Source organism: Sphaeramia orbicularis, chromosome 13, assembly GCF_902148855.1.
Source record: "Sphaeramia orbicularis chromosome 13, fSphaOr1.1, whole genome shotgun sequence".
In the NCBI taxonomy this organism is placed as follows: Eukaryota; Metazoa; Chordata; class Actinopteri; order Kurtiformes; family Apogonidae; genus Sphaeramia; species Sphaeramia orbicularis.
Genome location: NC_043969.1, coordinates 1,884,519 through 2,028,697, shown reverse-complemented (window position 1 = coordinate 2,028,697; position 144,179 = coordinate 1,884,519). Strand labels below are relative to the sequence as shown.

General features: G+C 37.1%; 2 protein-coding genes across 4 annotated transcripts in view; both read right to left on the bottom strand.

Annotated features, from left to right (window-relative positions):
* Positions 1-30,114: 30,114 nt before the first annotated feature.
* Positions 30,115-100,997, bottom strand: tbx4 (T-box transcription factor 4). 2 transcript variants are annotated; one of them, XM_030152842.1, is made up of 9 exons: positions 100,913-100,997; positions 87,856-88,001; positions 86,897-86,991; positions 54,683-54,802; positions 49,472-49,619; positions 35,537-35,689; positions 34,399-34,487; positions 32,172-32,407; positions 30,115-30,915 (listed from the first exon to the last, which is right to left on the bottom strand). In XM_030152842.1, exons 2-9 carry the CDS (start codon positions 87,997-87,999, stop codon positions 30,266-30,268), a joined length of 1,635 nt encoding a protein of 544 aa, XP_030008702.1. In that variant the 5' UTR covers positions 88,000-88,001; positions 100,913-100,997; the 3' UTR covers positions 30,115-30,265. The 2 variants fall into 2 exon arrangements, with proteins under 2 accessions (XP_030008702.1, XP_030008701.1); XM_030152841.1 differs by lacking the exon at positions 100,913-100,997 and adding an exon at positions 97,823-98,005.
* A 38,202-nt stretch (positions 100,998-139,199) lies between these two features.
* tbx2b (T-box transcription factor 2b) overlaps positions 139,200-144,179 on the bottom strand; it is a 7,806-nt gene continuing 2,826 nt past the window's right edge. The window contains exons 3-7 of one of the 2 annotated variants that reach the window (XM_030151646.1): positions 143,734-143,883; positions 142,431-142,507; positions 142,128-142,297; positions 140,581-141,164; positions 139,200-139,991 (exon numbers count right to left, since the gene is read on the bottom strand). In XM_030151646.1, coding sequence (XP_030007506.1) covers positions 139,527-139,991; positions 140,581-141,164; positions 142,128-142,297; positions 142,431-142,507; positions 143,734-143,883 — 1,446 coding nt within the window. In that variant the 3' untranslated portion in view covers positions 139,200-139,526. The remainder of the gene's footprint in view (positions 139,992-140,580; positions 141,165-142,127; positions 142,298-142,430; positions 142,508-143,733; positions 143,884-144,179) is intronic. The other variant, XM_030151648.1, reaches the window with a different exon arrangement.

Here is a 144,179-nt window from a genome sequence, read left to right as displayed (position 1 = left end):
TGCTTAGGCCTCTTAACGTATGCACACTTCATGGAACTCGGGGTTGTGTCCTGGGAAGTCCGATCTGGTAATCCAACACCCGGTGTAAGGACACCTGGCATCCAAACTGACAGAGATTGCATGCAAGGACGAGACCTGTGTTTTTACACCTCACTTGTTTGGGATGAGTTGAGTCTTCACTTTATTCATTAGGAGGTATATGCAATTACATTCACATATGTGGCTCACCTCTCATCTTTGAGATTCTCTGATGAAATCACTGGTGTCAGTGTATCTGTATCTTTACACCACCTGTAGATGGTGTTTTTACTTGGACTGAACAGCATTGTTCCTTAAATTTAGCCCAAAAGCAACTGTTTTTTCTTTGTTGATGAGTTCCTTTAGTTCGTGGCTGTCAAACTCATTTTCTTTCAGGGGCCACATACAGCCCAATGTGAACTCAAATGGTCCGGACCAGTAAAACACTATCATAATAAGCTAAAAATATTGACAACTCCAAATTTTTCTCTTTGTTTTAGTGCAAAAAAAAGAAAATTTCATTGTGAAAATGAAAATGTTTACATTTACAAACTATCATTTCATACAAAATATGAATAACCTGAAAACCTGTGAACAACCTGAAATTTCCATAGAAAAATAAGTGATTTTTAACAGCAGTATGCCACATTTAAACATTATTTATTCATATGCATTACAACTTACAGATCACAGTGGATCTAAAAAGGCACAAAACATTTGGTAACAGGCATCAGGAACTGAAAAATATATTATTTAACTTTAAGATCAAAACATCTTATCAAGACTCAGTGACCCCCTTCACTGTCAATTTTTTGTGCCTCAAAAATTCTTTCTTTGGGCCAGATCGGACCCTTTGGTGGGCTGCTTTTGGCCTGCGGGCTGTATGTTTGACACCCCTGCTTTAGTCGGACTACAAAGGAAACCTCCAGGATTATAGGACCTGGAAGGGCCAAATATGTGCAATGGAAAAGTAAAAATGATGTGTTGATGATGCTTTTATGTTGTTTACCTTAACAACATGGTAGGAGACAAAGTTGTGCCCAGTCAGGAGAGACGATAGGTGTGTTTCCTTAAACATATTTAGTGAAATTCTGGAAAATGTCTTAGGAGATGACCAATTTTGGAAATAGAGGAAATAGAAGCATTCATTTAAAAAAAAAAAAATTGATTAAGATAAGCAGGTAGTGTGAACTGGAGACTCGTTTTCTCTTTAATTATTCTTCTATTTTTATTAAAAATAAGACATCACAGCTATTTAGATGGAAATCAACAAGTGTGATCCTCTTCTTCTATTCTGTTTATTTGAGTCATGTGTAATGTTGCCTTCAATGCTACCCACTGGATACACAATGCAGCCTAGATTAGTTGTTTCGAAAATGCACATTAAGGTTTTGTGACTTTTCAAATGTTAGTCTTAAATTTGTTTCACATTTGATGGAAAGATTCTGTGAAGAATGGGTGGATTTCCAGAGGCTCAGTTTTATTAAAGTTTCTTTTAAGAGAATGAAAAAATCTCCAAAGCAAATTACGGGTCATATTGAACATAATTAAGACAAGAAATAAAACTTTCGTCTGTATACAAAAAAATAGTATCTTTGTTAACCGGGGAACATCTCAGGACATCCTTTGGCATAAATCTTTTAATACCAGCTTTTGCCTTTCTTGTATCAGAAGTCAGAATGTCCATGTCACTGTATGGATGAAATGAAATATGAGTGGTGAGCATGACATCATCTTAAATTGGACTTACTTCTCTGGAGCCATTGATCATTCATGTCATCTGAATGTGTCCTGGCCTGCTCAGAGACTTCCTGCCTGCTTTATTTTTTCCTCCCTTCCTTCCGTCTGTTGAAGTCTGCAGGTGACTAATGGAATCAGAAGAAAATTAAAGAGAAACAGAACACTTAAAATCAGACTCGGGGAATGTATTTAGGCTTTATTGGATTATAATCATTACATTGTTATGCATGCGTGCTTTTGAGAATCAGGGAAGTCGGTCAGACCTTTGGTAGTCTTGTTTTGTTTGATCCAATCAGAAGCTCAATCAAGGAGTGTGCAAAATGACGAACTTACTCGTCTTATGTCTCTCCACCAGCCTTTCTTTAGGTACTTAATCACCTTCAGGAGGATTGATCCTCTTTTGGCTAACCTGTCCGTCAGCAGCGGGTGATCCCAGTTAAACCATACTTATCAAACTAAAGACCTTATTCGGACCAGGCCAGCAGCTAAAGATGAAGCTCTAAGGAGCCAGCTCAGAGGATTGTGATTACAGACTACATAGAGGACAAACATCTTAGTGGGTGACTGCTTGAATTCCACCTTTGACCTTGCTGAAACCGTGTCAAACAGGTTCTCTGAAAGTGTTCTATCAGGTCATGGCACCGACAGCATGGACTTGGACGTAAAATGTTCAAAAAGGCGATTATTTGCAACTAAATGTTAAAGAGCATGAGCATCAAGGTTATTATAGTTAATGAAGACTAACGATATGACGAAAACTAGAACTGAAAAAACCTTTTCATTAACTGAAATAAATAAAAACTATAATTAAAAGAAAAAATGATAACTAACTGAAACTGTATTGTGTGTTTACAAAACTAACTAAAACGGATAAAAACTATGGATAAAATTCCCTTCGTTTTCGTCTTTGTCAATGTCAGATTGATACGAAATTGATTTATTAGCCATTAGCCATATTAGCCATTTATGAGCCATTTTAGCTAGCGGCACCATACGACACTTGACGGTCCGTCACTTGTGGTTTCCAGTCGTCTTCTGGTCCCCACTCTACCTGGAAACATGGAGACTAAAGTTGGGAGAAAGCAACAGAGTCCTGTCTGGGATTTATATGAATATAATGGTGAAGAAAAGATGTGAACTAAAACTAAGCATTTAGAAGAAAATGAAAACTAATAAAAACTAACAAACCTGCTCTAAAAACAAATCAAAACTAACTGAATTACAGAAAAAAAGTCATAACTAAATAAAACTAAAGTATAATGAAAAATCCAAAACTATTAGAACCTTGCTGAGCATTAACATGTGTTTCATGGAGCAGAAGATATGATGACTAGTTGAATGTAAGTATTGGAATGGTGCAAAAAGTCTTACAAACCAATGGGGTGTCAGAATTGTACATGTTTATACTTCTCATCCAACCACAGTCAAATTCACTCTACCTGAATGGTGCGATTTATCTGAATAGTTTTTTTTTGAACGATGTCAAGCTGGAATGAAAATAAGCCGAAATGAAATAGTAGTAACGAGGTTATTTTTGAAATGTAAGGAGTAGAAAATACAGATAATTGTGTGAAAATTGTAAAGAGTAGAAGTAAAAAGACGACTGAAAAATAATTACTCCAGTAAAGTATAGATAACCAAGTATGCTAACGAAGTATTTGTACTTTGTAACTTGACACCTCTGAAAAAGCTTCCTAGTTTGTATAGTTTGCGGTTCATGTTGTCATTTGCAGAATCTGAAATCAGGGGGTATTTGGAAATACACACAAATAAATAAATGTACCTGATGTGAGGCCGTTTCATGTTTCCAGGGTAGACTGAAGCCACCATTCCAAGCTTCTGCGTCAAACCACAGATTAGAGCAGAAACACTGAGTCTGACAGAATGTGAACAGCCATCTTTAATTACAGCTGTCAGTCATGTTTTTAATTCCCTTACCTGTCTGAAAGCACCGATGAGCAGCCAAAATGTCCCATCAAGGGGGAGATATTGAAGAGCCTGAAAACACAGGCCAGGGGAGGCGTAGAAAGTTTGTTTCCCCTCAGACTACTTGAATTACAAGTACAGTATAGTAAAACCTAATTATGCAAATTTTACCCAGGGAGAAAAACTACCACACACTGAACCTTTAGACACCATCATCAATCATCCACTGGCCTGACCTCAACAGAAAAACGAAATTTGATTTGACTGATCATCAAAGTGGTGTAAAACGACTGGTGTTTACATTCTTTTTGTATACTTCAATGCTCTCCGTGGTTTCCAAATTTTGTACGTGTATGTTGTTGTGGAAATGTTTGGTGCTGGACCGGTTCTGTTATTTAGATGTGAGGGCATGTTTTTTATCAACAGTACAATTGAAAGTAAAGCAATTAAAACTCAAAATCTGCGTAGAATATCAAGGGATATGTCATCAGTGTGCTATAGATGCAAAAAGAGGGAAGGGACATTCATGCACATGTTCTGGGACTGCGACCTTTTCAAAAGTTATTGGAGCTCAATTTACTCTTTCACTCAATCAGGCTTGGACTTAGAATTTGATTTAAGCAGCAGTTTATATTTACTAAATGACACATAATTTACAGTTAGATCATAAAAAATGCAGGATACTAATTTTAATCACTTACTTCACAAAGAAATGCGTACTTTTATGTTGGAAGAATGACTCCCCCTCCATCTTTTAAGATTTTCAGTGATCAGTTGTCTTCTTTTTTACCTTTAGAAAAACTGACTTTGGATAAATATAATCGTGGCCATCTCTTTAATGAATTTGGTTGCTTTTAGAAAGTGAATGAATGCTGCCCTAGTGCTGCTATTTATGTTACAGCATGCATCACTATGCTCATGCTCATGCTGTTATCCTTATTACTGTTATTATTGTGATGATGATGATGATGATTTTATTTATTTATTTATTTATTTTAATTTTACATGTATATATTCAGACTTTTATGTTTTTGGCCTGTTACTTTTGAGTGTGTTTAGTTGGTTTATTCCTTTAGGGGTGGGAGGTGGGAAGAGTGCACAAAGGAGAAATGCAAAAAGTAAGACCCAGTATCACCATGTTTGTACTGTATCTGGATGATTGACCTCAAAATCTAAAAACCTGCATGTTTCCTGTTTTGTTAAAATTTCTTAAGATTTAGAATAGAGCAGATGTGGAGAAAGTACCACAACATGTCGTTTTTGGCTCCCCAAATGTTGTCCCAAGTTATCTGATCAGCTGCTGGGTATTAAGAGTCTGCATGATGGAATTAAGGTTGGGAGACTCATTGTTTTCTTGATGATCACTTTTGCATAAGTTATGAGTCCTGCAATTATTGAATTACGATTTATTTTGTGTATTCTATTTATTTAACTTTATTTAACCAGGTCAGTTAGTTTAGAACTAATTCTCATTTATAATAACGACCTGGCAAAGAGGCACCATATAAACAGAACGATTTTTTTTTTTTTTTTTTTACAATATTTACAACATGCAAATAATATTAACATTATATTTAAATGTATTTTACATAGATATATGCATTCATTAGTTTTAAACGCTGTGTTTAGAATCTGACATCAATAATATAATAGTCAAATATTAGTGTATTTGAAATAAATTTAGTTTATTTATGAAAGTTTATAAAATGAACCCAGAATGAAGGCAGAAAAATTTGTCACTTTCCAAACATTCACACTCATAAAACTCGTCAATTTTTTTTTCACTAATTTTTTCTCATTTCAAAATATATTTTCCTGAAAATATAAGTAATTACCTACCTAAAAATATAAGTTTGATGTAGATTATTGTAATTAAATTTTTTTGACCAGATGACTTCATCCATATAGTAAATAAAAAGCTAAAAACAGGTGCAGCGGTCCAGAAGTGTATCTGTCACTGACCTTTTAAACAACATGAGCGGTATGAATGAGGTGAGTTTTAAGGATCATTGCAAAGAATTCCAGTCATAAGCGGCAGAAAACTGCTATTTTTACTGCATTTATTAGCCATGAATCAAATGAACAATAAATGGTTAGTGCGAATGTAAAGAAAATGTTTTTAATGGGGTGATTTTCTGAATACTGTGCTACCCTTCCAAAAAGATAAGTGATTTAAAAGCACATTAAAGGAGTCTTGTTCACGATTAATTAAGTAATTGTTAAGTTGTGGTAGAATAGAGAAACAGAAACGAAACCTGGCAACTCAAGTAGTTTTAATAAACAATTGACAAATAATTAGCAAATAAAAAAATAACCAAAGCCAAATAAGAAAATCTGTGTGATTTGGTGAATTGGATCTTTTACAGTCATTCCAACATGGGCTGAAGGCAGAGCATTTTCCACATGATTTTATAAAAAGATGTGAAGGATATTGTGTTTTGACCACATCGTGCAGACCTCCCCCTTTCCTTGAAGGATTCAAATCCAACCCTGTTTGACGTAACACATTTTAACCAGTAGAGGGTATACGTACTCCAAGAGATGGTTCTCTTACTCCTAAGCATCATGGGCTCATTGTGTTCCTTGCTCCTGCAATTCGACATTTCACCTCGTGGGCATGAATGTGCACGAATATCAGACCCCTCTTTGTAGCCACTGTTCATCAGCCAGTGGTAGTTCATATGTTACTAGAATTAATCAAGTTCCACTTATTCAGGGATGTAGGAACTCTTTTATTAACCTTCAGGTAGCCATACAACAATGTTATTATACTCAGGTGAAAATCTGCACTTAAAAACTTATTTAAGTAAAAATACAAAAGGATAAGCATCAAAATATACTTTAAAAAGTGTAGAGTGTCACTGGATTATAAGCATTAATGTGTTAATGTGTTCTTTAATTGAACCCTTTGATGCATGAATTATGAGAATGTTAGTCAAGATTTTTTTTCCCTGTGTTTTTAGTGAAAAAAATAATGTGATTGATTTTTTTTAATGAACTTTTTTTTTTATGGAGTTACAAAAATCTCCACTCATCAGGAAATGCAATATCAGAAAGTGATATACTGTGTGAAAACTATGAAATAAAAACATTTATAATGTAACTAATCTGATGTTTTCTCACATTTTAACATATTCTAATACTAGTTATTACTCACTTCATGGAGATAATATACAAAAAAAAAAAAACTTTTTGTTTAACAAAACTGTTAATTAGTCTAATAACAACTAGCAATTGATTTTCACTCAAACATGTTAGTGCAGATCAGGTTTATCTAGAACAGCAAAGTTACAGTAATGGCGTGAATGTCAGTGTATGGGATGATGCATGAGCGTCCACTGTGTGGAACTAAAATAACTAAATCCATGAATATACGTAAAAGAGAACAGCTGGAGAAGAACTGTCCACTGGATTGACCAGTACGCATGAAAGGGTTAAATACTATCGTTGGTATCTTAATCGATAATAGTACATCACAATCTAGTTGATGTAAAACGTGGGTCATTTGCTTCCAAAATACAGTGGAGTAGAAGGATAAAGTAGCAATGCATGAAAATACACAGCTGAAGTACAAGGAATTTACTTATGAGTAAATGTTCTTAGTTATATCCCACCACTGTGTTTGTTACTGAATAAACATCAACACCAGATTGTGTCCAGGTAATTTCAGAGCGAGTCACAGGTTTAGTCAGAGGACATTTCTTTGACCTTGTAGAGCAGGGGTCTCAAACATGCAGCCCGGGGGCCAAATACGGTCCGCCAAAGGTTCCAGTCCGGCCCTGGGATGTTTCTGCAAAGTCAAAAATTCCACAGTCTTGAATTGAATTAAGGAAAAAAATCTTGAATTAACAACTTCAAATTTTTGGCTTTATTTTAGTGCAAAAAATAACATTAAATTCTGAAAATATTTACATTTACAAACATATCCTGTAACAATAAAATGTGAATAACCTGAACAAATATGAACAACCTGAAATGTCTAAAGAAAATTCAGTCCAATTTGAGCTCTTTTCTGCCTGTTCCTCAGTGTTCAGTGTCTTTGTAGATCTGATCTATAATGCACATGGACAAATGAGAAGCTGAGGCAGAATATTGTTAAATTTGCACTTATTTTTCTTAAGAAATTTCAGTTTTTTCAGATCATTCGCATAGTTTGTAAAAGTAAGTATTTTCATAATTTAATATTTTATTTTCTTTACACTAAAACAAAGACAAAAATTTGGAGTTGTCATTATTTATATGTTATTATTTGATTGGTCCGGCCCACTTCAGATCAAATCGGGCTGACTGTGGCCCCTGAAGGAAAATGAGTTTGAGAGCCCTGTTGTAGAGTTTCTCAAATTGCAGCAGGTTCGTTGAACGGATTCACAAATCCACAGCGAAGTGGGTGAAGGGGTGTAGGAGTTAGGTCTTTATATCATGGAGCTTTTTTTAGAAAGGCAAACATCAAATAGGCTCCAGCAAGAGGTGAAAGGGGGTTGAGGGGGTTAAAGGAAATAATTAGGGAAACACAGGGTGCGACTCTGAGCTCGATTAGCGGACGGAGGGGTGGGAGCCTTATCGAGAAACATCCTACACATGACTAATTATCTTCCTGACTCACAAGAATGGAAGTGCATCGTTAGCATGAAGCGTGTTGGCTCCAGTCTGCTCAGTCCACAGACGAGACCAGGAAGAAGCTCTGTACTGGTCAGAGGTGGAACCAGTATGTACATCTGTTATTCCAGTAAAAGTACTGAGAGCAACAAGTCAGCCAGTAAATTTGAAGTAGTATGGGGCTCCATGGTTAAATACTTAAAAAAACTTAAGACACTCTAAACTACAAAAATGCATTCAGTGCAGTTTTCCCCTACACACATTTGTTTTTTCCTCTTTTTCCTGTTTGGCATGCTATCTATACTTGTGTAGTCTCTAATAATATTAATAACACTACATGTCCATATCTTGTGTGTAGGACAGGGGTCTCAAACTCGTTTTCCACATTCAGCCTGATTTGATCTGCAGTGGGCCGGACCAGTAAAATAATAACAGAAGAACCTATAAATAATGACAACTGCAAATGTTTGTCTTTGTTTTAGTGCAAAAAACCCCCCACGAAATTATGAAAATATTTACTTTTATAAACTATCCAAACAATAAAGATGTGAATAATCTGAAAAAAATGAAATTTCTTCAGAAAAATCAGTGCAATTTTAACAATATTCTGCCTCAACTTCTCATTAGTCCATGTGCATTCTGGATCAGATCTACAAAGACACTGAGGAACAGGAAGAAAACTGTTCAAACTGGGCTGAATTTTCTTTAGACATTCCAGGTTGTTCATATTTGTTCAGGTTGTTCACATTTTATTGTTACAGGATAGTTTGTAAATGTGAATATTTTCATAATTTAATGTTATTTTTTGCACGAAAACAAAGGCAAATATTTGAAGTTGTCATTATTTATAGACATAATGTAGTTTGGTTTTTTTTTCACTGTTTTTCACTGTTTGTCTGCTGTTATTATTTGACTGTAGATCATATTGGTCTGTATGTGGAACCGCAACTAAAATGAGTTCCACTGCCTGGACGGTGGAATTATAGCACTTTGTAAATTCATCCCAGGGGCTGGACTGGAACCTTTGGCGGGACGCATTTGGCCCCCGGGCTGCATGTTTGACACCCCTGGTGTAGGATGTAATTATGAATAAGCAGATTTGTCTGTTATTAGGCATTTTTTTTTATCTATCTTTTATCATTTTATTTTATTTTATTCTTTTTTTTTAATTTTACCTTTTTTGTTCCATGAGTACTTTGCCATGTTTTATTACTATCAAGTATGTCATGTAGGACCAGGGGTGGGAGGGCGAGGGGGTGGGACATGCTTAATGCATCTGAAATTGAATATTCAAATGTTCAATGTAACCTAAATCTGCACCAAAAAATGATAAATAAATATGTTAAAAAAAAAAAAAAAAGTACTAATAGCAGACTACAAAAATTCTCCACCACAAACACAAGTTCTACATTCAAATGTCTTTGAATAGAAGTCAAAGTGTGAACTGTGTGCTAAAATGGTCCCTGTCAAGCTGTAGATGAAATGTTTTTGTTTCAACCGATCAGTCAAATTTAATTTATATAACGTCACTTCACTACAAAATCTCATGACACTTTATATTTGGAGATGGTCTAAACCAGACTCTTAAGCCAATTTACACAAACCCAACAGAATTCTCTAGGAGCAAACACTTTTTGACAGTGGAGGAAGAACTTCCTTTGAACAGGCAGAAACTTGGAGCAGACTCCGGCTCCTGGACGATGGTCATCTGCCGTGACCAGTTGGGGTTTAATTCATTTTTTTGCTGCATTAGTCTGTATGTTGCATTTCACTGATTAACACTTTATGTGTATGTTTGTACATTTGATCTACCTTATATACCATTGGTTGTTTAATCTACAGCAACGCATCATATTCTTTAAAGCAGTGTTTGTCAACCTTGGGGTCGGGACCCCACGTGGGGTCGCCTGGAATTCAAATGGGGTCGCCTGAAATTTCTAGTAATTGATAAAAAAAAATAAAAAAACTTACTAATGAAAAAATATTTTTTAATGATTCAACATATTTTTCATTATAATTAAAACACCACACATTTTTCCTACTTAAAATGAAGTTCAAATAAAATGCAGGATAAAATATCTGAGGGCATATCTTGATTGACCTGATCATGTGACTGCATGTGTTACTACGCTTCAACCTGCCCGGACAAAGTCGCAGTCTAAAAAAAACGGGCCAAACAGAGAATGGAAAGACTTCTTCACCTGCCTGGCCCCACTAAGACATCTCAAAGAGGAAAATGTCTCTGTTTTGAATGTCTGCGGCCACTAGAAATTTGTGATGTTAAAATGGGGTCACGAGCCAGAAAAGGTTGGAAACCACTGCTTTAAAGTCATCAGAAAGCACTGCTGTCCTGTTACCGCCACATATTTTCTAAAATGTCAACTTTTTATGAGCTCAGAAAAACACCTGTTTTCAGCAATTTGACAATGCATTTTTTATCTAATAAAAAGGGGCAATAAAGAGTTTATTTCACTCAAGAATGACACATTTTTTCATCCCATAGTGCAGTGGTTCCCAACCTTTTTTGGCTCGTGACCCCACATATTCAAAACAGACTTTTTTTGCTAAAATCATTTTGTTTTTGATCATGTAATAGTTTGCTATACTATGTTGCAAATTAACATTAATTTTAGACATTTAGCCTGTATAATGTATATTATTATGGACAGAGGCAGTAAATCCAGGTGTAGATTACTGCACAAAGGGAGAATTGGATTTTCCTTGGTCAGGATCTGTCCAGTCAGTCCAGCTGTGATTTACAAGGAGGACAATTAATACTGAACAAACAAGAACTGAAACTATGAATTATGAAAGAGCTGCAGCATCTGAAACTGACCACAATGAACATTTGACAGATAAACAGAACCACAGTGCTGCAGTTTCAGCTTTTGTCAGTTTGTCAGGTCTTTCATGGATTGGGATTGTCTCTGTCAACTCATCATATGTTTTTTTTTTAGTAAGTGTTTTTTTAATTAATTACTAGGAATTTCAGGTGACCCCATTTGAATTCCAGGGGACCTCACATGGGGTCTGAACCCCAAGGTTGAAAAACACTGCCCTAGTGAAAGCTTCAGTGTATCAGTTTATTGGTAGCACCGGGCAAAACTTTTAGAATTAGCTTTTAGCACTTTGGAATTTAAAGGGTCTGAGAGAAAATGACACATCTGCACCTTTTCTTGACTAAGTTTACAAATTGTCCAGCATCAACCCCATAATGCAAGACTTTTGGAATAATGTTTGTCTGTTTTAATTTTTAAAGTCTTTTAATTTGGACAGAGAGGAGAGAGCTGCAGGGACAGTTGTGCATATTCTCTTTCTGTCTCATGCATCTTTAATCCTTGAATTTATTCCAGTATTCACTAGCAGCGCATTTGGAGATACTTGGTTTTTTTTTTTTCTTTTTTTTTTACTAAACAAATAGAATAAAAACCTGTAACCTTAAAAAAAAATACGTAAAAAATACAATCATTGCATCTGTGATGGGATATGAAGTATAAAGTTGCATAAAATAGGAATACTCTTTAAACTATGAGTGTTGTTTTTGATTTAAAAGGACAAAAACATGTAGAGTGGAAGACATAAAGGAGCAGGATGTAGTTCCTCTGACTCCAGTATATTTAACGAACAAACACGGTTACTAAAAACACTGTGGAGCCAAGTTTACCTCTGCTTGTGTACACAAAACCAATAGCTGTTAAAGTTTTATGGGGGAACAAAATGCTCTTTTTATATCCAGTTGCAGGTTGGACATTTAAGTGGTTGTTTTAAACTTCACATGGACTGGTCTGTTATTCGTTTATAGGAGGGTTTAACTTTGCAAGCCGCAAGATGCTGATGACAGTATGTGCAAGTTCGTGGCCAAAAATAAGAGCGTACCGTTACCATCTGAACCGTAATGCAAATAAAAGCACGCGATGTTAGAGTCCAGTATTTGTAGAATTAAGTCAGCGAGACAGATTATTTCCTCAATGTTACTTGTGGTTTAGCTCTTCATTACACTGCACGTTGAAAATGTTACTACCTCTGCTATATTGCACCACCTTCAGGAGTTACACTGATTGCAGTGTAAAGGAAACAGACTGTAACAATATCAACAAGATCCATTACTAGTGTTTCCCCAAGTGGATAAAATCAGCCAATCAAAGCGTAGTCAGATGAAAACGTTAAAAAGCTCTTGTACCTAATTGACCGTACTTTAATAGTGCTGAACATTGGGAATTTGGATAAGTGAGAACAAAATGTACAGGCTGAATGACTGATATTAACCCACCCAGAGGTCCTTCCTAATCACCAAAATGTGGAATCTGTGCAGCGCTGTAGTAATGTCAAAATATTTTTCATACAATTTGTTAACTTTTTTAACATTTTTCTCATATTTCATTAACTTGAGCCACAAACAAAAACACCAAATACTCAATAACTGTCATATTTTTAACCCTTTTAATGTCATATTTATAATATAAACAAACCAGTTTTTAAATTCACAATACACTTTTTTTTTAAATATACAACATGAAAATTGGATTCGTTATTTTATTTATTTTTTACAGCCTGGCATATGTCAATGATTAACAGCATCATCAGTTAATATGCATTATTACCTCTGCCAGGAGGTGTTAGGATCACTTTGCTTTGTGTGTTTGTTTGTTTGCATGATTGTTTGTTTGTTTTTAGCAACTTTACGGGAAAACTGTTCCAACCATCTTTACCAAATCTTCCCCACAGATAGGCCTAGGCCCTGGGATGAACCCATTAAATTTTGGGCCAAGTAGGCCAGAGTTCAAGGTCACAGTAAGGTCACAAAACCTGCAATTTTCCTATCTGTCATCATTGAGCAATTTTCCAAAATTCATAAAAAATTCAAAACGACTCCAATTAGCCTCCAATTGGATCCACCCGTAGCTTAGAACAATATCTTGTATCTGGCTCAAAATTGTCCACATCCACTGTGGAATGTGGACTCTGTGGACATTTACACTGAACATTGAAAATCCCATTTACCACACATTTAAAATTAGAACTCAACAAATATTGATGTGAATTGAATCTAACTGGACAGACACATGACTGGTACCAAGCTTCAACTGTTTCTGCTGTATGGAACAACCTGGAAACTTTTGAATTTAAACAGAAACAGTCGATCCACACATGCACACCGTTCGGGGTGCTTGGCGGAGGTTTGCGTTCTCTGAACACTTGTTTTTTGTTACTGATCAAATGTTAAAATCCTAAAATGTGTCAATACTCATTTTACTCACTTCAGAGAAGGGTGCTATTGTGTAATTTTCCATTGTTTACTATGTGCTGATTTTAGTGGATGGGTCAGAATTTTAAAACGTCATGCAAAAATTAACAACTTTTGGATTTTAACTAGTGCCATCAAAATGAATGCATTAACTCAGATTAATCCATCTTCGTGATTAATCTGATAAAAAATTTTAATGCAGTTAACCCATCTGCAGCGCAGAATGACTCTGAACGTCTCTGGCAACACATTTAGGTCAGTTTGTCCAAGTAGAGTTAGCGTCACACATAAACAAATGGGCAGTTGATCCAGTAGTGACAGGCAACAGAACCAAACTACAAAGATGGAAGACACTAAACAGCACGTTCGCCCTCTGGATGGAAATTTGGAGACTGATCTTATGAAATCGCGTCGTATGTCACGTCAGTTCTTATTTTGCATTATTCAACTCCATTTGGTCATGTGTCAATTGACTCCAAGATTTCCAGTTCACATCACCCTAACCCAGTGGCGGCTGCTCGTCTTTCAGACAGGGGAAGCTCATTGTCGGCTTACATCAAAACAAAACAAAAAAAAAAAGTCAAGTTATTTAAACATACATTCGGCCCTCCGTTCCTTTTTAAGAAAATGGTCGGTAACCTTATCGTACCAAGTAGGCCTCTTTTCCAGGGACTGGACCAGTGTCCTCTCTGCTTAGACGGCCTTGGCCCAGTGTGTTGTGGGTGTCAGACTTCAGCCTTTTTAAACTACAGATGCTCCTTTCACTCCGACCTAGCCGACAGTTTGATTGATTTAACTATCTACAAAACGATATTAAACTCGAACAAGAAATGATTAAACTAGAAGCACTCGGAGAGCGCAGACCTCCGCCAAGGCTGATCAGTGCCCCCCCCCCCCCCCCCCCCCCCCCCCCCCCCCGTGGGCCCCCCCACCCCCGATCACCACCAAAATTTAATCATTTCTTCCTTAGCCCATTTCCAACAAACCCTGAAAATTTCATCCAAATCTGTCCATAACTTTTTGAGTTATGTTGCACACTAACGGACAGACAAACAAACAAACAAACAGACAAACAAACAAACCCTGGCAAAAACATAACCTCCTTGGCGGAGGTAATTATGGAACTGAAACAAGAAAACAGTGAAATTATGTTAAATTGAAACAAGGAAGTACAATGAGTGTGTTTTATTTACAGTGCAAGAAATGAACGAGTAATTTCATAGTGGTTTCTCTTGATTTCGCAGCAGAATGTGCGACGGTATTAAACTGAACTGTCAGTGAAGGAGCAGATCTGAAAACAGCTGTCAATCAAATGGGATTCAGCCTTTCGACTGATCCTCCAATCAGCATGTGGGATTCTGGCGTCCGGCCCGGCCGAGCTCCGCCCACAGCTCCATTCACCCCCGGAGACGCCCCGCGTCCGGGGGCGGGACAACATCGTGGCATTTATCCAATTACCGTCCAGTTTAGAGGCAATGAAAAAAACTGTTCCACTCAGTCCCATTGAAGCCCAGAGACGGACACAGTCTGCAGACACATGCACTGAGCAGAGATGGAGGAGAAAACACAGACACGGGAATGGAGGAGAAGTGAACAACATCGCGTTTGTTGATTTGTGATAAAGCTGATTCTGAACAAACTCGTCTTTGTTCTAACACATTTGTAGTCAATGAAATGTCAACACAACCGAACATATTTAACCATTTAATTTTCGTAATTTCAGGGGAAGCCGGGCCTCCCTTGCAGCCTATGAGAAATCGCCACTGCCCTAACCCAAGCCTTAGTGCGTGGTATTTGACACGGCGTGAACATACACATGGAAAGCTCATAATGCGTACAGATAACATGCCAATTACAAGTGGCGTGTATATTTACGCGAGTCATGATATCACGTTGGAAATTTGACTACGAAAAAACCAAGATGAAACAGTTGTTTCACGTTGTTTTGTTGAAACTGTTGAAGGTGTTTAATAAACACGTTAAATGCATATATATTCCCTTCTTTCTTGAGTCTCTTTGTTCATGCAAAATGAAACAATTCATATAGATTAAAAGTGAATGATATTTAATCGTGATTAATCGAAATTAATCCACAGCAACCTTGTGATTAATGTGGTTAAAAATGTTAATGTTTTGACAGCACTAAATGTAACCTAATACAAATACTGAGTTCTCTCCGGGTACCTCAGGTTCCTCCCACCATCCAAACACATGCACTGATAGGTTAATTGGTGAATCTAAAAGTTGCCCATAGGTGTGAATGTGAGAGTGATTGGTTGTTCGTGTTTATGTCAACCCTGTGATGAACTGGTGACTCGTCCAGGGTGAACCCCGCCTTGGCCCATAGGTAGCTGGGATAGGCTCCAGCAACCTCCACAAACCTAGTGAGGATAAAGAGGGTTCAGAAGATGAATGAATGAATGAATGAATGAATAAATGAGTATGACCTTTTATAACATGAAATGCAAAGTGTGCATAATAGGCTCACCCGGATACCGGAAGGATAATCCGTTCATTCCATTCACCTGTTAATGAGTCAGTACAAACTCATGCTGCCATGTTAACTACACTGACAGTGACTCATGATTTATCAGAGGCTGTGGTGTGAAACCTGGAAGAACAGTGGATTCTCCCCTCACCCCTCCCTACAGTGGTTGTACAGCATGTGGAAAGTCCTTTATTACAGCTGGTGTTTGTTTTGGCCAGTTTGCAGTTTTTTATTACAGGAATAATAGCTCTCTTCCACACTCAAACGTATCAGACGATAGTACATTAACACTGGATGTCACAAGAAGAAGAGGAAGTCGACGGCTTTCTGACATTTCAGTGCACAGAAGTCCTTCATTTCTTTTCAAGGTTTTTATTCTGAAACATGCCACTGGAACAAGGTTGTAGAAAATGTTAAAACTTCTTGGTTGAGTAGCTAAAATGAACACAGATTTTAATGTATTTCAGGTCTTTTTTACCTGCTAGAGCTACGGTTTAGCATTTATTCTAAACTTTATGATCCTGAGGTTTCAGGTTATCATACTGGACTCACTTCACCATGTACTGTGTAGATTATTATATTATATTATATTATATTATATTATATTATATTATATTATATTATATTATTTTATTTTATTTTATTTTATTTTGTATTATATCAGATTATATTAGATTACATCATATTATATTATATTATTCATTCATTTTGTGAACCCACTTTATCCTCACTAGGGGGTCGCTGGAGCCTATCCCAGCTACTTATGGGTGGAGGCGGGGTACACCCTGGACATGTTGCCAGTTTATCGCAGGGCTATATTATATTATATTACATTAGATCTGATTAGATTAGATTAGATTAGATTAGATTAAATCAATTAGATTAGATTAGATTAGATTAGATTAGATTGATCAGATCGGATTAAATCGATTAGATTACATTAGATCAGATTTTATTGATCTCACAATAGGAAAATTCACAGGTCAAAGCAGAAACAGATTCAAGTGCAAAAATGAAAAAAAACCCAATATAAAATAATAATAGTAATGGTAGTAAGTAATAAACTTAATTAACAAAAGTTAATGTAATTCGATTTACATAAGAAACATTTTACTTTTGTTAGTGTGTAGAAACACCTGGAAATGTAAAGAGTTTGTGTTGAAGTTACACTGATTCCACTTGGGCCTTTCCATGTATAAGGTTTGCGGTCCCTCCTGGTGTTTGGATGATTGTGTTGTACCAACACAGGGACTACCACACCTCCAGTAGGTGTTCAAATGGACTGAGATCCAGTGATGGTGAAGGAGTCACATCATTTTCATATTCATCTAACCATTCAGTGAGCCCTTATGCCTTTTCAGAGCTAATGCAACAATTTACATAGATTATATAACACTGCATGTCAGAATTATGAAGTTGAATAAAAAAACAATGCTGCATTATGTCTGTAACTAAATCTAACTGTAATTCATCATTACTCTTTAGTTCAAAGTGTCTTTTCTTCTCTCTTTAAGGCTTTTATTTGATTGGTTGTAAATGTTTATTATTTTAACCTTTACAGTCATTCAAAATGTGTTAGCCACTTTTTATAGACGTCATTAAGGAAACAAACGGGCCTTGTACACCACATCACAGATCTTGTTTTTTCTGTTGAATTCACTCCAGACACAGAAGGTTGTTTGTCATATTCCCTCCTTGTCAACAGCCCTGGTCTATGTCAACTCATTCTGTGTTGACTGACGTGGGCTGCATCATACATTAATCAACAGTCAAAGTCAAGCTTGAATAATTAGAAAAACACTGAGGTGAAATGGGCAGCAACTGTACATTTCTGCACTGTAAAAAAAATCCTGTTGTTTTTATGGAAAAAAACTAGCAGCTGTGGTTTCCAGAACAATACTGTAAAAAACACATCCAACTGTAAACATATTTACGGAGTAACAGGTAGATTCAACATTTTAAACATGTAGATTTAACACTGGATTTAACTGGTAAATGGACTGCACTTCTTCAGTGCATTTTCTCCACCTTCATGGTGTCCAAAGCTCTTTCCAAAGCCACCAGGTCAATTTAGGGTTCAGTGTCTTCCATGGACACTTGGACATATGGACAGTCGGAGCCAGGATTCGAACCACCAACCCTTTGGTTACTGGACGAGCTGCTCTACCAACTCTACCAACCCATTCATTTACCAAGTTAAATGTTTACCTTTTTATAACTTTTTTATTTAAAAAAAAAAAAAAAAAGCAAATACACCGTTATTTCAACATTATGGTCTTTGCAGTTTAAACGGCACCACATTGTTTTTCAGTTTACAGTTTTATTTTCTAAAAACAATAGAAATCCATCATTTCTACATACAAATCTGGTTTTGTTCACATACTCTTCCTGTAAAAACTACAGCTATATTTGATTTAATCGTTAACACATAAATATTTTCAAATAAACATCTTTGCATTGTATTGTCACTTACAGTTTTTTATGTTGCAATTTTACAACTTTTTGGTGTTAATTCTACAGTCATTTTTTACAGTGTGTTCACTTCTAATTGTACAAGTGTTTTGTGAACATTCATGAGCATGTTTGCTCCTGAGCTCCTTATAGTTTATGAGCCTGCTCAGGAGATGCAGAGCCATGGTTTTCGGTTTGCACATGACACTGTTTCACTGTACTTCTTTATATACATTTCTGTTGGGCTATATGCATGTTGTTCAGATACTGATACTAGTTTTTGTTTCATGTCAATGTTGCTTCAAAGCCACAAACTGTGTATGTTTTTCTGCCTCTGCTCTGCTAGCTTCCACGTCAGTTCTAAAGAATTTGAGTTGGTCCAGTGTAGAAAATAAATAATCTATGCTTTCTCCCCCCTTTCTAAAGGTCTAATCCAGGAACTTACTGTAATGATTATTCGTTTTTACAGATGCTTTTATCCAAAGCCACTTTGAAATGCAGGAATCCTGTTTTATGCAGCAGATTAAGCTTTGGTTTATACTGCTGCCAACCAGCTGCATGTTTGATCAAGGGACACAAACAGAATTTAATGTCCCTCTCCCAGAGCTTTGAACACAGTGTGCCCTTTTGGCCCAGACCTTGAGCCTCCCACACTGCTGAGCACTGTCCATTGTTGCTAACTCAGTTGTGAGTGTTGTTTCAGGAGTTGTAGGAGTTAAAGTTGCACTTGTATGCTCAGTATTCTTTACCTAATACACAATATCACTGTGTACTTGTTGCACATGGATGGTAATCTGAGAGAACTAGATGAGAAAACCCCCTGACTCTCCTCATCCTTGCCATGGCAGATCTCTCTGCATGTGGATCAAATCAGAATTATCCACTAATTGACTATTTACTAGGCTCGAGAAAAGCCCTAATGGACTTGATATTAAATCCCCCCTAGATATTTAAAGTGTCTTTTTGGAGTGGCTTGCCGAAAAAGTGGGCCTTTTTCTTTTTTACAAGACGTCCAAGTAAAGCCCGTCAGTGTGTCTGAATGGGCCGGCCAAGACCAGGCGGCTGTTAGATGGGATTATGGGACGACAGTGGGAAGGGCAGTGCGACACAGGGGAGAGGGGAATGGCCAGATCTCCATTCAATGACTTCCAGATGGAGTCAATACCCAGGTTCTCCTTCTGTATTAACTCACTTTTGTTAACTTGTGCTCCACATGGGGTTTAAACTTCTTTGTAATGAGACTGACTGCAATTTTGTGTGGAAAGTTAGATAACATAAATTTCAAAATGCTTTACTTGCCCTTTAATGCACTCCTCAAGCAAGCTCTATGAGGAAAAAACACTTTATTCACCTGAAGTTGTTAGATATTTGTTATCACAAATACATTTGCATTTTGATGTTATTTATTTTACTAACTATTAGTTAGTAACTATTACTAACTATGCACCAAAGTTATGGAATACAATTCCAAAAGACATTAGAGAAGCCAGTTCACTGAATATATTTAAAACCAAATTAAAAACATTTTTATTCTCATTAGCCTTTGAAAGGAGATAAAAATGGGGTCACAATTCAGGAACCAGGAATGTGCGTTTTTTTTTAATTTTTATTGTATTTTATTGTATTTATGTTTTTATTTTTTATTTTATTGTATTTCAAATTTCATCTTATTTCTTGCACTTCAAAAATTCTGTGTATAATCAAATATTTTAATGTGCGCTACTTTTATTTTAATTTTATTGTATTTCTCTCACATTTCATCTTATTTCTTGCACTTCAAAAATTCTATGCATAATCAAATATTTTAATGTGCGCTGTTTTTATATTTATTTTAATTTTATTGTATTTCTAATCAAATCTAAATGTATTTTAATATTGTATTTTTTTCAATCAATGTGAAGCACTTTGGGCTACAATTTCTGTATGAAAGGTGCTATACAAATAAAGTTTATTATTATTATTATTATTATCATAATTATTATTATTATTATTTCAAACCATACAAAGGTACTAAGGTATTCTTAATGTCTTTTCTTTAATTTTTGAAAAAATTGGAAATAATTTTGTGTTTTTTACAGATATGGTTGGCCCCAGATGCAGTCCAGTGCTGCTCTCAAATCCATATTATTAGTTGAACCTCAACAAGACCAAAGAAGGTAAAGGAGCCTTTTATCTCTATAAAATCCACAGCCCTCGAAGGCCACAGGTGTAACATACTGTATATATACAACTGTGTATCCTCTGTCATTTGTTGTCCCCTAACTTGCTAGCGTTGTAATAAATACCTGTTAGGTATATTTTGTGAGCCTTAATGTTTAACATTTGTGCAAAATTAATACATTTTAATTGCAAACATTTTACACTGAAATGGACTCAGTGCTTTATCTAACTTTAACTTAACTCTTAGAAGAGTTCTGTGTTCAAACCAGTTCAATTTCCAGCTTTGTTTTTTTTACCTCCGCCAAGGAGGTTATGTTTTTGTCGGCATTGGTTTGTCTGTTTGTCTGTCTGTGTGCAAGATAACTCAAAAAGTTATGGACAGATTTGGATGAGAATTTCAGGGAATGTTGATACTGGCACAAGGAACAAATGATTCAATTTTGGTGGTGATCGGGGATGTGGGGGTGTGGGGGGCACTGATCTGCCTTGCGCTCCCCGAGTGCTTCTAGTTTATTTTTTCACTCTTAAGAACATCTCTTTGTGCAGTATAATTGTATGATCCATTAAAGTAGAATAGTAAAAGTCTGTATTAAACCCCTGAAACATGGAGTGCCCAGTTGCTATCCTCGGAAATTGTGTGAGACCAGGGTTCGATTCCCAGCCTTGTTCCTTACCATATGTCACTAGATGTAGAAAACAAAATGTGTCTGTAAGATTAAAACATTTGACCAAATATGCAACCATAAAGTGGTTAAAAACAGTCTGTTATTGTTGGGTGTATTGTTAGTAATAAATAAGAGTAGTAAATGGAGCTGATCTGTGTAATTGGGATTGAGTAAGTTTTTAATAACAGAGACCTGGCAACACAAACAAACAAACCCCTAAAACAGAGCCAAACTGAAACCTGAACTACTGTATTAGAAAATGGCTCTGTTCCACAATTACAAAAAAAAAAAAAAAAAAATCCTGCTTTTGGGAAAGCAAAATATTAAAATCTCCGCCTCAGAACATTACCTTTCACCAAAATACACTGGGAGGTTCATCACATTCATCATTATTATCATAAAACAATCCTATTTTTAGAAAAAGAAAAAAGTGTTTTTGTTTGCATTGCATCATACACCATTTTCCAAACAGCTCAAACTCATGACATTAACTGTCACCAGTTGAACAGACTGAAATGGATATTGTAGCAGGAGAAAGTTTTTGTCGACTCTTTCCTGATCTAAATATTTATGTAGCTGTGATATTCATCTGTCAGCAAATAAAAAGGACCAAATATGAACTTATGAAGGTAAACATTGGTTGTAAATGATCACAGAAGATACCATTTTTGCTTCTCAATGCTAAAGAATAATTCTGCTAATTAATTTTTTTATAGGACATTGTTGGGTGTCTAGAATAGTAGTGAGTGGTGCATTATTTAAAATTCTGCAAAAAAACAGAGTACGCATGATTTGTGGTTACAGAGATAAACCTTACAGAATCACTGGCACGTTCCCTTAAGAAAGTTAAGAAAACCACTGTTGACCGAAACTGTACTTTGACAGCCAAAATAAATGCCTGAACACTATTATCAGGCACGTTATAGCTCAGCATTTCAAGATAACTGGCTGATGATTTGTTGATTTGAGTGGTAGCTCTCTGTGAAGAGACTCCCTTCATGTGAAACGCATCAACAGCTGAGAGCGAGAGATAGAGGAAGAGGTGCTGACACGAACCAGGACCTAGCCATCAGCATAACTCATGATCTAATGAGAGCTCTGTGTGAGAGAAAGCAGTGCCCTGTATGCTGATGGATTATCCTGCTGCCTCTACATTCCATTCAACAACTTTGCTGTACCTTCACTTTTGATTGTGGAGCCGTTTCAGCATTTACTGATAGTTACTAAAGTGCGTACTCTATTGGAAGACACTCTTTGTGATCCTAATGGAGTGGCAGAGAAGTGGCCTTGAAAATGTTAAAATGATATGTTTTTTTTTTTAAGTGCACAGTACACATTTACACATTTATTGGGTGAAACATCTTCACTACTTTTCAAAGTAATGAACATATTGAATCTTTGCATATAAGTGAAAAAGCATTTTGGATTTGTATGTAGGTTTTTGATTTAAATGCACAGTATGTAAGTTCTGCTGTCAGGCGTCTCAGTGAAAAGAGTCTCAGGCGGGCCGGAGCTTTTTTGTGTCCTTCCTGTCTCTGCACCACTTTCTCAGTTTCTCCTGCTATTAGAAACAGGTACACATAGGTTCATTCTTCTGTCGGTGCCTCTGACCACAGTGCTGATGAAGATCTGAAGTTTGTCCCCAAGAATCTTCAGTGGCAGCTCACTGCTGCTAATGTGTGCTAATGCTAAGTCGTGTGTGTGTGTGTGTGTGTGTGTGTGTGTGTGTGTGTGTGTGTTAGGATGGGTTAAATGTAGAGACAGAGTTTTTCTACAGGGATAATGACGTGAATTAACCATAAGTTATGCAGTGAAGTACAGTACCTTAGAGTCATGGTTGTTGGTTTCACCATCTTTACACATGAAAAACTGTCTGATTTGTGATGAGGTAATGTGTCCTGAAGAAGTTTTATTGCAGTGCTATATATTACCTGAGGTTCAAAGAAAATGAACCACAGTAATAGTGTCCAGTGGTTCTGGTCAACTTCAACATTTAAATGCAAAGTAACTAAAGTTTCCTTAACCCCCCCCCCCCCCCCCCCCCCCAATTGTAGATGTACAATGAAAGGAGTTATATGACCCTTTTTATATTCCTTATGTAAAGTTTCTGGATGAAATTCCATCTGTAATTGTATGTTTTTTGCATTGTATATGTCGTGTATTTGAATTTTAGTCTTTTCATTCTGGACCCCAGGAAGACCAGCAACCAATGGGGACCTATTGGACCTATATGGACCTAATGGGGATCCTATTAAACAAACAAACACAAACATATATTTATTTATTTATTTATTTATTTATTTATATATATATATATAAATCCCTCTAAATCATCATTTCTGGTATGTGTATTTACTTGCAGAGACCCTGCCCTCTGCCTGTATTTTCTATTTTCCTCCATTTTTTCCTGCACTTAGGATGTTTCTCTAAGCTTGGGCCTTTGGCAGTCAGTTTGCACATTATCCAATAATAACGTTTTGCAGTGTATGCAGGAGTGACAATTACTTTCTCACTTCACAACTCTTTGAGGGACTGTAGGAAAGAGGAGGAGAAACGAGCAAATATGGGCAAGTTTGTAGGTGTAACACGTTACATACAATTCATTTATCATTTATTTCATATAATTTATTATTGTTATTATTATTTTATTATATTTAAATTAAAGTTAAAAGTGAGAATTTCAGTAAGAGGCTAAAGGTTACGGCATGTTGTCCTTCATCTACTGCACCCCTTAAACTGTGAAAGGTGAACAATGTGAAATCCCAATTGGCAGATTGATGAAGTATGAATGTAATTTGTCCACAGTGCATTGTAAAAAAAACTCCATAATGTAGGTTACATCTTGTCCCTAACATACTAGACATACTGAATTTGATCAATATAACTGCGTAAGTGTAAAAGAGTTTAATTTTTTTTAAATTAGGATGAAGACCAAACACCCAAAGAAGCAGAAAGATTCAAACAAACTGAGTATCAGTAAATGTGGTGTTTTATGGACAGCAACGCCACTTCTGTATTCAATGTAGAAAAAGATTGGAGGCATTAAAATGTTTATTTATCAGGTGTGCAAAAATGTCAGTATATTCAAAAATGTTATTATGACTTTAATAAGATGAAACAAAAGGACAATGAACAAATGCAACAGGGATCATCATTACATCCACAATGTTCAGTCTTCACTCCATCAGTGCTACTCACAGCCTTTCCTTTCAGCTTCGTTGGCCGCTCAGGCTGTTTTGTATTTGCAGCCCTGCAGAGATTTTTTCCAAGTAAGTCATTTGGGAGAGGGATTTGTGTGCAGCTCTCTTTTCCGGTACTCACCAAGGTTTAACAGCAGTTCTTTAAGCTCCCATCTGGTTTTGCCTGAGAGTACTTTGCTGTCCTGTTTCACAAGAAAATTGTTTGGAGTTGTGCATTTGGAGCCAAACTTTGACAACCAACCAGCGTACGACGGCTCAGTCTGACACTGACATCATGATGGGTTTTTTCGGATGCCTGTTAAGTCCATGCAACTGGATGACAAAGACCCGATCCAAGTGTCAGGATGAGACTTACACACTAATACTCACAAGGGACAGTTCACTTTTATCTGAATTTTCTTTTCACACCAAGGCTTTCAGTGTAGTTACAAAAGGCATTCACTTTTCTACACCATATTTTGATCCGACAAATTTCTGTGCTATTAACCTGTTCATCAGATGTAAGAAATCTCATTTTGGCACATAATCAAGATTTAAAAGACCCTGGCTGGGATAACTTCTCTAAATCTGGGGTTTTCTGAGCAGCAACTAAAATCTCTCCTGGCTAAAATTGCTTAAAGGATTGGGTTAGAAATTTCAATGCATTAATTTTTCCTGTTTGAGCAACAAATGGATGTCAGGATGAGAGACACAGAGAGGGTAGGAAAGGCAGAAAGTGTTGTGTAATACGTTGACACATTTTTGGTATCTTTTTTTTATGAGAATTTTTTTTCTTTCCAGCATGAAGGAAAAAGCTTCAGGGCTTTATAGGAGATAAGAATTCAAAATATGTTTTTACACAAGTGAGTTGGGTTCTCATATTTTACAACAGCATTATCATCAGATAAAGCAGTTGATATCGGATAGTTCTGAAAAATCACAGGTTATGTTCATTACTTCCACCAGGAGGTATTGTGATCACTTTGTTTTGTGTGTTTGTTTGTTTGTTTGTTTTTAGCAACTTTACGGGAAAACTATTCCAACCATCTTTCCCAAATCTTCCCCACAGATAGGCCTAGGCCCTGGGACCAACCCATTAAATTTTGGGCCAAGTAGGCCAAAGTTCAAGGTCACAGCAAGGTCACAACATCTACAATTTTCCTATCTGTCATCACTGAGCAATTTTCCAAAATACATAAAAAATTCAAAATGACTCCGATTAGCCTCCAATTTGATCCACCCGTAACTTAGAACAATATCTTGTATCTGGAACTAAATTGTCCACATCCACTGTGGAATGTGGACTCTGTGGACATTTACATTTAACACTGAAAATCCCATTTACCACACATTTAAAATTAGAACTCAACAAATATTGATTGGAATTGAATATAATTGGACAGACACATGACTGGTACCAAGCTTCAGCTTTTTCTGCTGTATGGAACAACCTGGAAACTGTTGAATTTAAAAACAAATAGTCAATCCACACATGCACACCGTTCAGGGTGCTTGGCGGAGGTTTGCGTTCTCTGAACACTTGTTAACTGTGTTTTTTGGAAACGTTTACACAGCTTTATAACAGAGCATGTGTGTCACCATCTGTCAGTTCTAATTATGTTCAAAATGAATTTTCTGATCACTGAAATTCTGTTCTCATTTTTCTTCCATGCAATGCCAAATTCAGAATTCTTTTGCATATGTTCTGATGCATATATTATTCAAGGTAAAAAAAAAACAAAAAAGAACAGACATTTTATTCATGTTGACATAGTCACTTACAGTTGGCATTGGATATAAATCACAAAGTGCAGAAATACTGAATTGGGATGAGGCAAATGCACAGTGGGCTGCTTTTAATGGAGCAAATGCTAGTTTTCCCTTTTTTGGGGGAAGTTGATCTCGATTAATCAGTTAGCACTGCTTGAATAGCTGATGTCATTTGATAATTTAATACATTTATCGTATTAACACTCGCCGTGTTGATGAACTCACTATTTTTACACGTAAGGCTGGGAGGTTTGTAGAGGCACTCCACTGCCAGTTGAGTAATTTAGTGTTAATTAGATTGGTGCCAAATATCCTGGTTTGTTTTTCACTATAGACTGGATATAATTTGTTGAAAGAGGAATCGATGTTGTTTATTAGTTACTTAACTGCCATTTTAAAGCCAGTAGTTTGTAATCCTAAAAGTTGTTCCATGCGTTTGCAGTGGAAAAAATGCAGTGGGGAAAAACTAAAAATGAACTGGAACTTCTCAACATGATAACTATGCACACCAGGTCTGATGGGGATTATTCACTTTGTATGTTTGCTATGTTCAGTTTTTTAACTTAAAACAAGAAAAAACTTAATTGACAGGACAACAGGAAGTCAAACAGTAGCAGTAGTGGGTCAACTGGAACATGTCAGCTTCCAGCTGATCCAGAAGCTCTGCCTGTTTCCCTGTCACTTCAGATGATACTTCCATATCACATGGAACATTTTAAGATTTATTCCAACTGGCTTTTCTTAATCATAAGGATTGCTGTCTTTGTTGTGCTTACGTAACAGATGCTCACGAACATGTTTTACGTGAAAATTCATTCTTGAGGAGAATCGGCTTTAACCCATAAGGACCCAGTGTGACATTTGTGTCAGTTCCCATATTATTTTTCTCTATGTTTAACCTGTCTTAAGTGATTTATCACCATTTATTGTAATATTATCCTCTTTAGTCTGTTTTTTTCTGTGTAAATCATCCATTTTCTTATATTTAATTAACTGTTTAGATCAGTGGTTCTCAACCTTTTTTGGCTCGTGACCCAATTTTAACATCACAAATTTCTGGTGACCCCAGACATTCAAAATGGAGACTTTTTTTTTTTTTTTTGCTAAAATTAATTTGTTTTTGATCATGTAATTTCATTTCATTTATTTTGTTCATGGTTGTGCATTTCATCAGCAGACATTCAATAATCATCAGGTGAACAAACATATTCACACCCATGCTCGAAAAGGAGCAGGATGAAGAAAATGTTATATTTCCTGCCCCCCTTCAAAGTAATAATAGCCTTAATGGTTATTGATACACAACAAATAATTCAAACATTAATAGTTTGCTGTACTATGTTGAAAATAAACATTCATTTTAGACAACATTTAGTCTATATAATGTCTATTATTGTGGACAGAGGCAGTAAATCCAGGTGTAGATTACTGCACAAAGGGAGAATGTGATTTTCCTTGGTCAGGATCTGTCCAGTCAGTCCAGCTGTGATTTACAAGGAGGACAATTAATACTGAACAAACAAGAACTGAAACTATGAATTATGAAAGAGCTGCAGCATCTGAAACTGACCACAATGAACATTTGGCAGATAAACAGAACCACAGTGCTGCAGTTTCACACTCACAGTTTGTCTTTTATGGATTGGGATTGTTTCTCTCAACTCACTATATATTTTTTATCAGTAAGGTTTTTTGCTTTTTTGTTTTTTTTACTAGAAATTTCAGGCGACCCCATTTGAATTCCAAGCGACCCCACGTGGGGTCCCGACCCCAAGGTTGAAAAACACTGGTATAAGATGTTCATAAAAACTCAGAGTAAAGATGAGGATTATTATATCAAAAAACAGAGAAAACTCAAGGAAAAAGTGACTTTTTCAGCAAAATCTCTCATGAACTGAACATAAAGGGAGTGTCTCCAGCCACTGTCACTGATCCAACTCCATGGGTTTTACTACTGAATCAGTGTTGTAGAAGATGACGGTGTTTCCATGGTAACTACGGCGCCTCTGAACATCCAAATGGGTCATATTTGATGACCATGAAAAGATGACAAACCGCATTTAACACCAATTATTTACATGGATTAGTGGATCAACAGGGATTAAAGAGTTTATGTAGATGATAGTTTATATAGATGATCTTGGTCAGTGGTGGATGTTTGGGTCTTTATGGGTTAAAATATGGACACAGACCTGTTGTGAAAACAGACCAGGAAACTTGTCCATGCTGAGTACTACCTCTCTCACTTTTTCCTGACATATTTAAGTGCTCTCCAAATATAAACCTTATATCTGAGCCTGAGAAATCCACCCTCATATATACAGTATGCTACACATCTGCATAAGTAAAAAGGAGGTCAGCTAGCACTCACCCTATACAGCAGGGCTCTCAAACTCATTTTCTTTCAGGGGCCACAGTTGGCCCAGTTTGATCTCAAGTGGGTCGGACCAGTAAAATAATAGCATAAAAACAACCTATAAATAATGACAGGTCTAAATTTTTGTCTTTGTTTTAGTGCAAAAAAACCCCATTAAATTATGAAAATACTTTTATAAACTATAACCTGAAAAAAACTGAAATTTCTTAAGAAAAATAAGTGCAATTTTAACGATATTATGCCTCAACTTATCATTTCTACATGTGCATTATGGATCAGATCTACAAAGACACTAAACACTGAGGAACAGGCAGAAAAGAGTTCAAATTGTGCTTAATTTTCTTTAGACATTTCAGGTTGTTCATATTTGTTCAGGTTATTCACATTTTATTGTTACAGGATAGTTTGTAAATGTCATATTTCCTTAATTTAATGTTATTTTTTTGCACTAAATCAAAGACAAACATTTGAAGTTGTCATTATTTACAGACATAATTTAACCCTCTGGTATCCAGGTGCACCTTTTAGGCACACTTTGCACTTCGTTTTAAAAAACTTCATATTATTTTTCACAATTTAAATAAGGTTAGAATTCAAAACTTGTTCATTTTTGCATGATCTTTAAAATTCTGGCCACCAGCTAAAATTTGCACATTGTAAACAAAAGAAACTTACAAGACTAGCATCTGTCTGCCTAGTGTGCCTAAAATGCACTATTTCTTCCATTTGATCTGTATGATTAGGGCTGAGCTTGATCTACAAAAATAAAATCAAATTAGAGCAGAAAAATAAATCAATATATAATATTTAATAGTTTGATTTTTAGGTGTGCATTTTACACACACTTGGTGACAGATGCTAGTATTTTTGAACATTTGACCTAGCACCAAAAATAATAATGTAAATTAACCAATGTTGCTGTTAATCAGTGACATATGCCAGGATGAGAAACTCAAATAATATGTGATCCACTTTTTATGTAGTATATTGAAAAAATTTTTTTTTTTTTTTTAGTTTTTTGCATCCAAAAAAATGGTTTGTTTACATTACAAACATGGCATTTAAAGGGTTAAAAAATGTGACAGTAATTGAGTATTTGGTATTTTTATTTACGGCTCAAGTTGACGAAATACAAATAAGTGTAAAAGAATTAAAAACAAACTGTATGAAATTTTTTTTTTATATTATTTCACAAGTGTGTGAAAAAAGCACACTTGGTGCTTAGTAAGGGCCTTGCTGGACGGGATACCGGAGAGTTAATATTATTTTTTTCACATCAAACCGAGAAGAAAATATGGAGTCATTATTTTTCGTCGGTTATTATGTTTTTATTTGACTGTAGATCATATTGGTCTGTATGTGGAACCTGAACTAAAATGAGTTCCAAAGCCTTGACTGTGGAATTTTAGCACTTTGCAAATTCATCCCACTGGCCGGATTGGAACCTTTGGTGGGCCGCATTTGGCCCCCGGGACGCATGTTTGAGACCCCTGCCATACAGGGTTGTATGTGCTCTCGCTTACAGGAACAGTCCTAAAATGGCTTTGGAGTGAAAGCTGGTAATGACCATGAGTGTTTGTCATGACTGTAGCCCACAGTGGGGGTTTTGGAAGCTTTGGTGAACTTCAGACTTGGGCCAAATGGTCCATATTAGCTGTCAGTCCAGTGAGTCCCTGCACTGCTCAGTCCCACTTGGTACTGATAGGATGGATCCCGGATTGATAATGTGGATTGCGAAGGGTAGCCTGAGAAATCTCTGTGAGGCCGAAGGGGTGACGCTGACTTCTTGTGGTACAGAGTCGGATGAGCTGACCTGTCCCTAGATCCAGCTGGAGAGCAGGATGTAGGGGTGGGCGATGGGGGTATGACGGGTAGGCCTCGCTGGACCGTAGCTGAATTGTAGACCCCCAAGTCAGCCTGTGACCGTGATGCAATGGAGGACGTCGGGTGCGGTACAACGGGGGTGACGGGCGGCGCATTAGTGAAGTGAGCAGTGAAGGGCTGGTAGGGGAGGCCGTCCATGCTGTAACGGGGGTACGGCTGCATCGTGGCCCACATGTTGCAATTTATTGAAGGGGAGTTGTTCAGGTCATCTGTGTCCGCTGCCCCAGATCCTGACTCTGTTTCCATGCCTCCGTACATACACGCTTCTCTGGAGGAGATGGCCTCGGTGCAGTATGGGTGGGACAACAGGGGGGACTCGTAAGTGGGAGGTGAACGGAAGTAATGCTCCTCTGACACTGCAGATGATGTCTCCAAATATGGACGCTTGCACCCTAGCTCCAGGTGACGGGCGTTATCTGCGAAGTGATAGAGTTATCTGCATGTTTTTAATCTTTTTAAACCAAAGAGGACATAACAGCAGAACAGCCTAACGCAGTGGTTCCCAGCCTTTTTTGTCTCGTGACCCCATTTTAACATCACAAATTTCTGGCGACCCCAGACGTTTTTTTGCTAAAATTAACCCTTTCATGCACAGTGGTCACTCCAGTGGACATCTATTCTCCAGCTGTTCTCTTGTATATTCATGGGTTTTGTTGTTTTACTTCCATATCAGCCGACACAGTGAACACTTATGCACCATCCCATAATACACTGACATTCAGACCATTACTGTAACTTCACGTTCTTGATAAACCTGATCTGCAGTAACCTGATTGAGTGTAAAGCAATTGCTAATTGTTATTAGACTGTAATTAACAGTTTTCATAAACAAATAGTTTTTTTAAAATATTATCTCCATGAAGTGAGTAAGAACTAGAATTAGAGTACGATAAAAGGTGAGAAAACATCAGATTAGCTGCACCAAAAATGCTTTCGTTTCATAGTTTTCACACAGTTTATCATTTTCTGATATTGTGTTTTAAATACATGTTTCTTTGCTTCAAAAATGAAACACATGGTACACAAATGAGTGGACATTTTTGTAACTCCATGAAAAATGGGTTAATTCATTAAAAAAAAAAAAAAAATTCAATCTCATTGTTTTTTTCATGCCTAAAGAGAAATAAAAACACCCAGGAAAAAAATATTTACCAAGGTTCTCATAATTCATGCATCAAAGGGTTAATTTGTTTTTGATCATGTAATAGTTTTCTATACTATGTTGCAAATAAACATTAATTTTAGACAACATTTAGTCTATATAATGTCTATTATTGTGGACAGAGGCAGTAAATCCAGGTGTAGATTACTGCACAAAGGGAGAATGTGATTTTCCTTGGTCAGGATCTGTCCAGTCAGTCCAGCTGTGATTTACAAGGAGGACAATTAATACTGAACAAACAAGAACTGAAACTATGAATTATGAAAGAGCTGCAGCATCTGAAACTGACCACAATGAACATTTGACAGATAAACAGAACCACAGTGCTGCAGTTTCACACTCACAGTTTGTCTTTTATGGCTTATGATTGTCTCTGTCAACTCACCATATATTTTTTATTAATAAGGGGTTTTTTGTAATTTTTTATCAATTACTAGAAATTTAAGGTGACCCCACGTTAGGTCCCGACCCCAAGGTTGGAAAACACTGGTCTAATGGCTGAATACACACCTCTGTGTTTGAAGCAGTGGTAGAGAAGACTAGGATCTCTGCCCTGAGGGAAGTGGTTTGAGATCGGATCTTGTGGGTCTGAATTGGACAAAGAGACCCCAGTCTCGTACTGATAGGAGGACAGGACCTGTGGATGCCCACTCAGAACTCCTGCTCCTAGCTTCCCTGCTAGGTGGTTGTGTGAGGAGATGAGCCTTTGGCGAACCATGTTCTTTGAGATCACGGGATATTCTTTCCTATGCAACAGAAGCAAAGCAGGGTTAGGTCTATAAACATTCATATATTTTTATAGATATTTTCTTCTGTATTTTGAGTTGCGATCACTCAAACAAATGTGCTGTGTTTGTAGATAGTGTTGAATTCTGCCTGTCTGTGTTATTTATCTCACAGAAGGTACTCTGTTAAACAGCTAATTTATTACATTTCTATTTTTATGCATCTCAAATTCTTTTGGTAGTCAATGTGGACGGCAAAGGGAAACAGCAACAGGAAAGGGAAATTTGTTTCTTCACTTTACACATGACAATAAAACACTTTGAATCTATCTCTTTGAATCTTATTGATACATCAAATATTGATTGTGTGTAATTGTAATTATGTGACACCTGTTTCTTCATCTTTATTTATGTACCATGAAATGGATCATCAATGACAACTTGTGAACTTGTAATTGGGTGCTTCTATGAAACTGGGTTCATTTTGGTACCTGGCATGTTTCCATCTTTTTAGACCAAATAATAAAGGAGAAATTTAGACATATTTCTGCCCAGGATGTACCTAATGAGGACCTCAGATAAATGCACAAAAATTATACTCTTACTCTGAGCCATCCCATAATTAAGGAATTTTTTATAAAATATTGGGGCCAAAAGTAGGAGCAAAATTGGGACATGAAAAACTACCTAGGTGTCCGTGCATTTAATCTTGAAAACATGGCTGTAAATGGTCTTCTATACCACTATAAATAAAGACATTGTGTTAAATTTGATGGTCCTAGTGGTTTTTCTAATTCACCAGACGTTCAGGTTTTTCATGAACTGGCAGTCTCATTCCAGGTTTTGTATGTAACCCATCACGTCCACTCGTGTTACATGCAGAATCTTGTATAAAATAATATGAAAATAATATAAAAATGTGTTTTATCAAAAAATTGTTTCTCTTTTATCTCAGTAATTATTTATTTTTAAAATAGACCCAAAGAGCTTTAAAACTTGCTTCATAACATTAGTCTACATCTGGTTTGAATTTTTAGCTCCTCTGTCCTGTTTTTAGGACCATTTTCATAGAAGCACCCAATTACTAGCCGTAAACATGGATGTGCTAAGAGAACTAGCCACTCTGCTTTGCTGCTGGGTACACTAGTGGACACTTGCAGTACTGCAGCTAAAAAAAATAACCACTGCAAAAAAAGTAAGACATAAGTTGGTTTGCCAACACTTTTTACACATAACATTCACAAATGTGTTTAAGCTTCTGAACACAAAGAAAAAGGAGTTTAAAATCCCAATGTGTACCATAACATAATGCCACTGTGTTGTGATGTAAACTGGATAGTAAAGCCGGTGCTTTGTTAACGCTGTCCCAGTGCTCCAGATGGATCTGGTATCTTCTGCTATTGTTCTGAAATGAGGATAAAAGTTAAGTGGGTTTTCTGGTTAGACGTAAGAACCATGCCTTAATAACGCAGCGCAGTGACAGAAGCTGTTTTAGTGGAATATGTATGCATGAAGAAACGCATCGTGGTATTAAAATCACCCCTACAAAAAAATCTACTACATAAAAAAGACACATCTTTGTCAAACCGTCAGTGTAGCTGCAGCTCAGAGGTCGTTGTTCTTTAAAATGGTCACACACAAATAGCTGATGGAAGGAGTAAGCCAAACTTGCCACTGCACAACTGAGAGTACCTTCTGTGAGATAATAATGCAGAAGCATGAAAACTTTTGGCTGGAAAACACCTGCCATCTTAAAGCTTACTGATACATAAAAAGCATGTGTATAACAATCTGCACTTTAGAAAGTGTTTTTTTAAAAAAAATCCCAGTTGAAGTGAAGCTGTTTGGATGTGAATGAGTGGCTAAAACCTGCAGGACAACAACTATTGTACAAAATGTCCACATGTTTGTGGAATGTGCATGCAGTGGTTTTACACATCAGGTACACATGATTAATTTAACCAAAAAATGTTCAATAGTACATAACAAAAAGGATTTTCTTTAAAAAATACCCCTGTAGTCTTGAAACACGCAGATCTCCTTCTTCACTCCCTCGGAATCCTTTGGCAAATGGATTGTTTTCTATCTTCAACTGAGTGATCTAGGAAAATGTCAAAAGAACAAACCATCAAATATTTTCCTCTAAACAGTCACATGGTCAGTCTTTGGACTACCATTTAAATCTTTTATTTAATATTCACACAACAGTCACTGTGTTTGTTATAAAATATGAAAAGCTTTATATACTGATTACAGCCACACTTGTGTATGAATATCACCGTTGTTCCTGCATCATGGATGTTGTCGTTATTTTCACAAATGGAGGGTGAACATACATCAGTGACGTGCGGTGAGACATTGACTCTGAGGCACTGAGTCAGATCTACAAACATATGAAGAGTATCTGACCGGCAACAGTTAACAGGTTGTGTTTCATATCTCATATCAGCATTCTGTACACATACGCATATTTCATTTAAGGTCAAAATTTCATTTTCAACCAAATTATGTTGGATATGTAATCTTCCTTTTTGAGATTAAGGCGGGGCAAAAAGGAAAAATAAACGAACGGCTGCGCTTGACTTATATTTTGTGCAGTAGCAGTGGAACCTGTGGGTTCAGGAGCACCCTCTGCCTCACCGTGGGCCTTTTTTATGCGGTTTTGTGATCGATCTACTAGACTGAACAAGTTACACACACACATACATTTTATACATTATCCAGACTTTGGAAAGTCAGGGCATATAATCACAGTGTTTGAAACCATTTTATAGGTGATATACAGAGACACACACTCTAGTTTCATGGGATGAAGCACAGTTTGTTTTGGATTAACCAATCCAAGGTGAGCCTCAGCTCACAGATACCGCACCGCAACTCTCTTCCCTGTATTTGAACAGGAAATGCAGAAATTCTGCAATTTTGACATGAAAATTAATCACATTTATTGGAATCACACAGAAAATGAGTTTATAGAATATTTATTTTATCGTTATTTGTATTTTTTTTTCTTTTCATGATGACAGGTGAGAGTCTGCCTGCCCTGACCACACGTCACTGACATACATGTGTATGAAACATCAGACATGATGTAAACAAGCCCTGTTTTTCATGTCACCCAATAGGCCTATATATATTTTGTTACTGTACCTTGTGATTTTGATAAGATGTGACAGAGATGAAAGCTGTCTCATGAAAGACATGTGTGCAGTAGGCAGTGTTCTTGGATCCAAAGGCGTTGTTTTCATCTGCTTTGACTATGTGTAGTCTGGGCTGGTACTTATGCATGGAGTTCAGGATTATCTAAAAAGAATGAAAAAAACAGCACATTTCATTTAAGGCATGTCACTATGAACAGTCTATAAACAAGTACTCTGGACCATATCCCAGTACAGACTGGTCACAATATTAGCTCCTGTTCTGCTTCAAGGAATCCTCATCTTCATTCCTCCAATCAGTGTTGTTTCTACACAGCAGCACAAGGAGACTGTGCTTATCTGTCAGCTCTTCCAGAAAGTAACTGACTGCTATAATGAAAATTCTGATATGAATTATCAGCTAAGGTCCTTTTTTTGATAATAGATTGTTAAAACATCTGTTAAGAGTCAAGTTGTCCCTTATTGTGACTAGAATCAAATTGTTTTCCATAAGTTGATGTCAAGTTGGACAGTTTAGATCCACATTATAGGTGCTTTAAGCCTTTAAGGAAAAATGTAACATGTCTCAATAAGTTGTGTTTGCACCAATAAGTGTTCAATTGGGTTGAGATCAGGTGACAGTCAAAGCAGAGCTATGAGTTTACCATACCATCCCAACTTTATTTATAATGCACTTTAAGAACTTTACAGCTGGCCAAAGTGCCGTACACCAAACATAAAACAAGGGATTAAATAAGTAAAACTAGTGATACACAGGGTGTAAAGCAGGCTAAGAACAACAAAATACAACCATCATAAAAACAAAGGCAAATTCAAATCTGATAAAAACAGCATAAAAAAACAGACATGTCACTCACTGATTAAAAGCCAAAGAGAAAAAGTGCGTTTTTAGACGTGATTTAAAGACAGGCACAGACTGAGCCTGTCCAACAACTAAGGGCAACTGGTTCCACAACTTTTGGGGCGACAACAGAAAAGGCACGATCCCCATGAAGCTTCTTTTTAGTTTTTGGAACCACAAGCTGCAGCTGATCTGACCTGAGAGCACGAGGGGGGGTGTAGGGGTGGATCAGGTCAGACAGGTAGGAGGGGGCAAGGCCATTCAAACATTTAAAAGCAAACAGAAGAATTTTAAAATCAGCTCTAAAACACACTGGCAACTAATGGAGTGAAACTAAAACTGGTGAAATACGTTCATGTTTCTGTGTTCCTGCAGCATTTAGAACCAGCTGCAGTTGAGAAAGTGCATTTTCACTCAACCTGCATAAAGTTCATTACAATAGTCAAGTCTAGTAGTCACAAAAGCATGGATCACAGTTTCAGACAGATCCCTGGGCAGAACTGATTTTACTTTTGCAAGCTGTCTTAAGTGAAAGAAACTAGACTGGACCACACCACTAATTTGTCAGTAGAGTTTAAGATCAGGGTCCATTTTAACCAAATTTAACATGACCGGTTTAACCAAATGTGATAAGGAACCCAGGTCAACAAGAGCTGTGTGACTAGAAACACTGGGACCAAAAACCATAACTTCTGATTTTAGCTTCATCTGACCGTTCAGTGAATCCAGAAGGACCCCACCCCCAGCTTTTCTTTAATTTGTCATGAATTTGTAATTCATCTTCTTCAAGTATGTTTCATTTCTGAACAGTTCTTTTGCTTATGACTGAACTGTGGACTTTACATTTGTCCAGATTTTGCATTAAAGAATTACATACACTTTATAGTGTTGTTGATTAATGTTTACTGCACATCATATCAGATGGAAGGTAGTGATGAATAATATACACAACATAACATACATTAAAAAAAAAAAAAAACATACTGAAATCTGGCAAACATATATTGCAGTTAAACATATTACAGTTAAATAATTGCAGTGTTAATGAAGTTTTAGGGCTGGATGTTCAACTTAGTTTCTCCTTGCAACATTACCCCACTAAACAAGCCTGATGGAAAAATGCATTATGAATCGTGCTGTGTATGTGCCACATGTTTATAATGACTCTTCGTTGTTGATCTGTCCCCAGAAGCGCCTGAGCCCAGAGCAGGAATTATTTCTGTAAGACGAAGTCACAACATTCACGCTACACACACATGCAAATATTGTTCTGATTACTGTTGGCTGTGACAGTTTTTTACTCTGTATAAGAAACGGACAGTCCTTTGAGCCAGTCAGTCAGCTGCTGTATGCACTGGACTCCTGGCTTTCTGATATGAGAATCCAGAGATTCTGTCTTCGAGAATTTTTCTATCATAGCATTAAAGCTACAGTAGTTTTTTTGTTTTTTGTTTTTTGTTTTTTTTAACATCACAGAGCAAAAAATTCTATAATTCCCTTAACATATTATACACAGCCTGTCAAAATAGTCCATGTCTGGATTTACCCAAACAAATAGGTAGCAGCCTCCCACTGGGTAATTACTACAGTGATTCATATGTTTTCGCTGCAACAAGTTCTTTAAGTGATGCAATGAATAGATTAAATTTTGCAAGGGAGCAAAAAGACTGGGCAATGCCAGGACTGATCAAACTCAGATTGTGAAAGATTGGTTTTGGGAGCATGAGACATCATTTTCACACACTGGCCAACCAGTCCAGACCTGAACCACATTAAGAATTATTGGGATGAGTTGGAGAAGACCTTCTATTATCAAAAAAATATCTTGGCAAAAAAAAAAAAAAAAAAGAAGAAAATAACACAAGTATGAATGGAAATAAATGTTGTGAAATATATTGTGCAATTGCAAAAGCATTGCATAATAAATAGCATAAACAGTGCCACAGTGGGTGTGTCCTGCAACCAAAGCCAAAGGCGGTTCAGTGAAATATTTATCAGGTTGTTAAATTCAAGTGGTCTGAGGGGACATGAGACTTCTGCATCTACTCCTTTCCTGCATTTTTGGACTGTAGAATATTTAATCCATATTTTGTCTCATCACAGGTATTTCGAGGGGGTTAAAAACATGATTGACAGCTGTAAGTATCAATCACTAATTGAATTCTGTCCGCTGCATCCTAGATGTGATTCTACCGCTCTACTACAGGTCTCACCATTGAAGCTTAGAAAAATGCTTTTCCACTTTTCCATAGCAGCACAAAACAATATCAGGTTCATCTATATCAGTGGTTTCCAACCTTTTTTGGCTCCTGACCCCATTTTAACATCACAAATTTCTGGTGACCCCAGACATTCAAAATGGAGACTTTTTTTTTTTGGCTAAAAAATTAATTTGTTTTTGATCATATAATAGTTTGCTATACTATGTTGCAAATAAATGTTAATTTTAGACGACATTTATTCTATATAATGTATATTATTATGGACAGAGGCAGTAAATCCAGGTGTAGATTACTGCACAAAGGGAGAATTGGATTTTCCTTGGTCAGGATATGTATAGTCAGTCCAGCTGGGATTTACAAGGCTGACAATTAATACTGAACAAACAAGAACTCAAACTATGAATCATGAAAGAGCTGCAGCATCTGAAACTGACCACAATGAACATTTGACACAGAAACAGAACCACAGTGCTTCAGTTTCAGCTTCACAGTTTGTCATGTCTTTTATGGATTGGGATTGTCTCTCTCAACTCACCATATATTTTTTATTAGTAAGTTTTGATTTTTATCAATTACTAGAAATTCCAGGCGACCCCACATGGGGTCCTGACCCCAAGGTTGAAAAACACTGATCTATATTTAGTCTGTTGATTTGGACTGAGAGGAGGCAGCTGCAGAAGGAAAGTGTGTATTTTCAAATGTTTGCATTTTTCCCCCTGGCAGCCTTCACACCCTCACAGAAATAAAAACTGTAGCAAATAAAAAGGCGTCGACTGACCACTGCTTACAGAACTTTATTTTCATTCAGAATGAGTTAAATTGATGGACATTAGTAAGTTACAACAACAGTTTCCCCTAGGATTAATAAAGTGTTGTTATTCTGATTCTGATCCACCTTACTAAGACACTTTTTCAGATTTCTTTTAATTGCCTGTTTGTATCACCTGCCCTTCACTGTACCACCCACCCCGGCCATTTTTCACAAAACTGAACCTTATCAATTCAGTGGAGTGTTTTTATCAACCGGTCTTCTCCATCACACTCGATATGAGGCTGAGTATCAGTACAGCAGGTAGCATGTGTTGAGCATGCTCAGTGTTCTGGTTGTTTGGGTGGCTGCAGGTCGGCTCACTAGCATCAGTCTGCTTACCACAGCCTAGTGCTGTGCCCAGTGAAGCAGAAGCAACAGTGGGGCAGGGTCATCACTAGTCCAGCTCTGTCAGGGCCGATGAGCATCAAGCTTTTCACCTCGGCTCCCCTCCTCCTTCAACAGACACTCTCCTGAGGAGCCTTCTCCTCCAGGGGGCTCCCAAAGAGAGGCAAAGGTTGAGCGGGGCACCAGGAGCCGGGCTGGGGTCAAACAGCAAACGGCCCTACGCTCACATGCCTCTGTTGCTGAGGCAGGTTGGAGACAGAGATTAGCTATTGGCTGGTTCACCAGAGGCTCTGTGTTGACCTTTGTCTGCTTGGCTGTCTGGCTGCTGTCTGAGGGTGATACTGTCGACTCCTGGGTGACACTCTGAACGCAGCGATCACAGAAACCTGCCTCAGATCAGAACCAGCTCAAGAAGAAAGCATTTGCTTTCATCTCAACAAAAAACATTCAGACGTGATTACCTGCTTCAACTGATACGTGCTTGGAAAGGACTTTTCCTCAGACACGAATTATTCTTCAGACATCATTTACTACATGTACTTCAACCCACTGACCAGAATCAAGTGTTGCAACTGCTACATTTCTGTAAACCCTGCATATCTGTAGTCTTACAACAAAAATATACTCATACTCAGCTGCTGAACTATGGAACCATCTGCCTCTCCATATCAGACAGGCCTCCTCTGTCTGTTTTTAAATCCCGTCTTAAAACCCATTTTTTCTCCTTGGCTTTTTGGAACCATGTGAGATGTTTGAAGTTACTATCTTTATTCTGTTGTTCTTATTTATCTATTTTATTTATTTATTTATTTATTTAGTTTTTTTTAATTGTATGGCTTTTTAATCTATTCTTGTATTTTATTCTTTTTATTTGGGTTTTATTTATTCTTCTGTATAGCACTTTTTTCTTTTTTGTATAGTTTCTGTGTCTTTGAATCTATTCTGTATTTTATTCTTCTATTTTGGTTTTAATTATTCTTCTGTACAGCACTTTGGTCCACTGCGGTTGTTTTAAAGTGCTTTACAAATAAAGGTGGCTTGGATTGGACATACCACCATTTTAGATGAAGGGCATAATGTTATAAAGCTTTACCTGCTAATACCACTTTTTAACCATATGTCTAAAAATGGCATTCATTTATAACAAATGATATGATTTTTGTGGTTAGGTTTGGGCACTGGTAGCATTCCTTTAGGATTAGAAAATTATCAGCACTTTGTTTTATAGAAAAATTCAGGGATGACATTACATTTTCTGACAATAAAAAAAGGCTCCTGTTCATGAAACACCAACACCAGCACCCACTCATTTACAGCCTATAGGGGAAATGTTGGTACAAATATGCAATAGCAACAATTTTCTCTGGTAACTGAGTTGGCTGTTTATGTCTAGTGCTAACATAATAAAAACATTAGAAAACTCCGTCTTCTATAACAGACTATTGCACCCTTCCATCACACAGCCTATGGGAATTCAGCTGTCTGTGGGAAAGCCAAACAATGAAGAAATGACATAAAGAGCTCTGGTGCTATCAGTAGCTTTTAAGTCCAATTAAAAAATCTACTAAAATCTATTTAACTCTGTATTATGACTTCTGACTCTAGACTGCTCCACATAAATAAGTATTTAGTTTGTTAAACATGGTGCTGACATGTTGTGTGTTCTATCTCTGTGTGGAAGTGTTAACAACGATGGGACAGCAGATTAAAATGAACCGAACCTCGAACACTGGTTTAAGTCTAACTGTGTTACAAGGTATCATAGCTCATCATTCATATTTAATATAATTCATGGTCCCTTATAAATTATATGACTAGAGCTTTGGTTGTGGTTTAACTCACGCTTTGAGAATATTCAACCTTAGTTTTAAGGATTCTGTTTGGACAGAAACTTTGGCCTCCCTCATGAAAGTCAATCTTGTGACACACTCTTCCTTTCCCCTTGTTACACATACTAGCAGCATTGTACCCGTGGTGCCATTGTACGATAGCATGATAAGTAGAACCTGTCTGCCACCACTATCCATTTGTAAACTACCATTTAATCATGCATTGTGCAGGTAATAATCTGAGCCGACATGTGAGGCATGAAGGGAAGATGTTTGTCCTGTCAAGCATGATTACATTCGTCCAGCGGTAGTGAACTGCAGCCTTCACATTGGAGCACCGTCTGCTAGCAGGAGAAATTTCATGAATGGCAGCAGAACCACTTCCGAAAATGGAGTATGCCAGCAGGGATGAAGAATTCAAAGTAGAGACAGGCTAAAATCTCCCAGCATACCTCACAACATTTGAATACGGACATAAAATTGTGCCTAGTAGATAGTCAGGTAATGTTTGTATTCATTTGGTGAGTTTGGTGGCGATCAGGTCTGTGAAGGCTGAGGAAAACCTGTACAAACGCCCTCCTGTGCTGCAACATCGATGGGACACAGAATGTGTGTTATATAGTAGGATATGACACTAATGAAGTGTTTGAAGGAAATTACCATAAGATTACAATGGAATTGAAAGTGTTTAAGACTAGAATGAGCTTGTAATCTACCACAGGGATGCTGATTCAAAATAGACCCATTAGTACTCAGACCTGATAAATGAAAGACTGTCATATAAGATATTCCCACGGGAAAATGGAGTCCTCAACTGCCTTCCCGTTCCTGATCAGGTATTCTAAAATGCACGATTAGAAATATACTGACAGTCAGTAGAAACTTTGAGGTAGAAATGTCTGCATATTTCTACTTGTAGGGGGGTTGTAATTCTTCATAGTGGATTTCTTGATGCCTTAGTGCTGGGGTAGTTCAGATAATGATGAGTTGTCATGTTGTTGCGGTTCATTGCACCTGGGTTAGCCTCTTTGCAAAAGTGGACCAAATACACACTGAGCAGATACTCAGTGGGTCTGTGCACAATCTGAGGATTGGTTTGGAAGGCCTATATAAAGGCCCAAAAAAGGCCTCCAGTGTTAGTCCAGTGAACGGCATCATGCCGCGTCTATCACGTGAACATACCACTGGGTATGGTGGAGGCCGCTTTGAGCTCCAGTCATATAGCCAGGCCTATGGATGGGCTGTTCCCAACCCACAATCACAAACCTGGCTGAACGCCACAACACCACACCTAGTCCGAAGCACGCGCCAACGGACCGCCGCCTGCATCGAAGCTAACGGAGGCCATACCCGTACTGACTGTTGTGACTCTGTGTTTGGCAGGTGCCATTTTCTTTTGTTCAGTTTTTTGTTTTGAAATTATTCTTGAAACTTTAGATTTGTGTTTCTGTATGCCAATATCCTAAACAAATGATTCATATAAAAAAAATTCCAGTTTAGGGTTTCAAAATAAAAATTATGTCGAAAAATACGGTCTCAAAGTTTTCATTAACTGTGAGTGTACATTTATTTCTTCATTTTCTGCACATGTGAATGGTAGGTCTTGGACTTGGCGCTGTCCACACCTCCTGGTCTGGTCTGGTCTGGTCTGGTCTGGGCGTCATCTGGGCTTCGCCTGGCCTCTAACTCGCTCTGTCCTCATTACTCGCCCTTATCACTGGCCAGGCACTCAACGTAATCTGACAGCAGGCCCCGCCACTGATCTGAGAGGTTATGAACCTAATGAGCCCGCCCATTGATGGGATGGCTTCAGACAAGCTATCCCAGAGTCCCCCTGGGGAGGGCTGCCACAGTCACACTCTTCACCTCCCTCTGCTGCTCTCCTTCCCTCTATTCCCTCTCTTTGCTGTCTTTCATTCTTCTTTCAGAGATCAGTCTGTGAAACCACATTTGTAGATGCACTGTTTGCTACCAAAGTTATTATCGTTAACGAAAACTAACGAAATGATGAAAACTAGAATTGGAAAAACATTTTCGTTAACTGAAATAAATAAAAACTGTTATTAAAAGAAAAAAAACGATAACTAACTGAAACTGTATTGTGTGTTTACAAAACTAACAGAAACGGATAAAAATGATGGATAAAATTCCCTTCATTTTCGTCTTTGTCAGTGTCAGATTGATACAAAATCAATTTATTTTGCTTTAGCAATTTCAGCTAGCGGCACCATATGATACTTGTGGTTTCCAGTCGTCTTCTGGTCCCCACTCTACCTGGAAACATGGAGACTAAAGTTGAGAGAAAGCAGCAGAGTCCTGTGTGGGATTTATTTGAATACAACGACAGAGAAGAAGAGAAAAGATATTACAAAAACTAAAACTAAGCATTTAGAAGAAAATGAAAACTAATAAAAACTAGCAAACCTGCTTTAAAACGAATTAAAACGAACTGAATTAGAGAAAAAAAGTCCAAACTAAATAAAACTAAACTAGAATGAAAAATCCAAACCTATTAGAACCTTGTTTGCTACACTGTTCTGTTTGTGGGAGAAGAAACATCATTCTTTCTGTAAATTATCAAATGTATAAATAAATAACTGCTTTACATCCTTCATCTTAAACTCATTTCTTCAGTTTGTTTAAATAACTGTTTTATCTTGATCAGTTTCTTCCTCTATTGAAATTTTTTCAGCTGTACTGGATGAGTTGGATTGACTCAGGTCTGTTGTATAATTCAGTCATATTGTAGAATATTTTTGAAATACATTGATTCTGTCTGATTATTTGAAAATGAATTTTTTTTCCACAAATTGTTTCCTTATTGTCAGTTTAACACTTTTTAATGAGACTATAACATCACTTGCTATGTTTACATAAATGCTCTGTTTATGCCTTTACTCACACGAAATCAATTGATGTTGTAATCAAAATGATTATTCCATCAATATTACCATTTCCATAAAAGTGTGGATGTTCAGTTGTTTTTTTTTTGTGGGTGGTGACTTGTTGGACTGTGTCGACACGACCTTCATCTTTCATTTCTTCACCCATTTTCTTGAAAAGGTTAATATTGTGTTATTTTTCTCGTTTCTAAAATCTTGTTCATATCCAAGTGTTTGATAATGTTAAAATGGTTTTTCGGGGATGCATCTCTAGCTCAGGCTTGCAAAGTATAAGCCAGTGGTTTCCAACCTTTTTTGGCTCATGACCCCATTTTAACATCACAAATTTCTGGCGACCCCAGACATTCAAAATGGAGACTTTTTTTTTTTGCTAAAATTAATTTGTTTTTGATCATGTAATAGTTTCCTATACGATGTTCCAAATAAACATTAATTTTAGAGGACATTTAGTCTATATAATGTATATTATTATGGACGAAGGCAGTAAATCCAGGTGTAGATTACTGCACAAAGGGAGAATTCTCTTTTCCTTGGTCAGGATCTGTCCAGTCAGTCCAGCTGTGATTTACAAGGAGGACAATTAATACTGAACAAACAAGAACTGAAACTATGAATTATGAAAGAGCTGCAGCATCTGAAACTGACCACAGTGAACATTTGACACACAAACAGAACCACAGTGCTGCAGTTTCACAACCACAGTTTGTCATGTCTGTTATGGATTGGGATTGTCTCTATAAATTCACCATATATTTTTATTAGTAAGTTGTTGTTTTTTTTTATTATTTACTAGGAAATTTCAGGCGACCCCATTTGAATTCCAGGTGACCCCACATGGGGTCCCGACCCCAAGGTTGAAAAACACTGGAATAAGCTGTTTGAGTTGTGTCCAATGCACAGAGTTGAATGTAAATAGGCAAAAGTTCATGCGCTGCAGACATTTCCAAAGAATGCTCCTGAAAAACCTGAATAAGGTCAGCATGTCCCACATCATCAGTATTTTCACATCATTCTGTACAGTGAAAAGTCCAAGACCGCAGTGAAGGAAAGGTGAAAGTCATTGGTTTTCAGTGCAGAAGGAAGTGATACTCCACTGAAGGGAGAACGAAGAAGAATACAAGTCACTGACACAGCGTCACTGTCACATACTGTCTGCGTTTTCCTGACACCATTACTGCAGTAGTTTTGGTGATTCTGGTTCTTGGTGATTGTCAGCATATGTAGTGGAGATGTGGACATTCAGTCATTCCAATTAGAGTATTTTTACCCAGCAACCGAAACAGAGTAACTGCATGAGTCAGACACATTAAATCCACATTTGAAGCATACACATATATTATGTCACTGACACCAGAGCTGTAAAGAGCATCTGCAGTATTTTACAAGTTTACCAGTTACAGTTATTTCAAGACAGTTTAAAGCTGCGTATGACGTTCATCACCAATTTTTCATCAAATCTGTAAAACCTGAGTTATAGCCAAAGCATCATGAATCCATTAGTCTTTCTGTGATTACTCACCTGAATTACAGTGAACTACTTCACAGCATACATCACAAACACTCCATTTGTTTACAAACCAAGCCAAAACCCAAACAGAACCGTCACTTGGGCTTTTTCAGGATTCCACGCATCCACAGTACTAATGCTGCGTTCCACTCAGTTTTTGAGCCCATAAGTCACAACTTCAAAACACGACTCACGACTTTGTAACGTTCCAGGCAAGTCAGGCCAAACTGCCGGAGCGCAAGGAATAGTGGTAGTTCCATGTAAACAAACCAACATGGTGGAGCGTACGTCATGTTCATTACCTCCGCCAAGGAGGTTATGTTTTTGCCAGGGTTTGTTTGTTTGTTTGTTTGTTTGTTTGTTTGTCTGTCTGTCTGTCCGTTAGTGTGCAACATAACTCAAAAAGTTATGGACAGATTTTGATGAAATTTTCAGGGTTTGTTGGAAATGGGATAAGGAAGAAATGATTAAATTTTGGTGGTGACTGGGGGTGGGGGGGCCCACAGGGGGGCCCATTTCCAACAGACCCTGAAAATTTCATCAAAATCTGTCCATAACTTTTTGAGTTATGTTGCACACTTACAGACAGACAAACAGACAGACAGACAAACCCTGGCAAAAACATAACCTCCTTGGCGTGGGGGGGGCCCACAGGGGGGGCCACTGATCAGCCTTGGCGGAGGTCTGCGCTCTCCGAGTGCTTCTAGTTTACAATCATTTCTATCAACAAAGGTGTTTGCTCTTTGCTTATTTGAGGGAAACAGAGGAGGAAAAACGGCGTTAGGCATTCATTTATTCTGGCTCTCATTGGACTGAAAACTAACGCTAGAGCAGCTGCTGATTATGCAGAACATTTGCAGATAAATAACGTTAGAGCAATACCTTGTTTTAATAAACAATCTGCATGAACCCCACATCCATGGGGGGGCGCCATTGCTATGTGATGTCAAACTCGGAACTGGGAGAACATGGATCTAGTACGAGTTCACGGGTGGAAGTCACAGGTTTGACTGACATTCCAGTGCATCTTCACTGGTAGAAGGATGGAAAAACACCGGTTACGGGTGGACTGGAACGCAGATTAAGAAACAATGAAGCTGTTTCCTTGTTTGTTGCCACTACTGCGTGGAATCCCGAAAAAAACCCAAGTGACGGTTTCATGTAGGTTTGGGTTTGGTTTGTAAACAAGAGTTTGTGATGGAATGCAGGTTGAAGTTGTTCACCGTGAGGGAAGTGATTCAGGTGTGTAATCAAGAAAGACTAACGGATTCTTAATGCTTAGGCTATCACTCGGGTTTTACAGATTTGATGAAAAATTGGCGATGAACGTCATATGCAGCTTTAATAGTGATGTTTTATCCCACTTGGAACTTCATCTGCTTTGACTATTTGAAACATTCCAAACGCACACAGTAAAAGATTCTGTTGGGATTCTGTACATTCGCTTAGAGTCTGGTTTTGACCAACTCTATATATAAAATGTCATGAGATAGCTTTTTTGTTGTGATCTGGCGCTATATAAATAAAATTTGATTGATTGAGTGATTTAATTGTTTTTCCCCTGTAAGTCACTTTGGAAAACATAAACATAAACAAAAGGCAAAATGTAACACTTTCCACTAAACAGGGTCATTCAATTAAAATATCTTTGAATCCGGACTTGTGACCCTCTGTTAGACCCCATCCTCTGTCTGTGTTTTCTATTTCCTCTTCTACATCAAGTCAGTCAATAACAGCATTGCACGGTGTAAAAACAAAATAAAAACAAAACTATGGCTCATTCTGTTCTTCTAGTGCGTGCAGTTCTGTCTGAGACAAAACTCTGGGCAAAGCACACACACACACACACACACACACACACAGAAACACACAGACCTGTCAATCAGACACTGAAGAGAGGAGGAAGAGACAGGATGAAGGTGTGTCGACTGTGTTCCCTCTCATTCCCACTGGGTTTAGTGAAGGTATAGGTATGGTTATGTGTGTTTCACTGATTCAGAAAAATGTTATTAAAAAAAATTTCTATTCTCTATTTCACAGCTTTTTTCCTTCCTAAAAGTGTTTGTTCTTCTCATTTATTATATTGCTTAGTTGAACACCAGTCTCTCTCGTTTGCTGAGCAGAGACCAGGGGTGAAGCTGAACCTGTCCAGTGTTACACTGTTCACCTTGTGGTTAACCGTCCAACCCCCCCAGGATGATCAAACCAAAGGAATTAACATTCATTATAGTATACAGACGAAATTAGGCAATAAAAGCCAAAACATGAAAGCCGTACTTCAATGTCCCAAACATTCAGAACATCTTACACTGCAAAAAAAAAGTGAAAAAATGGTAACATTCCAGCAGGTAGGGTGCCAAAAAAAATACGGTAATTTTCCATAATTAAAATACCATTTTTTGCCCTAAATTTACATGAGATTTTGCATTTTTTTTTCACTTTTTAATGTTTAATAAAGAATATTTTCATGTATTAAAACAATCAAATTACCTATAAATATTCATTCATTCATTATCTGAACCCGCTTTATCCTCACTAGGGTCACGGGGGTCGCTTGGAGCCTATCCCAGCTACATAGGGGCGAAGGCGGGGTACCTATGTAGCTACCTATAAATATATATATAAATAATTTTCAGTGAGACTCAGTTGTCCAATCCACTGATAAAAACTGTATTTGGACAGTTTATCAGTGCTTATACATGTTATACATTCACAAAAATACATTTATTCAACATTTTTGTTGTGAAACCTCCTGTAATTACACAAGATATTCGTCAATTAACAAACAAGTCTTGTTCAACTTATAGAACAAATACTTCTTTTACGGTTAATTGTCAGTAATTTTATCTTGTTTTATTTTATTTTATTTTTTTACAGTATTAAACTTTAAATGAACAGTTTAATTTCATAAATAGAAAATAAATATTTGTGAAATTATGATACATTTACAAATGTATTTTAACTGTATTTTTCTGTGAAAAAAAGAAAAAAAATCTTTTAAAAAAAATGTAAATTTTATGGTGATTCACAGTTACAGTTTTTTTTATGTTATTTTACATTTGACACATAAAATCACAATCTATTTTTGGAATTTCATTGATATTTTCCTGTATCTTAAAAATACAGGAAAAATCTGTAAAATAAACAGTGAAAATTCTGTTAAATTACAGATTTTTTTTTTACAGTGTATAGTTTATAAACCTTATATGAGAGTCATCATCCCACATGTGAGATTCTACATTAACTTTATTCCAAAACACTGAAACAGCACTGAAAATACTGAATACTTTTTCACTTGTCTATAAAACATTAATGATAATGAACGTAATGAAATTTAATTCAGTTATGCTATTTCCTTCTTTCTTCTTTTGCCACACCTTTTGGGGTTACCATATTTGATCTTACATCAACAGGAAGTGTGTGTGTAATTCTTCAACTTGGCAAAGAAGAGGTGAACGTCAGTACTCACATGTCCAAAAGGGTCCAGGTGGTTGTTGGTGAGCTTCAGCTTCTGAAATGAGACCAGCTGCCTCATCCAGTGCGCTCCTGTAGCGGGTGAGTCTGGGTGAACGTAGAGTCTGCCTGGCATGGCCGGCTCAGCCTTACCAGCCACCATCCTAAAAACACACAGAAGCCTGGGTCACCTCTGTGTTGTCTGTGGAACCACACTTGGGTTCCTCTGAATCTAATGTAGCCCAGTAAAAGTGTCCATTCATGAGCTCCCTAAACCTGCCGCTGTGCTTCTATAGGGTCTCTCAGTCCCCGTGGCATTAAATCCCTCGGACTGAAAGGCAGTGGCCTCTACTAAAACATCATTACTAATTATGCCTCTCCGAGGTGTCGCTGATGAACACCAGAGCTCACAAAATCCAGGCAGTGCCATGTGATCAGAAACAAATGGTTGTAAAAGTTTGCCTTCATTGCAGTTTTTACCTCCACCAAGGAGGTCTGTCTGTCTGTCTGTCTGTCTGTCCGTCTGTCTGTCTGTCTGTCTGTCCGTCCGTCTGTCTGTCTGTCTGTCTGTCCGTCTGTCTGTCCGTCTGTCTGTCTGTCTGTCTGTCCGTCCGTCCGTCTGTCTGTCCGTCTGTCTGTCTGTCTGTCCGTCCGTCCGTCCGTCTGTCTGTCCGTCTGTCTGTCTGTCTGTCCGTCTGTCTGTCCGTCTGTCTGTCCGTCTGTCTGTCTGTCTGTCCGTCCGTCCGTCCGTCTGTCTGTCCGTCCGTCTGTCTGTCTGTCCGTCTGTCTGTCTGTCCGTCCGTCTGTCTGTCTGTCCGTCTGTCTGTCCGTCCGTCTGTCTGTCCGTCTGTCTGTCCATCTGTCTGTCTGTCCGTCTGTCTGTCCGTCTGTCTGTCTGTCTGTCTGTCCGTCTGTCTGTCTGTCCGTCTGTCTGTCCGTCTGTCTGTCCGTCCGTCCGTCCGTCTGTCTGTCTGTCTGTCTGTCCGTCTGTCTGTCTGTCCGTCTGTCTGTCCATCTGTCTGTCTGTCTGTCTGTCCGTCTGTCTGTCCGTCTGTCTGTCTGTCTGTCCGTCTGTCTGTCTGTCCATCTGTCTGTCTGTCTGTCTGTCTGTCTGTCTGTCCGTCTGTCTGTCTGTCTGTCTGTCTGTCTGTCCATCTGTCTGTCTGTCTGTCTGTCCGTCTGTCTGTCTGTCCGTCTGTCTGTCCGTCTGTCTGTCCGTCTGTCTGTCTGTCTGTCTGTCCGTCCGTCCGTCCGTCTGTCTGTCTGTCTGTCTGTCCATCTGTCTGTCCATCTGTCTGTCTGTCTGTCTGTCTGTCCATCTGTCTGTCTGTCTGTCCGTCTGTCTGTCTGTCTGTCTGTCCATCTGTCTGTCTGTCCGTCTGTCTGTCCGTCTGTCTGTCTGTCTGTCTGTCCATCTGTCTGTCTGTCCGTCTGTCTGTCCGTCTGTCTGTCTGTCCGTCTGTCTGTCTGTCTGTCCGTCTGTCTGTCTGTCTGTCCGTCCGTCCGTCTGTCTGTCCATCTGTCTGTCCATCTGTCTGTCTGTCTGTCTGTCTGTCTGTCCATCTGTCTGTCTGTCTGTCTGTCTGTCTGTCTGTCTGTCCATCTGTCTGTCCATCTGTCTGTCTGTCTGTCTGTCTGTCCATCTGTCTGTCTGTCTGTCCGTCTGTCTGTCTGTCTGTCTGTCCATCTGTCTGTCCATCTGTCTGTCTGTCTGTCCGTCTGTCTGTCTGTCCATCTGTCTGTCTGTCTGTCTGTCTGTCTGTCCATCTGTCTGTCCATCTGTCTGTTTGTCTGTCTGTCTGTGTGCAGGATAACTCAAAAAGTTATGGACGGATTTGGATGAAAATTTCAGGAAATGCTGATACTGGTACAAGGAACAAATGACACTGGGTTACAAAAAAATGTTTTTTGCAAGTTGTCTAGGTTTTTTCAGCTGAATTCGGACCATTTTGCACCGCTAAATCCAAAAATGACATCTGTTTTCTCCATCAGGTCAGGTTTTTTTTGCTAATTTGATTTTGAAAAATTTGATCTTCTCACAAAATTGATTACATTTTTGTGACTTTATCAGTTGATTTTTTATATAGTTCTCACCCAAAATAGGTTTTAAGAGAAAAAAAATCATTTTCTAACAGGATTCCTGTTAGGTACGATGGTGTATTCAGCGCAGATGTAGCAGAATACGTCAGGCTTATTTTTGCAAGATCTTCTAGTCGAAGCCATTTCATTCACCTGTAATATTAAAAAAAAACATTAATCATAAATTGGCAAAAGTAAAATCTTCAGAACTCGTTTATTGCAAGAAATATGAAAGAATTTTGTATCATATGATGTGAAAATGCCCATAAATGTAAGCAAAAATGTTCAAAAGCCAATATGTAGCATAGTTCAGAAAGTTGACCTGATTGAGCAAAATTCATGTGATTTTTGGATTCAGCACCAAAATTATCCTAAATCAGCTCAAAAAACTTAAACAATAAATTTGTTGTTGACCAGTGTGATTAAATTTTGGTGGTGATCGGGGGTTGGGGGGTGGGGCCCACTGATCTGCCTTGGCGGAGGTCTGTGCTGTCTTTTCTAGAAAAGCACTCGGAGAGCACAGACCTCCGCCAAGGCAGATCAGTGGGCCCCACCCCCCAACCCCTGATCACCACCAAAACTGAATCATTTGTTCCTTGTGCCAGTATCAACATTTCCTGAAATTTTCATCCAACCAAATCCGTCCATAACTTTTTCAGTTATCTTCCACACAGACAGACAGACAGACAAACATGGGGGGGGGCTGATCTGCCTTGGTGGAGGTCTGCGTCTGCGAGTGCTTCTAGTTTTAAATGTCCACCCGTGGATGCGGTGCCAGTTCTAATGCTGAGCTGAAGAACAGAGCAGTGCAGTGTCACTGCGTCCACATCCAGGGTCAGCTAGTCAAACACAGTACGTTCCACAAGTACTGTTTTTTTTTCTTATTTTTCATCCTCATTCTGCCCATTACTCTGCAGTACAGAGCTGTGCAGTAACAGTAACCGGTCACAGAGTCCAGGCACTTTACATCATTTTGTGAAAAATGGAGGATTTTCTTGGATTTTTTGGATGCTCTACATTTTTCCTTTATTACAGTTATTTGTGGAGCTGTGCACAGTTATGGGCTTTTTCATCCCTTTCCTGTTTAGTGAAAACCACAATATGTGTTGATTTTTAATATTTGCGATAAATTGAAGGAATGAAATATTTCCTTTGTATGTTGAGTTTCAAATTTTTCTCCTTAAAGTAAAGAAACCCTTTGAAACCCTCTTGGATTCAGTTGAAAATACATTATGACAAAGCTGAAAACAGACCTGTTTTTCTGACCTCATGAGAAGTTGACTTTTTAGAGATCCTTGGTTCACACAGGACAGCGACAACAAACATATGATGATATAAAATATGATGCACTGTTGTAGATTAACCCTTTGATGCATGATTTATGTGAGCCTTAGTCAAGATTTTTTTTTTTCCTGAGTGTTTTTAATTCCTCTTTAGGTGTGAAAAAACCAGTGTGACTGAAATTTTTTTTAATGAACCTATTTTTTATGGAGTTACAAAAATATCCACTCGGCTGGGTACCATACGTTTAATTTCTGAAGCAAACAAACATGTATTTAACCCTTTCATGCATGAATTATGAGACCCTTAATCAAGATTTTTTTTTCCTGAGTGTTTTTATTCCTCTTTAGGCATGAAAAAAAACATGCCTAAAGAAAATTTTCTTCTGAACCTATTTTTCATGGAGCCACAAAGTTGTCCACTCAGCTGGACACCATGTGTTTAATTTTTGAAGCAAATAAAAAAAAGTATTTACTGACATATTGTGTGAAAACTATGAAATAAAAACATTTTTAATGCTTATTTTAGGTAGTTCATTTATCAGACAGGGGTAGTTGTTTGTTTACTGTCTTTACTAGTTTGTCTGATAAATGAATTACCTACAATAATTATATGTGGAAGACAGTATGAACCTTTAGCAGACATTTTTAATGCTGCTAATCTAATGTTTTCTCACATTTGAACACTCTAATACCAGTCATTACTCACTTCATGGAGATATAATGCAAAAAAGAACCAACAACTTCTGTTTAAAAAACTGTTAATTACAGACTAATTACAATAAAAGCAACTGATTTACACTCAAACATGTTACCCTAGATCAGGTTTATCAAGAACAGCAAAGTTACAGTAATGGTCTGAATGTCAGTGCATTATGGGATGGTGCATAAGCGTCCACTGTGTTGGCTGATATGGAACTAAAACAACAAAACCCATGAATATACAAGAGAACAGCTGGAGAAAGCTGTCCACTGGAGTGACCACTATGCATGAAAGGGTTAAAATGCAATAACTGTGTGAAAACTATGAAATTTTAAAAAATTAATGCCGCTAATCTGATGTTTTCTCATATTTGAACATACTCTAATACTGGTCGTTACTCATTTCAGGGAGATAAATGAAAAAAAAAAAACTTTAAGAAAACTGTTAATTACAGCAAGCTAGCAATTGATTTACACTCAAACATGTTAGTGCAGATCAGGTTTATCAAGAACAGCAAAGTTACAGTAATGGTATGAACTGCAGTGTATGACACGGTGCATTTAAGCATTCACTGTGTCAGCTGATATACAAATAAAACAACAAAACTCATAAATATATAAGAGAACAGCTGCAGAATAGCTGTCCACTGTAAGGACAACTATGCATGAAAGGGTTAAACACCAACAATATATGAAGTAGTTAAAATAAGCTCAACCTTAAAATGCACTGCAGTAACAGCGGTAAAATGCGTCCTATGAACGCAGCAGTACAACATCCTAAAGCCTTCACCCAAACACTGACTGGAACCATTTCACTGCACACTAAAAGAACATGGGTTACAACATTTTGCTCTCAGTACTTTGATACTTTTACTATAGGAGTATTTTCATAGTGTGGTATAAGTGTTTTTACATAAATCAAGGATTTGAATATGTCGTCCACTGGGTAACAGCGGTCACATTAGGATTATCCATCTCTGTAAATGATGGATGACCTTCAGGCATGTAATGACATCCTGGTCCACAAACTGACTCCCTTTTCAGAGGGAGTTGAGCTCTTCCCTTTGACAGCAGAGACTGAGAAACATTCCTTCTTCAGTTGGTGAATTTAACACATTAAATGCTCATATTTAAAATGGTCTGAAGCACTGGTTTGTAAAACTTACCATTTATTATCACAGAACTTGTAGCGGTGGTCATCAGCTGGGACGATGTCAACAAGTAGGATGTACTTGGTTTTGGGGTTCATTCCAGATACTTTGATCTTGTAGCTTGGAAACATTCTCCTGGTAAAACAAAAACAGAATCAGTCATTCGTATATCTGGTCTCAAACTTCAAGGTTCCTTTATTTGTAGCCATGGGTAGATTTGTTTTGCAGTCGAGGTTTTGCTTTGGCATTACAGCAAGACATAAAAGACATACACTGAACATGTTGGGCAAAAAGTGCTCAGTGTTCCACCATTCATCAGTGTAGCAACATGGAGAAGTAAAAGAAGACAATAAATAAATAAAATTAAATAAATACAAGCAAGATGCAATAAAACACAATAAAAACCCAGAGAAGATAAAAACAGTCTGGAATAAAAACCAGGATAAGAACATAAAATTTAACCCTTTCATGCACAGTGGTCACTCCAGTGGTCACTCCAGTGGTCAGTTCTTCTCCAGCTGTTCTCTTGTATATTCATGGATTTTATTGTTTTAGTTCCATATCAGCCAACACAGTGGACGTCTATGCACCATCCCATAATCCACTGACATTCAGACCATTCCTGTAACTTTGCTGTTCTTGATAAACCTGATCTGCACTAACGTGTGAGTGTAAATCAGCTGCTTGTTGTTGTTAATAGACTGAAATTAACCATTTTTCTTAATCAAAAAGTTTTCTTTTTTTGCATATTATCTCCATGAAGTGAATAACTAATATTAGAGTATGTTCAAATGTGACAAAACACCAGATTAGCAGCGTTAAAAAAATTTATTTCATACTTTTCACACAGTGTATCAGTTAATCTATGTTTCTTTGCTTCAAAAATTAAATGCATGATGTCCAGCTGAGTGGATATTTTTGCCACTCCATGAAAAATAGGTTCATGAAACAAATTTTCAGTCGCATTGTTTTTTTCCTGCCTAAAGAGGAATAAAAACACTCAGGAAAAATATCTTGATTAGGGTCAAAAAACAGTATTTAAAATCTCTCTGATGGGACATTTTAGAGACAGTTTGACCCACATTTTTACTTTTAAATTCATTTTTGCTTTACTTGGACCATAAGGGATTATCCTAAACAAGAAGCTACTTTATATTGAAATAAATGTTGGAATGGGAATCAATAAAAGTTTGCTCTCTGATGGGACAGTACTGTGTTTTGACCCATTAAGGTTCTAATAATTCATGCATGAAAGGGTTAAAAATGTAAAAAATTTGGAGTCACAATCGTAAAAATAAATAGAGCAAAGAAATAGAATAAATAAGTAAAATAAGTTCATAAAGTGCAGTGTCACTATTTCTTATTGAGCTCAGTGACAGCGACAGGAACAAAGCTGTTTTTATAACACTGTCCTGCAAATTTGTACTTTTCTTTTGGCGTCACTTGGCATAAATTCCTCTTAACCTTTCATCTTATTGTAATTCCAACAGCCTGACAGGAAACACAAACTCAACATCTTTTTCAGATCTCTGTTTTGAATCCTACTCAGTTTCTGCAGTTAATAAACAGAAAATGTATCTACAACTGTTTTAGTCATCAGTTCAGTCATTTTTCATGTAAAAACATTTAAAGACTGCAGCCTCGCAAATATGAATATTAGCTGTTTTTATTATATGAAAGATTTTTTTTTTTAATACTTTAACACTAGATTTAGACAAAACAAACACTGTAAAAAACATCCTGTTGTTTTTACAGAAAAAAAACTGGCAGCTGTGGTTTCCAGAACAACACTGTAAAAAACACATCCAACTGTAAACACATTTACATATTCTGTATTTTCTGTATTTAAAAGAATGCAGTCCACAGCTGTGCCTGTGGACATCCACCACCGACCAAAACATCTGCTGATCTAAACTGTTTTATACCTGTTGATCCACTAATTCTATCAGTACAGGCAAATAAATAGTGTAAAATACAGTTCTTCATCTTTTCATGGTCATCAGATATGACCCATTTGGACGTTCAGAGGCTCCGTACTTACCATGGAAACAGCGTCATCTTCTACAACATTGATTCACCAGTAAAACCCATGGAGTTGGATCAATGACAGTGGATGGACACACTGGGTTTATGTTCAGTTAATGACAGATTTAACTGAAAAACTCACTTTTTCTTTAGTTTTCTCTGTTTCTGATGTAAAAACCCTCAACTTTAATCTGAGTTTTTATGAACATCTACATTCAGTAAATTGAGTACAGAAAAATACATGATTTTCACTGGAAAAATCCTAAATACAGAGGATAATATTAGAATAAATGGTGATACATCACTTAAGAAAGGTGAACCCATAAAGACCCAAACGTCCACCATCTATCAGAATCCTCTACTGATATAAACTGTTTAAAACCTGTTGATCCACTAATCCTATCAATACATGTAAAGAACTGGTGTAAAATGCAGTTTGTTATCGCATTTGGACGTTCAGAGGCTTTGTAGTTACCGTGGAAACACCATCATCTTCTACAGCATTGATTCGCCAGTCAAACCCGTGGAGTTGGATCAGTGACAGTGGATGGACACACTGGGTTTATGTTCAGTTCATGAGAGATTTTGCTGAAAAAGTCACTTTTTCTATAGTTTTCTTTGTTTTGATATAATGAACCTCAACTTTACTCTAAGCTTTTGTGAACATCTACACCAGGACTTTCAAACTCCTGTTCTTTCAGGTTCCACATTCAGCCCGATTTGATCTGCAGTGGGCCGGACCAGTCAAATAAGAACAGAATAACCTAGAAATAATGACAACTCCAAATTTTTGTCTTTGTTTTAGTGCAAAAAAACACACCATTAAATTATGAAAATACTTACTTTTATAAACTATGTGAATAACCTGAAAAACTGATATTTCTTAAGAAAAATCAGTGCAATTTTAACCGTATCCTGCCTCCACTTCTCATTAGTCCATGTGCATTCTGGATCAGATCTACAAAGACACTAAACACTGAGGAACAGGCAGAAAACTGTTCAAATTGTGCTGAATTTTCTTTAGACATTTCAGGTTGTTCATATTTGTTCAGGTTATTCACATTTTATTGTTACAGGATAGTTTGTAAATGTCAATATTTTCATAATTTAATGTTATTTTTTGCACTAAAACAAAGAAAAAATTCGATGTTGTTAATTCAAGATTTTTTCCTTAATTCAAGATTTTCTGCTAAATCTGAGATGGTTTTTTTGGCTTAATTCAAGATTTTTTTTACTTAATTGAAGTTGTTTTTTTTTTTTTTGCTTAATTCAAGATTTTTTTCCTTAATTCAAGCTATTTTTTTTTCACTTAATTCAATTCAAGACTGTGGAATTTTTGCACTTGTCAAAAACATCCCAGGGGCCGGATTGGAACCTTTGGCGGGCCACATTTGGCCCCCGGGCCGCATGTTTGAGACCCCTGATCTACATGGTCAGTGAATTAGATGTTGGAAAATACCTGATTTTCATTGAAAAAAACACAAAATACAGAAGATAATATTACAGTAAATGGTGATGAATCACTTAAGGATGGTTAAATATAAAGGAAAAATTCATTTGGGACCCGGGCCCTTAAGGGTTAGATTTGGGAAGTGCCACAGAAGTAGTACTGGGTCCTTATGGGTTCAGATCCGATTAGCTCACTGACTGCTGTTCAGTGATATTCTTAAAGCATTAGGATGAGCGCCATCCCGTCAGGATCATGGGACTGAGGCGCGCAGGGTGAGAAGATGCCTCCTCTGAAACCTGGAATAAACCGTAGCTGACCTGTGGATAAAGTGGATGAAACCTTCTTGTGGACGGCTAAACCCACTAAGCACATTACACACATGCACCCACTTGCCAAACATTCCACAGTCTTTTTCTTGATGTCGTGCTTGATTTCAAAATCGTACTTTTTCTTGGCCTGGAAATCGTGTTTCTCCCTCCAGGCATTTATTTGGGAAAGAACTGGAATCCTTTCATACTTGTGATACAGAGACACCATAAAAAGTCTGAGAACACGCCGTCTGTTAAACGCCCAAAAGACAATATGCTAATGTATCACTCAAACCCATAAAACATGGACACACAGCTACCTTTTCTGACCTCCTGTGGGAAACCAAAAACTTTTCCATCCCGTCTGCACCAAAAGAAATTTCACAAAAAGGCCCCCCCCCCCCCCCCAAAGCCCTAAGTGGTTTTTAATGGCACCCCGGATCGGGCAACAGTTTAGACAGATGATTTGTCATCACTCAGAGTCAAAAAGCAGTTTAACTGAGAGCGCTGCCCTTGCACTGTAAAAAAAATATGTAATTTAACAGAATTGTCACTGTTTATTTTACACATTTTTTCTGTATTTTTAAGATAAAGGAAAATATCAATGAAATGACAAAAATAGACTGTGATTTTACATGTCAAATGTAAAATAACACGAAAAAACGGTAACTGAATAAGCAAAATAAATTCAAAATTTTTTTTAAAGACATTTTTACTTTTTTCACAGAAAAATACAGTTAAAATACATTTACAAATGTATTGTAATTTCACAAATATTTCTTTTCTATTTATGAGATTGAACTGTTAATTTAAAGTTTACTACTGTAAAAAAAATGATAAAGCGCAATAAAATTACTGACAATTAACCGTAAAAGAAGTATTAGTTCTGTCAGTTGAACCAGACTTGTTTGTTAATTGACAAATATCTTGTGTAATTACAGGAGGTTTCACAACAAAAATGTTGAATAAATGTATTTTTGTGAATGTATAACATGTATAAGCACTGATAAACTGTCCAAATACAGTTTTTATCAGTGGATTGGACAACTGAGTCTCACTGAAAATTACATATATACATATATATATATATATATATGTAAGGGTAGAGACTGTGATCTGGTAGGATCTGCGATTCTACCAGTAGAAACTCCGATCAGTGTCTCTACTGGTAGAAACTCCGATCCTGCCAGTAGAAGGGTTAGGGTTAGGGTTCGGATCGGAGTTTCTACCAGTAGAGACTACCATTGGAGTCTCTACTGGTAGAATCGCCAATCCTACCAGATCGCAGTCTCTACCCTGACATATATATATGTAATTTGATTGTTTTAATACATGTAAATATTCTTTATTTAACATTAAAAAATAAAAATAAAAAAGCTAAATCTCATGTAAAGTTAGGGCAAAAAACTGTATTTTAATAATGGAAAATTACCATATTTTTATGAGATGGTTATTTTCCATTATTTTATAATATTTTTTATTGCACCCCTGCTGTCAGAATATTACTGGGGTTTTTTTTACGTTTTTTTTTTTTTTTTTTTTACAGTGTGGTAACGCATTCAAATAGTGGAGGACACCCTCCTGAAATCCATGCGTGCTTTCTGGGAAGATGGTGTAACGCTGAAACCCTGGTCTTCATCCTAGCCGTTCTGATTGGCGCAGATGCTCTTCTTCAAAGGCTTGTAGTGGCTGACACCATCTGATCATGTTACTGTAAATACTCTGTCATGTAAGAGAGGGACAGAAGAGGGGGATTGAGGGCAGGTAATTTAAATCTCTATCCCAGGCTTCAAATCCAATCAGTGGGAGAGATCAGTCCCGGTATCATCCTCACTGAAAGACGGGTTAATCTTGGAGGAACATTCAAAACAGACCTCTGCTCATCTGTGGCTCCACTCACACCGTACAGACGGACCAGATGGAGGTCTGTGTCAACACACGCAGCCGCGGATTTGTGGAATATGGACGGAACTATCCAGAGCGACCGGTCACTCATCAGTTTAACAGTGAACAGCAGTGATTCCAACCAGAAATGAGCAAAAATATGGAATGAAAATGTGTCCTGGTTCTGTAACCTACTCAGACTGGTGCCACGATCACACTGTTTTGGATCTGGTCACAAATATTAAGACAGTGGTTCCAACCTTTTTGTCTTATGACCCCATTTTGACATCACAGACCCAGACATTCAAAACGGAGACATTTTTTTTGCTAAAATTAATTTGTTTTTGATCATGTACTATGTTGCAAATGAATGTTAATTTTAGACACATTTAGTCTGTATAATGTCTGTTATTGTGGACAGAGGCAGTAAATCCAGGTGTAGATTACTGCACAAAGGCTCAGGATCTGTCCAGTCAGTCCAGCTGGGATTTACAAGGAGGACAATTAATACTGAACAAACAAGAACTGAAACTATGAATTATGAAAGAGCTGCAGCATCTGAAACTGACCACAGTGAATATCTGACACACAAACAGAACCACAGTGCTGCAGTTTCACACTCAGTTTGTCATGTCTGTTATGGATTGGCATTGTCTCTGTCAACTCACCATATATATATATATTTTTATATAAGTAAGCTGTTTTTTTTTTATTTTTATCAATTGCTAGAAATTTCAGGCGACCCCAAGGTTGGAAAACACTGTATTAAGGCATTCTGAATTATAAATGGTGCTTTTTGTGTTGTTTGCACAACAAAAAAAAAGATGATACAATGTGATACAACAGAAATCTTTTAAATCACATCTTAAAACACATTTTTATAGACTTGCCTTTATGTGATGTTGTCTCTTTTGAAAGTTTGAATATTTAATTTCACTGTTTCGGTTATTCATTTATATTGACATACATGATGTTGTTTCATTCCATTCCTTCATTTTTACAGCATCATGTTTTGTAATCTCTGCCTTCTCTACTACGATACATTCAAAATTATTCGGAGTGTCATGTTTTTGAGTTTGCTGTACACATCTCTTTTATTGTGTTGTGCTGTTTTCTATGTTTTAGTGTCTTTGCTTGCGTCTTGTTTTTTTTTTTTGTTTTATTTTGTTTTTTTTCAATCATATCCTGCTGTTGTGCCCTTCTGCTTTGTCTGTTAAAGCACTTTGTAAACTCAGTTATGTTATAAATAAAAGTTATTATTATCATTACTATTATTATAGAAATATTACAAAGAAAATGGGGGACGAAGCCTTTACTAACTATGCACCAAAGTTATGGAATACAATTCCAAAAGACATTAGAGAAGCCAGTTCACTGAATATATTTAAAACCAAATTAAAAACATTTTTATTCTCATTAGCCTTTGAAAGGAGATAAAAATGGGGTCACAATTCAGGAACCAGGAATGTGCGCTGTTTTTATTTTTATTTTATTTTATTGTAGTTCTGTTTTTATTTTTTTTTGTTTTGGATTTCAAATTTCATCTTATTTCTTGCACTTCAAAAATTCTATGCATAATCAAATATATTAATGTGCACTGTTTTTATTTTTATTTTTATTTTATTGTATTTCTCTCAAATTTCATTTTATTTCTTGATGTATAATCAAATCTTAATGTATTTTAATATTGCATTCTTTCAATCAATGTGAAGCACTTTGGGCTACAATTTCTGTATGAAAGGTGCTATACAAATAAAGTTTATTATTATTATTATTATTATTATTATTAACCCCCTCCTACCCAGCTATGGGTTTTCTGTCCACATTTGTGGACAAGAGTTTCACAACTTTATACAAAAAAAAACAGAAAAGAAAACTGTCCACCACAAAGGACATTCCATAAAAATGTTAAAAACTGCATCTGAAAAAACTGTTGCATCATGATGTTTCCAATATAGGCACTGATTTAATAAAAAACAAAAAAAGCTGGTACTTTGCTGACATTTCCTGGGTCTGAGGAGGTTACTACTATTTTTTTTCTTGTTATTATTATTATTATTATTATTATTATTATTATTATTATTATTATTATTATTATTGTTGTTGTTATTATAAATGCATCAACTCTCAGACATGTTGCTATAGTGACAGAGACCAGGCGGTTATCCTTTTGATTAGGAATGTGAATCAAGATGCAGTTCAAGCTGAGAACTAGTAGCACCACATTAACTGAGCCATTGGAATCATATGCCTGTGAGCTTATCAGGTGCTTTTACTGAAGCTGGTAGGGTTTTATGACGGTTGTGTGTTTCCAAATAATAATATAAAACACATGCACCTGGAAACTTGCACCAGGAGGAATCGTCATGGAGAGGAAGAAACAGACCAAAACTTGACTTCAGTTCACAAACAGAGGTGACAGCACTCGTAGCCGAGGTGTCTGAAATATAATCATTTCAAGTAAGATTTGTTTTCTTTTTTCAGAATGTCATCCTGGTGAATAAAACAATAAATATGTTGTTGTTGTTTGGTTTTTTTTTAGTTAATGTAATTACAGAAATTGGTGAAAGCTAAAAATCTCTGCTTTTATTTTGGTCAAGAAATCACACACAAATTCTAAAACCAATAGTTCATTCAACATCACACTACTGCAAAAGAATCATGTATTATATCATCATTATATCATCATTATATCATGGTTATTGTGACCAAAATTATCACTGTTATTACTATCGCAGTATTGTTGAAATTGTGCTCAAAGTGTTCAAAAAGTACTAATACACACACTGAAATAATTTAACCACATTGTATTTAAAAATAATAATAAAATAAAATAAAATATTTGGCACAGTGTACCTTCTGTTGCAGAAACATTCAAATATTAACCCTTAGTGGTCTGAGTCTATTTTGTCTACTTTTCAGTCCTTTTGATTTTGCCTTTATATACTATATAAACAAATGTTTACTATACCCATGTTTGGGATCTGTTTTTTCAGCACAACTTCATCTATATCAGGGGGGTCAAACATGCGGCCCGGGGGCCAGATGCGGCCCGCCAAAGGTTCCAATCCAGCTCCTAGGATGAATTTACAAAGTGCAAAAATTCCACACTTTTGAACTGAATTAAGCAAAAATAAATAAATAAATAGCTTGAGTTAAGGAAAAATCTTGAATTAAGCCAAAAAAAAATAACAACTCCAATTAAGTAAAAAAAAAATCTTCAGTGAAGCCAAAAAAAAAAAAAATCAATTAAGTTAAAAAAATCTTCAATTAAACCCAAAAAAAATCTCAAATTTAGCAAAAAATCTTGAATTAAGCCCAAAAAAATCTTCAGTTAAGTAAAAAAAAAATCTTGAATTAAGCAAAAAAAAATCTTCAATTACGTAAAAAAAAAATCTTGAATTAAGCCCAAAAAAACCCATCTTCAATTAAGTTAAAAAACATCTTGAATTAAGTAAAAAAAAAAAAAAAAACTTCAGTTAAGTAAAAAAAATCTTGAATTAAGCCCAAAAAAATCTAGAATTAACAACTTAATTTTTTTTATGTTTTAGTGCACAAAATAACATTAAATTATGAAAATATTTACATTTACAAACTATCCTGTAACAATAAAATGTGAATAACCTGAACAAATATGAACAACCTGAAATGTCTAAAGAAAATTCAGCCCAATTTGAACAGTTTTCTGCCTGTTCCTCAGTGTCTTTGTAGATCTGATCCAGAATGCACATGGACTAATGAGAAGTGGAGGCAGAAGATTGTTAAAATTGCACTGATTTTTCTGAAGAAATTTCAGTTTTTTTTTAGGTTATTCACATCTTTATTGTTTGGATAGTTTATAAAAGTAAGTATTTTCATAATTTAATGGGGTTTTTTTGCACTAAAACAGAGACAAAAATTTGGAGTTGTCATTATTTCTAGGTTATTCTATTATTATTTTACTGGTTCGGCCCACTGCAGATCAAATTTAGCTGAATATGGCCCCTGAACTAAAATGAGTTTGACACCCCTGATCTATATCATCTGCCTATTATTTTTTCACTTTAACCTACTCTATCAACATAAAAGGCCAGAAAACACAAAAAAATATAAAATCCGATTTGAAAAATGTATATAATTTATTGCATAAATAACACACAGATGCTTAACGAACCTTTTCAAAGACTTTAAAAGTGAATATTGGTTCCAAATATTAGGTATATACAATTAGAACTGTAATAAATTAAAACTATACTCAAATATTTGACATAAAAGTGAATGAAATGGCTTCGACTAGAAGATCTTGCAAAAATAAGCCTGACGTATTCTGCTCCATCTGCGCTGAATACACCATTGTACCTAACAGGAATCAAGTCACAAGTTTCATAAAGTGTGCTTACCAATCTTATTTTGGTATTAATTATTATATTTTGTGAGAAGATCAAATTTTTCAAAATCAAATTAGCAAAAAAACCTGACCTGATTGAGAAAAACAGATGTCATTTTTGGATTTAGCGGTGCAAAATGGTCCGAATTCAGTTGAAAAAACCGAGACAACTTGCAAAAAACATTTTTTTGTAACCCAGTGTTATTAGCATTTCTGTCAATTCATTTAGCAGTCCACTAATAAATTCAACAGTTATTCATTGCAGCTCCACAGGAAACTAGAGTTCTATAGTCCTGTACAAGATAAAAGGAACCTCATTATTGATCAAGAATTTACTGATTTACTTGGATTCAACATTTTAAATGAATCTGTTTGACCTGCGAGACACGACTGAAAGCTTCTTGAAACAAAAGTCATCCTGCGCTCCACCTCAGACATGACTCTAATTTAATCGACTCAGTTAACTGACTCAGACCTGGTGACCGTAAAGGCCTATTACATCCTACTGTATAACACACGTTCTGTGTGCCATCGCTGTTCCATCACAGGAGGGCGTTAGTACAGGTTTTCCTCAGCCTTCACAGGCCCGATCACCGCCAAACTCACCACATGAACACAAACATTCCCTGACTATCTACTGGGCACAGTTTTATGTCTGTATTCAAATGTTGTGAGGTATGCTGGGTCATTTTAGCCTCTCTCTACTCTGAATTCTTCATTCCTGCCGCCATACTCCATTGTCGGACGTGGTTCTGCTGCCGTTCATGACACTTCTCCTGCTAGCAGACGATGCTACAGTGTGAAGGCTGCAGTTCACTACCACTGGATGAAACTAATACATGCTTTTCCCTTCATGCCTCACATGTTGGCTCCAATTATCACCTGCACAATGCAGGATTAAATGGTAGTTTACAAATGGATAGTGGTGGCAGACAAGTTCTACTGATCATGCTAATAGGCCTTTATGGTCACCATGTTATTGTAGATGAAAAATTGAATTGGAAATCTCATATTAATCTTGTATGTAAAAAAAATCATGAAGTCAATTAGCATTTTGAACAGAGTTCGTTCATTGATAAATCATTCTTGTTTCTTGACTTTTTATTATTGCTTAATTTATCTTTACATTATTTATTGCAATACTGTTTGGGCGGCAACCTGTCCCACGTATCTCAATAAGATTCTCTTAATTCAAAAGAAAGGTTTAAGAATGATCAGTTTTTCTAAGAGACTCCACTCATCTGCTCCTCTTTTCAAAAAATTCAAACTTCTCTCAGTTTTTGATGAGTCCTGTGTCTTCATGTACAAATATGGTCACTTAACTCATATTCTTCCTAAAGTTTTTCACAATTTCTTTATGTTGTCTTCTGTTATTCACAACTTTCCGACACGATTTTCAAGCAAATTTGATCTTGCGTACTGCCGAACTTCAGTCTGTCAGTATTCTCTGAACTATGGTGGAGCAAATCTGTGGAATAACCTGAACTTCAATCAGCATCTACTTTATCATTGTTTAAAAAGCATCTGAAAAGGACTTTAATTCATGAAAAAATGTAAGGCTGTGTATTACTCGATTTGTATTTGATGATTTGTAATGTGGATTACATTTTTACTGTTTTTACTTTAGTTTATTATTTCAGTTATATTGTCTTTTTTAATTCTTTTTTTTGTGTATTGTTCATTTTGGGGGAAGTATTCATAGAAGCCTTCTTTTTGGTTTCTAACCTCTCCTGCACAATTTTGTTACTTGTTTGAATGTTGTTGTTTTTTTCTATTGCTGTTTTATTTTGTGCAAATAAATTAACAATTAACAATTAACAATGCTATCGTACAATGGCACCACGGGTACAATGCTGCGAGTATGTATGATTCACACTGTTCTTACACAGGAAAACCATCTGTTTTTTTTCTTTAATTTGTTCCCCTTCTGCAGTGCTTTGCTTTTTTCCGAAAAACATTTTTTAAGATTTGTGTCTCCATGAAGAACCAGTGAGCTTAGTCCTTTGTGCAACAGATGGCTTAGAGAAATATGCAGTATTTATACTACAGCTAAAACAGACAAACACATTGTTGGCTTTTGGTCTTTTCAGGCTATTATATGCTATGATATTTGCAAACAAAGAACAGTCTCATTAGAATATATTAAACAGATTCTATCAGCGCACTGAACTGGTGACATGTCCAGGGTGGAAAAAGCCTTCGCCTGGTGGTAGAAGCAATCGGTTTATTTTACAGTCAGTCAAGACGTGATGGTGTAGTGGTGAGTACAGTCGCCTCATAACAAGAAGAGCCCTGGTCTGAGTCCTGCACCAGTCAACGAAAGGGGTGTCCATGCATTCAAGTTTTGAATTCAGATTAATTCAATTCAGACAAGTTCAATCAACTACCCCAAGAGTTCAACTAACTACACTGTAAAAAAAAAAAAAACCTATATTAATCTGGCAGCAGGGGTGCCAAAAAAATACTGTAAAATAACTTAAAATAACCATCTCATAAAAATATGGCAGTTTTCCATTATTAAAATACAGTTTTTTGCCCTAACTTTACATGAGATTTTGCATATTTTTTGACTTTTTAATGTTTAGTAAAGAATATTTACATGTATTAAAACAATCAAATTACTTATAAATATATATATATATAAATAATTTATACGTTGTCCAATCCCCTGATAAAAACTGTATTTGGACAGTTTATCAGTGCTTATACATGTTATACATTCACAAAAATACATTTATTTAACAATTTTGTTGTGAAACCTCCTGTAATTACACAAGATATTTGTCAATTAACAAACAAGTCTGGTTCAACTGACAGAACTAATACTTCTTTAACGGTTAACTGTCAGTAATTTTATCTCATTTTATTATTTTTTTTAAAGTATTATTTTTTTAAAGTATTAAACTTTAAATTAACAGTTTAATCTCATAAATAGAAAAGAAATATTTGTGAAATGACGATACATTTGCAAATGTATTTTAACTGTATTTTTCTGTGAAAAAACAAAACATTTCTTTTAAAAAATGGAAATTTTATGGTTATTCACAGTTACAGTTTTTTCATGTTTTTTACATTTGACATGTAAAATCACAGTCTGTTTTTGTCATTTCATTGACATTTTCCTGTATCTTAAAAATATTGGAAAAATCTGTAAAATAAACAGTAAAAATTCAGTTAAATTACAGTTTTTTGTTGTTTTTTTTTTACAGTGTAACAAATCTGTGTCCAAAGAACCAAAACAGAGGTACACACAAGCGATATTTCAGTGAGACAACAGGATGTATGTCTGTGTTTGTTCATTTGACGTAAAACTCAGGCAGCCCTTTCACTCATATTTGTAAGTTGAAACAACACGTTACATTTTACAGTGTCCTTTTTGTATTATAATGGATAATTCAGAGTTGTTGTCATTTACATATTACACAAGTGATCAGTGGGGGGGGGGGGGGGGGACGTACTAGAAGGAACGTCCACCAACTGTCTGGTCTCCAAATTATAACAAAACACAGATGAGATCATGTGTGGTGTAATGTGGGAAATGACACTCGAGTGAAGAAGGAAGAAGTTGTTTGAGCTGATTGGCAACAAAATACTGAGAAGAAGCAATGAGATGGAGGAGTAAATGTTAGGGGGAGTTAGGGGGAGTTAGGCGGAGAAGGGATTGGATTACAAGTCGTCCCCCTGATATTTCCTTCTTCCCATAGTTTGAATTCTCATTGGCCATAGGTCATGGCTGCTGTCATTACTGGACAGAACACATTTCATGCTTCATAACAGAAATGTTCAGAAATTTGATCTGCTAGATTTCTAAATTGTCACAGGATAGAATGTCAGTTTGTCTCTGATCTGAAACTTTTGTTAGTGATCTCCAAAAACTGTCAACAAGTGGAAGAGTCTAAACCGTTTTTGGCTCGTGACCCCATTTAAACATCACAAATTTCTGGTCACCCCAGACATTCAAAACGGGGACTTTTTTTTTTTTTTTTGCTAAAATTATTTATTTATTTATTTATTTTAATGTTCTTTTTATTGAACATTTTCAAAATTCTACAGTCCAGTGCAGTACATACAGGTTGTATGAAATGTAAAGCAGATCCAAAATCTGTCCACAGCGACGATCTCAAAAGTCCGTATTCAGTCTATTTCAGGTACCTGCAGTCTGAGTTCCCAGATATTCCAACACTTTTCCAAACTTTGCTGTAAAGACGTCCTTCTGATCATTAATATAAAATCTTAGGCTTTCCAGAGAAATATAGTCTGATATCAAAGACTTCCACAGATGGATTACAGGAGGTTCTTCTCCACTCCATTTGGTCAGAACAGCCTTTCAGCCTAACAGAAACACAAACTGAACAGTACACTGATGTGTTCTCAGTGATTCAGGGATACATCCCACTAGACAATAACAGATTAGATTAATTTGTTTTTGATCATGTAATAGTTTGCTACACTATGTTGCAAATAAATGTTAATTTTGAGGACATTTAGTCTATTTAATGTCTGTTATTGTGGACAGAGGCAGTAAATCCAGGTGTAGATTACTGCACAAAGGGAGAATTTTATTTTCCTTGGTCAGGATCTGTCCAGTCAGTCCAGCTGTGATTTACAAGGAGGACAATTAATACTGAACAAACAAGAACTGAAACTATGAATTATGAAAGAGCTGCAGCATCTGAAACTGACCACAGTGAACATTTGACACAGAAACAGAACCACAGTGCTGCAGTTTCACAACCACAGTTTGTCATGTCTGTTATGGATTATCATTGTCTCTCTCAACTCACCATATATTTTTTTAATAGTAAGTTTTTATTTATTTTTATCATTTACTAGAAATTTCAGGCGACCCCACATGGGGTCCCGACCCCAGGGTTGAAAAACACTGCTCTAAACATATGCACTAGACAAGGCAAATTTATTTGTATAGCATAATTCATACACAGGTCACTTCCCAGTGCTTTCCAGAAATGGACTGAACTCCACCAGTGTTTGACGAAGAGGGAACACAATAACATATGTTACAATTTTATTTGCAGTGGTGGAATGTCACACTTAAATGTTAGCTCAATATAGCATATGACACCATCAACAGGTGAATAATGTGTGCGTACAGTTACATTGTATGTACAGATATAGTTTATATTTATAGTTATATCCTATTTTCAGATATCTATCTATCTATCTATCTATCTATCTATCTATCTATCTATCTATCTATCTATCTATCTATCTATCTATCTATCTATCTATCTATCTATCTATCTATCTATCTATCTATCTATCTATCTATCTATCTATCTATCTATCTATATCTATATCTATATATATATATACAGGATGGGGAAGCAAAATGTACAATGAACATTTAGTTGTTTTTTCTCAGCAGGCACTACGTCAGTTGTTTTGAACCCAAACATATACTGATGTCATAATCATACCTAACACTATTATCCATACCTTTTCAGAAACTTTTCCCATATGAGTAATCAGGAAAGCAAACGTCAAAGAGTGTGTGATTTGCTGAATGCACTCGTCACACCAAAGGAGATTTCAAAAATAGTCGGAGTGTCCATAAAGACTGTTTCTAATGGAAAGAAGAGAATGACTATGAGCAAAACTATTACCAGAAAGTCTGGAAGATACTATTAAAGAAGAATGGGAGAAGTTGTCACCCCAATATTTGAGGAACACTTGCGCAAGTTTCAGGAAGCGTGTGAAGGCAGTTATTGAGAAAGAAGGAGGACACATAGAATAAAAACATTTTCTATTATGGACATTTTCTTGTGGCAAATAAATTCTCATGACTTTCAATAAACTAATTGGTCATACACTGTCTTTCAATCCCTGCCTCAAAATATTGTACATTTTGCTTCCCCACCCTGTATTTATATATATATATATATATATATATATTTTTTTTTTTTTTTTTTTTTTTTTTTTTTTTTTCTACTATGCTCCTTGTGATGCCATGGGCCTTAGAGTGTTGTAATTTCAGTTTTTCTGTATGTGCTATGCATATGGTACAATGAAAATAAAGATGACTTTGACTTTGAATAAAAAAAATGGCGCAGTTAGTAAATTGTCAGAATTTGAATATGGTTGGAGCCCAGAAGAGCTGGAGGAGATGTCTGGGGAGAGGGAAGTCTGGGCATCCCTGCTTAGACTGTTGCCCCCGCAGCCCAGCCCCGGATAAGAGGCAGATAATGGACGGATGGACATTTGATTTAACATAAGTAAACAACTCCTGCTTGTTTTTAAATATGTTAATACAGTCATATTACACACAGTGTCATTAAAAGGAAGGGCAACTTAAAGTCTCAGTTTTTTGTGAAAAATATCCATGCAGAGTTCAGGCTGTTCCTCAGGTTTTCAGATGGTGTAGATGTTGTTCAGATTCCACATCTTTCCTTAACTTTGCTTAAGTCTTAGGTACATTAATGGAGGATTGGGGGCATTCCCCCCATTAGATTTTTTTTAAAAAATTTTCTATTAAAAACCACCCCGAACGTGGGGGGACAGAGCGTTTTCTATTACTGCTCCAACCCTCTGAACTCCCTCCCACCTACCATCTGACACTGCTCCGACCTCAACACCTTCAAATCCTGCTTAAAAACTCACTTATGACCTCCGCCACGGAGGTTCTGTTTCTGCTGGTGTTGGTTTGTCTGTCTGTCTGTCTGTCTGTCCGTCCGTCCGTCTGTCCGTCCGTCCGTCTGTCTGTCCGTCCGTCTGTCTGTCTGTCCGTCCGTCCGTCTGTCTGTCTGTCTGTTCGTGTGCAAGATAACTCAAAATGCTATGGACGGATTTGGATGAAAATTTCAGGAAATGTTGATACTCGCACAAGGAACAAATGATTAAATTTTGGTGGCGATTGGGGGGGGGGCACTGATCTGCCTTGGCGGCGGTCTGGGCTCTCTGAGTGCTTTTGTAGTTTAAGATTGCTTTTAATGTTTTTGTTTTATATTCATATACTGCCTTTGCACCTGCTTTTATCTGTTTTTAATGGGTTTGGTTTCTGTTTTTATCTGCTTTATGTAAAGTGTCTTTGAGTTCCATGAAAAGCACTACACAAATAAAATGTATTATTATTATTATTATTATTATTATTATTATTATTATTATTATTATTATTATTATTATTATTATTATTAATAATAATAATAATAATAATAATAATAACAATATAATTTCTCATATGTTTTTGACCATTATTCTGAACATGTCTATGTCCTAAAAGTAAATTAAAAAACACAAACAAAAGCCAAAACAGACAATAAACAACTTGCAAAAAACAACACTTAAAAACATCACTTACTAAAGATGTTCTCTGTAGACAAATTAAAACCATTAGACCCTGGAAAAGTCATTTACTTAGTTTTGACTTTAGGTTTATTTGGATTAGGTGGTTTCCAGAGTGGTTTAGGTGCTGCACTTAAGCCTTAGAACGGTAAAAGTGGGACGGTTAACCTCATTATACTCGTTTGTGAGACAGAGGTATACCTAGATGTGAGCATTAATTTGCTTCTGATCTGGGGCTTCTGTCAGAATTACCAAAAGCTTTCTGTGAGTGGAGCACCAGGTCTAAAATGAACAGTGTTGTTTCAGATTTAGATATCGTTTTGGAGCCTCTGTCGTCATTGAAAGGAGCAATTTCTGTCATCCATTCTAAAATCCGGCTCTTCTAGTGCCCTTAAAAATATTTGGGAGATAGATTTGGGAGAAACGATTTCAGATGATATGTGGGATGAGATCTTTCTAAGGGTGCACAGGTCATCAGTTTGTGCTAAACATGGGTTCACTCTGTAGGATTCTGCATCGTGCTCATTACACCAGAACATTTGGTACAGTGTCTCCTTTATGTGATCGTTGTCAACAGGCTACAGCAGATTACACTCATATATTTGGGGATGCCCATCTTTAAATAAATTCTGGTCGGAAATCTTTGATGTTTTATCAACGGTAACAGGAAAGAAAATTGTTCCTAATGTTTTTACTGTTTTGTTTGGCGTTGTACCTGCTCCGGTTAAATTTTCCTCTGCTAACAAAGACATGATTGCATTTACATCTTTATTGGCCGGGAGGCTTATGTTGTTAAAGTGGAAACCCTCATCTCCACCAACCTTCTCAAAATGGATCAAGAAAGTACTTTATTTTCTCAAACTGGAAAAAAATTGGTTTGGCGTTAGCTGGAGCCTCCAACACTTTTGAAAAGACATGGACTCCTTTTCTGCTTTTCTGATCCATGTTAATAGTCATGTTTCTTTTACTAACTATTTTGTTATATAGTTTTTTTTTCCATAACATTTAAAGTGGGAATTTTATACTTCTATTTTGTATTTATTTACTGTTTATTTATTTGTTTATTTTTATCTTTCCTGTGATTTGGAGGGGATGTGTGCCGGGGGGTGGGGTGGGGGTTCTGCTTGTTGTTTGTCTGTGTGTTGGACTTTTGTATCATACGACGGAACTATGTTCTTTTTTTTATATGTTAAAAAATAACAAAACCAATAAACAGAAGGTTAAAAAAATAAATTAATTAAATTAAATTAAATGGACAGTGTAAACTTGGCCTCAGCTGCAGCACAGCAGAAACCAGGAATAATAATAGTGCAGGCTAAGGTATAGCTGGGTCTTGTATGGAAGTCCAGTCACTGTTGAGATCCATGTGATGATGCATGGTACGTCTGATTGTTCCATAGATGCTACCACAGTGGGACTGCGGCTCTAGGACACTGGGTTTCAAAGGCAGACAACCTGACGGCTTCCACATACATACAGCCGTGTGACTAAGTGAGTGAGTTTAAAGGAGAGCATGAGAAATGGAAGTTGGAGAGTGTGTGTATGATATCAGTGTCAGTGTGTGTGTGTGTGTGTGTGTGTGTTTCTGTGCCCAGCCAGCTGTTTCTCTTAACAATCCCACATGTTTAGGTCCCTCTGTGATCCATTCCCTCTCTGGGAATCTCCAGTACCACGGCAAGATCAAAAGGAGCACTGTTTGGGGGGTGGGGGGGTGATGAAGCGCTCCAACCTTGTAGACTCGGCCTATTGTGGGCGCCGGATTCCTCTTATCAACCTTCCACGGCTTTCTTGACGGGCTGTGTACAAAGAGGGAGAGTGAGGGAAGAGCAGCGCTGGTGCTTTGAAGAGGGAGGATTACAGCCTGGACAGTGACACTCCTAATAACAACTCTTCCAGGCTCAGCTCGGTTCTGCATGGGAGTAGACGCTGCAAGTTTCATGTGGAAGTGTTGGGAAAATGTGGGATCCTCCAGGTGACGGATAGACGGAGCTGCTTGTTGTGCATCTGTACCTCCTCCTCTGCCACCTCTGCACTGACCTCCTCACATGTTGGAGTCCAGAGCCTGAGAGCCTCAGCCTCACTTTTTCTCATCTGTCAACACAACTTCAACCCTGGTGATAGGGCTGGAGATCTGGGAACATCCACTGACTATATGGTATTTATGGCTATAGTTTGTTACATTTCCATGTCATAATATCTAAAAATTATGACGCATGAAATATGTTGTAAATTCTAATATAATACTATATTTTGTAGACTTGTGAATCTGCTAACATAATAAGTATGTAATAATAAAAAAGTGCAATGAATCAACTTTTTTTTTCACACAACTGGAGAGTAGTTGGGAAGTATTATTGACTGTTTATTAAAGTATTATTACCTCCGCCAGTAGGTATTGTGATCACTATGCTTTGTGTGTGTGTTTGTTTGTTTGCGTGTTTGTTTGTTTGTTTTTTAGCAACTTTAGTGTAAAACTCTTCCACCCATCTTTCCCAAATCTTCCCCACAGATAGGCCTAGGCCCTGGGACCAACCCAGTACATTTTAGGCCAAGTAGGTCAAAGTTCAAGGTCACAGCAAGGTCACAACATCTACAATTTTCCATCTGTCATCATTGAGACATTTTCCAAAATTCATCAAAAATTCAAAATGACTCCAATTAGCCTCCAGTTGGATCCACCTGTAGCTTAGAACAATATTTTGTATCTGAAACTAAATTGTCCACATCCACTGTGGAATGTGGACTCTGTGGACATTTACATTTAACACTGAAAATCCCATTTACCACACATTTAAAATTAGAACTCAACAAATATTGATTGGAACTAAATATAATTGGACAGACACATGACTGGTACCAAGCTTGAACTTTTTGTGCTGTATGGAACAACCTGGAAACTGTTGAATTTAAACAGAAATAGTTGATCCACACATGCACACCGTTTGGGATGCTTGGCGGAGGTTTGTGTTCTCTGAACACTTGTTAATAAATGTTATTATTTAACATTATGACTGTGAGCAGGGCAGTTTGAAACTGAGAGTAATCCATTAATTTTAACAGTTTATCTGTTTGTTTGTTTGTTTGTTTGTTTGTTTGTTTGTTTGTTTGTTTGTTTGTTTTATAAAAACAAAAAACAACCACATACTGATAATTTGTAAAATTGTGAATACTGGATTCAATATTTGGTCTATCCACTGTTCCAATTTAGAGGAACCTGTAATTGAAGACCCTGGTGTTAAAAGTCACATTTTTGGACAATTCAAGTTGAGCATGTAAACATATTGTATTTGTTTAACTAAGTCCACCCTATAAATATTTTTAACAGACTTTTTGTGTGACTTGAGTACTTTTAGCACCAGTGTCCTCAGTTTTACTGAACATCGTGGTATGTTTGATTCGGTCACCTGTCAGTGGTGTCATATCCCCTTTCCTAACCTTACATTTAATGTTACTTGCACTGTTACTGTTTTTTATGTAGAATGAAATGACAAAAGTCACTCACTGTAGTGTTAAAAATATTATCATGTCACATTTTTATTAGTAAATAAAAACAACCACAGCTTCCAACAACTTCCTTCATCATCTACGAGTATGTGTTTAATTTTTTTTTTTCCTTTTTTCTGAAAGAAAACAATGTAAATCCTGCATTGCAAAGAATTTCATTTTTTTGATTCAGTTTTATGACTTGGACACAAAATATCCATACTTTTACTTCTGTAACAACTGACTTTGCAGTACACTGTACAGTTGTTTCAGTCTTTAAAATGTCAGAAAATGGTAAAAATATGTTTCCCTAAGACACAACCCAGAGGGATTTAGTTCAGAGTGAGAGAGGATGAAAGAAACTAGAAAATACTCACATGTGAGAAGCTGCCATCAGTAAATGCAGACTTCTGTTTTTCTTAAAAAATTACTCAAACCTACTGTCAGTTACTGCTATTGATTATTAGGATTTCTGTCAATTAATTTAGCAGTCAACTAATAAATTAAACAGTTAGTCATTGCAGTTCCACAGGAAACTAGAGTTCTATAGTTCTTTACAAGATAAAAGGAACTTCCTTATTTATCAAGAATTTACTGATTTACTTTTTAAATGTAAGATTTTTGCTCTTGGATTAAATATTTTAAATGAATCTGTTTGACCCACTGGACACGACTGAAAACTTCTTGAAACAAAAGTCATCCTGCACTCCAAACTGACAGTCAATTTGTCATTTCATGTTTAAAATCATACATTTAACATTTTGACATGAATATGGCTTGCTCTTACACGCTTTCTGCATGCGGTCTCCTCATCCTGGCTATCATTCTAGTTTCAGACCTTTCTGACCTTTGACCTTTCAGTTTCACCCTCAATAGAATAGTCACTCATCAGTCTTCTATTACATACTAAATCTTACCTTATTACTGAACGATACTGCTGTAGTTAAACAAAATGTACATAAAATTTCATCATTTAAAAACAGTTTTTCCTCTTTAACATTCAGGATGGTTAAAGAGGTCATGAAGATGCTTAATTAAAAACTTTAAAGGCACTTGTTAGAGCGCTAACCTCTGTCAGCATTTGAAAAGAGTAAGAAAACAAAGATCCTTTTTCCTGGATCCACCCTAAAATGTAACTGGTTAGCCTATGCCCTACACTTCTACCAGGTTTCATGAAAATCAGCCTGGTAGTTTTGTGTAATCCAGAGAAAACAAAAAAGTTATACCTGAAGATGCAGTTAAAAAGGTTCTATTGTGAGTCATTTCGTGACACTGAAGTGATCAAAACATCATCCGAGGTAGTAATTTATTGTTACAAAAGTGCATCAACAAACCTGATTCAACTGCCAAAACCCATGTTCGCCACTTTAACAAATAATTTGTGACAAACATGCCTTAAATGATAACCAGCTAGATTTTCTAAAAAGTAAAGAACTGTACTTTTCTAACTTTAACAAATATGAATACACTACTATTTTGGTTTAAATAAATGTCCAGTGTGTGTTATTTGTTGATATGAATGAAAAACTCACATATACTATTACGCCTTTGCATTGTCTCGTCTGGACTGTGAAGCATTGTGGGTAGCTGTGCATTACTGTACAATGTAAATTCAAAGATTAATCCCATGTTATGCCATTAAAACTTAAAAATTGCACCAATAAAAAATTTTATTTGTCAAAAAAAAAAAAAAAAAGTGTAACTAAACCATTAGCTCATTGGTGGAAGTCATTAATAGCAACAGTAACATATGATAAAACAGATGTCCGCTTGTATGTGAGGTTAGCTGAACATTAGTCCTCCAAAATGATTAAAATTCAATTATTTATGATAGCTCATAACGATTCCAATATTAGAGCAGAGTATATGTACATCTCATAGTGGTGAGTGAATGTGTTTGACTGTAAAAATGACCACTTAAAAGACAAGTGTCTGCTTTTGATTTTTTTGATGGATTGTCAGGAGGAATGGACAATGTGTCAGAAAGTTGTGGAGTGTAATGTTCAACAGGATCCATACTTCCAAGTGTCCAAGAGTCAAAGGAATTATTAAAAACATTAGTCTTAATACAGGCCCCTGCAACATTTCTACGACTGAAGCGAAACAACTCCGAATAAGGAAAAAAGCTATTCAGTTATTTAAGACTAAAATGTTCAGTGTGTAATATTTAATAACATCTAATTCCAATCAACTGACCCTCAAATACACACAAGTCCTGCATTAGAGTTACACATGGTCTTATCTGTTCTAAGCATTTTAGGCAATGGGATATAAACTGTCGTCCACGCTCAAACATAGTAGGTGATTTCAAGCACCTTAACCTCCTCAGACCCAGCTGTGGGTTTTCTGTCCACATTTGTGGACAAAAGTTTCACAACTTTATACAAAAAAAAAAAAGAAAAGAAAACTGTCCACCACAAAGGACATTCCATAAAAAAATTTAAAACTGCATCTGAACAAACTGTTGCATCAGGATGTTTCCGATATAGGCACTTATTTAATAAAAAAACATAAAAAGCTTGTACTTTGCTGACATTTCCTGGGTCTGAGGAGGTTAATGCTGGTTTTAAACTGAGACAGAACAGGAAAAAAAGGAAGGGTTGCATTCTGAGCTGCTGTAGATACATGACTGCACAATGAGAAGGATCTGCTTCCTCTGAACAACTCACTCTAACAAAAAGACAATCCTCATGTTTGTGTGATTTTCCACTAATGGAAACATAAATATTATAAAAGGGAAGTGGACTCTGTCTGTGTGTCTCAGACATCACACAAAATCTGTGAAGAGCTGAAACTGCTGCAGTTTGGCATATGTACATGTATGAGTGGTCAAGGAAGAGACTAGCAAAATGACAAGTTGATAGGACTAATATTTTGGGAGATATTAGTAGTTTTGGAACGCAGTAGCCTTACAATCACATTGCTATGCTCAGAATCACAGAATCATAGAACTAAAGCGGGTTACCTAGCAACAGATAAACAATAGGCTCATGTTACCACGGTGTCAAATTTCATGTGCAGAAACAGACATGCCAGATGAGAGGTTATTCAACTGAAAATGCCAGTGGAATTTACCGAGAAAGTATAGACTAAAGTAAAGACTAAAGTACAGACTAAATATAGACTCATATCTTTTCCCAAAAGTCCCCAGCATAAAAACCACCACATCTAGAACCCGTGGTTTCCCACCGGTCAACACGCTAGTTTTGAATATACTATACTTCTACAATTACAATGGTCCTCTTAAATCTCCCTGAATTTTACATACTAGAACTTTATGAAGAGACCAAATATGTACATTTGTTTATTGCCACAAAATTGCACGAAGATTAAAAGTATAATATATGTAAGTGAAAATTAGTAAGATGTATTTAGCAAGCTCTTTGTTTCTCCTATTTGGAACTGATTCATTTTGTAGGTCATTTTGTATTTGTTCTCTGGTGTGGTGTTCCTCAGGGCGCAGTACTTGGGTTTATACAGTTGTACACATTCTCTGCAGCTTACGGATCAGTGAACTGTGATCAATTTAAATTATAACACACTTACAGCTTTAAGGATAAGTAAACCTCCAACCTGTGCTATGAGAGCTTTGCAGCATTATTCTTATTCTTATTCTTATTCTTATTCTTATTCTTATTCTTATTCTTATTCTTGCATTTTGGCCATTTGTTTCCAGTTTTTGTTGAACTTTTTTTTTTTAACCCTCCTGTTGTCCTCGGGTCAAAATGACCCGCCACTGTGTTAAAAACCCCAAAAAAATCTCCTTAACAATATTTTTTCAACTTGAAATTTCATGACTTTTCCTAGATTGACCCCAACATTAGAAAAAGTGAACTGTTGCCTTTATTCATATTCCCATGCATGCTGTATGAAAAAAGGTACAAAGGTTGTCTTCGGGTCAAAATGACCCAACAGTGAAATTCAATTGAAATCACGGTCACAGAGTTATTTACACACCACAGAATGTGAGAATGTGTTAGTTCTGTCTCAGATCAATCAGTAGCAAATGTAATACAGGTGTTCTTCTTGCGACTGCAGTGCCTTTGATCTGTCTAAAATCATTCAGTAGCAGACGTAAACAAGACAAGAAAGGTGGCCTTCTCGTAGACTGCAGAGCCCTATTTCTTGCCCATTGTGCTGCAGATGACAGTACCTCGAATTCTCTCTGTGCTGAAGCCATCAGTGCACGTTATAGAATCGAGCAGGCTCTAGAGCTGATTTTTTCAGATGTCCAGCAAGACAACTCTGATTCAGAAGAGGAAGTGGAGGATGAATCAGAAGAAGAAGATGGGGAGGAATACAACCCAGAGCATGATGAACTAGAAGCACTCGGAGAGCGCAGACCTCCGCCAAGGCTGATCAGTGGCCCCCCCCGTGGGCCCCCCCACGCCAAGGAGGTTATGTTTTTGCCAGGGTTTGTTTGTCTGTCTGTCTGTTTGTCTGTCCGTTAGTGTGCAACATAACTCAAAAAGTTATGGACAGATTTTGATGAAATTTTGTGGCCTGCACCCCCCCCGTGGGCCCCCCCACCCCCGATCACCACCAAAATGTAATCATTTCTTCCTTATCCCATTTCCAACAAACCCTGAAAATTTCATCCAAATCTGTCCATAACTTTTTGAGTTATGTTGCACACTAACGGACAGACAAACAGACAAACAAACAAACAAGCAAACCCTGGCAAAAACATGACCTCCTTGGCGGAGGTAATCATCTTCAGAAGAAGAAGAAGAAAACCCTGAAGCTGAAAGAGAGACTTTCACAGAAGCCTCTGCAGGAGTTGTCAAAGCTATTCAGAGTGCAGGAACTCCTGATCAACCTGAGGATCGTGCTGCCACAGCCGCTGCCCCAGCTGGGGCAAGTAAGAGGAAGAGATGTCAGTTCTGCCAGCCAAAGAAGGACTGTAAAACACATACTGTGTGTTGCAGGTGTAAGAAATATATCTGCAAGGGCTGTGCACTTGCATACTGCCCTACATGTGCTAATTAGTTGAATGAGTTGTTGTTTTTTATGTTGTATATTTTCTTACATCATTCACTGGCAAAAAAAAAAAGAAAAAAAAAATCAAAAGAAACTGACTCATTGGGATGAATAAAAATACTTTCAAAATTTGCTTTTGCATATTTATTTTCTTTCTTAAGCTATAGAAATACAGGTGAAGAGGGAAAAGTCAGGTATTCATACATTTTGTGGTGAATGACATGTTTCTTCAAGCAAAAGGAAATTTTATGTTTAAAATTCAATTAAGCTGGTTATATTGGGGAGTTAGTGAAGACGGGTCATTTTGACCCGGAGGACACGGGGTGTATACAGAATATGAGGACAACAGGAGGGTTAAACTGTTCACTGGTTTGCAAATTAGTTTAGGTTGAACTTCAAATTTTAGTGCCAGTCTTTTGATGTTTATCTGGGGCTGCATTATGCTGTCTTATCTGAGGTTAGCCTATGTTTGTGTTTGTGAGATCTTGACATTTTCCTTTAGCTTATCTAAGTTAAGCCTCGTGTGCAGGTGTTTCAAATACAAAACATTTTGCCCTAGAGCCCTGTTTAATATGCATTTTAGTTAACAAATTGCTTTCAACATGGGCATCATTAGACCCAGATGTTTTGGCAGTAGCCCTGGATGTCTTTTTAAAAAAAAAAATAAAAAAAAAATAAGTATATGAGTAAATACATGTCCCCTTCATCATTGGCGCCTGCAGCTGTACAGTCGTATGGCCTGTGTGTACTGAGTGAAATTTGAGAGAGAGAGAGAGAGAGAGAGAGAGAGAGAGAGAGAGAGAGAGAGAGAGAGAGGGAGAGAGACGTTTGGGACAGAGAACAGGGTGGAGGACACTTTTTCAAACCCTCTTAGCAACTTTTTTTTTGTAAAAGCGAGTAGCACAAAAAATACCCATTTTAAGTTACTTCAGTATAAGTGGATAATGAGAGTATACGTAGCACCAACTGGGTTAAACAAATTCAACCCCAGTATTCCAGACACATGCTACAAATGTGGCAGAAAGGGCACATTATACCATTGCCTGTGGGACTGCCCACAAATCCAGGCTTTTTGGAGTGAAGTAATACATATGATTTTTCATGTTACTGGTATAAAATTATTAATAGATGCCAAACTGTGTATCTTTGGTTTTTTTTCCTGCAAATCACAACCTTAGCGAGACCAACAAATGTATGATTACCTTACGCATGCTACAAGCTAAATACACCGTAGCCAAATGTTGGAAATCCACTATTAAACCAAATATTAGTGCATGGCTTGCAGGACTGTGGAACACGACCACTGGAAAAACTCACCTTTATGTTAAAGGGTAAATCTCTCATCTTTGACAGAATGTGGAGATCTTTTACGGTGTTCTTAGAGGGGAGGAAAGTGTTGGAGGCATGCTCTTTGAATATGTCCATCAACATGTGAGTATTGCCATTATTTTGTATACATCTGTTTGTTTTGTTTGGGGTTTTTTTTCGGTTTATTTGAAGCGCACCTGACTCTGAGACCACTAAGTCAACTCTCAGACCATCAGTGACCTCTAAGGATGATAAAAATGATTTATGTCTTGGACTGTACCAACTATAATGCATGTTACTGCCCTGTCATGTTTGTTATATTGAATATGAGCCTTACTGTGATAATTCTGTTTTGCACCTATATTATTGTTGGTATTATTATTTACTGTATTAATTATTAATAATTATTTGTTGTAAAGGGATTACTTTCTTTGAAAAAATAAATAAATACACTTGTGGAAAAAAAAAAGCGACTAGCAACAAATGTAGCAACTTTTTCTGGTGCTACTGGTGACTGTTATGGTGTTTTGGAGACTGTGACGTGCTGTCACAGATATCCATCATCCTAAAGTGGTCAGTGTCACAAAAGCCGCCCCATAGCACGTGCACCCCCCACCCCCCCATGGTACAAACCAAAGTACGTAGCAGTGATGTGTTTCAAGAATAACGAAAGTTTTTATAATTAATAATAATTAAAGTTTACCTCAGTAAACTTGCAAAAGTGTCTACACATTGCTCCCCGACATTATTCTTGATTTGTTTCGTTTGGGTAGTACAGCTTTACATTTTACATCAGTTACAGTTATGATTACATAAATAACCCCTTCTGTTAACTTAGCTGTGGTTTAATGATTTATATCAAATTTAATTAAGCAATTTGTCAAACTGATAGAACTTTTAATGGGTCACAGAGTAAAATGAATGGCTCTAAAAATGAATGTTCAACTTTTAAACCTCTCAGTCAATGGAGGAAATACACAGCTGCTTTTCACATAAATGAGTCTGAAACAAACTGAGATGATTTGTCAGAACGATACAGTCATCACCTTCAATCAGCCCCCCTGAACCTGCAGAACCACCTGGACTACTGAAAATGATCCAGTACCATAATGTGCCAAGAGATCTACATGGTGGTATCCATGGCACTGGCAGCAGCACTAGATCATTTAACAGAATACATGGAAGAAAGGTGCAATGAACAGTCTACGAGGTGTTTGGAGAGTCAACCTAATTTACACCTAGTGGAGATGTGAGGTTTCCATTAATGTGTCACAGTATGTCCCCGTTAAGTAAGAAGGGTGACATGTCTCAGACCAGAGGCGTCAAACTCATTTTAGTTCAGGGGCCACATTCACAACACTGTGATCTGAAGTGGGCCGGACCAGGAAAATGAGAACAGTGAAAAAAATTAATTATATTATGAAAATGTTTACATCTACAAAGTTTCCTTAAAAATCTGAATAACATGAACAACCTCAAATGTATTAAGAAAAATAAGCACAATTTTAACAATATTATGCCTCAATTTATCATTTACACATGTGCATTACAACTTACATTACAATTTCAAATACAGTAAACATTCAGTAACAGGTATAATATTGGAAAAATTGCGCTTCCTTCTCTTAAGACATTTCAGGTTGTTTGTATTTGTTCAGGTTATTCACATTTTTTGCAAAAGGATATTTTGTAAATGTAAACATTAAACATCAGAAAATTTGCCATTTTCATTATGTATAGCAGGGGTGTCAAACATGCGGCCCGGGGGCCAAAACCGGCCCGCCAAAGGGTCCAATCCGGCCCGCGGGATGAATTAGTGAAATACAAAAATTACACTGAAGATATTAACAATCAAGGATGTCAAAATAATTTTAGGTAAATTCCATCTAAAGTGGGTCAGACCAGTAAAATACTATCATAGTAAACTATAAATAATGAAAACCACAAATTTTTCTCTTTGCTTTAGTGGAAAAAAAAAAGTAAAATTACACACAAACATTAACATTTACAGACTAGCCTTTAACAACAAATGTGAAAAACCTGAGCAAATATGAACAACCTGAAATCTCTGAAGAGAATTAAGAGTAAATGTACCATTATTCTGTCCGTTATTAAATGTTTTGTGGATTTGTAGATCCACTGTGATCTGTACGTTGTAATGAACATGTGAAAATGAGAAGCTGAGGCCAAATAATGGCATAAATTGTTAAAATTGCACTTTTTTTCTTAATAAATTTCATTTTGGTCATTGGTTGTTCATGTTTTTCCACATTTTTTTAAACGATGTAGAAACTTTGATAATATAATTTTACTTTTTTCACTCTAAAACAGAGAAATTAGACATACAAATTTTGGAATTTATATTATTTATGTATTATTATGTTATTATATTAATGATCCGGCCCACTGCAGGTCATATTGGGCTTTATGTGGCCCCTGAACTAACATGAGTTTGACACCCCCAATGTATAGGCTATTATGATAGTATTTTACTGGTCTGACCCACTTGAGATTATACTGGTCTGTATGTGGAACCCGGATTGAAATGATTTTGACACCAATGATTGTTAATATTTTCAATGTAATTTTTGCATTTCACAAACTCATCCTATGGGCCAGATTTGACCCTTTTTTTGGGCCTGTTTTGGCCCATGGGCCGCATGTTGGACACCTGTGTCTTAAATGGAGACATACGAAAACTAGGGCTATAAGAAAATATTGCTTCTGCAATTTATCGCGATATTTCATTTCACAATACTGTATCAATATTAAAAAGTACTGTATCAAAAATTTTAAGTATTTATTCAAATGTAGATTTTGTGGAGGTTCATTTTGGTTTTTTTGGTTTTCTTTTTTGTTTATATTTTATTTATTCTTATTTAACACCCTGTTATTAAATGTTAGTTCCTTTGTTTGGATTGCACAAAAATACTGTTCTGATGTTAGTTCTGAAGTAATAGAATAAATGAACATTTGAACAGGATCTTAACCCTTTCATGCATGACGTCCACATTTATGGACCCACAGTTTAACTCACTTTCCAAAGGGTTCTAAAGGTAATATTGTCCAAACCACATGGGGGTAGTCTGTATAGACCCTCAGACGTACAATGAACAAAAGGATCATCTGAGTTGTAGAAAGTGGACTGATCTGTGATCTGCTAAAGTGAACCTCCTCAGACCCAGACATGAGTTTACTGTCCATGTTTCTGGACAAGAGTTTCACAGCTTCAGACCAAAAAAACAACTGTTCACCGCAAAGGAAAAACAACAAAAAAACAAAAACAAAAAAACAACTGTTGTATCATGATGTTTCCAATAGCGGCAATTATTTAATTAAAAAAAAGCCAAAACTTGTACTTTCCTGGATCTCAGGAGGTTAAATATCTTTTTAATAAAACCATATTTAAAAACAAAAAAAAAAAATCAAAATGCATTTTAACTTTAGCCTAATTTTGAGAAATAAAATCACTCTTTAAAAAAAAACCTAGACACTTTTTTTATAATACATGCATGAAAGGGTTAAACTGTAATGTCTGGAAAACATCATTTCAGTTTGAACACAGGAAAGTTTTGTGATACAGCATTAGATCCTGCTGGGATCAAATAAAAATGTGTTTAGTATTTGTGCGGATTTCTGGTGTAATTCACTTCTTCAAGGAAATAATCATTTAAAAAAAAAAAAGAAACAAACAAAAAAACTGCCTTTTTAACAGTATCATGATACCTCCTGATATATCATATTGTGATCCTAGTGTTGTGATTTGGATCGTATCTCCAGATTCTTGCTGATACACAGCCCTGTTGAAAACTAGTTTAGACTTCAAATATGCTTCTTCTGTATCATGTTTAAAACACTGGGGTGATACTTGTAAAAGAGCCGCACTTTACGTCTACACTCCGCAGGATCCAATCTGTGCTGCTCCCATAAATCTGCCCGCTCACATGTCAGATTGAATATACCCATGGACTTCTCCTCGCTACAGCAGTTTCACCAAACGTCTTCTACTTGATAACACGGTGAGTAGCTCCACATACACTATTCATAACATGCTTGAATAATTCAGTCTGGTGTTGATATTTAGTGTGGGTTCATTTTGGGAGCCGTTGTAACCTGACTGTAGGTTAATGCAGACAGGTTTCCCACACAGCTGCATTACTAAACCACTGCATGGTCCTTCAAAGGGCTTTAAGGATTCAGAGCCCACTTTATCAGCTGGACAAGGGAAAGCCCATCTCTTATGGCTACGCAGCATTAAGGAAAAAAAATGTGGTGACCTTTTACATTTTTTTTTACCGGGGAAAAAAATCCCAGGAGGAATGAGAGGCGGAGGTTGATTTGAGAGTGTACTCATTCTCTGGTTAATGTCCAAAGGCCTCACTATCTAATCCTCAGGTCGCATTAAATCCAACAAGCCGAGCAGTCATTTGTGTTTTCAATTATGTAGTCGCTGCTGCAGGAACTTTCTGCCTCTTCCTGAAAGGCAAAGTTATAACAGCTAAATGTTATTATTAGCTGTCTAAACAGATGCTCTCAGAACGGCATTTTGTGTGATGAATCCGTCACTTCAACTGCACTTTCACTTTGAAATTTTCCAGTATTCCTCTCGTTACTTGTAGAAACATTTCTGAGCAACTCGGAAGTGATATGGGTTAGCAATAATTTTCGACTAAGGTAGTTTTTCGACTTGGAAATGAGCTGAGGTCTAGAGTGTTGTATTAATACGGTAGATCTGTTTTTTCTCAATTTTTTTTTTTTTTTTTTTTTGCCATGGACCCACTTTGTTTTTTTAATTATTGTGAGCCAGTAGTAGGTATTTTCTTACTGTGAGAAGAGTACATTTGTGCACAAATGAACGCTTCTGATCGTTTTTTTACTGCCATTAGAATATCTTGAACAGCCATTTTGAAGAGAAGTATATTTGATATATTGCACCTTCGTTATATACACATTATTGTAAACATGTGTTTATATAAATTAGACAAAATAGAATCTGAATTGCTGTTAATTTTATTTATTTATTTATTTATTTATTTTACAGTTTTACTCAAATGCGTGCACATCTGGGCTGTGACCCAGTCTTTGAGAATGGATGCTGCAGATGGTGTGTTTGCTGAGTTACTAACCTGCCTGCTTTTGTAATGATCATCTCTGTGCCCGCCTCATGGAACTTCTTCCACAGTTCCCTCTCATGCAGAACCACTTTAATGTTCTCAATATTCTGTAAAACAGATGCAAAGGTTTGTACAACCCATATCAACCCAGCTGCCTCATTGCAAAGATATTTACATGCATTGAAAATTCTAGGAAATACTTCAATAAGATGTTTTCAGGTAATATATATATATATACATAGTCTCAATAGCTGATTCTTATGTTTTTCATGCACTTAACTTTATAAATAATGAACTCAAAAAAGACATTAATTATCTAATAATTCATTATTAAAATCATTTGTAGACCTTGAGATATACAGTTGCAGAACAAATTACGAGACCACCCCTTGTTTTCTTTAATTTCTTGTTCATTTTAATGCCTGGTACAAGTAAAGGTGCCTTTGTTTGGACAAATATAATGATAACAATAAAAATAGCTCATAGTAGTTGAATTTCAGAGCTGATATCTATCCATTGAACATGTTTTCTTGATAAAAACCAAAATTACTTCAGTTCTTATATCAATATCTATGGCATTGTACTGACAAAACCATGTTTTCTTTTCTGTCTGTTTTAGTCACATGACACACACAGGAGTTAGGACTGGACTGCAGAACCATTGTTTTTGATGACTTTCAGTGGTCTGCAACTGTAGCCCCCCATTCCTACACTGATACCATACACAGAATCCTGTGGAACATGTAAACAACAACATCAGCGTGACCATGTTTAGCTGTCAGTAACATTTTAAATAAGCACCTTTAAATTTATTCCTAATTAAGAAAATATTCCAGTTGACATTCCTTTTCTATTTAATGCAGCTCTAACTGTCCAGGCAGCGTTCACCATAACTCTTCAAACTCATATAAAGTGCAGCCCTACACAGTAAAATTGTGTTTGACCTGTTCAGTAATGGTCTCCATGTGTACCTGGTCGGGCTCACTGGTGCTGGGAATGCTGGGAACTGTGGGCAGACCCAGTGGCGACTGGTCCGACAGACGATCGGCCTCCCCTCCGGACTGGACCCGGGTCATACATTCATCCGTCACAGCTGAAGCTTTCTCCTGCAGCATCTCTGCAGGATTACAACAAACCCCTTCAGCTGTTAGACTTATCAGCAGTAGATGTAGATGCAGAGAAATGTCGAACGTAATCTACTCAGAACCGCTCATGTGACACTTTTTGTGTTGGAATAGGGTTTCCACGGAGAATAACACAAATGCATACTAGTTTATCTCAGTACTACATAAGCCACACACCTTTTCTGCTGAAAATGAGGTCCTACAGCCTCAAACACAAGTGTTGGTATGACGGTGAAACTTTTAGCGCTGGTGTATCATGTGAAATTAACTATTTCACCTTTAAGGCTAAAAACAATATTTTAAACTTAATTAAATTATTATTAATTGCTATGGTTATGTTTGCACAAGAGGCAATAAATTAATAATGGTGACATTTTTTTTTTTTTTTTTTAAATCCTAAATAGTATAAAGGAGGAATGGTGATACATGATACATAAAATATTGGTGGATAAAATTCAGGAGAAAATAGTATAATAGTATCTATAGTGGGTGAAAGGGGAATTTTAAGTTGTGACTAAATTGTCTTAGAGTTGCAACATTTTGGAAATTAATTAGCCTGTACTCCTGCATGTGAGAATTTTTTTTAAAAGCCTTTTTTTGTGTGACTTTATTTTCATTGTTAATATAATTTCCAAAGTTATCCAAAAAGTTTACGTAATCTGGATCTACAAACTTAGTAAGACTACTCAAATGACTAATATGACATTTATGCACTTTCACAATTAAAATCCTCTCCACATTTTAATAAGCTGTTTTAAAAACCAACAACTAGCCTGTGTAATGTAAGCGAACTCTCCAAAAGAACAGTCTGCTTTGGCAGCACTCTCCTCTGTTTAGGTGTTCTATGTGAAATCCCATTTTCTACCGTCAGACACATACAGAATAGAAAATCTCATAAATTGCAAAATACTTAAAATGCCAAATGTACACACTAAAGAATCATTTGATATAATATTCCAGTAAAGAAAAAAAAAAAAAAAAAAAAGAAAAGGACAACATACCCAGCTTCATAACCAAGTGTTTGTGATATACAGGATAAAGTACATTTCCACAGTTCAAACCACGTCACTTGTTTGGATTGGAGGAGGTCTGGTCACCGGTGTTATTAGTGGAAAGTCTTCCAGTGTTGTGTGTGTTTAACACTTTAAACTTGATCCAGATTTTAATGTAAGTCATTATTGGACAAAGAAGGACAGAAATGGCTGATGGGAACATGTGGGGTTAAACCTTGTATCAAACTTTAGCAGAGTAACACTGTTTTTGACACACTCCTGCTCCTGCCGATGCAGTTTGGACTGAACTAGACCTTCCTACAGCAGTGGAACCAGCATCCAGACCTACAGCCAAAGCAGACATAGTACGCTAAAATGGTCCCAGTCACTGTTTTACTATTAAATCTGATATTTCTAGATGAATTTTTACTGCTGCATTCATGTGTATGTTACATTTTACTGCCATATATGTTTAAGTTTGAGCTCATTTGAACTACTTTTTATAGTGCAGGGGTCTCAAACATGCGGCCCGGGGCCCAAATGCGGCCCCTGGGATGAATTTGCAAAGTGCAAAAAATTCCACAGTCAAGGCATTTTAGTTCTGGTTCCACATACGAACCAATACGATCTCAAGTAAAATAATAACACAATAACCTACAAAAAATAATGACTCCATATTTTCTTCTCAGTTTGATGTGAAAAATATTACACTATGCCTATGAATAATGACAACTTCAGATTTTTGTCTTTGTTTTCGTGCAAAAAAATTACAATAAATTATGAAAATATTTCCATTTACAAACTATCCTGTAACGATAAAATGTGAATAACCTGAACAAATATGAACAACCTGAAATATCTAAAGAAAATTAAACACAATTTGAACTCTTCTTCCTGTTCCTCAGTGTTTAGTGTCTTTGTAGATCTGATCCAGAATGCACATGGACTAATGATACGTTGAGGCATAATATTATCAAAATTCCACTTATTTTCTTCAGAAATTTCAGTTTTTTTAGGTTATTCACGTCTTTTTTGTTTGGATAGTTTATAAAAGTAAGTATTTTCATAATTTAATGGGGTTTTTTTGCACTAAAGCACAGACAAAAATTTGGAGTTGTCATTATTTAAAGGTTATTCTGTTATTATTTTACTGGTTCAGCCCACTGCAGATCAAATCCTGCTGAATGTGGAACCTGAAAAAAATGAGTTTGAGAGCCCTGATGTAGTGTTTGTGGTTTCATTTACAGTAATGCCTCATATTCTACAAAAGGACTAAAGGTTTTTACTGTCGTTGTCAAATTTTCACAAACTCAGGCCTATGTTCATCAGTGTGATAATGTAATGCATTTTTTTTCTTTTTCGCATGTTCATGAACATAAAATACAACAAACAGTACAACAAAACCAGCTGAGGGTTACAGTATTCAACAAAAGATATCCATAAATAACACTGGTCAACAACAAATTTATTGTTTAAGTTTTTTGAGCTGATTTAGGATAATTTTGGTGCTGAATCCAAAAATCACATTCATTTTGCTCAATCAGGTCAACTTTCTGAACTATGCTACATATTGGCTTTTTAACATTTTTGCTTACATTTATGGACATTTTCACATCATATGATACAAAATTCTTTCATATTTCTTGCAATAAATGAGTTCTGAAGATTTTACTTTTTCCAATTTATGATTAATGTTTTTTTTTTAATATTACAGGTGAATGAAATGGCTTCGACTAGAAGATCTTGCAAAAATAAGCCTGACGTATTCCGCTACATCTGCGGTGAATACACCATTGTACCTAACAGGAATCCTGTTAGAAAATGATTTTTTTTCTCTTAAAACCTATTTTGGGTGAGAACTATATAAAAAATCAACTGATAAAGTCACAAAAATGTAATCAATTTTGTGAGAAGATCAAATTTTTCAAAATCAAATTAGCAAAAAAACCTGACCTGATTGAGAAAAACAGATGTCATTTTTGGATTTAGCGGTGCAAAATGGTCCTAATTCAGTTGAAAAAACCTAGACAACTTGTAAAAAACATTTTTTTGTAACCCAGTGTAATACAATAAAAGGAAAATATCATTTCAGCGCTGATGTCTCTGTTTTTAAATCCAATCCATTTGTCTCATTTTCTATCAAACTCATCTTTTTTAATCTTAAGGTATAAGTCATTTTTTTCCATCTCCCATATTTCCTGTCCTATATCTAACCATTGTTTGTATCTAGGTGGGTCTGTGGCAAACCAGTTTCTTGTTCTGACCTTCCTGTCGGCCATGAGAACAATTTTGACCAAGTAATTATCTTCCTTCAGTACAACTGACCTTACATTTCCCAAATACAAGGTGGAACAGTTCTTGGTAACCATACATTCTAGTACCTCATTTATCACAGAGTTTACTTTGTCCCAAAATGGTTCTATTTTGGGGGAACACCAGAAGATGATAATATAATACTTCTATCTTTAGTTTATCCCAAAACATTCCCAATCAACACTTGTGGAGATTTTTTCCTCTGGAGAAGAAGGGGATAAAAAAACTGAAAAATAACAGAAGCTGTCAGACAAATGGAGTGGAGTATACAGTCTTATATTTACATCTGAGAGTTACCACGTTAGTAATGTAAAGTAGTAAACACCAGACGCACGCAAGAACCCAGATCAGGTTAAAACTAAGGGTGTAAGAAAATATCGGTTCTGCAATATATCAGATTCAGATTGAAGTTTATTTGTCATTTCAGCTTATAAAAAATACACAGAAACAAAATATTGTGCTCAGGTCCCCCGACTGTCAGCAGCATTTAGTAAATAGTATAAATTACTGATAAACTAATAAAATAATAAAATACTGATATAAAATAGCCATAACAATACCCCCCCCCCAAATTACCTATAAATAACTAAAAAGTTTTATTTATAAAGTACACAGCAGTAAAGTGCACTTTATTGTGATACTTCATTTCACGATACTGTATCGATATTAAAAAGTACTGTACTGATTTTTTTAGGTATTTATTCAAATGCAGATATTGTGGAGGTTCATTTTGGTTTTTTGTTTATATCTTATTTATTATTATTTAATACTCTTTTATTCAGTAATGTTCGTTCCTTTGTTGGATTAAACTAAAATACTGTTCTGATGTTAGTTGTGAACTAATAGAATATGAACATTTGAACAGGATCTGAAACTTTAATGTCTGTAAAACACATTTTCAGTTCGAACACAGGAACATTTTTGATATAACATTAGATCCTGTTGTGATCAAATAAAAATGTGTTAGTATTTGTGCAGATTTCAGGTGTAATTTAATTCCTCAAGGAAAGAATCATTAAAAAAAAAAACAAACAAACAAACAAAAAAACCTGCCTTTTTAACCCTTTGAAGCATGAATTACGAGAACCTTAGTCACGATTTTTGAGTGTTTTTATTCCTCTTTAGGCATGAAAAAAACAACGTGATTGAAATATTTTAAATTAACCTATTTTTATGGAGTTTCAAGAATGTCCACTCAGCTAGACACAATGGGTTAAATTTTTGAAACAAAGAAACGTGTTTAAAAACATAATAACAGAAAGTGATAAACTGTGTGAAAACTATGAAATAAAACATTTTTAATGCAGCTAATCTGATGTTTTCTCACATTTTATCATACTCTAATACTAGTTATTACTAACATCATGGAGATAATATATATAAAAAAAACTTTTTGTTTAAGAAAACTGTTAATCACAGTCTAATAACAATTAGTTTTACACTAATAATTTAGTTTTATTAGTTTTTTTACCCCCCCCCCCCCCCCCAACAGTGGCCCAGCTTATATGCAACTAAAACAACAACACCCATGAATATACAAGAGAGCCGCTGTAGAATAGCTGTCCACTGGAGTGACCACTATGCATGAAAGGGTTAACAGTATCATTATATACATATCGTATCGTGATCCTAGTATTGTGATTTGTATCGTATCGCCAGATTCTTGCCGATACACTGCCCTAATTAAAATAATGTCCCACAAAGACAGTTCCCACCATGAACTGGGGCGAACAGCCAGCACAAATACGCTTCCATCGCTCTCACAGCGCTGTACCATCTCATACATTATCCCGAGAACCGCAGCACCTAATAATCGTGTGAACTCTCTTTGAAACCCTTCATCTGTGTGAGAGCGAGTCGGCGTCACAACTCAGTCAAAAGCTTTTACTTCAAGGTTTGAGGAGGAGACGCTGGATCAAAGCCTCGGCAGCAAATCACACTGACAAGCTATGATCATAGAGAAAGTCAAAATGCAACTGAGGGTCCACATGTTGGACCAGTAAATGGAGACGTACAAGGAGTGGATTTTTTTTATGTCTTCTGGCACATGCATTTAGGAATATGTAAATATTTACACAGTGTAATACCTGATGGCATGTGAGATTTTTTTTTATGGTAGCGTCAACATTTTATGAAAAGTAAGGAGGAATGAAGTGAAAGAAGGAGAGGGAAGGCATAATATTTTATATTGTACTTCTAGTGTCAAAATATGGGATCAGGAAAAAAAAAGAAAGTGTTTAAAATATAATTAATAAAAAAGACACCATATGATTTTTAATATAACTTTTTCTTATATATTTTCATTGGCCTTTACTCCCTTTTATTTGATTTATTCTTTTTTTGTTTAATATTTTTGTCAAATTACCCTTCTAGAGCTCTGTGTTCATACTTGGTTGTTTGTTGTATATTTTCTTCATTTTGTTTTGAAACTTTTCTAACTAATTTAATCAATATTTGATGTTGTATAGAACATTGGTCAGCTCTACAAAAAACTGACTGTCTATGTGATGGCCACTCTAACTGGTTTATGGTTACTCTTCAATTTTCTTTTAGTTTTATGCTTCTAATTCACATTGTCTGACATAATTTCAAATGATCAGAAGATCTCAGTCTTGGTTAAAAATATATTTCCCCACCAAAAAAAACAAGAACAAAAACTCAAAAAACAAAAAAATCATAATTCATGCAGCAGAGGGTTAACAGGAAACGACAAACGCCTGAAATGAAACTGTGCTCCTGCCACCAGTAAAAAATGGAGGAAACCTTCCGTGTCCTGCTGTTGTTGACGGTCATCTGTCCCACAGTCTCTCTGCAGATTGTCTCTCACACGTGTCTACGCCTCATAACGCCTCATCTGTCTGCGTCTCATCCCGCAGTTCCTGTTTCACGTCTGCACAACCCTGGAGTGAGGGGAGATGGAGCCGCAGCCAGCCCAGAAACTATCGACCAGACCTCAGAACTCTGCTACGTCGACTCTGAATCCTGCTGCTTTCTAAGTCTTTTTATGTTTCTGTGTAATTAAAAGTGTAAACTGGATCCAGATTTCTGATGTGGGTCATTATTGGATGAAGAAGTGAAGGAATGGTTGGAGTGAGTATGAGGGGAAATGTTGCATCAAAGTTTACAGCTGAGCTTTAAAATGGTGTTGTTTACACTTCATGACTCTCTCCTGCTTCAGCTTCAGCTTCAGTTTCAACTCAGGTTGAACTGAATAAAATCCACGTAGGAATGAAGGAATACTCTGATTCTTTACTTTAGTCTAATACCACCCTCAAAGTATTCCAGTACAAGTTAAATTTGAGCACAAAAAAACCATAAGTACTTGAGTATTATCAGCAAAATGTAATTAACCCTTTCATGCATGAATTGTGAGAACCTTAACTGTGTGAGCGTTGAGTGTTTTTATTCCTCTTTAAGCATGAAAAAAAAAAAAAAATGCGATTGAAATAGTTTTTTATGAACCTATTTTTCATGGAGTTGCGTAAATGTCTGCTCAGCTGGACACTATGTGTTTCATTTTTGAAGCAAAGAAACATGTATTTACTGATAAACTGTGTGAAAACTGAATTTTTTAAAAAAATGTTGTTAATCTGATGTTTTGTCACATTTTAACAAACTCTAATACTAGTTATTACTCACTTTATGGAGATTATATGCAAAAAAAAAAAATAATAATAATAATGTTAACCCTTTCATGGATACTGGTCACTACAGTGGACAGCTATTCTACAGCTGCGCTCTTGTATATTCATGGATTTTTGTGTGTGTGTGTGGTTTTTTGTGGGGTTTTTTTTTTGGTTTTTTTTTACACATATCTTTATTAAAGTTTTAAGACACTACATATCTTTTCTGACATGAATTGGTAACCTTGTGTAGATCTCCCCTGAGCATAAAGCCCCAGAATCACAAGCCCCCCCTTCCCCAGTTTTCACACAATTTATCAGTAAATACATGTTTCTTTACTTCAAAAATTAAATGCATGGTGTCCAGCTGATTATTATTATTGTTATTATTATTATTATTATTATTATTATTATTATTTTATTGTGTTACTTTTTTTAAATGTTTTTTTTATTTTGTTTTATCTATTTATTTATTTATTTTTTATAAGACATTTTTCAATTACATTGTTTGTTTGTTTTTCATGTTTAAGGAGAAATGAAAACACTCAGGTAAAAAATCTTGATTAAGGCTCTCATAATTCATGCATGAAAGGGTTAATGACAATCTAACAACAATAACAAGCACCTGATTTACACTCCAACATGTTAGTACAGATCAGGTTTATCTAGAACAGCCAAGTTTCAGTAATGGTCTGGATGTCAGTGGATGGGATGGTGCATAAACGTCCACTGTGTCGGCTGATATGGAACTAAAACAATAAAATCCTTGAAAATACGACAAGAGAACAGCTGTAGAATAGCTGTCCACTGTAGTGACCACTACACATGAAAGGGTTAATGTATGAAAGTATTTTGCAGTAAATTGGTCCTTATTGGTGTTTTATTGTCACATGTTGTTTTTGGGTTCATTTTCCTGCTTTTCTATTAACTCAACAAGAGCTTAACTTTCTGCTTCAAATCAACACATTATCTCAGAAAACACTTTCTCTTGCATTCATTTGTCAGAATTTAAATGATTTCAAAAGCCAGGTTTTATATTTTAGATCTAGTATTTCTGTCACATCATGTTTCACTTCTGACCATTAGCTCGAAAAGATTAAAAACCCACACGAAGTCCGTCTAAAACCTGTTGCTGTCGTCACCCCGCCTCTGAAACTTCAGTGCCATTCATTCCTCAGGGTTTGCACACTTGTGGATGTGGTGTCTGTAAACACTGAGTGGCCACTCTCTTAGCCATGAAAGTGGAGAGGCGGCGTTCAGTGTAAACTGATGGAGACATTTGTGAAAGCTAATAAAGATAAGAGCTGACAGGCAAACAGCTCCAGAACCCTGTTTTTACAGTGGGAATCTGGGTCTTTACTGGGCCTGTTTAACTGAGCACTGCCAGCAAAACACAGTGGACATTCAGCGGAGAATTACTCATGTGACACACACACACACACACACAATGGGGAATACACACTTCACTATGTACTGCAAAAAGAAAAAAGAAGAAAAAACAAATTAACAAAAAATATCCTTTCAATTAACTGGATGCATTATCTGTTGCATTTGACTTCTGTCTGAAAGTGTAAAATCTTTTAGTGAGTCTAGTTTGTGCCTGATGATTGGACTGTAAGAAACATTTCCTTTACAATAAAAAAAAAAAAAACTGCATGTAAAACACAGCATATACTTGAAGAGGAAATGATAGTTGTGCAAGACCTGAAGCAACAATGCAGACCAACAAAAATATCTTCAATAGGTGGGGAAATACAAAATATCTGCATTTTCATGTTTTAAAACTAGTGACAGTTGTTTTTTTTTTTCTAGTTTGTTCATATTTGGCTGCATATTTAATGTGTTGCTGTTCAAGGTCACATGGTCTTGTCACCATCATCATGTTGTGTCCTGACCACATTATTCAGACCCCTTAAGGAGATGTGTACAGAGCAGAGCACAGAGGTCTGAACCATGCCAAAAGATTTAGCATGTGTGTGGAAAGTGTATGTTGATGATGAGCTGCAGAAGCATCCTGGCTCTGATAAGGCCTTCATTCACCTGAGCAGCACTAAAGGACATTTACTGTCTTTTTTTAACAGAACAGTTAACAAATAAACAAATAAATAAAACACTTCCAACATCTGCCAAATTGCAGGAAATTACAACACAAGGCTTTGTTATGGGAAATAAACCTTAATTAGGTTGAATTAAATAAATGCATGTATAAATATAAAAGATGGCGCCTTTTGTGTTTTTCCCCACGACATAAAATATGAATTCATTCGGTACAACCCGACGACGATAATTCACCTCCAAAGGAAAACCAAATAAAACACCATATTCACACTCCTCTGTTACTAGACATAACCTGTTTAATCCGGTATTATTTTTTCACGTATTATATTATTTATTCTATATTATAACCTACTAATGCAGCTGTTTACGCGACTGCAGATCAGTATCTGATCAAATACCCACAAATAGATCTATGTTAAAACCCTAAAGTGGGATTTTTTTTACAGTGTTATTTTTTTATAGAAATAATGATGTTAATGTTGATAATGATAGTAGGCACATTAATAATACTACTGCTAATAAGAATTTTTTTTTTTTAATTTTGCATTCTATCCCATGATCTGTCATTAAATGTGTAAACACCGTAATAAATGTAAAACAAATAGACATTAAAAAGTGAATAAAAATAATTCCGTGGCAGACTGTCAGATTGTAATCTGAGGCATCATCAGATGGTCCTGCAGTGGGAGCCCACGCGTGTCATATCCTCATGTGAGGATGAGCCGCCGTGCTGTGTCCAAGCCTCCACTCAGCCCAGTATGTGTTCACCAGTAAACACGCACTGGGCTGCCCAGTGCGCCCAGTGCGGACGGATGGGTGCGTGTGTACCTCATGTGGTCAGTTCTCATCTGTCCATCCTTCTGCCCTTCACTCCTCGGTCCGTGGACGGCGGCGGTTCGCGGCTCTTCACGCCGCGGATGCACGTGTTTTCAGAGCGGGATCAGGAGTGTGTGTCCGCGGTGACGGCGGCGGTCCGCTGGGAAGTGTGCGCCGGTCGGCTGGCCTGCCTTAGTGCCTTTCAGCTCTGTCCAGCGCCCATCTGCGCACTGCGCCTGTGCAGAAGCACTGCGCGCTCCGAGATTTGAGTGGGGGAAACGAAGTGGGGTGTTTACTTGGAAGCGCACACACACACACACACACACACACACACACACACACACACACACACACACACGCAAACCCGCTCAGCCCTTGTGTGTGTGTGTGTGCGTGCGTGCGTGTGTGTGTGTGTGTGTGTGTGTGAGGGTGCGTGCGTGCGTGCGTGCGTGCGTGCGCGCGCGTGCGTGCGTGCGTGCGCGTGCGTGCGTGTGTGTGTGTGTGCGTGCGTGCGTGTGTGTGTGTGTGTGTGTGTGTGTGTGTGTGTGAGGCAGACAGTGCTCTGGTTCTGTCAGCGGCCTGCCTCTGCTGCTGCGGCCGGACACAGGCGCTTCCCAGGCGCATGGAGGCTCCTCGGAGCCCCGGTGAGACCACCACCCACCCCCCCCGACACACACACACTAAGACAACACCTCCGTCACCTCCGACACCTTCAGTTTGGACAAATAAACCTGTGTAGAATCTGCACACCTTTCCTTACAGATAAAACATGTATTTTAATTTTAAAACTTGGCCTAATTTTCTGTTTCAACAACTATCCCATCAACCATCAGTGAATAAACTGTATCCACTTCATCACAAACAGGACTCAGACAGTGGTGAGACCATCATTCACCTAAACTGTTGTCAGTCTGCATCAGACAGCAGCAGTGAACACATGTCCAGTACTGAGGATTATCTCCAATAGTCTGCAGTTTCAGATAGATAGATAGATAGATAGATAGATAGATAGATAGATAGATAGATAGATAGATAGATAGATAGATAGATCACTTGTAAATGATTTACATATAAGGGACTAAATTAAAAACAATAATTTCTCCTGATTATAGAACAAAAATAACGCAGCTTCAGTAACATACAATAATAGTGATTATGCAGGGAAGATTTAAAAAAAAAAAAAAAAATACTTGTTCGATATTAGTTTAGTCTTGATATGTTTTCATCCATTCATTTTCCTTTTTTCCGCAGTTTCTCCAAACCTGCACCAGTCATCATCCATTTTTTCCTCTATGAAACACTTTTAATTTTTTCCATCGTCAAATTTGATTATTTTGACTCAAAATGTTTTGCTTTTTGACCGTTCTATCAGATTTCTAAAAATAAAATAAAACTAAAAAAAAATAGACAAAATAATTACAAATAAAAAATTTTAAAAAATTGGAGGTACCAACCATCCAGCCTAAATACCTTCTGACTGATGTAAAAGAAACAGCTCCAGACCAGAGTATCTAATGCGTTCCCAGGATCTTTCCAAACCCATATCGGTGCCAGTCCTGCGCATGAGGACAGCAGGTAAAAAATATGGGCAGACATTTTAAAGGCCTTTATCTGCGCATGTGTGTATCTGCGTGTAGTACTGGTTCTAGTACTGGTTGTACTGGTAGTATGGAGTGGGCTGCAGGCCTGGAGCAGCCTTCCGTCATCCCCCTCCATACTTGCGGCTCCTGCAGATGCCTGCTGAAGCTGAGACTGAAGCTGAGGCTGAAGCTGAAGCTGAGGCTGAGGCTGAGGCTGAAGCTGAAGCTGAAGCTGAGGCTGAAGCTGAAGCTGAAGCTGAGGCCGTCCTGCTGCTGAATTCTGCAGGTGAAATATACGCCTGTGGTTTTGCACTAAATGAAGCATACATATGCAGTGAGTCTATAAATCAGGTGCCACCGTGACTTAAATATATATTGATGACATGAGCGAATGAACGGCCACCGTTTGTCATTCCACCGTGTGTGTGTGTGTGTGTGTGTGTGTGTGTGTGTGTGTCGCTGCTGACAGACGCTCAACTCCGACTTTCTCCATCTGCTTCAGAGTGGAGGCCGAACCACTGCGGGCTGTTTATATTCCACAACCTCCAACTCCTAACTCCACACTCATAAATCAGTAATTCTGAAAATCATTTGTAATACTTCTCACAGGTTTGCACTTTTGATTCGCTTGTCTGTAGTTGTAAAACACCGCCTAAGGAGTGTTAAGGTGATTGCGCACCACAGAAATTCTGCAAAAGCCTTCATTAATTCAGTCACAGTCGATTAGACCATCAGTCCAATTAAAGTACGCAATTAGTCGGAAGCCTGCACACACAGAGCCTGTAAAGTCTGCTCTGCAACACTCCCATATGGATCATATGGACACTGAGTCCCTGCCTGCGGGGAGAAGACTCAGGACACCCAAGTGCAAATCAAATTACCTGAATTAGCTTTGTTCCAGACTCTACACCAACACAACAAAGCATTTCATTGTGCTTCAGCTGATGTGTGATTTGTGAGGATCTGTTGATTAGTGCCGGGGTAAACTGTATTATCAATGTTTTAATGCTAGTGCACCAGACTGTCCCACTGTGTGTGTCTGAGACAGATCTGCACACAGACTATAAACTGAACTGCAGAGCTTTAGTAAACTGTGCAAACTTTAAAACTATAAGAAATGTGACAATTCATCAGACAAAAATAAGAGTAAAATAAAGAAAAATAATTATTTCAGTCTATGTGTTTGTTTGCATGTTGCATAAGGCCAAAGCCTGTGGAGTCAACAGGATGAATCCAGGCAGAAAACCTGAAGCTGTTTGCACACAGACACCAGACCAAATGCATCAGAAAAAAATGCTTCTTTGTGTAATTTAATTTGATCTGTACCTGTTGGTTTTAGCTCAATTGAAACACACCAGACTAAAAAAAAAAACAAAACAATTTAATCACAATTCCAAAAAAAAAAAAAAAAAAGACAGAAAGAAAAGAGAAAAAGGACAAGAAAAGAAAACAGTCGTTCCTGTCGTTACTCCGGTGTGTTGCAGTTTTGGGCTGAGTGTTGCAGATGTGTGTGTCTTCTTACCTCCTTGTGTCGCTCCTCTCTCTCCCTGACCTCTGAGCTCCTCCAGTCACCGTCAGTCCTCCCTTTGCCAGGAGCGCTGCAGCACCTCTGCACTATCTGCTGCAATCAAAATGTTAGATTTTATTTTTTATAGCAGCACAATTGAGCTGAGGTTTTTTGGAGGGGAAATGAACGTACACACACTCCCACCGTCACGTGGTCACAGCAGGAGGAGGTTTCAGCTGCAGTCAGTCTGACACCAGTGTTGGCCTGGGAAATATGACTTCCATTTGGTGATCACTGACAGGGAGACCAACAGCAGTATCTGCAGGTTTTCCTCATAACTCAGTCCCTAACTCATAGGTTTTTCATATAAACTCATGTCATTATAGTAGTTGGTTAATGCCTTCAATAAAATGTGTGATTTTGGACAAAAAAAGCAGTCCTCAAGTAACTAAATACAACATTATTCAGCATTTTATTAACACATCAGAGGTTTGAGGTTTCTGTTTTATATTAGGTTTTTTTTTTATGATTATTTCACAAGACATTTATAGACATCTTTAACAATTTCAAAATGTGAAGCAACAAAACAAAACAGCACTGTTTTTATTTTCTACTTCATAAAACCTTTTGGAAATGCATGAAAACCACTTGTTCTTTTCTGATTTCATGCATGTTGTAATTGAAACGTGTTAGAGCTGTGCAAATGAAGGCATTTGAGTCCAATCTATTAAATCTACAAACAGCAGATCCTCCTCAACGCACACTGCCACGGGGTTTCATTTTTTGTTTTATTTTACTGTATTGTTGCTTATTATGAAGTGCGTCTATGAACTGAGTGGCTTTAATTCATCATCCAGTGTGGCTGTAAACATTCAGTCGTTGTTCTTATATCATCTAGAGTTGAAAACCAGGTCATTATCCAGCTTTAGGGGACTTGAAAAGGCTATTTTCAGATTATGAATCTGCATTTTGTTTTGCATTTTGCCTCCCACACGTCTGAATAAATCATTCGTACATAAAATGTTTTACGCTTTCCCCCCATTTTGCTCCTGTTCCGGTGACTTTTGGTGAATGTACGCTGCCTTGTGTCACCCCTTTCTGTTTTCTCGGTGCTTCGTGCTGCATGTCTTGAACGCCTCTGTGATTGTCAAGCTGAAAAAGGTGCCTCATCTTCGGAGCAGTGAACTGCTTTGATTCCAGCTCCATTTGAAGCGAAGCTGCTGTTGGTGTTGTGGTTTAAAGGGAGCAAAGGGGTGTCAGATTTACAGTGGGGAGAGTCGGCCTAGCAAAACATTTTCTTTCTCATGTAATTGGCAGGAGGGGGGAGGGGGTCTGGCTAATGCACGCTGCCACATTTCTCTCTCCATCCATGGGCCTCCACGTTGCTTCTCCAGTTAAAATGGCGGCGGCTGAGGGTCTGGTCTTATTAGATGGATACAGTGTCAGCCCCTCCCCGCCTCCTCCTTCGCTACACTGCTTCATTTCAAATCAGCGATTGGTCATTTTCACTTCCACTGGCCAATGTTGAGCCTTAAGTGACCGGAGTGCGTCACAGATGAGGTTGGGATTTCACTGTGGACTCCCCTCCTCAGGCCTCCGGTGTGTTAGAGCCCACGGCTGACCGCCACAAATGAGCGAAGATGGAGTTCCTTCCATCTCCTTATCCTCTATTTATAAGCGTAAGAGATATTTAAACCTGCACTGATTAATAGTGTTTATTTGAACAATGTAAAGAAAATATATAAACTGAAAATGTAAGGGATGGGTCGAAAAAAAGAGGTGAAAAACCACAGAGACTTCTCAGAGCACATCTTTGGGCTCAGTATTATATGGGTTTTCTCTTTTGTTTTCAGCCTCTTTTTAAGATAAATTGAAATAATGCAGTTGTCAGAGTAAAGTGTTGTTACAGTAGGATAAATATAATTTCAGCTTTTCTGATCTGAAAATACTTAGTTTCAAAATAATGTTAAATGTTTTTCATTAGTATAATTTCCAAGTGGTTGAAATATTCATTATCATTAGTGTAAATTGCTGACATACATATATTGTTTATTTTCCTGCCAAGAAATTACCAACTTAATTTACAATTTCTGGTTGTTGGTTGAGAGCAGCGTTGTTAAAATTTTTATGGTAAATGCACTGGCATCACTTAGATACCAGGGGCTGATTTAAAATAAAAACTGCACCATACTGCAGTGCATATTTACTGATATTTAGGTGAAAGTATTATGCTTTCCTTTTGTTACCTAAACCTAAAAACCTGTGGGAAGCAGAATGGGAACTCTGCTCGCTGGTTGCACAAGAGTTAGATTTGGCATCCATCAACTCCAACCACCTCCTGTCCGTCAGGAAAATGATTAGAAAATTATGAAATGATTAGCGATATCCATGGTTTGCAGAAATGTATAATGGCAACATTTTTTCCAATGATCATTGTTGTTGGTTGGTGTTTTTTTGAGACTGAAACAGGTGACAAGTACAGATACCGACTAGCTGCTGACGGTAGTGGAACATGAAGCAGCTGAAGAGACAGATCTTTTCCCTGGTGAAGACCAAAACAGTGCAAAAAGGAGTGAACGTTAAACTACCATCCAGCTGTAGTTTAAGGATTTGGATTTAGTTCTAGTTGTAACCAAAGTCTACCTAAATACAAAACATTCTTCTGAAATACATCACTGAAAAAACGTCCAGTTCACTGTGACTTTAGGTAGCTCCTTGTTTTGTTAAACTCATCTATCCAAGACAAAAAACCTTCAATATTTAACAATAATACTTTTTTAAATTTTATTTTATCTGCTCACTGACCATCAACCAGGTGTTGATCATTTAAAACACAGGGGTCAAACATGCAGCCCAGGGGCCAAAACCGGCCCACCAAAGGGTCCAATTTGGCCCGGGGAATGAATTTATGAAATGCAAAAAGTACACCGAAGTTCTTAACAATCAATGGTGTTAAAACCATTTTAGGTCAATTCAATCTAAAATGTAACACCAGTAAAATACTGTCATAATAACCTATAAATAAAAACAACCACAAATTTCTCTCTTTGTTTTAGTGTAAAAAAAGGTAAAATTAAACAAAAATGTTTACATTTACAGACTTTTACAAAAAATCTCAATAACCTGAAATGTCCTGAGGGAAGTATGTGGAATTGTACCAATATTCTGCCTGTCACTAAATGTTTTGTGTATTTGTAGATCCACTGTGATCTGTAAGTTATGACACACATGTATAAATGATAAACTTCAGTGTAATATTGCCAAAATTGCACTTGTTTTTCTTAAGAATTTTCAGATTGTTCATATTTGTTCATGTTATGTTCAAGTAGAGTTTGCAGATGTAAAACATTTTCATTATGGAATTTGACTTTTTTCACTCAAAAACACAGAGAAAACTTTGGTGTCGATATTATTTATCAGTTCTTGTCCTATTATTTATATTATTTTACTGGTCTGGCCCACTTTATACCATATTAGTCTGTGTGTGGCCCCTGAACTGAAATGAGTTTGACACCCCTGATTTAAAAGTACAGAAATTCATTTTAAAAAAATTGTGCACAGAACATTGAATATTAACATCTTACCTCATGAAACATGTGGAAAAATTCTCTGCAGGACAAAATCCTACATCTAAAAAGTGATTCAGTTCAGCAGTAACAGTGAGTAATTACCCTCCAAAGGGCTGTGAGTGATTTTTTTAATTAGCTCTGCCCTAAACTAAACTAAATGTCACATACTGAAGGGATGTTGTGAATGGATCACAGAGAACGTCTTCATCATGTGAAAACATTAAGCTGTGTGGTCACAGTAGATCCAGCCCCAAATCCTCTGTGGCCAATTAATGGACACGTGGTGGTTTGGGTTTGAGCACAGGCATTTAGATGTACACACAAACGCTGGTTTGACACATTTGGAAACTGGCTGAGTGTTTCCTCCCACATCAGGGAAATTCACCAAATGTAGCTATCCCTGCCTCAAGTGGCAGCTATGTGAAAGTCACCACCCAGAGGTACTCGGATATTTCATACATTTGTATCCCCTTTGCCCAGAGTGAAATCCCACACGTCAGTAGGACGTTAACCTCACTGAGGCCCTTCCATCCCATGTTTGTACACATCAGCTTTGCTTACATTCACAACAGAAATGAGTGGGCGTCTCACCACAGAGCAATTAACCTCCAGCTCAGACCAAACACTGAGGGCTGGAGTCACACACACACACACACACACACACACACACACACGCACACACACACACACACACACACACACACACACACACACACACACACACACACACACACAGAACCAGTCGACGTCCTCCCTCTGTCCATCAGCGGCTACACGCACTCTGCAGATTTTCACTACAGTGTGTGTGTGTGTGTGTGTGTGTGTGTGTGTGTGTGTACTCATTTTTATTAGAAGTCAGATCACTAAACTTACTGCGGGTTTTTTAAATGATGGCTAGCCACAATATTTAGTTTAATCCATCTTAAACTAAGGTTCTTTGTGTAACTCTGCACATTTTATCCACAAAGATTATCACAAATTTATCCTCTGTGTTACGTGTGGTGGAAAAATGAACTGTTTTGCAATATTCTTTAACCCTTTCATGTATGAATTATGAGAACCTTAGTCAAGTTTTTTTTCCTGACTGTTTTTTTCCTCTTTAGGCAAGAAAAAACACAATGACATTGATTCTTTTTTTTTTTTTTTTTTTTTTTTTTTTTAATTAACCTATTTTTCATGGAGTTACAAAAATGTCCACTCATTTGGACATCATGTTTAATTTTTTTAAGCAAAGAAACATGTATTTAAAACCCATCATCAGAAAGTGATATACTGTGTGAAAACTATGAAACAAAAGCATTTTGAATGCAGCTAATCTGATGTTTTCTCACCTTTTATCGTACTCTAATACTAGTTATCACTCACTTCATGGAGATAATACATAAAAAACTTTTGTTTAAGAAAACTGTTAATTACAGTCTAATAACAATTGCCAATTGATTTACACTCAGTCATGTTAGTGCAGATCAGGTTTATCTAGAACAGCAAAGTTACAGTAATGGTCTGAATGTCAGTGTATTATGGGATGGTGCATAAGTGTCCACTGTGTCGGCTGATACGGAACTAAAACAATAAACTCATGAATATACAAGAGAAAAGCTGGAGAATAACTGTCCACTGGAGTGACCGCTATGTATGAAAGGGTTAAAAATAACTTCTGCTCCACTGTCACGCTCATTAGAAGACCTTTTTCTAATATATCTGCAGAATTTCATCCATTCCATACTGAAATGTACTATATGACATATATGGACAGATATGAACTGAGATGTATTAACACACACACACGCATGCACGCACGCACGCGCACGCACCCACACCCACACCCACACACACACCCACACACACACACACACACACACACACACACACACATAACTCTAGATACATGAAGTGAGAAGTTTTTGCATGGAAAAAGCCATAGTGACATTTGTAGATGCACATATATAATGTTTTTTATTTGTACAGGTTTACAGATATGTCAGTTTGTGAAAATGTCTCCAGAGCTTCATGTAGGCTAATTTCTACATACAGTTTATGTACAGTACATAATGTTTTGTTTTGTTTTTTTCATACATGAAAAGTCAGAATATTGTACATGAATCAGTGACAAAGTATTCTAAAAACTTGTTTTACCTGCATGAGTCATATTAACCCTTTCATGCACAGTGGTCACTACAGTGGACATCTATTCTACAGCTGTTCTCTTATATTTTTATGGATTTTGTTATTTTAGTTCCATATCAGCCAACACAGTGGACGCTTATGCACCATTCAATACACTGCAATTAGTAGTAGTAGTCGTAGTAGTAATTTATTTGTTCATTTAACAGAACATGATATATACATACATACAGTTTGGATTTCGATATTAAACATGGGTGAAAAGGCGTAGGCTGAAGTAGCAGCTTATTTATGCCTTCCCTATTTACAAGAAGAGAAGTGGCAGAAACAAAACAAGATAACAAGATGGCACAGTTTTAAACAATCATATAATAAAACAAATAATATAGTCTAAGCAAAATCTTAGATTCATACTGATAATTGGCTTACTTTATCCTAATAATAATTCATACCATTACTGTAACTTTGCTCTTCTCAATAAACCTGATCTGCAGTAACATGTTTGAGTGTAAATCAAGTGCTTGTTATTGTTACCAGACTGTAATTTTTTGTAAACAAAAAGTTTTTTTTGTATATTATCTCCATGAAGTGAGTAATAATTAGAATTAGAGTATGATAAAATGTGAGACAACATCAGAGTAGCCGCATTAAAAATGTTTTTATTTCATAGTTTTCACATGGTATGTCAGTAAATACATGTTTCTTTGCTTGAGCGGACATTTTCGGAACTCCATGAAAAATAAGTTTATAAGATAATTTTCATGCTTGAAGAGGAATAAAAACACTCAGGAAAAAAAAAAAATCTTGATAAAGGTTCTCATAATTCATGCATGAAAGGGTTAAAATATTTATGACAACTTTGACATTTGCACCATTATCACATTAAACTGGATTCAACTGAAAATGTCAAATAGTGTAACTGCAATAGAATGATGAACAGTAGTAGCCTTGACTTTTTTTTTTTATATTATTAGTATGTCACAGTTACATATTAGTAAAAACATTATAACTGTATGTAGTTGTAATATAAGAGGAACAAATTAAACTAAACCATTTGGATGCAAAAATGCCAGTGCCCCATCACTGACCCTCATATAAGATTTCTTACATATATTATGGTGTTGAACAGATCTAAACAGAGACATGAGGAAACGATTTTCCACTTTTTCAGTTTCATATTGAACCTGGGGGAATATAAATAACAAACACCAACAAATAAATATGTTTTTTCCTTTTCTCATTTCAGTGTTGATAGGTCAATAATTGTTATGAGTAACCAATCAGATCAAGACCAAATCACTTCTTACATGAACTGATACTGTATTAAAATAAAACATATTGGTAAATACAGTGAATCTGATAATTCCTCAATCCTGTGTTCATACGAATTTATTACAAAACATGAAACTATTTTTTGCATTATTCTCATCTTGTAAGAATCTCACAGACTTATAACTCAAATGTCTGAGCCTCTGCTGTACAACCCTGAGCACAAAGGTTGGATCTGCTTTTATGTTTATGTATATTCATATACAATAAAAATCCGAAACGATAATTCTTTTGAGATACTGACTCATTTTTAGGATTACATTTTTATTCAACAACAATCTGCATGACCTACTGTCCCAGAGGAGGAACCTTTGGAATCACCAAATAGAGTTTTGGAATATGTCACACATCATTTTACTGGATGTGAGCATTCATCTTCTGTGGTTTAATGTTTGTTTGCTTTTTTCCCCCCTTTTTTTGGCTTTAAGATGGAAAGTATACTGCTATTTTCTGCCTATGTATTGAGATGTACACAGTATGGTTTAATGTTAAAGTACAATTACAGGCTGCAAACTGTCCCATAACTCTGAGATGACCACAGCCACCCCTTAAATCACTACTTTCAGTTTTGGCCATCAGGGCACAGATAGAACTCCATGTGCAAAGGAAAACATGTATGAAAAAAAGATAAGATAAGATAAGATAAGATAAGATAAGATAAGATAAGATAAGATAAGATAAGATAAGATAAGATAAGATAAGATAATGCTCTTGTTAGCTCAGTGTTGGTGTGATCATCTGCTATTTTCAGGAACATGGGAATAGGGATGGGAATTGATAAGAATTTAACGATTCCCATTCCATTATCAGTTCTCTTATTGATTCTCATTGAGTGAGGGAATAAAAGAGTATAAATGGGTGTGTTTGCATTAACTGTCTGTTATATTCTCATCTCTGCACAGAATATATAACATATACAGTATGAACAGATAATAATAACAGATGACGCTGGGCCTAGTTTGTGTGTGTGGTGGGGGGTTGGGGGGGGGTCACATCATATGACTCTTCAAAGTGAAAGTAAAACTTAAGATGCTTTACTAATTCCTCTATGTCTCCTGCTGTTGTGTACCTCATTTTCATTTTCCCTACCTTCAGAAACTTTTATTTTAGGGGGCAGGACATTTGTTGCCCCCCCCCCCCAGAAGACGCCCTGGTGTTTTTTGCTCTGCCGCTAGATTCACAAGTGTTGCTAAGTAGTAAATCAAACACGTAACACAAGTATTACCAGTGGCCCAAAACAATGCAGTGTACATGTGATATCACCACACACGTGCAAAAAAGGTGTAATCAATAAGCAGAATCATTAAGCAGACAAACGATTCCAAGGAACTGAGCTACTGGGAACGGGTTCTCATAAAGAACCCCTTCTTGATTCCCATCCCGACATGGGAACATGTCACATGAGTGTCAGTATCTCTATAGGCTGTTGATCTAAAGGATGCTCACGTTTAGTCTTTTAAAGGTGGTTTTCTTCAATGGCTTTAAGGCAGGGCTCTCAAACTCATGTTCTTTCAGGTTCCACATTCAGCCCGATTTGATCTGCAGTGGGGCGGACCAGTCAAATAATAACAGAATAACCTATAAATAATGACAACTCCAGACTTTTGTCTTTGTTTTAGTGCAGAAAACCCCCATTAAATTATGAAAATACTTTTATAAACTATCCAAATAAAAAAAATGTGAAAAACCTGAAAAAAGTGAAATTTCTTAAGAAAAATAAGTGCAATTTTAACAATATTCTGTCACAACTTATTATTTGTGCATGTGCATTATAGATCAGATCTACAAAGACACTAAACACTGAGGAACAGGCAGAAAAGAGTTTGAACTGGGCTGAATTTTCTTTAGATGTTTCAGGTTGTTCATATTTGTTCAGGTTATTCACATTTTATTGTTACAGGATAGTTTGTAAATGTTAATATTTTCAAAAATTAATGTTATTTTTTGCACTAAAACAAAGACAAATATTTGAAGTTGTCATTATTTATAAGCATAATGTAATATTTTTTCACATCAAACCAAGAAGAAAATCTGCAGTCATTCTTTTTTGTAGGTTCTTCTGTTCTTATTTGACTGTAGATCATATCGGTCTGTGTGTGGAACCGCAACGAAAATGAGTTCCACAGCCTTGACTGTGGAATTTTTGCACTTTACAAATTCATCCCAGGGGCTGGATTGGAACCTTTGGCAGGACGCATTTGGCCCCCGGGACGCATGTTTGACACCCCTGCTTTAAGGCCATGTCCACACAAAACCGCAACTTTTCCTATCTGATCTTTTTCTTTGTCATTTTCAAAAAAAGCGCTCTGTAAACACAGAGTTGTTTCAGGAAATATCTGCGTCCACACAAAACCACAGAAGATGACTGAAAATGATGTAGTACAAATACCAGGCCTGTATGTGTCTCGCAAAAAAAATGGAGAAGAAGATGTGGAGCATACACATAAAGCTTTCTTGGGTCTGAACCTATATTTCCTCCTGGTTGCCCTTCTGGTTGCTCCTCTCCACAGTAGATCCAAGAGCATGTGGTGAATATTGTTATCTGTGGTTGTTTGTTGCTCATTGTAATGAAAGAGCTGCTGAAGATTTGGATTAAATATTTCCAATAAGCTCAATGGCTGTTGTAGCACAAGCACCACTCTGTAGTCTGCCGTTGCTGTTGTTGTTGTTGTTGTTGTTGTTGTTGTGAAGTGACTTCTTGCTTCCGGAGTGAAAGGTTAGAGAGGCGGGGCTATGTTACTGGTATTATACTGGTATTACACTGGTCTACAAAAAACCGGAAAATGCTTCCAGAATAAAAGTAATGAAATTTTACCACATGAGTCACTGATAAAGAAAAATCAAGTGTCAAATCAAAATGTGAAATTCAAGAATTAACGAGAGAATGGGTTTGACTCAAAAGGAATATTTGTCTCAGAGCTACAAGATCTACTTCAAAACACTGTCTGCACATTAGAATACATTCACTTTACAGGTTCTATTTAGTGGAAGATTTATTAAACTATTATATACATGTACATAAACCAATATATATGTGTAATAACACTTCATCATATACCTTGAAAACATCAGCAAACCGGCACTTTTGTCATTTATTTTCCAATTAATCTTATTAAAATACGTAACACTTAGCACATTTAATGTCTGAAGCAAATCATTTCTAAAACATTGTAGACCAGTGTTATTTGTGTGAACGTGGTATACGATATTCTGTTCATGCTTTCTTATAGTCATCATTTAATAGGTCTTATGTATTTTATTGTATTTTTTTGTAGTTTTGTTTGTTTGTTTGTTTTTTCTCTTTCTTCTTCCCAGTTTTACTCAGTTGTGGTTGTAGTTACTGTTTCCATTATAATTATCACCATGGTTGTTACTGTTTGTGTTGTTGATACTTTCTTGTGAGGGTCTTCGCCACCCTCTTCTCTCTTAGCCCCCCCCCCCACCACCAGCCAATGTCAGGTCCAGCATCGAAATGTGGTTCAACAAAACTCATAATAAACACAGTAGAATATCAAATGGAGCTTCATATACTTTATGAAGTTCCTCTTGGCAAAGCAAATGTGTTCAGCACCAAAAGGAGACAGACTACCATTCTGCTGTTAGGATGCTGGACAGGACAAGTAAAAAAATAAAATAAAATAAAATAAAAAAATAAAAATAAAAAGGGGCTATGACGTCATCATTTTAGAAGAGTTGCAGTTTGGTCGTACAGACAAAGACAGACGTTTTCAAATGTATCCACTCCGAGACCTGGTTTCAAAAAGCTGACGTTTCAGTGAGTGAAAACGCTGGTTTCGTGTGGATGAAAGTTCTATCTGATACAAAACTTTTGCTAATACCACCAAAACCATCTTCATATGGACCGGGTCTAAATTACTGTTAAATGGACCTGAAGCATCAAAGCCTGTCTGGTTTAACATCAAACTGTAATGAACTAGTGGAACAGGGGCCCACAGGGTTCCAGCTTCTATAAAAGTGCTCCTGTTTATCGGGCCTCCTTCTCTCTGCTCCGCCTCATAAGCTCAGGCGTCTCGCGAGTTCCCCGGTGCTCGTATTTAAACAGTGTCATGCCCTTTGTTTTTCAGAGGTAAGCCCCTGGACTCTTTGAAGTGTGCGCCATGTTTGCACTGTGACCATTTAATTCAGAGCGCAGCTTGATGATATTAGTGTCAGGGTCAATTGCTGATTTGGGTCGGACTTTAGAAGGTGCCTGGTCGGCGGTATGTGGGCATCATGTGCTGCTCGGTTCAAGATCTGGTCAAACCCATAGTCTTACTTACACTCACATACACACTCCAGCTCCTCCAGTTCCCCTGATCCCAGAACATGTGACGGGGCAGACATGGGACCTGGTTATCCCGCCGACTTCACAGGCCTGAGCCCGCCGCAGTGGAAGTCCAGACCTCCCATGATGGAACCTCCAAAAGTCCCTGGTCGCCTTCTTCCTGTGTCTAAGTGTTCGACCAGTTTCAGAATGTTTCCTGCAGAAATATAACTTTGAAATCACCGTGCACACACAACGTGGAAGGGATACGTCTGGACTTTCCCTGTCGCCTTTAATGTGGTTTAATAAGAGCAGATGCACATCAGACATGACTGATGTGGCTTTCACTTACTGAAGCAAAAACTTCAGTCAGGAAGAGATAGAAACATTTCTCTTTAGTGTCAATCAGTCATGATAGGGAGGCACCAGTGAGGAAACTCTTATACACTGCAGAGCTGGAAGAAGTATTCAGATTTTAAATCAAGGTAAAAACAAAAAACAAAAAAGCAAATGTGAATGTGAAAATATGCCACTTGCTCCTCTTTTTTTTTTTTTTTTTAATCTCAAATCAAAAGGATAAATATTACTGATGGAGCTTTGAGGTTATGAGGCTCAGTTACATTTTTAGCCCTTGTACCGATCTGAAAACACCTCCAATCAGCCAGTTCCAATACCAATGCCAATACCAATACCAATACCAATACCAACACCAATACCAGTACCAATACTAACACCATGCCAGTTCCAATACCAACACCAGTACCAATACTAACACCAATACCAGTACCAATACCAATACCAACACCAATACCAATACCAATCATTCTCATGGGGTAGAAAAATAGAGTTCAGGGAAGGGCTTAGAATTTTTGTTTCCTCTTGTATGTTCCACGGCTAAAATGTGCTCAGAGGTCTTATTTGTGTCTTTGTGCATATCAAATCAGTCTCAGTGAATCCCCAAAGGAGCTTTGTGTTGGTAAATGACAGTTCTGCAAATGGACAGGATTTCAGTTCTGTTCAACATGTTGATGCTCATATGAACTATGTTTTCAGCTCAAAAATGAACCATTTCAGCACAATTAATGCTAGATTTTCATGTCACAAAAGGACAAGTTCTATTTGAACTGAATTGACCTGAAAAACAAATATTCTGTTCTTTTCGATTCCCCAGTTTTTCTTCCCAGATTCTCTCCTACATATCACGTTTTATTTGTACAGGTTCAATCTGGAGTATGGTGCTGATCCATCCTGCTTCTGTTCCACCAATACATACATGAAGAATGGCACACAGCACTGTTTACATCAACAGTTTTACAATAAGAAGCATTTTTATACAGAAAGAACAATTCTATATTGTTCTTTCCTCTTTAGTCTGATGATAAACTATCCAATAAATAATAGTGCTCCTAGTTTTTGCACAGGGATCATTAGTGTAAACGCTGACATGGCTGCAGAGCATCAGTATGATGGGATCCACAACAACCATGTCACATCCGTCCACTGACACATTTAGTGTTTTTGTGTCAGCTGGGATTGTTTTAGATCCACAATACCAACATTTATGAAGAAGAGCACAATTAGCAATAGTAAGTCTATAAGTTTATTCCTAATAAAGTACTGGGACTGACCAGAGCATCATGGGTAATGTCACGTCCGTCCACCAGCAAAAGTTTTCACATACACGTGCTATTCCAAATCCAATATTTATGAAAATAGAGCTTCCACTGTCAAAGAATATCAGTAGTCTGTGCACAAATGGATTAGCATTATTTACACACAGTTCTATGCATTTATGACAACTTTTTTTTTTTTTTTGACAAAAATGGATACTCATTTGACCCCCTAAAGAAAGTTTAGCCGTCCAGTATGTTTAATTACAACACACTGGAAGCATATAATGAAAACATTCCATTATACAAGTAAGTACAATCAGTAAAATGTCCAGTACCCACAATGCAATGCGGCAGACTGGCAGTAATCATCACTCTGTAGAGTTTAATTTTACTCTGCATCTGTGCAGAATTTTACACTGACTTTTAACTCTACAGTTAGAGCTGGTTTACTCTCCATAGAGCTAAAAATACTCTGTCTAGGTTAAAATAGTTTGACTCTGAAATATTGACACTGCATTTTTTACTGTATTAAGTTTCCCCCTGGCATGTTGCTTGTAAACCAGTATGACAGTACGGGACATTACAGAGGAAAATATGATGTTGGATCTTGAGAACTGAACTGAAAGTAAATAAATAAATAAACTGCATATAATTTGTTTATATTTTAGAAGTTTAAATGTATTTATAATTTAATATAATATAATATAGCATCATATAATATTATAGAATATATTTATAAATTATGATTAAGAATACTTGAAAGAACACTTGCCAAATTTAAATTTGTAATTCTTTAATGCAGCAGGAAAAAATGGTACAAATGGTACTAATGCAAATGGTGGTGAAGTATACAGATTTATACTTAGTTCAAAGTACTAACACTGCACTGTAAAAACACAGAAATGGTTGGAAAATCTTACTGGAGTACAATATCAGTGAAATGTACTCACTGGATTAAAAGTCAATAGTCATTAAAATGACATTAACCCTTTCATGCATGAATTATGACAACCTTCGTCCAGATTTTTTTCTTGAGTGTTTTTGTTCCTCCTTAGGCATGAAAAAAACAATGTGATCAAGTTTTTTTTTCTTTTCATGGAGTTACATAATGTCCATGCATTTAATTTTTGAAGCAAAGAAACATGTGTTTAAAATCCAATATCAGAAAGTGAGATGAAAACAATGACATAAAAACATTTTAATGCTGCTAATCTGATGTTTTCTCACATTTTAACATATTCTAATGCTAGTAATTACTCACCTCATGGCGATAATATGCAAAAAAAACCTTTTTGTCTAACAAATAGCAATTGATTTACACTCAAACATGTTAGTGCAGATCAGGTTTGTCAAGAACAGCAAAGTTACAGTAATGGTGTGAATGTCAGTGTATGGGATGATGTGTAAGTGTCCACTGTGTCGGCTGATAAGGAACTAAAACAACAAAACCCACAAATACACAAGAGAACAGCTGTAGCATAACTGTCCACTGTTGTGATCACTATGTATGAAAGGGTTAAAATGACATTAAAATGGTCCCTGCAGTGTTTTACTATATTGAATGTTTATTGTTTAATTTCACTGATGCATTAATCTACTTTTTTTTTACATATTCTTTTAGTACTGTACGTGTTTAAGGCTGAGCTTATTTGAAGTACTTTATTAGTAGTTTAACCTACAGCATGCATTATCTTGTTGAAGATCATTAGATGTTTGTAGTGTCACCGTCCTGTGAGAACCATGAATATCCCTAAAAAGTTTCCAAGAGGGTTTTTAAGGGGTTTATTGAGCTTAAGGAGGAGGGGAATTTAAAACTCAACCTATAAATAAGTAGAAAATGGGAATATTCCCATAAATCAAAAGTACCTCATAGGGGTACTTGAGTAAAAGTACTTTGTCACCATCCACCACTGATCCTCACATAGTCTTAATGTTATTTGTTGGCCTTGTGGCGTCTAAAACTCCCCTGTCGTCAGACCGGTGTCACTGTGCTCGTCTCTTTGCCAAACAGAAAACAGCAGAGTGTCTTTGCATGTGATGATGTCGTAAAAGTCAGACAGCTGGACAAAGCTTGTGTGAATTCTTTGTCTCTGTTTGGTCCTGGCCATTTAAGTTAAATGTTACTCTGGTCAGCTCTAGTTTTTGTCCCCAACCCCTTTGGCTGTTCTTTGCCAGCTTTCCTCTGCTGCTGCTGCTGCTGGTAGATGCCGCACAGATATTTGTCTGACTGCACTTCACTGTATCTCTGATTTTATTGGGTGTGAGTGACTCAACAGTCATCTGAAAAGTATTTCAGAGGATTTTTTTTTCCTGAAGTTCAGCCTTTTTCCTTGTGGAGGAGACAAAAGTAGATGAAAGAGACCAACTACCCACTCAGTGTGCCTGCATACATTTATATCAAGAGGACAGAGGATAATATTTGACCAAATAATGAGTCTAGAAGGAGCGAACAACTGAGCCTCCATGATGGCAACCTACTGCTTTACATCACAGAATATTACAAGAATAAAATATTAATAATGCAGTAGGTTTTGTTCAAACTACACTGTCCAAGCCTAGATTTTAGTATAAAAAATAATTTTGCGTTTGACAGTTCATATAGTGCAGTGGTTCTCAAACTTTTTACAGTGGAGTACCCCCTGAAACTCTCACTTCAGCATTTTTGATTGAAAAAAATTAGGCAAAATTTGTTTCTGTGCCAAAGATGTCTGTTTATATTTTCAAAACTTTGTAAACAAACAACATATATTCAACTGTAATATATATACATATATATATATATATATATATATATATATATATATATATATATATATATATATATATATATAAACAAACACATTTTTTAAAGTAAATTTTTTGTGTAAAATCTTAACCGAAAAGTGCCCTCTTTCACTGATAAGAAAAATTGACTGGTCATGAATTAATAAAGGAACCTTTAATCACTCAAATACTACTCAAATAAACTCATTTTGAATAATATAAAATAGAAATGTTCTTAAAATGTTACCAAAGCTTAAACAGGAGGATTGATAATAAAACTATTATATCAGTGTATTTAATGTTTTATATTTCAGTATTAATTATCATTATTTATTTTGTATTCGGTACATGATGACTTAAATATATTTTTCCCAAAAAATTTCAAGTACCCCCTAGGCTTCTGCCGAGTACCCCTGGGAGCAGGCGTACCCCACTTTGTGGACTGTACCTCAATAATACATTTATATCAGAAACCTATTCCCAGTCTTCCCAGTGGAACACAACAATCCTCCTTTAATTGTCCAGTATCGCTTTGTTTAAATGCATTATTCATTAGATTTTTGACGCATTACGATTGGAGCCAGAGTTCAACCTGCAAAGATGTTCATGTCACAGTCATTCCAAAAAATACCAAACAGAGATAAAATCTTTGTGCAAAGATCTTTTGTTCTCCAATCAGGAACTCCTCTGAGGTTCTAGTTTAATTTACGCTATGCCTTCAGTTCAGTCGCATCTCTGAGCTGATGACACACAAACGACTCCATGTACATGTCATGTCTCTGTTATTTACACCACAGCCACTGCTGCATATCGGTCTTTCCCAAACACTAGACAACTGTAACAGACAATTCATGTAGTGCAGTTTTTCAACCTTGGGGTTGGGACCCCACATGGGGTCGCCTGGAATTCAAATGGGGTCGCCTGAAATTTCTAGTAATTGATTGAGAAAACCGGAGAAAACGACTATGTAAAGATATGCTTTTAGGTCAAATATTTTAGTATTATTTTAATTTATTACAATTTTGATTCTATATACTTAATATTTAGAACCAATATTCACTTTTAAAGTCTTTGAAAAGGTTCATTAAGCATCTTTGTGTCATTTATGCAATAAATTACATACATTTTTCAAATCGGATTTTATATTTTTTGTGTGTTTTTTGGCCTTTTGAGTTGATATAGTAGGTTAAAGTGAAAAAATAATGGACAGATGAGGTTGTGCTGAAAAAGAAGATACTAAACATGGGGATAGTTAACATTTCTTTATATAGTATATAAAGACAAAATCAAAACAACTCAAAAACAGCCAAAATAGGCTCAGACCACTAACGGTTCAGATGCTGCAGCTCTTTCATAATTCACATTCTGAGTTCTTGTTTGTTCAGTTTTAATTGTCAGCTTTATAAATACAGGCTGGACTGACTGTACATATCCTGACCAAGGAAAATTAAATTCATTTCAGCAAAAAAATGTCTTGAAAGTCTGGGGTCACCAGAAATGTGTGATGCTAAAGTTGGGTCATGAGCCAAAAAAAAGGTTTTGAACCACTGATGTAGTGACATCAGGGTTTGTTATCACTTTTTTTTTCCAAAACCACCTGTTTATGGCACTGAATAACATTAACTGTATTTTTCATCAACTTCATTTACAGTTTTGGTGCTCCACATGGCTCTGTCAGCAGATTCTCCACCATGCTCTGAGTGACCAGTAGTCCATCTGGCACAACTACAGTGACAAAGCAGTGGTCTTGTTCTGATATGACACAAATCAGCACACTTTAGTTCACTTCTCATTAAGATATATTTTTTAGACTCAGTTTTTTATTAAGTTATTTTCAATTTGTTTTCTTAACCAATATCATATTGTAATGCAGAGTGGTCATTGTCCTGAACTTGTAACAGGCTGAGTACAAAGCCTGAACCCAAATGCAAGACCAGCAGACTGACGAAAGGTTGAGAGTGTTTATTTAACACAATCACAGAGAATAGGGCACAACACAGAATAGTTAATACGTCTGTGAAGGCGTGGGGTCTTTGGACTCGTCGTCCGGGCTGTGAGCGGGGTCAGCGGGCGGTCAGCACAGCCGAGCCGGAGTAATCCCGACAGCAACCCGACTAGGGCAAAACAAAGGGGTGTCAGTGAACAAACCAGGTCATACACGGGTAAGCAGAACAGAAGGCAACGGGACATGAGGAGCAGGCTTAACTCACGGTCAGTAATCCAGGCGAGGGTCAAAACACACAGGTAACGTTGGAGGCTGAGGTACACAGGGGAAAGGCAGAATCGGTAGTCGGATAAACGAACCAGGTCACAACAGACGAGCAGGCAGAACAGGAACAGGCAGAATCGGTGGTCGGTAGACAAAAACGGGTCACAACGGGCAGACAGACTGACAGGATCCAAGAAACGCTGGTAAGTAAGCACACGAGGGAGCAAACAAACTGGCAAAGACAGAGGGGAAGACACAGGGTTTAAATACACAAGAGGGCGGAAGACAATTAGACACAGGTGGAACACATCAGGGCGGAGACAGGTAACCAGGAGCAGGTGAAACAATCAAGGAGGGGAAGTAAAGACACCAGACATGACACATGAGGGAAACTTAACAAAATAAAACAGGAAATGACAGACAAAACAGAAAAGACAGACGAAATCCAGACACTGTCTGGAAGCCGACATGACAGAACTGACCTGCAAAAAGAGCAATAATGAAGACATCGCTCCAACAGAAGGAAACATGGAGGTCCCAGTTTCATTTATGAGCTGAATTTGTCAACAAAATTTGTGAAGAAATAAAGATGAGAATAGGGAAGAGCAGCAAATTTAGAGCTTTCTGAGATGCAACAACTGCTACACGGTCTGTTTTGAAAAGTCCCTTCAAGGTTTGCCTGGACAGAACCTAGTGACTACCAAGTGAATTAGCTTGGAATTTTGATGGATGTGGTCCATACAGGGCGTAAACATTACAAGTCCCAAGTCTAGTTACAAAACCTAAGACCTGTATCCACTTCAGGAGCCCATATGCACCTGTGCAAGAAACTGCAGCAAAGACTGTATTTTTTAAGACGACTGAGGCTGTATGGGGTCAGCAAGCAGATTATGCTGAGTTTTTACAAAGCTATCGTAGAGAGCCTCATCAGATACAGTATCACAGCCTGGTACGGCAACTGACCGGTCCAACTGCAGAACAGGCTGGACAATCTGCACAAAACAGCAACGAAGATTAGAGGTATGAGAGAAGATCAGTGCATAGGTAATCTGTAGAACCAGTCGGACATGAAACAAGCAACAAAAATCCCTTCAGACCTGACTCATCCATTGTCCTCCGAATACGAACTTCTTCCATCAAGAAGAGGATTTCGTACACCAAAGTGTAAAACTAACCGTCTCAAATTATTATTTGCCCCAGCGTCCATTAAGCTGCTGAACAATGTTAAGAACTAGTGCAACAGAGCAACGAGCAACAAACACACAGCACTTTAGCATTTAGCTCTTTTTTCTCTCCCTGCGCTTCAGGCGTCTGTATATGTTCTGTGCTGTGTTTGTCATGTGTAGTCCACGTCTGTTTTATATGACAGACTAACTGTGTTTGTTATAACGTGTCCATGTGATGAGGTTTTTTATCTTGTCTGTAAAGCAATGATATGTAGCACTGTGCCCAAGAGGAATTTCCTCCAGGGGACAATAAAATTTACTTTACTTTACTTTACTTTACTTTACTTTACTTTACATATGGAAGTGGTCCAGATCAGAATTGAAAAGATCAGTTTCCATATGATTTGTGTTGTTCACACTGTTATGACATTTTGCCTACAGTCAGAACGCAGACTTTGAAGATCCACTGCACATCTAAAAATCGGACCAATGGCCCTGTAGCTTACCGGCCAAATTAAAAGCTTTGGGAAATGTATCCAGATGTCATTTATTCTCACCCAGTTCTGTGTATTTATTCTATTACAGAAATAGCCCATGTTTTGGTCATATTCTGATCAGATCTGTAAAAAATGCAAATTCCAACTTGATATCATTGATACTGATTTATTGGATCAATCCACTTCCTATCTGTTATAATGGGAAAATTTTTCAAAGTGGCACGAAATCCAGAATCAGATCCGGATTGAAATAATTTCAATCCCTTGTGTTGATATCATCATACAGAAGTTGTATACCAAGTTTGAAATCAATCAGAACTGGAGTTTGGGAGAAAAAGATGATTGAAATTTTTTCCCCATAAGAGCCCATGTTCAATTTTCTGTGAGTTCCAGATCCAGAAGAAGATCCTGATCAGCATGTGGACATTATGTTTTGGTCATCTCCCCATCAGGGCTGGACTGGAGACATTTACACTGGAGATCATTTATATTTACTGAGTTATTGCGTCAATCCACTTCCTATCTCCTATCATGGGGAAATTTTTCAAAGTCACACCAAATCCAGAATCAGATCCAGATCCAAATAATTTCACTAACTTTAGTTGACATCATCATAAAGAAGCTGTATACCAAGTCTGAAGTCAATCGGAATTGTAGTTTCAGAGAAGAAGACAACACTGGTCGACAATTTTTTAGGTATGATTTGCTTCAGACATTGAATGTGCTAAATGTTACGTATTTTAATCAGATTAATTGGAAAATAAATGACAAAAGTGCCGGTTTACTTATGTTTTCAAGGTATATGATTAAGTGTTATTACACGTATATATTGGTTTATGTACATTTATATAATAGTTTTATAAATCTTCCACTAAACAGAACCTGTAAAGTGAATGTATTCTAATGTGCAGACAGTGTTTTGAAGTAGATCTTGTAGCTCTGAGACAAATATTCCTTTGGAGTCAAACCCATTCTCTCATTAATTCTTGAATTTCACATTTTGACCCAAGGCTGTATCTTGGAAAGTTCAGCCAACCAGCATTTTTGACTTGATTTTTCTTTATCATGTAGTAAAATTTCATTACTTTTATTCTGGAAGCATTTTCCTTGTAGACCAGAGCAATTGAAATTTTTGTAACGGATGACAGATGACAACAGATGACGACGACGATGGACGCCGCATGACGACAATAGCTTACGACCTGTCGACCGATAAGCTAAAAACAAACTGGTTGATTTCAGCTAAAGTGATAGTTATGAGCTTTATGAAATCTGTTCTTTTCTTTTCCTTTTTTTCTTCTCTTTTCTTCTCTTTTCCTTCATTTTACATGAAATTAATAAATGAATGTGAGGTTGAAGTTAAAGTTGACTTTCAAATATAAGGTGCAGGTGGTCAGCCTTGTTTATCCAAAACTATTACATCAGTCTGTATGTTCACTTCCATTTCCCACAGTACATTTTATTGTTCCAGGGGAAATAAAGAATTCTAACATTATGTCAGGCATGTGCTGTGATGGTGTGCATTCCCATCCAAATCACTGGTGTTGAGACCAGTAGAATCGTTAGTCTTGGAGCACTCTTGTAGGACTGGTCCATTAACACACTGTATTGGTCAGATGTTAAACAGACTTGTGAGACAGAAGAACAGGTATTTTACTTTTCCTCCCCAACATCACACATTGTTATTAACCTTTTCATGCACAGTGGTCACTGCAGTGGACAGCTGTTCTCTTATATATTCATGGATTTTGTTGTTTTAGTTCCATATCAGCCAACACAGTGGACACTAGTGCATGTTCTCATACACTGACATTCATACCATTACTGTAAATTTGCTGTTCTTGATAAACCTGATCTGCAGTTACATGTTTGAGTGTAAATCAGTTGCTTGTTATTGTTATTAGACTGCAATTAACTTTTTTTTTTAAACAAGAAGTTTTTTTTTGTATAGTATCTCCATGAAATGAGTAATGACTAGCATTAGTATATGTTAAAATGTGAGAAAACATGGGATTAGCACCAACAAAAAAAAATTTTTTATCGCGTAGTTTTCACACAAAATATCATTAACCCTTTCGTGCATGAATTATGAGAACCTTGGCCAAGATATTTTTCCTGAGTGTCTTTATTCCTCTATAGGCATGAAAAAAACAATGCAATCAAGTTTTTTTTTTTTTTTTTTGAAGATGTTACAAAAATGTCCACTCAGCCAGACACCATGCGTTATATTTTTGAAGCAAAGAAACATGAGTTAAAAACTAATATCAGAAAGTGATATGGAAAACTATGCAATACAAACACGTATCATTCACTGTATGGAGATAATATGCAAAAAAAAAAAAAAAAAAAAAAAAACCCTGTTAATTACAGTCTGATAACAATTAGCAATTGATTTACACTAAAACATGTTAGTGCAGATCCGGTTTATCGAGAACAGCGCAGTTACAGTACTAGTATGAATGTCAGTGTATGGGATGATGCATAAGTGTTCACTGTGTCGGCTGATATGGAACTAAAACAACAAAACCCATGAATATACAAGAGAACAGCTGGAGAAGAACTGTCCACTATAGCGACCAGTATGCATGAAAGGGTTAAATACATGTGTCTTTGTGTCCAGCTGAGTGGACATTTTTGCAACTCACAAACAGGTTCATAATAAAATGTTCAATTGCATGTTTTTTTTTGTTGTTTTTTTTTATCATGCCTAAAGAGGAATAAAAACAGTCAAAATGTTGATTAAGGTTCACATAATTCATGCATGAAAGGGTTAAAATCTGTCAAGGTAGTTCCCAAATCAGCATGTTTACAACTAAGTAACATGTCATTTAAGCCTAAACAAGGCTTTCTAAATACTGTGTGTTGGCTTTGTTTCTGCAGAAGACGCTGCATCAGTCAAACTCCAGTCTGAGTACACTGCATGTCTGCAGAGCGGCTCAAAGTTTATCTAAGCAAGCGTGGGTGTATTTTACATGTGTCTGAGCTTGGACAAGTGTTGGGGGGGTTGTATGTTTTTAGAGGGGCTGGTGAGTTTAGTCTCAGCGTCTTGACTAGGCCCAGGCGTCCGTTCATCATGACAGAGACTGTTAGTCTTTGCTAATCTCCTGTGTTCATCTCCATGTCAGCAGAGTGTGTGGAGGCCAGAGGCTCTTAGTGGCATCAGAGCAAATGATTTCTCCAGGGTCAGACGCACAGATCCCACATAGTTCCTCTTGCTGTCCTCTTTTAAACACATCCTCAAGGACTCTGCCATGATCAAAAGCCCACTTTCTTAAAGGCCAGGACATGCAGCAGGCTCGCACTGTGTTTGTGATATGAGGCTCAAGAATGGCGTCTCAGGTTTGCGGCTTTTTGATGTTAGGCAGTGAAAGGGGTCCGTTTCCACGCGACCCTCTGCCGTGTCCTTTGTGGGTAATGAGTAAGAAGTTGGAGGTCTCCTGGCGTGGCACTCTGCAGCCACTTCATTAGCTGCTTGCACTGTTTGGCTTTGCTCTGATTTACTGCTTTTCTGTCTGACATCTTTCAGTTTGTAATTAGTCTTTGGAAAAGCAGGTCATAGGAAGATGTACCATGACTCACATCCTTTTACACACTGCTCTTACATGTTACATATTCCATATCATACTGTAGTACGTGCAGAGACACCGCAAATAGGCACTGACACAATGGGCTTGAAAGTCAGAGCCATGTCACATGTCCACAGGATGATAAGCCAGCTACTAGAGTCAGATATAGTCATTTTACACTGGAAACCATGGAGAATATTTGAACCAGAAGTGTGTATGCCAGGATTTTATTGTACAGTATTTTACTGCATGAAGTCTTTGTTTACGATGGCACTGTCAAAGGTGGCAAAGGCACACACCTCTTGTATTCCACTAGAACACAGGTGTCAAACATGCGGCCCATGGGCCAGAACAGGCCCAAAAAAGGGTCAAATCTGGCCCATGGGATGAATTTGTGAAATGCAAAAATTACATTGAAAATATTAACAATCAGTGGTGTCAAAATCATTTCAATCCAGGTTCCACATACAGACCAGTATAATCTCAAGTGGGTCAGACCAGTAAAATACTATCATAATAGCCTATACATAATGAAAATCTCAAATTTTCTGTTGTTTAATGTTTACATTTACAAACTATCCTTTTGCAAAAAATGTGAATAACCTGAACAAATACGAACAACCTGAAATGTCTTAAGGGAAGGAAGAGCAATTTTACCAATATTGTACCTATTACTAAATGTATTTGAAATTGTAATGTAAGTTGTAAAGCACATGTGTAAATGATAAATTGAGGCTTAATATTGTTAAAATTGCACTTATTTTTCTTCATACATTTGAAGTTCATGTTATTCAGATTTTTATGGAAACTTTGTAAATGTAAACATTTTCATAATATAATTACATTTTTTTCCACTGTTATTATTTTCCTGGTCCGGCCCACTTCAGATCACAATGTTCTGAACGTGGCCCCTGATCTAAAATGAGTTGGACACCTCTGCAGTAGAAGTATAAATGCTTGTATAAGAACAAAAAGGCTGACAGAAGTACAAGTACTCATTTATCTTCTTTATTGCAATAAAAATATATGCTCTGAAACATTGTGAAAAGTAGCTCAGCACTGTTTTATATTTATTTATTTATTTTTCTGTGTAATTTTATGTAGATACACCAGGAAATTATGTTTTCTATAACTAAGCTGAAAACTCTGCTTCAGTATGGTATAGTCACATATCACCTGTACATGAGACAGTTGAGGTGTGCGTCACTTCACTTTCAAATCAACACATTTATTAAGCTTTAGAAAGCAGCTATGCAACACGAAGGATAACGTACAGCAAATCAGTCTGTGTTCATTTGGGTTTGTCCTAATTTTCCATAAAGTTGAACAGTTTTCTTGAACTGGCTGAAAGTTTTTAAAATGACACCGCTGTGTGTGGTGTGGAGCTCATCTTCTTATGCCTTGAGATGCTGAATGGTGGTCGTCTCCAGCAGGTGGTCACGGCCATGACGTTATGAAGGTAAAGAATGAACCCACAATAATAAGAGAAATGACAGCATTATACAAACTGCATATAGTTAAGTGTCAGACAGATGTGGGTTTATGAACCAAGGCTGGATTTAACTTTGCATCATTCAAACATTCATCACTTCTTTATTTCTAATGTGTGAATGGATTGTAACCTAAAATGATACTTTAACCCTTTCATGCATACTGGTCACTATAGTGGACAGTTCTTCTCCAGCTGTTCTCTTGTATATTCATGGGTTTTGTTGTTTTAGTTCCATATCAGCCGACACAGTGGACACTTATACACCATCCCATACACTGACATTCAGACCATTACTGTAACTTTACTGTTCTAGATAACCCTGATCTGCACTAACATGTTTGAGTGTAAAAAATTGCTAATTGTTATTAGACTGTGATTAATTTTTTATTTTATTTTATTTAACCTTTATTTAACCAGGAAGAAAATCCCATTGAGATTAAGAACCTCTTTTCCAAGGGACTCCTGGCCAAGAGGCAGCACAACACATAGTTACAACATACAGTTACATTATACGGTTACAACATACAGTAATTTACAGGACCAGTCAACCTATGCAAAACGTGTGCAAGTCATTGAGATATTCTCTAACACTCTGAGTTTTGTTTTTAAGCAAAACACAAGTAATAGTTTTGTTTTTAAGCAAAAAGTTGTGGGGGTTTTTGCATATTATCCTCATGCAGGTATGTTAAAATGTGAGAAAACATCAGATTAGCGGCATTAAAATGTTTTTATTTCATAGTTTTCATACAGTGTATCAGTAAATACATGTTTCTTTGCTTCTAAAATTAAACGCATGGTGTCCAGCTGAGTGGACATTTTTTTTAACTCTATGAAAAATAGGTTCATAAAAAAATCAATCGCCTTTTTTTTCCATGTCTAAAGAGGAATAAAAACACTCAGGAAAAAAATCTTGATTTAGTTTCTCATAATTCATGCATGAAAGGGTTAACTTAAAACATGCACACCTTTTCCACCTGCCTCATTTGCCTCTATCCATGATAACGCCTGTTCAGTAATTTATATACAGTGGACTTGGTTTTCTCCAACAATCTTTATACTCATTCATCATCACTGTCTGAAGCACTACCAACACTTATGTAACAAACAACACTTAGTACAACACTGACCCCAAAACAGCACATGAGCGTGTGCAGATATTAATTATTAATACAGAAACATTTTACAAAGGTGTGATGAAATATATCTATGAATGAATTCAGTTATTTTATTTATCAGTATTTACACAAAAACCACGAATGATGGTGAGATGACCATCACACAGAGGTGATGGAGTAGAAGGAGCAGGCAGGTGGTTGGTCAAAGGGGGGGACATGGACAGATGTTCAGTAAATCTAAAACCAGACTGAAAACACAAAGTTCACATAAGCACATGATTGCATGCACATACTAAATGCCTTTAACCCATAAAGACCCAGCGCTACTTTTGTGGCGCTTCCCAAATAAATTTTTCTTCATATGTAACCTTTGTTAAGAGATTTATCACTATTTATTGTACTATTTTGCCGTTTATTTTGATTTTTTGGGTGAAAATCATGTCTTTTCGAAGATTTAATTTACTGATCATGTTGATGTTCATAAAAGTTCATTTTAAAGTCAAAGTTAATTATGTCAAAAACAGAGGAAACTAAAGAAAAATTGACTTTTTCAATAACTGAATGTAAAAACAAGTGTGTCCATCCACTGTCATTGATCCAACTCCATGGGTGTTACTGGTGAATCAGTGTTGGAGAAGATGACAGTGTTTCCATGTTCACTACAGAGCCTCTGAACGTCCATATGGGTCATATCTGACGACCATGAAAAGATGACAAACTGCATTTTACATCAATTATTTTAACATATTAATAAGTTTAATGGCTCAGAAGTTATTAAAAATTTTAGGTCAGTAGATGGTTTTGGTTGCCAGTGGCTGCTTGTCATGGGTTAATACAGACAATGCGCTCAAAATGTGCATATTTATTAACATTCAAACAAAAACATGTATGACAATTGGGATGTGAACTCTGGTTCTTAGATATCAACATCCAGGATTTTGTGTTAAGTATCAGACATTTGTTCCTCATACAGACACTTCCACCACACCAGCCTCTGACCTGTTGAGGAAAGGTGGAAAAGCAGCATCTGTTAAAATTATGGTCCATTTACATGTACATGTATCTGTGATTGGCAGGAAAATACAGTGGCAACATCCAGGAAATAGGTTTGATAATGAGCAAAATATATTAATAATAATAATAATAATAATAATAATAATAATAATAATAATAAGTATTGGAGTCTGTTTTATTCTCACTACCTTTTCCCTTTTCGATCCTTCTTGCGGTGCTTTATTGGGTTTGAGGTTTGTGAATGGAAACCCTGCAGCTCAGCTCCTCTTTGGCTTTAAACAAACCTCTGATATACAGAATGTTTAGGCTGAAATGAATCCTCGTCCACACAGAGGACGGTCTATGGAACACACTCCTCTGTGGCCTGTGTCTCTCTCCACAATAAGCAGAACATCCGTACACCGCCACATTCCCACCACCATGTTTGAGTTCAGCTTTTATGCATGATTGCACCAACCTGATGGAACAATGCACAGTCACACTGAAAAACCATATATTTAATTTCCTGTCTTGTATAAAGTTATGCAGTCATGCGTTTTTTGCTCTAATGCTTTTATTGTTATAGGTTTCTTGTGTGCTGGTAAGGATTTTAAGGTTAACTTTGGGTGATGTAGGAACTACTGTTTTGAAGCTTGCTATATAAATGAAATTTATTTAAATCTATTTAAGCTGCAAAGTAAAAATCCTCTAATATGAAATTTTAGTATAGTCTAGAGCAGGGCTCTCAAACTCATTTTCTTTCAGGTTCCACATTCAGCCTGATTTGATCTCCAGTGGTTCGAACCAGTGAAATAATAACAGAATAACCCATAAATAATGACAACTCCAAATTTTTGTCTTTGTTTTAGTGCAAAAAACCCCCATTAAATTATGAAAATACTTACTTTTATAAACTATCCAAACAAAAAAGATGTGAGTAACTTGAAAAAACTGAAATTTCTTCAGAAAAATAAGTACAATTTTAACAATATTATGCCTCAACTTATCATTTACACATGTGCACTATGGATCAGATCTACAAAGACACTATTGTCCGTCCATCAGTCTCGATGACGACCTTAACTTCAGTTTTTGTGGGTTCTGGAGTGGCTCGTCAGCCCTATTTTTGCCCTGAAGTATCTGCCACAAAGACACTAAACACTGAGGAACAGTCAGAAAAGAGTTCAAATTGTGTTTAGTTTTCCTTAGACATTTCAGGTTGTTCGTATTTGTTCAGGTTATTCACATTTTATTGTTTCAGGATAGTTTGTAAATGTAAATATTTTCATAATTTAATGTTTTGTTTTTTTCACTAAAACAAAGACAAAAATTTGAAGTTTTATAGACATAATGTAATATTATTTTTTTCACATCTAACTGAAGAAGAAAATCTGCAGTCATTCTATGTTTGTTTTTTGTTTTTTTTGTTATTCTACTGTTAGATCAGATTGGTCTGTATGTGGAACCTGAACTAAAATGAGTTCCACAGCCTGGACTGTGGAATTTTTGCACTTTGTAAATTCATCCCAGGGGTCAGATTGGAACCTTTGGGGGGGGACACATTTGACCCCCGGGACGCATGTTTGACACCCGTGGTCTAGAGAACATGCACGTATGATCATTTAAAAACTTTTCAAAGCTAAAGTTTCTCTATGATCCACACACTGTGCATTCTCATAAACACAATCACTCCCAGTAAAGTTCTTTAAAAGTCTGTCATGATCTCTGTCCTGTTCGAGGGTGGTTTGTATCAGTGTGAAACTGTCCTGTGCATTATAAAGACATGCTAAGGCAACTCTGTTTCTTGTTTTAATTGTCTAAAGTGGCTCAGCATTTCTTTTCTATGTGTAGTTCAGCTGTTTTCCCCATGTCACGCACTCATGAAACACATGTATCTCCTGTTCGTAGTCCTGTCAGTGGTGTTTCCCTGTGGACGCTGCACTGTGACAGCCCACTGCTCTGAATGGACGGACTTGATTGTTTGATTATATGACTGTAGAGTTTGGCTTTTCTACCTCATGTAAATATAACACGGTTATCACTTTTTTTTTTTCCCAGGTAGCCATTAACACAAATAACACTGGTCTACAATTTTTTAGAAATGATTTGCTTCAGAGATTAAATGTGCTAAATGTTACGTATTTTAATAAGATTAATTGGAAAATAAATGACAAAAGTGTCGGTTTGCTGATGTTTTCAAGGTATATGATTAAGTGTTCTTACACATACATATTGGTTTATATACATGTATATAATAGTTTTATAAATCTTCCACTAAATTGAACCTGTAAAGTGAATGTATTCTAATGTGCAGACAGTGTTTTGAAGTAGATCTTGTAGCTCTGAGACAAATATTCCTTTTGAGTCAAACCCATTCTCTCGTTAATTCTTGAATTTCACATTTTGACCCAAGGCTGTGTCTTGGAAATTTTAGCCAACCAGCATTTTTAACTTGATATTTCTTTATCAGTGACTCTCATGTGGTAAAATTTCATTACTTTTTTTCTGGAAGCATTTTCTTTGTAAACCAGTGTATTCAGAGCTTATGGAAGTAGTTGTGACAAACCGCTCCTTTTGGTCTCCTGACTTTACTTACAACGCCTCAGTGTGTATGAAAGCAGAGTTAAAACAGACTATGTTCCCACAGCATCTGGGGTCTTTTTTTTTTTAATTCAAAAAAGGAACAACAATATATGATGCATTTTAGATACAATGTCTTGAATTGTTTTTCTTAGTTTAACCAGCCAAACTGCCATTAAGCATGAACCAAAAAAATTAATAAATAAAAAATAAAAACAAAAAAACAAAAAAAAACCCAAACATCTGAGGTCTTAATTGGACCGTTCTGCAGGGCATAAGATTCTATATCACCATCATAATGGTGAAAAAAATATCAGTGGAGGACAGACCATTAAAATTCATGTTTTCTGTGTTTTCCTACTGATGCTAGCCAAGTATTTAGGCATGTTGCACAATTTATTCATTCATTAATTATACAGTTTATCTATTTTTGCTCTTTTATGTCAATATGTTTCTTTTAAACATTAAAGTATCATTATCATCACTCCCTGATGATACAAATATTTACATTTTTCAGGGTATGTGAGATTTAAAGTTATTCATTTGGTTTTAAACTCTTATTTTCTAGGATCATACAATCTCAGAATTAATTTTATCAGCAATAACTCAATGATGACATATTGTGACTGGCATAGAGCTGGAACTTGTAATGTGATTAAGTGTGCCACCTAGTGGTCACCTGGTTTAAAGGCACCACTGGCTTCACATGGTACTGTCTGTGTGTGTACGACATGATGAACAAACTGCATCTCGTAAATCGCCAAAACTCCATTTACATTTATTAACAGTGAAGCGGGTGGACTGAAAATAGGCTCCACCTGCCACATATTAATATATCTCATGAACACTATGTGTAGAAAACTGGCTTTTAATGGGACATTGTGACTCTGCTGAACAGACTCTTCTGTTGTGATGATGAAGAAAAGACACAAAAATACACATTGAATGAATAATTGTTAGACTTCTGATAATCTCAAACTTTATGAGGAACCCCCGCCACCCCCCCCCCCCCCCCCCCCCCCCCGCCCAAACAAACCAGAAAAAATAACTTTGATACATGTATACTGTACATATCATATACACTATTGTATAACATTAACTTTATATTAGCCTTTATAATATTACACATCACAGTTTTCTTTCATCAAAGTTATTTATTTATTTATTTATTTACTTATTTATTTATTTATCATGCGAAATTTGAGTCTAAATGTACTTGTCCACTGGTAGTGTCTCTGTCCCACATCCACTCCACTAGTGTCATGGGGGTTTCCAAAAGTTGTATCATAATATGCAAAGTGGGATGATCAGCAGAACAAAAAAAAGGTTTGTGTTTAATGCAACAGTTTTGTGGTCTGAGACGAAAGTGTGAGGACTTGTTTTCTCCGTCGCTGGTGTCCAGGAGGGGGCGACGGGCCTGCATGCTGGAGGAAGCAGCACTCACAAACACTCATCACACAAATGGGAACAACAGCATGTCTTCACTTATTTCAGAAGCACCACTGTGGGTCTAAGGATCAGCAACGACAAAGTCCGGATGATTTAAAGGCAGTTATTAAACAATGCTTTCAGCATGTACTAAACTTCAATTTTCTGACATGAAAAATAAAATAAGGTCATTTTTTAAAAATCCATACAGGAGGGCTCAGTGAGAGTAGGCTACCCCCCCTCTGATTCATGGGCACCATGTGTATAATGTATATATAAATAAATACAGCAGAACACTCATACATACATACAGATTCATAGAAAAAAATTAGTTCTAAATATCATTTTTTGGAAGCATCGTGCATATACTTGATAAGTGGATATTGGACGATATTGATGATCACTTGAAAAAGTCTTTGAAATATATTAATAAACCTCAAAGAACATTTATTAAATGCTTCAGTGCTCATCCTGTCTGAAGTGGTCACTGAACTGGAATCACCGAAATGTTTGAAAGACATCTGTGAAATTGTCCAAAATGACCATATTTTCTTACTACTTCACCAGGACGATGCAGACCAACAGAAAATGCTTTAGAAACAACCGGAAATGCAGGAATCACTGGTTAATGGTGGTAAAATCAGCCTACATTTTTCCTAAACACATACCAGACCTTTTTAGTGCATGTAATACTCTTCAACAGTTGGCAACCACCTGAAAAGTCAGCAAAACCACTAGAAACAAGTGTTTGGAGAACGCAAACCTCCACCAAGCACCCCAAACGGTGTGTATGTGTGGAGTGACTATTTCTGTTTAAATTAAACAGTTTCAAGCTTGGTACCAGTCATGTGTCTGTCAAATTATATTCAATTCACATCAATATTTGTTGAGTTCTAATTTTAAATGTGTGGTAAATGGGATTTTCAGTGTTAAATGTAAATGTCCACAGAGTCCACATTCCACAGTGGATGTGGACAATTTAGATCCAGATTACAAAATATTGTTCTAAACTACAGGTGGATCAAATTGGAGGCTAATCAGAGTAGGTTTGAATTTTTTTATGAATTTTGGAAAATTGCTCAGTGATGACAGATGGAAAATTGTAGATGTTGTGACCTTGCTGTGACCTTGAACTTTGGCCTACTGAGACCAAAATGGAATGGGTTGGTCCCAGGGCCTAGGCCTATCTGTGGGGAAGATTTGGGAAAGATGGGTGGAAGAGTTTTCCTTTAAAGTTGCTAACAAACAAACAAACAAACAAACATGCAAACAAACAAACAAACACACACACACACACACACACACACAAAGCAAAGTGATCACAATACCTCCTGGTGGAGGGAATTATTCAAATGGACAAAAACGTACATGAAGCTCTGTTCAAAATGCTCACATATTATAGCTTTATGTGTGGCCAAAAAGTGTTGGTGACCACATATAGACATACAGTATATAGAAACACCCTGACATCTCAAGGAACACTTAGTAATGCCTTAACAAGCATCCACAACGCTTGAGAAAAACTGTCCAAAATGACTATATTTGGAGCAAATATTACCCTTCCACTGGAAGATGTTGGTGACCAGCAGAAATGTTTTAGACACAACCTGAAAAATTTATATTTGAATTTCTAAGCAGAGATCTAAACACTTCAGAACCTCATCACCACCTGAAAAGTGGTAGAAACCAAATGAATATACTGTGAAAGTGCCTCTAAATGTTACCGAACTGCCTTAAACGAATTAAAATATGAAAACATGGCAAAAACCTCTTCTTCCGAACACAGAGCATATTCTTACTATTCTGTCCTTTGGAGACCATTCCAAACAGTTTTAGAAACAGCCTGAAACACCTCATGAAGCGCTGGTTAATACGTTTGCAGAAATCTAAAATATTTTATGAAAACTTAGAGTACACAGTCGTGCTATTCCATGTTTGGAACACATTCATAACCAAGTGGAAAAGCCTTATGAATAAATAGAGTTATTTATGTCTCAGGAGTGATTTAAGATGCTTTAAAAACACATGAAACTCTGTCTAAATTATAGCACACAATACAGTGGATTGTTGCGTATTGTCCTTCATATATTAAATATACAGTATCATATAGATATACAACATATTATGGAACATTTACTGCACTGTTGGTTCATATGATTTGATTTGGTTTGATGCAGGTTTATCACTTTATTGTTGAAAGTGTGATGGAAGCAAACGCTGTGGACTTTCTCACTGTGGCTGTGGGTGTGTTTGTGTGTGTCCCAGCAGCAGTGGGCTTGGACTGCAGCGCTGCTTGGACTGAACTTAGAGGCTGCTGCGTTTCCTCCCTCCTCCTGAAGGAGAACCACAGCCTGTGATTGGATACTTCCTGCTGCATTTCTGACCAGTGCGACGGCTGCACCTGAGCAGACCAGCCAATAGGCTAGCTCTGCTGTCGGCGGCAGAGAACAGCCTGCAGAGCTGCAGCAGTACAACAGTCCACAGTGTGTAGACAGCAGACAGGTTTCTGCTCTGTTTCCCAGCACCGATACTGACTCTTCATTCACAAATACAAGCACTTTACTGGAGCTGTGACACTGGGAACTCACACCCTGTGTTTTACAGAAATATCCCTCATCTAACTATAATTTTAGGACTTATTTGGAGGCTAATCAGACTGTAATGTGGGACATTTTCTAGAAAATCAAGATCACTGTTATAAAACATTGGCCTCTGGCTCGTAGCTGCTGTAAAATACATGAGCTCTGTGAGCCTTCAAACCTCCAAACCAGGGATCAGGAGGAGGGTTGTAAGGGTCATCAGCAGTAGCAGACAAGAATACGAGCCTGGTACAGCCTTTTCCCTCCACATCATATCACTTTAAGAATAATCTTACAAGGCAAGTCAGAAATCACACAAGAGCAACAGGACTGAGCAAGAATCATATATCATTATTAATAAGACACCAAGAGAAGACTGGGTTCATTGCAACAGTGTAATAGAGGATTTATTTTTTTTATTTTCAAATTTATTTAACAAAAATTTTAAAATAAATAAATGAATGAATATTTTGAATTTATACTTGATGATGTTTTAATTCTACATTAAGCATTAAAGTCCTTAAACTCTGCAGATAAAATTGTTTATTACTGAAACATTAAAATGTCAGCTGCTAATAAAAAAGACATTATCACAAACAATCCTTCAAATAAAATCAAATTTTATTTATCTAGTGCCAAATCAAAACAAAACTTACCTCAAGACACTTTACATATAAAGCTGGTTGAAACCAGACTCTCATTATATATTTCTGAAAATATGTAGGCTATTAACTGATCACACGATTTTTATGATAAATCTGTTTTTATTTATAACCAAACATTGTACAACAGTTGCACACATCCATACTTTAGTCACACAAACACTCATAAAAACAAGAGATAAAGAATGAATAGTGAGAACTAATTATAACTATATATAAAACAGCAGCAAACAGTGAAATAGCGTGGAGGAAAAGAACTGTATGGATGTTAAATGTTCATGTGAATTAGAACTATAAAAAAGTTGTAAGTATAAAATGTAGTGAAGCAGCAGATTGAAGTGACACTGAATGGAACAATGAATAGTAATGTTTATTAAACTGTGCTCAAATACAATAAATATTGCATTTATTGAAATGTTCCAGTCAGTTTAATATCAGGCCCCATCCTTTCAGAAAACAATATTTTACACTGAATTACATTACGTTATTTTTTATTTTTTTGTATGTTATTTTACAACACACAGAGTGAATGTAAAACGTGTCCATGTTAACCCTTTCATGCATAGCATTCACTACAGCTGTTCTCTTATATATGAATGTGTTTGGTTGTTTTAGTTCCGTATCAGCCAACACAGAGGACACTTATGCATCATCTCACACACTACAATTCATACAACTACTGTAACTTTGACTTTGTAGCAAAGATTAACCTGATCTGCAGTAACGTGTTTGAGTGGAAATCAGTTTCTAGTTGTTATTAGACTGTAATTGACAGTTTTCTTGAACAAAAAGTTTTTTTTTTTTTTGCATATTATCTCCATGAAGTGAGTAATAACTAGCATTATAGTACACTAAATTGTAAGAAAACATTAGATTAGCTGCATTAAAAAATAATAAATTATTTCATAGTTTTCACTAAGTATATCACTTACACTTTCATGTTTCTTTGCTTCAAAAATTAAACACAGCTGAGTGGAGATTTTTGGAACTGAATAAAAAAAAAAATAGGTTCATTAAAAAAAAAAAAAATTCAATCACATAGTTTTTTTTTATGCCTGAAGAGGAATAAAAACACTGAGTTAAAAAAAAATCTTGACTAAGGTTCTCATAGTTCATGCATCAAAGGGTTAATAAACAACCAATTTGTCCATATGAGGAACCCAGGGCCTAATGTGGGCCACGCTGACTGATGGGAGACCAGATCCAGATCCAGATCCAGATCCAGCAGCCTCTGAAACCTCTCTTCAGCTCATGCAGATAAAGCCACAGAGCTGTGGGCTGGAGTGTGTGTTGTTGTTAAGGTCGGACACACACTCTCACACACAGTGGACAGAGGAAAGGTGCTGTTTGTCCCATGTGTTCAGAGTAAACAGAGCAGTGGTCCTTCTGTTGGCCTACAAAAGCTCCCACAACAACATAGGCCTACACTGATCATTGAACAAAGTTGTGAATAATCTTGGCCTTTTTACCCCACGCCGTCACCAGTCATTAGTTATGATCCACGGGGCCTCCACAGGAGCCTATTGATCACTCATTGACTGATTGATTTAGACAAATACTTTTTTCTCCCAGAGTGCGAGGTCGAGTCTCTCCCTCTGTTAATTGAAGATAACAGAGGGGCAACAATGGAGCCCGTAATAGAAGGAGAGTTTTGTGATTATCGCCGCAGAAAGAAAAGAAAATGAAGAAGAGGAGGAGGTGGTGGAGGAGGAGGAGGAGGCGGGGGGCTCTCTAATTAGGAAGCGGGGCGGTGTGGAGGCTGTGGCCGGCAGGCAGGCGACAGGCGCCGGGTCCCGGACAAAAGGCTGTCTGCTGCCCTAAACTCCCCCTGCTTAACCCTTTAAACCGAGACACACGGTGCTGCTGCTGCTGCTGCCTCATGCACACACACACACACACACACACACACACACACACACACACACACACACACACACACACACACACACACACACACACACACACACACACACACACACACACACACACACACACACACACACACACTATTTTTCTGTCTATATTATCCTGAATACAATACCCAGTGATTACAGTTTAATATAATTTCAGTTTTTAATCTAAAGGTTCTGGTTATAAAAGCAAGATTCCGCGTCCTTGTGTGTTCTCCTCTAATGGTTAACCCTTTCATGCACGAATTATGAGAACCTTGAGATTTTAATTCCTCTTTAGGCATGGGGGAAAAAATGTGATTGACCTTTTTTTTTTTTTTTTTTTTTTTTTTTTTTTTTATGAACCTATTTTTCACAGTTGCAAAAATGTCCACTCAGCTGGACACCATATGTTTAATTTTTGAAGCAAAGAAACATGTATTTAAACTATGAAATAAAAATATTTTTAATGCTGCTAATCTGATGTTTTCTTACATTTTAACATAGTCTAATACGAGTTATTACTCACTTCATGGAGATAATATGCAAAAAGAAAAAAATGTAAAAAAAAAAAAAACAACAAAAAACAAAACTGTAAATTACAGTCTAATGACAATTAGCAGTTGATTTACACTTAAACATGTCACTGTGGATCAGCTTCATCAAGAACAGCAGAGTTACAGGAATGATATGATTTGCAGTGTATGGGATGGTGCATAAGCATCCACTGTGTTGGGTAATTTTAAACTAAAACAACAAAACCCATGAATATACAAGAGAACAGCTGTAGGATAACTGTCCACTGTGCATGAAAGGGTTACAGTGGTTGTCCGGCTGCAGAGGAAGTGTGTAAGCACTGCAGAGAAGCCTCTTCCTATAAATACTTACATTACTCGACTCTTTCTAAAAATACAGCAGGTCACACAATACTAAAGGAAATGCTGATTGACGATGACTGAGTGAGGACCTGCTCAGAATAGAGCTGGACATGAGACAACCCTCCATTTAACACAAACAAAACCCTCATAGACACACTGCTGGTCCTGCTGCACCACTGACATACACACATTAACGACCAGCTTTGTTTGGAGGCTGTGGATCAGCAGACTACCCAGAGCTTTTATGCAAAGTCTGCACCAACTATTATTGACCAGAATTTTCACCATCACATTTAAATAGCCAATCTTTTTTTTTTTTATCATGTGTGAATAAACCCCCCAAAATATTTTCTTAGCAAATTTGACAAACCACATGTCCAATCAGGCCCATGCGCTAGTGGCCGACAGAGGGCGCTCCTGCCCCACGTCTGTTGGCCGTGTGGGCGCACAGGCCTATGGCTGACTGCGTCCACACACACTGGCTACGGTTTTGTTGTCCTTACATTTTAACTAAATAATAATGACAATCATAATGAAAAGTTTTCAGCACAACGATTTTTTATTGAAATTGTGAGACAATCAAAAAAAAAAAAAATACCCGGACAACCAGCATAAACAAGATACTTTCTTCTTTAAATATATTTATGAATAGATATGAATGATGCGCCCCTTGGAGGAATAGTTCTGAACGTCTCCTGGCTGGAGTGAAATAACCTGAGGTGTTTTGAATCCACGTGGAGCTCTCTGTTCCTCTGTATTTTGTCGATGGATGCAGGCTAAACATGGCACACACGTCTCCTAAAAAAACCCAGCGATACTTCTTTTACACAGATTTGTCAAACCAACAAGCGCTAAATAGCTTCATGTACAGTATATGTAAAATGGGGTAAAAGGGGAAAGAGGAGGAGGAGAAAAAAAAAAAGCAACGAGTTAAATTCGAAATATATACACGCTAATATACAGCCTTGAATAAATTAATACCAATTGCATATTCTTGGATCTAAGCTTTATTTACAGAATTTTTTTTATTTTTAATTACATAAATAGTTCAGAAACATTTTTTTTTCTGGCATGAAATGATAAGCGGTTCTTTCTGTCGCAGACGGCTCTTTCACCCTCTCTCCATCCCTTTTCAAAGACTCAGGCCTGGAGTAAAGCTTTCGGATGCAGCTCTGGACCTGCCTGACCTGTTCAGGCTCCTGTTGAGGCTGGGGGTCTAAACCAGGCCTGGCTGCGCAAATGCTTCAAGTTAACCAAACATACGCACACATTCACGCACGCACGCACGCACACGCATACACACACACGCACACAGACACACACTTTGGAGTTTCCACTGTGCGCCGCTCATTCTGCGGAGCTGCAGCCTCTCAGCGGAGGTTAGACCGATATTGGGGCCGATCCTGGCCTAGTGTGGTCCACTTCTGACTGTGCATGTGACAAAGACAGATCTCTGTAGTGGAACTGCTCAGTGAACGGAAATGCTGGGATTTCTCTTATAATTAACACATTCTAATGCTTAATACTCTTGTTTGTTTATATAACTGCTTATTTTATGTATTTATTTGGCTAATTGTTAATTTTTGAATCTGGATTTCTTCATTTTACCAATGAAGAAATTTATAAATGCAGTGTCCCATTGTTCAAGGACGGTTTCGTTGTACCAGGATGGTCCAAATTGGTGCTCATTCGAACCCTCAATTCTTGGAAATTAAAAAAAACAAACAAATTCAATTTAATTATAGGGACTAGCTCTTGTCTGTCTGCAGCTTTGTTCCAAAACATATCGGTCCCAGGCCTTCACCGACCCATATCGGTCCACACCTCATCCCAGTCTCTGTAATGTGCTGTACAGGACATATGCACTGTAGTCCTCTGGTTTTCAAGCCAAGTATTCCCCCACACAGTCTGCATCACTTGGGTGAGTCTGCAGTTGGGGAGGGCTCCCTCTGGCCCTCCAGTCCACTCACCAGTCTCTGGATGCTCTGCAGCTCGTTCACTGAGTCCTTCATGGAGGTTTTGGGAGATCCGGCTCTCCCGCTTGAACCTCCTCCTCCTCCCCCCCCCCCTCCTCCCCCTCCTCCTATCTTATGGTTGCTGTGGTGCTCCGGGGCCGGGCTGGTCTCCCTGCTGCCCGGTTTGGATAATTCAGACACCGGGTTGAGGGACAGCAGGCTGGAGCTCTGAGGCAGAGACACCGGGAGCTGGTAGGGGTTGAAGCGGAGCCGGGGCCGGGACGAGCCCAGGAAGGGGTTCCTGGAGAGCGGGCTGGAGGTGCTGGTGGCCGGGAGGGCGGAGGCGGAGGCGGCCGCTGCAGCCGCTGCCATGTAGGTGTAGGGGTACGGGAAAAGACCCCCGAACGGAGGCATGGGGATGCCCTGGAAGAAGAGAGAAGAAAGACTGTAAACATCAGCTCCAATGGTCAAATAATCAAATGAGCCAGAATTTTCCCAACACATCAGCAACCAACTGGAGCAGCTCCTCCAGATGATTTAGAGCAGATTTATTGATGTTAACATAAAACAAAAGAAATCCTTTTTTTGTTTTTGTGCGGTTTATCAGTTCTTAAAACCTGGACATGACTTCCACATTGATCTGCAGACTCAGAGGCGGGTGCATGTGAATGCAGCTGTTTGCTTTTAGTTTTATAGTTCTGTAAATGGTAGGAGGTTTGTGTGTGCATGTGCACATGGCTGCAACTGCCCACACTTCGGTAACTGTGCTGCTGCCTGTCTTGGCCCACATGCTGTTGAAAAAGCCATTTTCACTCTAAAAGAGTCCTTCCTGACTGAATAGAAAACGCTTTCACTGCCCCTCTTCCATGTTTGGAATGTCTCCTCACTGATAATCATTCTTCTGAGCTCTAAAGGATCTAGTTCTCGTGCGCGCAGGTTCGTTTTCTGCTCCGCTCTGTGACGTCACTGCGGGTCTACAGGTGCAGAGGAAACTTTGAGGCCGGATTCTTACCTGAGAGGCGAGCATGTGCTGGGACAGGTGGAAGGGGAAGGGGCTGGGGGTCCCTCCTGTGCTCTGGCTGGAGATGCTGCCATTTTCCAACCCGCTTGCTCCAGATACAGAGGCCAGTAGATGGCCCATGCCCATGGCGGAAAAGGCTCCTGGGGCCATGGCAAACTGGCCCGGGTGAAACAACAGCGGCGATCCGGTGTTCAGAGGGCTAAAGAACTGCTGACTGTGCAGGCCGGACAGGGCCAGGCTTTGTAAGTGGCTGGGGCTGAAGTGCGAGGGGCTGTCGGTCTGGACCACCAGAGGAGAGAAGGCGTCCTTAGTGGCGCTGATGCCCCCGGCCTCTGAGTCCTTAGTCAGTGCGTCTGGGGTGTCCTTCCTGTGCCTGTTCTCTGCTTTGTCCTTCTCCAGGTTCCTTATACTGAATATGGAGTCGTCCTTCTTCTCCGCGCTCGGCCTGTCCCGCACACGCTCCTCGCACCTGGAGCTGTAGGGGGACTCGGGTTCGGCTCCGGGGCTGTTGGAGCCGGTGCAGCGCTCATCGTGTTGCTCCAGCTCCTGCTCACTGTCAGTGCATGTTTTCTCATCTGTGACACAGGAAACCCAGGCGTCAGAACAACACACAGACACATGTAGAGTCTGAAGTATACAACATGTACTTTTCATGTTCACTCAGAGCAGGAACATGTGGCCACCATTTTAAATGCATTTCATTATTAACAGAAACACGCAGTGGCTTTCATGTTGTTTATTTGAACTGTGAAAAGCTTTTACCTATGCAAACAAATCAGGCCAGCCCAAGAATTTTAATTAACAACAGATCACATTAAAGCCAAACATAGGCTAATAATAGCATTTCTAATAGTAATAAATTCAATAGCATATAAATAAAATGTATGAAAACATTTTTGAAAAAATTATCCATATAAGACTTAAAATCAGCATTTTTTCCTTTACATTCACACACCCCATCCCCAATTTAATGAATGACTTTACTCGCAAATTGTTAATTTTACCATGAAAATATACTGCTGATGCAAATATGTTCATATACTCAAATCCTCCAGTCAGTTTTGGAAAATGAAGCTTGTAGCCTCTGGAACAGGTGGTTGTGTTTATTGGTTGACAGGTGCCATTTTACCAAGTATAACTGAAAATAGGCTACACAAATAATAGGCTAATAGTTATTATAAATAATTTTAGTTCCTAACTTTAACACTTTTTTAATTATTAAAATTTAACATATTTTTCCAGGTAAATTCACTAGTTTTTTAAAATTTATTTATTATGAAAATCAGTTATAGACCTAATTTTGGATTTATTTCATCATCGACCTGCAAAAAAAAATATTTTACCTATTTTAAAGTATTTTGCTGCTGTAAAATAATTTTAATTCTAATTTATTAATTATTATTAATACCTAAGGGGGGACTTCAAGCCAGAATTAATCCTTTATGCTTTTGTCAAACAAACACTACCATTAGATGTGATTCCGACTCATATGGGCCCAAGAATAAAAACCAGAACACAATAATATTATTGTTTTTCACCTCGACTGGGTCTGCTGAACCTCAGCGGGCTGCTGCTGGCTCCCAGCGGGGAGTGGACGGTGTCTCTGCCCGTTGGGGGCTCACTGGACGAGGCGTCCGAGTCCACACCGTCCCGGTCCGCCTTGCACTGGTCCTCATACATCCGCAGCGACGGCATGGTCAGCTGTTTCCTGTAATAATAATAATAATAATAATAATAATAATAATAATAATAATAATAATAATAATAGGATTATGATCATACATAGTAAAATATAGTGGACACACACACACACACACACACACACACACATTTTTTGTTACCTTTTTTCCCTCCTTCCGTTTCCCGTGTCTCTGAATCCTTTGGCAAAAGGGTTGTTGTCAATCTTCAGCTGCGTTATCTGTCCACAAACATAAAAACACTGTTTTAGGTAAAAATAAAACTAGGATATACAAATTTATAAATAAGCCAAAACATAACGCAGCCTGTTCTTATTCCGATCCTTTTGTCCTTATCTTGTCCTTATTTGGAAAAACAATGTGTTTGGATTAACACACGCAGAAACCAGTGTGTTGGACCGGAGCCACGGTAGGCCTTGGATTTGCATTATTAATAAAAGCGTAATGATGGGCGTTATTCTCATAGGCCCCTGGAGGGAAATTGTGCCACGAAATATTACTCTATGGGGCCACACAAGCCTCCGTTCCCTGGAAAAAAGGCAGAGGGAGCAATACTTGAACAGATGACTCTCATATCAATTATTAATAGTGCGGTTTGGATCACTGCTGCTTCTCGATCCGTCCTGATCGCGGTGTGGCTCCGTATACGTGGCCTACACGGGCCTGTGTGCGGATCCGGGGCTCCTGGAGGCCCTCAGTGGCCCTTCAACATGCCGCTTCAGGGCTTTAGCGTTTGAGTAGAGAGAGTGTTCTGCAGCATCTGTCCACTATGGCTGCCGGCTGACCAGCCTTTAAATGCCTTCTAATCGATGGTGGTCATAAACTTTTACAACAATACCCCCCTCCCCATGCGCGCGCACACACGCACACACACACGCACGCACAAGCCGTCACAAGCCCCTGGACACAAACTCCAATTAGCTCCAGAGGAGGATAAAGAAGCAGCGAATGAGCCCAGAATGAGGCCACAGCGCATACACAGACCAAAGCAAAAATGCAGATTTTAAGAAGAAAACTCTTCATATAACATCCTCCAAAAGGACCCAGATATAGACATTTATAAGAAGCCAACATTGCAAACAAATTGAAAGAAACTGCTGATGCGGATCTCAAAAACACTTCCCAGGATTTCTACGCCCAATTTATTCACTTCTGTGATAGTTCAGTCAAAGCCCATGAATAGCTGATAACACACACACACTGCAAAACACTTTGTAAATGTCAACGTAAACTCAGAAATGTCTGTTCCACCCACAAGTCCACAACCAACACAGCAAACTAAAAGCCAAGTGGGACGTCGGAGTCCTCTGTAGGGAAATTAGGCGACCTACAAAATCAGATTATGTCTTCAGGGGTGGTGGGGGTGGGGTGGCACGGAGGACATTTAATATGCAAAATATAAGCAGCCATATTAGAGGCCGTTGGCTGAGTGTGAACAGGGACTCACCTTGTCGTTCTGGTACGCTGTGACAGCCACGAACTCGGTCTCCGGGAACACGTAGGTCCTGAAGGTGCTGTAGGGGAGCTTCAGGATGTCATTGGCCCGGACTATGTGGAACCTGGGCTGGTACTTGTGCATGGAGTTCAGGATAGTCTGCTCCAAAACACACACAAATACACACCTCTAGAATGAATATCACGCCATTTTGCGTCTCATTTTGGGTGTTTTTTTGTTTTGTTTTGTTTTGTTTTTTACATTAAAACACTGATGTTGACATGGCTCATGCAGCGCGTTGTTATTGATGCTTTTATAATTACTGAGGGAACAGACTTGTCTGTAATTACTGCAGGGCAAAGGGAAAAACCTGACCAGGCCACACATGTCGCCATGACGCTTTATAACCCCAGCAAAAACGGAGAAAATCTGATTTTATCCGGTTTGTATCGAGACAA

Excerpts from the sequence above, each read along its gene's own strand:
- tbx4 (XM_030152842.1), bottom strand. The coding sequence starts at position 87,999 with ATGCTGCAGGAGAAAGCTTCAGCTGTGACGGATGAATGTATGACCCGG. Across the intron at positions 32,408-34,398 it reads CGTGTTTCAAGACTACAGGG|GAAAGAATATCCCGTGATCT; the intron begins GTATTTTTTAAA and ends TCTGTTGCATAG. Across the intron at positions 30,916-32,171 it reads CCACTGCTTCAAACACAGAG|ATAACGCCCGTCACCTGGAG; the intron begins GTGTGTATTCAG and ends ATCACTTCGCAG.